The 122,557-nt window shown below is 37.9% G+C and overlaps 11 protein-coding genes and 1 long non-coding RNA gene across 15 annotated transcripts; 3 read left to right on the top strand and 9 right to left on the bottom strand.

Moving 5' to 3' along the window:
• The first annotated feature begins 5,163 nt into the window (after positions 1 to 5,163).
• On the top strand, positions 5,164 to 21,615 carry abcb4 (ATP-binding cassette, sub-family B (MDR/TAP), member 4). 2 transcript variants are annotated; one of them, XM_062985864.1, is made up of 27 exons: positions 5,164 to 5,410; positions 6,819 to 6,885; positions 7,092 to 7,263; positions 7,461 to 7,503; positions 7,989 to 8,180; positions 8,563 to 8,734; positions 8,920 to 9,044; positions 9,646 to 9,817; positions 9,933 to 10,046; positions 11,188 to 11,298; positions 11,387 to 11,512; positions 11,601 to 11,804; positions 12,064 to 12,234; positions 12,458 to 12,619; positions 12,827 to 12,982; positions 13,211 to 13,357; positions 13,440 to 13,544; positions 14,327 to 14,404; positions 14,492 to 14,575; positions 15,090 to 15,293; positions 16,057 to 16,157; positions 16,243 to 16,383; positions 17,377 to 17,533; positions 17,858 to 18,055; positions 19,314 to 19,520; positions 20,048 to 20,194; positions 20,513 to 21,615. In XM_062985864.1, exons 1-27 carry the CDS (start codon positions 5,349 to 5,351, stop codon positions 20,714 to 20,716), a joined length of 3,822 nt encoding a protein of 1,273 aa, XP_062841934.1. In that variant the 5' UTR covers positions 5,164 to 5,348; the 3' UTR covers positions 20,717 to 21,615. The 2 variants fall into 2 exon arrangements, with proteins under 2 accessions (XP_062841934.1, XP_062841935.1); XM_062985865.1 differs by lacking the exons at positions 12,827 to 12,982; positions 13,211 to 13,357; positions 13,440 to 13,544; ... (8 more) ...; positions 20,048 to 20,194; positions 20,513 to 21,615 and having other exon boundaries at positions 12,383 to 12,514.
• Positions 20,124 to 30,864, bottom strand: crot (carnitine O-octanoyltransferase). 3 transcript variants are annotated; one of them, XM_062985867.1, is made up of 18 exons: positions 30,635 to 30,864; positions 29,552 to 29,674; positions 29,323 to 29,447; positions 28,788 to 28,969; positions 28,115 to 28,239; positions 27,695 to 27,803; positions 27,115 to 27,208; positions 26,864 to 26,989; positions 26,668 to 26,769; positions 26,476 to 26,559; positions 26,204 to 26,311; positions 25,391 to 25,521; positions 25,034 to 25,157; positions 24,847 to 24,925; positions 24,281 to 24,374; positions 23,917 to 24,036; positions 23,153 to 23,304; positions 20,124 to 20,180 (listed from the first exon to the last, which is right to left on the bottom strand). In XM_062985867.1, exons 2-17 carry the CDS (start codon positions 29,664 to 29,666, stop codon positions 23,184 to 23,186), a joined length of 1,839 nt encoding a protein of 612 aa, XP_062841937.1. In that variant the 5' UTR covers positions 29,667 to 29,674; positions 30,635 to 30,864; the 3' UTR covers positions 20,124 to 20,180; positions 23,153 to 23,183. The 3 variants fall into 3 exon arrangements, with proteins under 3 accessions (XP_062841937.1, XP_062841936.1, XP_062841938.1); XM_062985866.1 differs by lacking the exon at positions 20,124 to 20,180 and having other exon boundaries at positions 21,902 to 23,304; XM_062985868.1 differs by lacking the exon at positions 20,124 to 20,180 and having other exon boundaries at positions 21,902 to 23,304; positions 25,391 to 25,515.
• Positions 30,865 to 34,094: 3,230 nt separating this feature from the next.
• acbd7 (acyl-CoA binding domain containing 7) lies at positions 34,095 to 37,240 on the bottom strand. Its single transcript, XM_062985869.1, has 4 exons — positions 37,147 to 37,240; positions 35,027 to 35,144; positions 34,869 to 34,931; positions 34,095 to 34,386 (listed from the first exon to the last, which is right to left on the bottom strand). The coding sequence occupies exons 1-4, from the start codon at positions 37,153 to 37,155 to the stop codon at positions 34,313 to 34,315; spliced, it is 264 nt and encodes an 87-aa protein (XP_062841939.1). The 5' UTR covers positions 37,156 to 37,240; the 3' UTR covers positions 34,095 to 34,312.
• A 1,371-nt stretch (positions 37,241 to 38,611) lies between these two features.
• On the top strand, positions 38,612 to 40,450 carry rpp38 (ribonuclease P/MRP 38 subunit). The gene is made up of 2 exons (XM_062985770.1): positions 38,612 to 38,650; positions 38,744 to 40,450. Exon 2 carries the CDS (start codon positions 38,750 to 38,752, stop codon positions 39,743 to 39,745), a length of 996 nt encoding a protein of 331 aa, XP_062841840.1. The 5' UTR covers positions 38,612 to 38,650; positions 38,744 to 38,749; the 3' UTR covers positions 39,746 to 40,450.
• Positions 40,451 to 43,544: 3,094 nt separating this feature from the next.
• Positions 43,545 to 49,053, bottom strand: nmt2 (N-myristoyltransferase 2). Its single transcript, XM_062985849.1, has 12 exons — positions 48,926 to 49,053; positions 47,513 to 47,630; positions 47,188 to 47,332; positions 46,873 to 46,991; positions 46,612 to 46,703; positions 45,890 to 46,006; positions 45,436 to 45,606; positions 45,219 to 45,327; positions 44,878 to 45,048; positions 44,535 to 44,702; positions 44,239 to 44,376; positions 43,545 to 43,869 (listed from the first exon to the last, which is right to left on the bottom strand). The coding sequence occupies exons 1-12, from the start codon at positions 49,033 to 49,035 to the stop codon at positions 43,849 to 43,851; spliced, it is 1,479 nt and encodes a 492-aa protein (XP_062841919.1). The 5' UTR covers positions 49,036 to 49,053; the 3' UTR covers positions 43,545 to 43,848.
• Positions 49,054 to 52,888: 3,835 nt separating this feature from the next.
• On the bottom strand, positions 52,889 to 74,483 carry fam171a1 (family with sequence similarity 171 member A1). Its single transcript, XM_062985498.1, has 8 exons — positions 74,232 to 74,483; positions 66,704 to 66,931; positions 64,919 to 65,011; positions 63,325 to 63,483; positions 61,672 to 61,848; positions 57,315 to 57,431; positions 56,927 to 57,041; positions 52,889 to 56,726 (listed from the first exon to the last, which is right to left on the bottom strand). Exons 1-8 carry the CDS (start codon positions 74,338 to 74,340, stop codon positions 55,106 to 55,108), a joined length of 2,619 nt encoding a protein of 872 aa, XP_062841568.1. The 5' UTR covers positions 74,341 to 74,483; the 3' UTR covers positions 52,889 to 55,105.
• Positions 74,484 to 76,590: 2,107 nt separating this feature from the next.
• On the bottom strand, positions 76,591 to 78,782 carry LOC134300764 (E3 ubiquitin-protein ligase TRIM35-like). Its single transcript, XM_062985186.1, has 5 exons — positions 78,381 to 78,782; positions 77,546 to 77,641; positions 77,232 to 77,462; positions 76,860 to 76,882; positions 76,591 to 76,780 (listed from the first exon to the last, which is right to left on the bottom strand). The coding sequence occupies exons 1-5, from the start codon at positions 78,780 to 78,782 to the stop codon at positions 76,591 to 76,593; spliced, it is 942 nt and encodes a 313-aa protein (XP_062841256.1).
• A 1,381-nt stretch (positions 78,783 to 80,163) lies between these two features.
• On the bottom strand, positions 80,164 to 83,495 carry LOC134300996 (nuclear factor 7, ovary-like). The gene is made up of 6 exons (XM_062985502.1): positions 83,109 to 83,495; positions 82,919 to 83,014; positions 82,275 to 82,505; positions 82,120 to 82,142; positions 81,092 to 81,210; positions 80,164 to 80,975 (listed from the first exon to the last, which is right to left on the bottom strand). The coding sequence occupies exons 1-6, from the start codon at positions 83,493 to 83,495 to the stop codon at positions 80,410 to 80,412; spliced, it is 1,422 nt and encodes a 473-aa protein (XP_062841572.1). The 3' UTR covers positions 80,164 to 80,409.
• A 5,011-nt stretch (positions 83,496 to 88,506) lies between these two features.
• On the bottom strand, positions 88,507 to 91,830 carry LOC134300950 (zinc-binding protein A33-like). The gene is made up of 6 exons (XM_062985437.1): positions 91,450 to 91,830; positions 91,248 to 91,343; positions 90,512 to 90,742; positions 89,784 to 89,806; positions 89,573 to 89,691; positions 88,507 to 89,490 (listed from the first exon to the last, which is right to left on the bottom strand). Exons 1-6 carry the CDS (start codon positions 91,828 to 91,830, stop codon positions 88,883 to 88,885), a joined length of 1,458 nt encoding a protein of 485 aa, XP_062841507.1. The 3' UTR covers positions 88,507 to 88,882.
• Positions 91,831 to 93,727: 1,897 nt separating this feature from the next.
• Positions 93,728 to 106,512, bottom strand: gapdhs (glyceraldehyde-3-phosphate dehydrogenase, spermatogenic). Its single transcript, XM_062985438.1, has 11 exons — positions 106,458 to 106,512; positions 99,174 to 99,240; positions 98,967 to 99,063; positions 98,462 to 98,568; positions 97,701 to 97,791; positions 97,465 to 97,583; positions 97,177 to 97,258; positions 96,307 to 96,458; positions 96,047 to 96,209; positions 94,851 to 94,948; positions 93,728 to 94,170 (listed from the first exon to the last, which is right to left on the bottom strand). The coding sequence occupies exons 2-11, from the start codon at positions 99,200 to 99,202 to the stop codon at positions 94,101 to 94,103; spliced, it is 1,008 nt and encodes a 335-aa protein (XP_062841508.1). The 5' UTR covers positions 99,203 to 99,240; positions 106,458 to 106,512; the 3' UTR covers positions 93,728 to 94,100.
• Positions 106,513 to 110,444: 3,932 nt separating this feature from the next.
• On the top strand, positions 110,445 to 113,181 carry LOC134300984 (uncharacterized). Its single transcript, XR_010007395.1, has 4 exons — positions 110,445 to 110,585; positions 110,681 to 110,795; positions 112,452 to 112,899; positions 113,123 to 113,181. It is a non-coding gene; the product is annotated as an uncharacterized LOC134300984 (long non-coding RNA).
• On the bottom strand, positions 111,667 to 121,872 carry LOC134300983 (potassium-transporting ATPase alpha chain 1). Its single transcript, XM_062985485.1, has 23 exons — positions 121,861 to 121,872; positions 121,186 to 121,308; positions 121,027 to 121,086; positions 120,615 to 120,818; positions 120,202 to 120,315; positions 119,867 to 120,001; positions 119,644 to 119,761; positions 118,688 to 118,956; positions 118,125 to 118,323; positions 117,707 to 117,816; positions 116,754 to 116,888; positions 116,428 to 116,620; positions 115,507 to 115,682; positions 115,044 to 115,180; positions 114,631 to 114,781; positions 114,375 to 114,543; positions 113,900 to 114,054; positions 113,602 to 113,725; positions 113,107 to 113,252; positions 112,727 to 112,860; positions 112,445 to 112,546; positions 111,855 to 111,946; positions 111,667 to 111,754 (listed from the first exon to the last, which is right to left on the bottom strand). Exons 1-23 carry the CDS (start codon positions 121,870 to 121,872, stop codon positions 111,726 to 111,728), a joined length of 3,087 nt encoding a protein of 1,028 aa, XP_062841555.1. The 3' UTR covers positions 111,667 to 111,725.
• Positions 121,873 to 122,557: the final 685 nt, after the last annotated feature.

The raw sequence follows: 122,557 nt of genomic DNA, 5'->3' as shown, positions 1-122,557 counted from the left end.
TGGGTAGCACTGTCGCCTCACAGCAGGAAGGTCCTGGGTTCAATCCAGAGGTGGAGAGGTCTGGGTCCTTTTTGTGTGGAGTTTGCATGTTCTCCCCGTGTCTGCGTGGGTTTCCTCTGGGAGCTCCGGTTTCCTCCCACAGTACAAAGACGTGCAAGTGAGGTGAATTGGAGACACTAAATTGTCCATCACTGTGTTTGACATTAAACTTGTGAACTGATGAATCTTGTGTGATGAGTAACTACCGTTTCTGTCATGAATGTAACAAAAGTGTGTAAAACATGATGTTAAGATCCTAATAAATAAATAATTCATTTAAACATATATTTATTTAATAAAACATATATTTATTTAATAAATGCAAATTTTTGCTTATAATTATAAGTACAAAATCAAAAGATGTTATTAGTGTAAATTCAAAATGGGGTACTGAATTTAGGCTGTATACAATAATAAAATAATTAAAATAATAAATAAAACACTGGTTGACTACTTGATGATGGCACTAAGAAGATACCATCGAGCTAAATGCAGATGTTCAGTCATCTCCTCTCCTCAGCTTTAGTAGAACAGTGTCCTCTGGTGGTGTACTGTAAAGCTTGACTTTTTTTTGTTAAATCACGGTCACCCGGCGTTCGGGTGGCACAGAAGTGTGTTACACTAGCCCACCACCGCTGTGATCTGGTTTCTAATCTCGGGGGAACTGTTGGCCGGCCGAAGACATGACTGGCTATGTCTGAGGTGGGGGTGACCGATTGGCGCACTGTCCGGGAGTGTTCTTGCCTTGTGCCTAGTGGAGTTCACAGTTCAATGCAATGCAGTAACACATCTCACACAGGACGCCAATCCATCGCGGGGCCTCGAACATGCCCACCTCCTCTCAGACATAGCCAATCGCTTACCAATAACATCATCTAACACACAATTACATCACATCTTGCAATGCATGTGAAACACAGCAGCATAGTCATGTTTCAGATGACTCATCTATGACTGATTAAACAATGATCTACCTTCAGTGTTAGGTTTGATAGTGTGAAAAGAAAAAGGCAATAAAGATAAAATACATTAAAAAATAGCAGTCTCAAAGAATTACACAACAGCAGTTACATATGGATCATGTTTTAACTCATTGATGTACTAAGTGCCCCAATAATGCCATTCGTTTCATAACTTCTTGATAACAGAAAGGAAAAACATCAGTGGACCAGTCTATCCAATGTAAGTCTGTCAAATAAATTCACAAAAAAGTCAAACAATCAAAAATGGTTCAAACAATCAAAATATTTTTAAACCAACTCTGAAACATAAAGTCTAGGGTCTTGGAATTGTTCAACCACTTAAAATAAATATAAAAAACAGTATTTTTATTTTATTTTATTTTATTTGCACATAAAGTCAGGTTCACAAGTACAGTTATCTTTGGACATACAGGCTAATAATTACCAATATACATGACACAGCAAAAAAACAAAAACAAACTACTACATAATAGAATGGATTAATAAGATTAGCAGTTTAAGACAATTCATGATAGGACATCAACAGTTGCCATATCTGCCAGAATCTATGTGTTATTTTGATGCCAGTTATATATCAGTTGCTCCAGCTGAAGCACTGTTGTACCCGGTTTAGCCAGAAACTAACAAATGGAACTTGAGGAGCTGACCATAAGAGTAAAATACATTTCTTAGCAAGAGATACTAAAATGAAAAATAAATGTCTTGTTTTACAGTCAAGCACAGAGTCTGTATCATAGTTCAACAGGAAAAGAGCAGGACAAAAGGTTAATTGGACCTTCAATATTTTCTCAAGTTCATGATGCACCCCCTTCCAAAAAGAAAAAAAAACAGTATTTATAAAAAAAGTGTATATTTGTGTACAGTGTCTTTGTCCTGATCAAAAAGATTTAAATTTAAATTGTGAAGAGACCTGAGGCAGCAATACACAGACACTCGTCATTCAGTCTTATCTTAAAAGGATCTGCCATGTATAGTTGGATAAACTTGTAGACAAGTACCCAAGACTTGCAACTGTAATTGCTGCCAGAAGGGCTTCTACAAAGTATTAAAAAAGGGTCTGAATACTCTTGTGAATAAAAAGATCTGATTTTTAAAATAAATGTTTTAAAAAAGCTCAGTATGCCACCATATTGTGATAATGATGGATCACAGTGGCACATCTCGGGTCATCTAAATTGACCCTTGGTCAGTGGGGGAGAGGATAACATTTGAAGCTTTTAGCAGACACCTTTGCAAGCAATTAAAAGTTAAGGGCCTTGCTCAAATCAAATCAAGGTTTATTTGTCACATACATAGTCATACACAGTACAACTGCCAGTGAAATGCTTTAGTGTAGTGACTGCTCAGCCACAGTAATTACAAAAACTACAAAATAGTCAAAATGTATATTATACAAAAAATATAGAATTGTTTTTAAATGTGAAGTGTAGAAAAATTAGAAAAATTAACAATATAATTTAAAAAGAGCAATTTAAAGTGAACAAGTGTGTAAAAGTGACAAGTAGTGCAGAAACTGCAACATAATGCTACACAGATGTGATACCGATGTGATTACTATACACATGTATATATATGTATGTATGCATGTATATACAGTATATATATAATATATGTATGTATATGTATGTATATGTATATATATATATATATATATATATATATATATATATATATATATATATATATACATACACACAAACACACACACACACATATATATATATATATATATATATATATATATATATATATATATATATATATATATATACAGTGTATCACAAAAGTGAGTACACCCCTCACATTTCTGCAGATATTTAAGTATATCTTTTCATGGGACAACACTGACAAAATGACACTTTGACACAATGAAAAGTAGTCTGTGTGCAGCTTATATAACAGTGTAAATTTATTCTTCCCTCAAAATAACTCAATATACAGCCATTAATGTCTAAACCACCGGCAACAAAAGTGAGTACACCCCTTAGTGAAAGTTCCTGAAGTGTCAATATTTTGTGTGGCCACCATTATTTCCCAGAACTGCCTTAACTCTCCTGGGCATGGAGTTTACCAGAGCTTCACAGGTTGCCACTGGAATGCTTTTCCACTCCTCCATGATGACATCACGGAGCTGGCGGATATTCGAGACTTTGCGCTCCTCCACCTTCCGCTTGAGGATGCCCCAAAGATGTTCTATTGGGTTTAGGTCTGGAGACATGCTTGGCCAGTCCATCACCTTTACCCTCAGCCTCTTCAATAAAGCAGTGGTCGTCTTAGAGGTGTGTTTGGGGTCATTATCATGCTGAAACACTGCCCTGCGTCCCAGTTTCCAGAGGGAGGGGATCATGCTCTGCTTCAGTATTTCACAGTACATATTGGAGTTCATGTGTCCCTCAATGAAATGTAACTCCCCAACACCTGCTGCACTCATGCAGGCCCAGACCATGGCATTCCCACCACCATGCTTGACTGTAGGCATGACACACTTATCTTTGTACTCCTCACCTGATTGCCGCCACACATGCTTGAGACCATCTGAACCAAACAAATTAATCTTGGTCTCATCAGACCATAGGACATGGTTCCAGTAATCCATGTCCTTTGTTGACATGTCTTCAGCAAACTGTTTGCGGGTTTTCTTGTGTAGAGACTTCAGAAGAGGCTTCCTTCTGGGGTGACAGCCATGCAGACCAATTTGATGTAGTGTGCGGCGTATGGTCTGAGCACTGACAGGCTGACCCCCCACCTTTTCAATCTCTGCAGCAATGCTGACAGCACTCCTGCACCTATCTTTCAAAGACAGCAGTTGGATGTGACGCTGAGCACGTGCACTCAGCTTCTTTGGACGACCAACGCGAGGTCTGTTCTGAGTGGACCCTGCTCTTTTAAAACGCTGGATGATCTTGGCCACTGTGCTGCAGCTCAGTTTCAGGGTGTTAGCAATCTTCTTGTAGCCTTGGCCATCTTCATGTAGCGCAACAATTCGTCTTTTAAGATCCTCAGAGAGTTCTTTGCCATGAGGTGCCATGTTGGAACTTTCAGTGACCAGTATGAGAGAGTGTGAGAGCTGTACTACTAAATTGAACACACCTGCTCCCTATGCACACCTGAGACCTAGTAACACTAACGAGTCACATGACATTTTGGAGGGAAAATGACAAGCAGTGCTCAATTTGGACATTTAGGGGTGTAGTCTCTTAGGGGTGTACTCACTTTTGTTGCCGGTGGTTTAGACATTAATGGCTGTATATTGAGTTATTTTGAGGGAAGAATAAATTTACACTGTTATATAAGCTGCACACAGACTACTTTTCATTGTGTCAAAGTGTCATTTTGTCAGTGTTGTCCCATGAAAAGATATACTTAAATATCTGCAGAAATGTGAGGGGTGTACTCACTTTTGTGATACACTGTATATATATCTCATCTTCAGCATTTAGCAGACACTTTTATCCAAAGTGACTTACACAATGAGCTGAACACGATGAGCAATTGAGGGTTAAGGGCCTTGCTCAGGGACCCAACAGTGGCAACTTGGTGGTGGTGGGGCTTGAACCGGCAACCTTCTGTTTATTAGTCCAGTACCTTAACCACTGAGCTATCACTGCCCTTTATATATATATATTGTTTGTTTGTTTGTTGTTTAATGCCATGTTTACACATTGGTTATTCTCATGGCAGGATAGGTACAGTTGTACTATATATATATATATACACACACACACACACACACACACACACACACACACACACATATGTATAGATTGTGCAAGTTGTGTTAATTTAGTCCTGAATGCTATTTTCGTTGAGGACTCGAATAGCTTGTGGAAAAAAGCTCCTTCTCATCCTCTCCGTTTTGGCTTTTAGGACACGAAAACGCTTCCCAGACCGTAACAAAGAAACTGTTCAGGAGCCCAACAGTGGTAACCTGGTGGTGGTGGTGCTTAACCCAGTGACTTTACGGTTACTAGTCCAGTAGTTTTAAACCCAGGTTCTCCAGGACCCATGTTGCTTTGAAGCACCCACTCTTCCAGCTGCGTCATCATGCTGCTATGATGTAATCACAGGCTGTAATAAACCGGCCCGCGCGCCGCTGTGAGCGTCAGTGAGCCGCGCGCTGTGGAGTAGAAGATCTGCGCGAGGCGAGCGCTCGGTAACTCGGCTCAGCCTGACAGCAAACCGCGGATTCACCGCCGATTTTATTACTTATTTCTACAATTTAATTCAATATCGCGGTTATTTCGGACCAGTTTTACTGATCAATAAGAGAAGAAGGTCAAAGTGAACAGCACCGTTACTGAAAACCGGAGAATTAAACAGATAATCATGGGCAAAAAGTACCACCTTAAAAAAGAGGGGAGAAAATACAATGAAAATGGAGACCTGAGGTAAATATTATATTTATTTATTTTATTTTTGTATTCTGAGAGCAAAAATGCATCCCAGGATTACAGGTTAGAGTGTTGAAAGAAAGTTTGTGTGTACGGAACACTGTGATCTATTTAGAATAACTCCTGGTTGTACCATAAGAGAGAAAATATGTGCAAAGTTTATACATGTTTCAGTTTGTACAAATAGTAATTGAAGATTTAAATTCCAAATATTGTATCCCAGTAAATACAGGTTAGAGTGTGCTGTAAAGTGTGCTGAAAGTTTGTGTGTGAGGAGACTGTACGGAACACTGTGATTTAGAATAACGCCTGGTTGTACCATGAGAGAGAAAATATATGCAAAGTTTATACATCTTTCACTTCATTCAAATAGTAAACGAAGCTTTAATTTCCACGAGAAACAATCTATGTTCATATTAAATTTTGTGATTTTATTAATTCACAGTGAGTGAAAAGAAAGTTCAACAGATTTTCTCACATTTAAATTCTTACTCTTCTACATTGGGGGGATCTGCCTGTTGGGTATTTTCATTTTATAGAACACTAGGTTTAAAAGTTATCCACTTTAGCCGCTGTCTCACATTATCAATAATCACTCTAAATATTTAACCCCACAATTCATTCCAGTCACTTGAATGAATTCCAGACAATGATGTGACTCCAGACACATTCGCCTGATGTTACCGGGCAAAACAAACTATTTCTGGGTTCTTCTTTTGTGCTTCATATAGCTGTTTTATTCTTTTAAGTTTTTTCTATAGCTGTTGTAAGAACATTTATAAAGATATAAACTTAACCGGACAGAGGAGTCTAAAGAGTTTAAGCTCTGTTTCTTATGAGTTTGGCTGAATTAGGGCAACATAGACATGTACTGTACAGTAAATGTAAAAAAGCCCCAGCTTTCAGAAATACAAATAAATTGTTGTTCATTTTCATTTATTAAACTAAAATGAATAAAAGTAAATTATAATATACTGAGAGTTGTAGTAGCTACTACCTAGTGTTATGTTCTACTTTCAGCATGTGCAATACATTTATATTGATTTATAATTAATGACTGTATCTAAAGAACCTTTGTTTTATATTGAATACTTAAACAATCTCTGTCTGAAAGGTGGCCATTTTCTTTTGTATATTTATTCTGCCCTCCTTCGCTCAAATATTTGTATTTGGTATATTACATGCATACGTCAATGGCATCATACTGGGTATTTAGAACCCTAAAGCAGGAGTGACCCTTTATTTACAGACATTTCAACACGGTCTGTAATAAGCTCTATTGCCCATCTATCAAACCATTAAAATCATGTAGAATTTTCCTTTTCCTAGTATGCACATTGGGCTTATTTAAAGTATGGATTGAATGAAACAGGTTTCAGTATTTAAGCTTGCTGTTGTTTTGCAGTGGTGAAAAAAATGAAAATAAAAAAGAGAAGTCTGTGCAGGACCCAATGGTGGGACCATTGCAAATAGTAGGTGGAATGTTATTTAATAAATCTATGACTGTTTTTATTTTAAAGTTTAGTCTTCTAAAATGTCTCTAGATGGCTAAATGTAAATGATATAAAAGTTATGTAAATAATTAATCATTAAAAATAAATGTATATTAATATAAACCATCTTATCCATGCCAGCTGTAGCTATTTTATACCTAAAATTTGCGTTTGTACATTTTCAGTTTCGTTATGCAGACAGTGTGGATATTGTTCTAATGATATTTGGAACCATCATGGCTATGGCTAATGGGGCAGTTCTTCCTGCTATGGTCGTTGTGTTCGGAGACATGACAAACAGCTTTGTGCATGACTCCATTATAGAGAGTCTGCCTGAAAACGTAACTCTTCCTCCAGGTGAGTCCAAAGCAAATTAGATCGAGTCTAAGGCAATAACTGTGACATTTTATTGATTTGTCTAGTGTTTGGTACTAATTTAGATGCACAAGACCATCATTGAAAAGACCAGAAACTGTTGACTAAACTGAAAAAGCAATTTGTTAATTTAGGCTTTAAAATATTAACAGTTGTGTTCTAAATGTCTGATTTTTTAGATTTTATTCCTTCTAATGAAACACTTGGAGAGCAGATGACAAGGTACCAAGTCTTTATGATGACCAGTTTATTTTCTTTCGTTTATTCATTTTTACCATGGCATAATAATTACCCTTTACTTTTTCTCATTGTTCAGTCAAACGTTATGTAATGTATTCATTGTCTGTTTTGGTAACCGTCACGGTGGGTCTGATTAATTGGGTGAAAGGCAGAAAACACCCCAGACAGGTCGCCACTCCATCACAGGGCAGACACACAAGCTCAGGCCCTTCTTGATATTTATTTTTAGCTGTTTAGTTTTGGACCTAGGCTTTTTACCCTGCAAAAATGATACATTAGTGAAAATTTTTACTTTAATTAAAACAAACAAATTATTTCACATAGCTGGCAACAAAACATCCCGATCTAGTTAGAGAATTTTATTTCATTTAGTAACAAATGGTAAGAATAATTTAGGATTTGGTCACTAGATGTATTTTTTGCTGTTGATAAATGTTGCCTTCTTAATTCTGTCATCTTTCACACAGGCATGCCATTTACTACAGCATCATGGGAGGTGTAGTCCTTTTTGCAGCCTACATGCAAGTGGCATTTTGGACTTTGGCTGCAGGACGACAGGTGAAAAGGCTCAGAAAGTTGTTTTTCCACTCCATCATTAAGCAGGACATTGGCTGGTTTGATGTCAACGAGACAGGGCAGCTCAACACACGTCTAGCAGAGTAAGAGAGAAGCTTGAGTGGAATAAAACTATTTAAATGCTACATTTAAATAAATGTTTCTGGTCAAATTAAAATATTTATACAATTTCGTCTTAGCCAAAGGTCAGCCAGCCAGAGGCATGTTGGTGTCTTCCTTTTGTGTCTTTAATTTTGCACCACAGCTACAAAGGTCATTTAGCTAGCATGTAATAGATTTTTTAAATTAAAATCTTCACAATAAATTAAGTCTCAAAAACGTGTATTTGCTTTAAATTGTGTAAGTAATGTAAGTTTGTACACATTTCATCTGTATTAATCATTTCGAACCAAGCAGGGTTGAAAAATAATTAACAACCATTTCTTTGTACACATTGCACAAACAGCTTTTCTCTGCCCTCTTTAGTGATATCCTTAAGATAAATGAAGGCATTGGGGACAAACTGGGCACATTAATTCAGTCCTTCACCACCTTCTTCACTGGCTTCATCATTGGCTTCATTAAAGGCTGGAAGCTCACCCTCGTCATCGTCTCCATAAGCCCCCTGCTCGGTATCTCAGCTGCAGTCATTTCCAAGGTTAGAGACTCAAGGCAGAAGAGAAAAAGCATTTGCTGTAGTTGTTTAGTGATTATGTAAACAATGTGGGGGACAGAACATCTGGAATGTAAACTATAGCATGTCTTACTGTACATGCTAAATATAAACAACCCGGCATGAAAAATGCAGCAGCGTTGGTCAATAAACTGTTTCTTTATTTTTAGGTCATGACATCATTCACCTCAAGGGAGCAGACTGCATATGCCAAGGCTGGAGCTGTTGCTGAAGAGGTTCTCTCTGCCATCAGGACTGTCTTTGCCTTTGGGGGACAAAAGAAAGAAATACAGAGGTGTGTTTGTATGTAATCGAAAGTAACTTGTGCACCTTTGATGAAGTAATTTAGGTACAAATATAAGAGCCAGTGTTCGAAGTCAGTGGTGCTGCTGGCCGGTTAGGTGTCTACACGTACATGATTGGCTTTGTCTGAGGAAGGGGGGTGGCTGAACAGCCTAGCCACTGCGAGGTGCACTTGTCAGTGTGCTCTTAGTGCTGGTCCCAAACCTGGATATAAAACAAATCAGGTATGTGGACCAGAATGATCTGCTGTGATGAGCTCTAATAATATATATGAAAGAAGAAAAAATATTTTAACGTATATAACTTTATTATGGCTTGTTTTACTGTGCTTTTGCCTCCCTCACACTCTTTGTGTTATTTGGGTATTCCTGCCCTGTGCTCATGGTTTCCCTGCGGAAGTGGACCCACTGCAACCCTAGGTCGACAACTAAATTATAGTGGTATATAATATGAAAATCCATTATAGTTTCAATCACCTTATGTTTAAAAAAATAAACATGTTTACAAAAATGTGTTTCACCGAGTACTTAAAACATTTATATAACATCATTAAATCATGTCAACGTAATCTCACCAGATTGTCTTTCTGACAGGTATCATAAAAACTTGGAGGATGCTAAGAATGTTGGAATAAAGAAAGCCATTACAGTGAACATTGCTGTGGGTTTCACCTTCTTTATGATTTACATGTCATACGCTTTGGCGTTCTGGTATGGCAGTACATTGATTTTTGCTGGAGAGTACGACGTTGGAACACTTCTCACAGTGAGTAAATGACATGAAAGTCAGACGGATGAATTGTTGATTCGTAATTATTATTTTAGCAATATCAGAGCACTAAAAATTCATATCCACAACTTTTTCTGTTCCTCTTCTTTAGGTTTTCTTCGCTGTTGTAATAGGAGCGTTTGGCCTTGGTCAGACTTCACCAAACATTCAGTCATTCTCCAGTGCGCGTGGGGCTGCCCACAAAGTTTTTAGTATCATTGATCATGTGAGTCATATCACATAGTGACCTTTCACTTCCCCTCTAAATCTGAATGTCTATGCTTAATATCAGATCAAAAATAATAATAAGGGTTGCTCTTACACATTGTTTACACTGATAAGCTTAATAATAGCTATAATTAATAGCAACATTAATGACTCATTAAGTCCTTCAGTTTCAATTTCACTCCTAAAATAGCACTGGAAGACTTCTAACAAACAACACAATTTTGGTCCATTAGCAGAACAAATTGATAATGTTGAAATGCCTCTAGATTTGGTTAAGTACTTCAGTACAGTAAATGTTCCAGATGTGTTAAAAATCCTTGAAGGTTAAAAAACGGAACGTGAAAAAAATGATTTGACTGATTTGATTTGGGTAACATTGTCGTTTAATAATAATGCTGGATGTCAAAGGTTGAGCCAACATTATAACTAAAATAAGTAAAGAAGAAAAACTAGGAAAATAGTCACATTGAGGAACGATCTTTGCAGATTTGTGAGAGCCCAAACTAATTTAATTCAGAGCTTCATAGAAAATTCTGAAGAGAATAGCTGGACCTCTTTCCTGATATTCCGTACTTCCCGTCCTCTGTTTCTTCCCAAAGGGTAAACGTAACAAAAAGAGGTCAGATTGAGAAGAACTCAAACTCATACACATTGACGTGCACACATCAGTTTACTTAGGTGCTAGTTTTCCGTTATAACAAACCTGGGGTCTTTGAGGTATGAATAAAAAGCCGGAAATACATCTGAGCCAATTTAAATAAATGAACACTTGCTGTTTGCGCTTCCATCAATTGTTTAAGCAGTATTGTAAACTCAGACAGAGTACAGGACCAAAGCTGACCTCCTACTGAGATCAGAACAACATTCAGCCCCAAACAACTTTTTTAGACCCCTGTGATTTTTAGTAAGGAGTTTGAAGCATACTGTAGCCTACTGGGACTAAGCTTCCAGGAAAGGAGGGTATTTCTGTCTTCCCGTTTATTAGAGTAACGATAACCAACATCATGGCAGTTGATGCACTCTTATTCCAAGCATGCTGAACATCCCAATGACATTTTGTGAGCTGCAGCTTAGATGTCGGTCAATAAAATGGCATTGTACTGTCTCTTTTTGAAACTTCCTGTATTTTTTTCCTACAGAAACCAAGCATCGACAGTTTTTCAAATGAAGGCCACAAACCTGACATGGTCAAAGGAAACATTGAGTTTAAAGATGTTCACTTCAGCTACCCCTCACGTCAGGATGTGAAAGTACATTCAAGCATCTTCTTAGCTAAATCACTTTGGACGTGTTTAAAGAAATATGAAGTGTTTTATTCATTCTTCTTTGTGTCTCTAGGTCCTTAATTGCATGAATCTGAAGGTCACTTGTGGACAGACTATTGCTCTTGTGGGTAACAGTGGGTGTGGTAAAAGTACAACAGTCCAGCTGCTTCAGCGCTTCTACGACCCCCAAGGAGGAACAGTAAGTATGGGGGACATCCTTAGGTTTTGATTGTGCTGAGCATTAATTTTTGGACATGTCTTCACTCTATTCCTTTCTCTTGCTCTAGGTTAGTATAGATGGCAATGACATCCGCACTCTAAATGTTCGCTGTCTAAGAGAAATGATTGGCGTCGTGAGTCAGGAACCTATTCTTTTTGCCACCACCATTGCTGAGAACATTCGCTATGGTCGTGAGGACATCACACAGGAGGAGATTGAACAGGCCACACGTGAAGCCAATGTCTACGACTTCATCATGAAACTTCCCAATGTGAGACCTGTTGAAAACATACACTAGCACACAAGAAAACAGTACTTATTTGAAGTTAGATCAAAAGATAAGGTGTTAAAAGCCAGTGGGTGATTAAGACTTTAATTTTTAATTAGCAAGCTAAGCATCTCTTTTTTAGCCATTTGTGTAAGTGCCTTTTAAAAGCTGATAGCGATCACTGTAGAGTAACTGAGCTGTGCCTGATTTATTTGGTATCCTGTATTATCTGGCATTTGGTTTAACAAATGATAATTTTTAGAAATTTGAGACCTTGGTGGGAGATAGGGGCACCCAAATGAGTGGAGGGCAGAAACAGCGAATTGCCATTGCCCGAGCCCTTGTGCGCAATCCCAAGATCCTCCTGCTGGATGAGGCTACGTCAGCTCTGGACACAGAAAGTGAGGCAATTGTACAAGCAGCTCTGGATAAGGTAAATGTCCAAATTAGTACACATTAATAAACTCTACCATGTTTTCATTGCCCACTAACATGATGAACTATAAACAAGACAAATACATGTGTGATATTTTCTCATGTTGAATGGCAAAGGAATAAACACTGATTATTACTGTCAACAGCTTACTGAGCCACCTGCATTGAGCAAGTGTGAATACGATGTGACATGATCAGAATTATGCTCTGATTTGGTGTAGGTGAGACTGGGCAGGACGACCTTTATAGTGGCCCATCGTTTGTCCACTATACGCAATGCTGACGTCATCGCTGGATTTCAGGATGGGAAAATTGCAGAGCTGGGAACACACGATGAACTGATGGAGAAAAAAGGAGTCTACCAGTCTCTTGTTTCAACACAGGTGAGCTTAACTCATAGCCACAGTGAGGTGGGGGTGTTAAGGGTCCATATAAACACCTATGGATTGAAATGGAATATTCAGAAAGATAGTGGTCAGGTGTCCACATACATTTGGCCATGTAGTGTACATGTCCCTAAGGAATTTTGACTTCAGCTTTACATTTACTGTCAACACATCACTTAGATAATCACCACTTTAATCTTTCAGACATTTAGCAGCACCAAAGCTGAAGAGAAACATGATGAGGACGAGAAGAGCCCATCTGTCACCTCACTGACTGAGCGCACACTCTTCAGACAAAAATCCAGGAGCTTTGTTGGTTCTCAGAATGGACAGGAGGATGAAGACAAAGACCCAGCAAAGGTAAAACGTTCGGGTTAAAATACAAGGTTTATTGACTGGCAGGTGTACATAAAACATTATATTTGGGACACTTCAGTTGGTGTACACATCATGTAGATGTACATGTAGAATAATAAAAAAGATAATTAAGGTTAAGGCTGAGAGAATTTACTTTTATTGTTTTGTTTGTTTCTTTGTGTAGATATGAACATTAAAGCACATTTGTAATTCTATTATCTATTTCTATAGGAGGAAAAAGTCCCAGAAGTGTCTTTCTTTAAAGTGTTAAGTCTGAATAAAGCTGAATGGCCCTACATGGTGGTGGGTGTCCTCTGTGCCATTGTCAATGGAGGTTTGCAGCCTGCGTTTGCCGTTATCTTCTCCAAAATCATTGCCGTAGGTCATACTAAGATCAACCTCATTTTTAAGTGAATTTGAAATGAGCATTGTTCATTTTTTTTCTCTACTCATTTTTCAGGTGTTTGCTGAGACTGACGAGAACGTTAAAAGAGAGAGAGTAAATCTTTTCTCAATGTTGTTTGCCGGCATTGGAGTCGCGTCCTTCATTGCTCTTTTCTTACAGGTGCAATATGTTTGTTGAACTTGAAATGTATTACTATGACTTAGGCCAAAGTTCATGTTTTAGAGCTTAGGGTATAGAGTTGAACTTCTGCTTTTGGGTTGGTTTTATTACCTGCTTTCATTTAATAAAGTCTCAGTCTAACTTCACATGTAATTCTTTTACAGCGTGACTGTGAGCAAGAGTTCAAGAAACACGTGAGATTAGACACGTGGGTCTTCTCTAGACTTAGCTTAGCTAGTTACTAACCCAGTATCTACTGAAACCTTGGTTTTCAGCACTAAACCTGCTGGTTATAATCATGACATGTCCATAAACAAAAGAAATTATACCATTATCAGAGAAAAAATGTATAGAAGCCAATTAATTAGGAATGCTTAAATAAAATTCCTGGCTATTTAAAAAAAAAAAGTAAAGCAGTATATACAACATCCTCCAGACACAGCCAATCATGTCTGTATATAGACTCCCAACCAGCCAAAAGCATCACTGGGGATTCGATTCCTGGATCCCAGTGGTAGCGTAATTTAGTCTAATAAAGTAACCCAAGCGCCATCGTATTTGATAATTCATATTGAACTGGCTACTTGGTGTTAATGTATAGTAAATATAGATTTTTAGAGCCAATGTAGCCAAGATGCAGCTGTTTCCACACAATATCCTAAATTAATTTTAGTTACTCAAAATATTTACAAAAATAGGAAGCTTTTATCTGATCATATTTTGAAGTTTACAGTCTGCTCCAAATAAACTGTATATGTTACCATATTAATTCTTCCTTTCAGGGTTTTTGTTTTGGTAAAGCTGGTGAGATTCTGACTATGAGACTGAGGTACAAAGCCTTTAAAGCCATGATGAGAAAGGTGAGCATTCGTACAATGTGCCAAATGTCATGAACAGAGTATAGATCCTCACTGGGATTGATCTCAGTTTATGAGTGTGTGTTTTAGGAACTGGGCTGGTATGATGACCCTAAGAATAGTGTGGGAGCGCTGACCACCAGACTGGCCACAGACACTGCTCAAGTGCAGGGTGTAAGTAATGTTTGGAAGCTCCTAGAATAAATTCATCGAATAGGAATCCCTATTGACTTCATTTGTGCTCTGTGTGTGATTAGAATAGAAAATAATTTGGACAGTTTTTTAGTCTACCAGGAAAAAAAACACAATCCTAATTTTCTGTAAAAAAAAACCCCCATGTACAATATGACACTGAGTTCATGATCTGATTATTTTAATGTTTTCACTGTAAAGACATGAGTAGACCCCATTAAGCTTAATTTAAAAATTATATAATTTACGGTGCCTTGAAATTCATTATACAAAATTTCTTAACATAATTCAGTGAGTACATGTTAAACTTTAATTGCAACAGTGTTTTTAGGTTAGAAAAGCAAAATCAGTAATATGGCAGTATACCGGTCCTTGTATTACTGAAAGAATGAATCTGTGTTTGGATTGTTGGATAGTTCTTATAGTAAATATTCAAGTGGGATCGTAATTCTTATGAAATGTACTGTTAATAAATTTGTAAATGTTTTTTGGCCAGGCAACCGGGTTGAGACTGGCGACATTTGCTCAGAATTTGGCCAACCTGGGCACTTCCATCATCATCTCATTTATTTACGGCTGGCAGCTTACTCTCCTCATCCTGTCCATCGTCCCAATCATGGCTGTGGCCGGGGCCATCCAGATGAAGATGTTAGCCGGCCATGCAGTAAAGGACAAGAAAGAGTTAGAGCAAGCTGGAAAGGTACGACGTTTTGTAAATGTAGTGAACACAGAATTACATGTAATACATGTTATTTGTTTTAGTTGGTTTTGTCAGTGTTTGTTTTCAGCTGAACTTTACATACATAATTTGGCATTGATCCAAAGTAAAGGAAGTAACAGTGTAACTAAACTCAGCCTGGCCATAACCACTGGGACAAGTGTAACTTGGCACTGTATATACTGAACACACAGACACAACGACTTGCCATTTTAAATATTGCAGCTTTATATGAGTGAATATGTGCATTACTTAAAATCCATAATTATTTTACCACAATGCTTTGATTTCTTGTTAGAACTGTACTTCTTAATAAATATGACAATTTGTCCATATTTATATGGAACTTTTCCATAAAATCAGATCATTAATATCACTCTTGTTGGTTTTCTACATACACTTTTAAACATGGCCCCAAGAGTGACACAGGAATAGTTTATCGCTGCACCACCCGAGCACCAAAATCTCAATTATAAAATGACTATGAAATGCAACTGATGACATTATTACATATAAAATTTATTGACATGTTTCAGTTAAAAAGACAACTTCCCATCATAGACTTCAACTTAATTTTGGCACTCCACACCTCTTAGTAAAGTGGCCACCACCTTTTAGTAATTTACACTTATGATTGTCAAATATTATCTTTTAAATTGTAAAATCAATAAATTAAGGACCAAAAAAGGACACCATTAAAGAAATGTGACAAAAGATCATCATTATTTCTCTCCCTTGTCTTTAGATAGCTACAGAGGCTATAGAAAACATACGCACAGTGGTATCACTCACCAGAGAGAGCAAGTTTGAGATCCTCTACCAGCAGAACCTAGTTGTGCCCTACAAGTATGTTTATTAATATTGGAGATTAAAATAGAAATACTTACACAGTTATGATTGTTATCATTTTTGTCTGGGTTCTTTTTCCCAGGAATGCTCAGAAGAAGGCACATATTTTTGGTTTGACATTCTCTTTCTCCCAAGCAATGATCTACTTTGCGTATGCCGGCTGCTTCAAATTTGGCTCATGGCTTATAGAGCAAAAAATGATGACCTTTGAGGGTGTCTTCCTGTAAGTAACTAAAGTCAAATATAAATGTTGGCAAAGATTGTAAGGAATTTAAATGTCAGTTTGTCCATGTTAGTGACTAATTATCCTACTTTATAGACATACATTGGTAGCTAAGAAAATGTGATTTGCTGCAGTTTGGAGGGACGCAGGGATTACACTTGGTTAGTCGTGTCACCTTGCAGTCTAGATGCAATACACAGACAATAAAAGCACATTTCTGACTTCAGCTGCCATGAGGCACATAAGACAGTAGCAGATTATTGGGTACAAAGGTTGCTGGTTCCCATGGTGTGAGTTAATTATTAGAAAAATGAAGATGCATGCCACAGGTTATGGCATTCTGTGTATCATGTTTATTGCAATACTACTAAAGACTAGTGTTTATAGCTGCACTTAAATTCCTTTTGGCTAAATGAATGAGTTTTTATATATTGCTTTTATTATTTTGCTCTTTTGTTGGAATTTTCTTTTGTTGCTAGATACATGGCTTGATATAAAGTATGATGATATGTTATTCTTACAAGAAGGCCATGTATGTGATTACAACCGAAAACAACTCAACCGCTATGATTTAGCAGATATAATTTAGATAATTTAGTGATTCTGCATTCCTTTTCTCTCTTGTCAAGCTCTAAGAAGAATGGATTGTATTTGACTGTTTTTATTAGTGGAGAATGTTGTCATACCAATGCCAAAGCTTTTTTTTTTTTTTAAATGCCATTGTTTATAACCAAAGCCATTTTTAGGAAACGAAAAATTAGGAGAAATGTAAGGTGATACCTTATTGATGTTAGTAGACAAACAATCAAATTTTTTCTTTATTCTATTGTGATGCCCAGTTCTAAAGAAAAGGATGGAAGTGCAAATAATATAGTGAATCAGGCATTTTCATCTACATCACTTTGAAGGGCAGCAAGATCCTTAGTAGACTGAAAATAGGTATGATGTACACATTTGTGACTTCTGTATCTTTATTGTTGTTTCTTTTTTTAGTGTAATCTCAGCAGTAATATATGGAGCCATGGCTGTGGGAGAAGCAAACTCTTTCACTCCAAACTATGCCAAAGCCAAAATGTCTGCCTCTCATGTACTAATGCTCATCAACCAAGTACCAAATATTGACAATGGCTCAGAAGATGGAGACAAGCCGGTACAGTTTTTTTTTCTCTCTAAATGAAATCTTAGATGCTGCAGAAAAAGGTTCTTTGTGTGTGCTGATGTTATTATAACAGCACTCAGGGCTCAGCTGACCTGATGTTTGTATGAAAATCAATATCTGCACAAGACCTTTCTGCACTGGACCTGTATCTAGTTTATTTTCTCATTGATATGTGATCTTCTTTTGAAAGGTACCGTACTAAGACAATCTCAGATCTAGTGAACATGTATTTTTCTTTCACTGTTGCTTGGCTTTCCAAAATATATCAAATTCTGTAAAAACTAATAAAAATACATTACTGTCTTGTCCGTGCAGGATAATTTTGATGGAAACGTCCGCTTCAGTGACGTGTACTTTAAATACCCATCGAGGCCAGATGTACCCGTGCTGCAGGGCTTTCGACTTCGGGTGATGAAGGGCCAGACCCTCGCGCTGGTGGGCAGCAGTGGCTGTGGCAAGAGCACCATCATCCAGCTCCTGGAGAGATTTTATGACCCACTACGGGGCACAGTGGTGAGACAAAAATACTACACACATTAGACATTTCTCTTCAAACATTAAATCATCTTCCATTTTTTCTAATACTGTTCGGCATTATTGTTTTTTAGCTAATAGTCAGAGCTCATTGTTGTAGTGCCATGCCATTAAGGCTTGTAGGGGGCATAAAGGCACTGATGATTTACTGTATTAGTTCCTTTAACCATCAATTTCTGTGCCTCACTGAGTGCTAAGTTATGCCAGGTGGAAAAACTTGTATGTATTCATGGATTCTTTATCACAGTCTTGCTGGCTTCTTTGTTGGCAACCTTCTCTTGTTTTTTATAACCGTGATGCCGGGCTCGACCCTGTCTGGTTTACCACAGATGTCAGCACTACTTTTCTTTTTCTTGGAAACTCAGCAGGTGTCCTGTCATTGGCTGTCATGAGGGATATGTCTTTGATGAACAACGGCACGAGTCTGTGTTCTGGGTTTCTTCTCTTTACTCTTATTCAGAGAACTGTGACAACCAGTTTACTTTTTAACTCTTGTCCTATCTATCTGTTACTCTCTCAGATATGGGGCTACACATCTCTGTGGAGACCCACCCATAACACTTGCATAGCTGATACATGTTTTTACTAAAAAAATGAACCATATATAACTTACCTGACTTGCTGTAAGTAGTTGGTTGGGTTAAAGCCAAGCTCTCTTTTATGAGATGCTTTCATTATTTTCTTTAACACATTTGAGGAGACTGAAAGCTGTTAATGCCACACAGGACCCAGAGGAAATTTATATTAATGAATGTCCAAAAAGCTTTTAGATTTGGTGTCTACATCATTTTGACCGTATAATGTATACAAGGCTTAGAATAGACATGTACGTCCACAGAAACATTAAATAGTTTTGCAGAATAAGACGTTTCTGCTAAACTGTGTTAATTGTGTATGATGGTGCAAAAATGTACTCTTATAAAACATACTGTACACTTCTCAGTAATTAAAATACATTGAAAGAGGCTCATAAAGCACAGTTCATTTTGTCCTCTCTGCCCCGTTGTTTGATCATTCAGTAACTGAAATTGCACCATAAATCCCTAGATGCAAAGATAAAAGCAGAGATACTTGAGCTTCATGCACTAATACATACAGCTCAGTAGTGCCTCTGGCAGGTCAACAAATAGAGTGCAGCAATTATTGTTTATAAAACATCCCAGAACCTTTTGTTAGTTATGTGTTGTTTCTAATGTTTGAGTCATGATCTTAATATTAATTGTGTCTTGCTTGGTAGATGCTGGACAGTAGTGATGTCAAACAGCTGAACATCCACTGGCTGCGCTCTCAGATTGGCATTGTATCTCAGGAACCTGTGCTGTTCGACTGCAGCTTGGCTGAAAACATCTCATACGGAGACAACAGTAGGCACGTCTCTCAGGAAGAGATAGAGATGGCTGCCAAGGCAGCAAATATACACTCCTTTATTGAGGGCCTGCCTCAGGTACATACAATTTTCTAATGAATATGAACTCTTAATTGTAATTGTTTAGCAAGATATAAACCTCAGTTCCAAAAAGGTGGGACAATGAATGAAATGGTAATAAAAAGACAAGACTGATTTGTAAATTCTTGTTGAAATGTTTTAAATTAAAACTCCCATATTTTTATTCTGTATGTTGTTGAGGAACGTTTCTTCTAAAATGTTGGATTATTTGCTCACGTATTTTGTAAAAACATTTGACAAGCCTTGAGACATTCCTCATAAAGGACTCCTGGATGCTTGTTTAATACTGAACATTATAAACAGGTGACACAATAATGCTCATTTCTAGAATGTTCCAGGTATTGATTTTACAAGCGCTTATTTATTATATCATTATACTAGTACTGCTTTTATTGAAATGTGGTGCAGTTACAAAGCATGTCCCAAACTGTCCCAACCTGGAATTCAGGTTTGTAGATGTGATAGAAGCAAGGTTAACTGAATATTATGTGCTGTGATTTGGTATGTGATATTCTGGTTTGCAGAAGTACAATACTCAGGCAGGTGATAAGGGCACCCAGCTCTCTGGTGGGCAGAAGCAACGTATAGCTATTGCAAGAGCCATCATCCGTAACCCTAAACTGCTGCTCTTGGACGAGGCCACATCCGCCCTTGACACTGAAAGTGAAAAGGTACAGCATTCAGAATAAATTTGAGTTTTTGTATAAATATAAAAATACTGTGTATTGAGGTAACTTCAGGACTAGACTGCTAAAGTCTGCCAAAATACCCAAACAAAGCAGTAAAATCATTTGCTGTTTCGTATGTGCAGCAGTAATGCATTTTTAGTAGGAGAAGATCTCTGTAAATGACAGGGTTGGGAGTGTCTATATGGAATGTGTCTATGTGGAGCTCTGCTACATAAAAAATCTAACAGGCTATAGTAAACAAGAGGAAAGTTTACAAGCTCACAAGCATATTGTACTCTGAAATTTGTTTCTTTGGTGCAGATTGTGCAGGAAGCCTTGGATAAAGCTCGCGAGGGTCGAACCTGCATCGTGGTGGCTCATCGGCTGTCCACCATCCAGAATGCTGATGTTATTGCGGTGTTGCAGAATGGTGTGGTGGTGGAGATGGGCACACACCAGCAGCTTCTCAACAAGCAGGGAGTGTACTACACCCTCATCAATGCACAGATGGGTCACGGGACATAGAAACTCCAAAAAAATTAAAGTTTGTTTCCGGGACAGGATGGGAACTTGGCTATGGCAGATTTGGGTCAACCATGTGTATGTTTATAGTTAGAATGGGCAATTTGACAATATATCAAAATTGCTGGCATTACACTTTGTTGTTCTGAGAGTTTCTTGGGTATTATAGCTTCTATTTTCACATTGACCAACAAAGCTGACTGGATGTTAAGATTTATATTTATATTCATTATTAAATTTTTCCTCATTTTCTATGTTAAATGTTTAATTCTAATCATAATAAACTAGCACTACTGCTTCAACTGCAGTAAATCTGACCCATTTTAATCCTAATTTACAAAAATCCCCAAAGCTTAATCAAAGTAACTAATTTGCATGTACAATCAAAAACATTAATTACTGGGCTTTTTTGAAAGTGATTTACTAATATTTACTCGAGGAGGTCTTTTTCCATGAATGGGCCGAGGCTGACAGATTGTTCTCAGTAACAGTTGAGCTACACAGTTACTAATCGTAATTCATTCATTCTGCCATTAGCATACTAATCGTAATATCAATTAGGATCCAAGTAATTTAGAACTAATTAGGTTAACTTACTAGTTAACTTACTAGTTTACTAAAACACACTAACATTTGGAGGGGAAAACAGACTTATGTGACTTATATTTTTTGTATAATGTAATAAAATAGTGAAGATACTTGTTATAATTATTGGAAAACAAGTATGGTAAATGTTCTTTATTGCTCTAACATAAAAATAGGACCAAAGACCTAAACGGGTAATCATACTCCTTATTTATCAAAATGTACATATTCTAAAACTTTTATTTATAAGAGAAACTAACAGATCTGCCATCTGTGATTACACTGTATCATGTTCTACTGATTTTTGTACTGGCTAGCCACATTTTTGAAATAAAGTTCATTTATTTACATTTGCCAACTTGTGTAAGCATTACTTCTAGATACAAAACACCTCGTGGACCTGACGGTAACACACTCACTCAGTAAATCCATTTATTTAACTGTTTTATGCAACTTTGCCCAGTTTAATGTCATTTTTATAAATCTTGTTTAACTTAAAAACAAAAACAAATCTAACTGCTTATATTACTAGAATATTAGTGTGAGATTCATGTACAAATTGCTGTTTGTAAGTATCTTAAACACATACACTTGGAACAGGATATAAGTGCTTTATTTTCAATTATTACAATAGCATGAGTAATTATTTAAAGAAAAGTGGTACAAGCAGATATTAATCTCTTTAGTGATAAAAAAAACACTTGAATGCAACTTAGTAAAATCAACGTGTACTCTATTTTGTAGGAAAACAATAATATAACAAACAAATGAATTATTAAACCATTGGTTCTTAACTTGTAGTCTTAATGGCTCTAAAACAAAATCAAGATTTTACCAAAGCTACAGCAGAACTGTCACTGTTTACATGGAAGCTCACACAGCTGGTGAAAACTGTTAGTAAAGCAGTGGAATATCACACCATTATGCAACTCCTGTAAACAATTCCTGTAAGCACTTTTCAGCAGATTTCAGTTTTTGTATTGCAGTTTTTTTTTACTATTTGCAAGATTACATTATTAAAATATAGATACATTTTTCTCAGTTTGCAGAATATTTTTCTGTCCAAATGCAGAACTAATGAATATACAAAAATGCATGTACTGTATGTGTGCAGGCTGCAAGAGAAACTATTGGCCACTTTTTGGCCCCAGCTGAGAGTTTGAGTAGCACTAACTTAGATGAAAATTATCTACATAAAGGACACTTGCTGAAATTACTACAGACTTCACTGATTTCACAGATTGAATAATACATTGTAAAATCAATACTAACTGTAGAAAAACATACAAATTACAGAAATTAAATATGTACAAATTAAAAATTGCATTGTTGCTGAACATTTGCATTGATTTCTGCATTAATAAAATAAAGAGGTCTTTCTAGAGGTACAGTGAATATATACTGACTGGCTACTTTATTATAAACACCGGAAACAGTGCACTGCATAAAATCACACAGACAGAAGTTCAACTCACGTAATGTTTAAATCAAACATTGGACTGGGGGGAAATGTGAACTGACTGACTTTAACCATAGCATGGTTAGCATCAGTATGGTGTTCCTAATAAAGTAGCTAGTAACAGTATACAGTATATTTATAATCTGCAATGCAGCTGTAAAGTAATTAGTAATTCAGCCACATTGCATAAGCAGCGGTTTACAAAAGGTGGTGGCTGGACTCGCGTCTTAGAGGAAGCACACGTTTGCCCATAGACTCCCAGACAGGGAGGACACAGTGGGTAAAATGGGAAATTGTATTGTATAAATTTTCTTCATCTCTGTCATGGGCTGAGAGTGTTAAAGCTGTGCTACAGCAAACTGATTTTCTGATTTAAAACTGGACACAAATCTTACATTGTCAATGAAAATCCCAGAAGGCTTTTCTCTACAGGTTGGACAGGGTGGTGAGCTGCATTATGTCATGAAAGGATGTGCATAAATACTGGAAAAAGGTCTCGGCGTCTGTCTCTGGACACGACTTCCAGGCCGTACAGGAAGCAACAATCCTAAAATTAGGAGCAGAATATGCTGGATAAATCACACTGGATTACAGGAAGCAGTTTATAGTCGGGGGTTTTGTGATTAGATGCCCTAAGCAATTTAACCTTTCTTAACATGGCAATTATTAAAAGATCCTTAATCCTTACATTACTATTTGTAACCACAGTTGATGCACACAATACATCTTTATTTTTTGGAAATATAGTATTTATTTTTATTTATGTTTATAGTTTTCTTTTTTTGGTAGTAACAGGTGTTTTCCAGACATTCTTAAGTGTAGAGCTTGTGGCTCATGTGTGCAATCAAACTAGCCATATTTATATAGGCAGAGAGAATTTACCAGCTGTAGTCAGTTATGCTAACTTAACTAAGTGAAAGACCGAATAATAATCTACACCATCAAATTAATAATCCAAGTAGCTGTAAATTTATTTTTCACCCAGCAGATTTCTCTAGTCAAGTTTTTAGAAAAACCCACAATAAACTTTGGACAAAGAAATTCGTTTTCGTTCATTCAGTCAAAGAAAAGAAGAGATTAAAAAATCACTGTGTTCGGAAAACTGTCATGACCTGTCGCTTACTAATGTTTTATTTTAACTGTACATTTCTGAGCTCACCTGTCATCACGGATGCGGTAGAAGAAGCCATAGCCGTGGTGCACCATGGGAGCAACAGCACCCAGAACAGTAGTGTAGCCCACAAGACTGGATGAAAGAACAAAGTTTCCTCCTCCACCACTGCTCATTAAAAACAGACAGAAAAGAAAACACTTTTTGTAAAGTTAGCCATGTTACTCAAAGCCAGTGCTGTTCTAGTTCAGAGAGGAAAACAGTAGCTGATGTGCAGAATGAGTGCAGTGTTTACTCAAAATAAATAATAACATGCAAACAGAGGCACCACTGGCCAACCGGCATACAAATCTCAGTTCCAGAAAAGTTGAGACATTTTGGATAATGTAATAAATTTTTTATATGAGTGAACCTTTTACTGTAGAGGGGGTCAGTGTAAAGCTCAGGAACAGGAAGTCCCTCCTCCTTGGCAATTAGGTACAGACCCAGCAGGTGTCTATCAAAGCCTAGACAAAGTAAATTAGTACATAATGAGCACAAAACACTTATTCAGTACTTTTTCGCTGTGGCATTGGCTTAGGGATTAACCTTGTTAGCCCACCCTTCACATTCACACATTCCTTCTTGTTGCACTAAAACTGCGCCCCTGTGCACAAAGCAAGATCGGTACATAACTTCACTAGTTTGAGGTGAAGAAACTCCAGAGGCCTGCAAAGAGCCCTGACCTCAACAACTTCTTGTCCCACATCAGTGCCTTACAAATGTTCATTAGACTGATCTGTTTTGGAATAGGATGTCCAAGAAGCTTATGGTTAAATGTCCACTCACTTTTGTACATACACTGTACCAGTCAATTATGAATCAGTTCTTTTATATATCTACTGAATTAGAACAAATAAAGCCATTTTTCCTAACCCTCCTGTGATGTAGGTTTGTAAAATATAATACTATATTGTTTAATTTTGTCCCGTAACAAACCTTTTCCTTTCTGAGCCTCATCCATCAGTTTGTTGTGTTTGTTGAAGGCACGGAGCAGAGCTTGTCTCTTCTCTTCAACCTGTCGAGAAACACTAGTTTAAACTCAGAAGAAACAAAAGCTTGAAATGTTGAATCTACATCAGATCAGGTGTAAGTAGACATGTCATGTTATGCTCTCGGTTTTTACAGATGCTGCAGGGTTCAGCATTACGGCACACCAATGCTGAGCCTCCACTGTGCACGGCCTCATGGTCTCTGTACGGCCATGATAAAATCGTCGTGTGGTGGCAGTCTCATAACAGCTACCAGGTCTGAAAAAGACAAACAAAACAAACAAACAAAACTGAGCGAGAGAGAAATAAGCATTGTAGGCCTGTTTGACAGTTAACAATTTATTTATTTTATCAACTATGTTGTAAATGAGGTCTCTACCTCAAGGTTTTTTCAAGTTTAAATAACTGTTGGTTGGTAGGTTGATGATTTTTTTATTGTGGTAACAAAAAAAAAACCCCAGCAGTCTTAAAATAAAATAAGAGATTCTTACTTTCCGTGTAGTCTGTAGTAAGTTAACTGCATGGCCAGCTGCACAAACGTGTCTGGGTGAAGTTTTCTCTTCTTAATAGCTGCCTTCCCAAAGGAGGTGAAAGCATAGCAGACAATCTGCAGATCCTGTGTCTGGAAATAAAAGCCTTTTTAACACGTTTTTTCATGCAAATTCATCGTGTGCTTAAAGCCACAACAAAACGTAAACATCCAAGTTCAGATTACATTAAATAATTATGATAAGTAAATGGCACAGTACCAGGAACCCGAAGACCTTCCCATGTCAGTGTGGATTGTTCCCTGGGTACTCCAGTGACCCCCCACTTTTCAAGAAACCAGCAGCAACAATGCCAGCAAGAGACTGGCAACTTAAAATTTAGCCTAGGTGTAAGTGAGTGAGTGAGTGAGTGAGTGAGTGAGTGAGTGAGTGAGTGATTCTCCATGATGATCTTATGAACTGTATGTGTATTCCTGCCTTGTGCCAATTGGAAAAACACACACAAAAAATACTTCTGGTCTGCCGCTGCCGGTTTGAAAGCAGGGTTGGAATTGCCTGGAATTGGCTAGTTATGCCTTGATCTACAGGACAGAAAGGAAATCCCTCCCTTCCTTCCCAACAGCAAAGCCAGTTATGCTTTGTGACTCCTATACAGAGGTGGTAGTGGTGTTTTTTTTTTTTTTTAAAGAGGGAACACTTCTGCTAAAATCCCTAACAGGATAGTCACTGGCGTATCATTTACAGTGGTTATTGATGTGGTGGGATTGTTTACTTTTTACATGTGAAAAGGCTAAATGGTGTGTGTGAGAGACGCACCGTTGTTCTGTACTGCTCTTTAGCAAGTGCAATGTCTGTCCTCACTTTTTCATCTACGGTAAACACAAGCTCTTCTGGAACAGGCAAGTCATGCACCACCTCCGAACCCTGCAGACAACACCACATTGTTAAACACAAGCTCTTCTGGAACAGGCAAGTCATGCACCACCTCCGAACCCTGCAGACAACACCACATTGTTAAAACACATGCACATATAAACACACAAACACACACACACAAACACACACACACAATCCAAAAGCATTCTTACCTTCCATTTTCCACTGGTGGCCATTAATTTTTGGTCAATGTAGTAACAGAGAGACACCAACACCATGGCATCATAGGGGGCGTGCTATAGAATAACATGGATAACTATCAGAACAGACTTACCAAGTAAAGATGAAAACAATAATAATAATAGTAATAATAATAATAATAATAATAAAAGTGCCATGTTTACATCACAATTAGAGGCGAAGGTGCCATCAGCAAAGCTAATACTGTTGTATGATTTATCACCCCAACGCACAGTGGGGTCTCCTGTCAGTGCCAACTGTGTCATCTACATAAAAAAACAAATATACATAAAAATATTACTACCAATTAACTCATAGAATAGCAACAAAGCAAAAAAAAACACATTTTCTTGTTTTTACCATTGTGTAGTTCTCCGGAGTACAATTTGGTTTTGCATCATCCAGTGAGACAACAAACAGGGAGCTCTGGATTGTCTCCAGTATGTTTTTATTAACAGGATCAATGGAGATCAGATAATCTCGAGCCTGCAGAGCCACACAAAGAGATAACAGTAATAATATGAAAACATAAACATTAATTTTAGAATGTTGCTGTAAAGCATGTTTGAGTTAGATGTCTATGTGAGTGATTATAATTTAATGTTTCTGACCTTAGCCCAGCGAGTCCTCTCCTCACTGGTCAGAGCAGCCACACCATCACCTTTTACATCTCCATCACAGATCTGTTTAATGTACGTCAACTGCCTAACATATTACAGGCAGAAATATTCAAAATTCAAAACTCACTCATAGTTGGTTACTGGTACACTCACTATCCAAATTCTCTAATCTGGTTAAGTATGAGCGAAAACTGGAAATACATTATCATCTGCATTAGTGCTTCATTCTGATTATATACAGTGGTTATTGGGTCAAATTAATTATTATAGCTCAGAAATAAGATCTTCCATTAACAACTGTACGAGAGCCTCTAGTAAAAAATGAAAATTCATCTTTAGGAAGACGTCATTACATAACTGACGCAATTTTAAGCCAGTAACATCTTTCATGCAAATCATTTTGGATTATTTGTGCCCATATAAATGGGGCATGTTTAACTGCACCCAGTAACTAAGCGACAAGCTTCGATTACAGCGGAAAACTATAGAAAGCATGTTGTCACTTCAGGTCCAAAGATCACGTAGAAACAAATGCCGAACACACAGAGTATTACCATTAATAGTAGCATACCTTAATATTTCAGGAGGAGTGATGATGCATCCATCACAAAGAGCATCAAACGTGAAGATTCTCCCATGACACATGACCACGAGATGAGAAGGACACGGCCCTTCACTTTCTAAAACACAAAGTCCACACATAGATCCCTTACTATAGAGTACACAAATACACACACACACACACACAAGCAAGGTTCATACCCCCTCATTTATTTATTTTATCCACATCATTGATTTATTTTATTCATTTGTTCAGTTGTTTAACAAGCGGTTGTGGAACCACATTTTTAACATGGAAATTTGTTTTAGTTGCATATATTATGCTGTAATGTTTAAAATTGTGCAGACAGAAAAAAAAACCCATTGTGTTTACAATTGTGTTCACTGTGGAAAAGATCCGTGTCAAGGGTGCATTTCCACCAGGCCTCACCAGTTTTAAAATAGTTGAGTATGGAATCCTTGGTAACACCAGGTACTTTGCAAGTGCAGAAGATCATGCGGAACTGGTCCATGTCGAAGGGCATGTTTCCTGCCTTATGCACAGCCAGCTTCTCCCTGATCCACAACACAGGGAAACAGAAACACACACACACACACACACACACACACACACACATCAAATAACTCTATAAACTTTTAGTGAATACACACCCAAGCAAAGCATGACTTATCCTGGGGTTCTGGGTCTGATTTCTACCTCCCGTCACTGTCTGTGGGGATTTTTACACGTTTTCGCAGTGTCTGCATGCAGTACTCTCAAACAAGGTTGATTGGCTACTTTGTATTGATGCAGACCATCAGAAGATGTGTAAGGGTTGCCAAGTGTTCTGTTTTTGACTGCTAAGTTCGGTTCTCAGCAAAGTTTGGTTAAGATGCACCACTGATGAGTAGGTACAGTGTTTTTTAAACAATGTCATGTTATATTGCTGTTCAGAATAATGTAAAGTAAAAAAACCAAAGACACTTCCTGGCATGTTTTGTCACAACTAAGATTTATGTAAGCAGTGCTCATGAAGTGATCAGCCGTCTGTTTGGTCAACAACAGCCACAGATCACTGCTGGTGTGAACGCAGAAATAATCGTAAGTAAATGGCAATACTCACGTCCGGATGAGATCCCAGTATTGCAGAGTGAGCCACACAGTCATGCTGGTCCTCTCCAGCTGTGTGCCTTCATATGGGGGCCAGCAATGCTCCAAGTATGGTCCTGGACCCCCAAAGTTCACATTCAGTTGAGACGGCATACGCAGTTCCAAATATGCTGCGTCCAACCACCAATCTTCCAGCTAGAAAAACAAACAGCCGGTCCTTTTTAAAAAATGTTATGGCAATCCAAGTTATTTAGAGCATGCAGTAATGGTACAAACTCCAATTCCAGAAACGCTGGGATTATGTACATTGCTAATGAAAACAGTAAGCAGTGAAAATCAGTAAAAAGAAGTTTTGTGTAAATAAGAGCAATTGAAGTCGTGTGGTGGTTAAATCTTGAAGTTTATACGAGTCAAAATTCCCTAGAAAACAAACAAACTGGCACTACATGTACAAGTTCAACAGAAGAAGAGTCACAGGAGGGAAATTTGGCAGCTGCATTTGTTTACTATGACAAAAATATTATATAAGTGTGATAGGTCACTGTTACCCAGTTGCGCTGTGTCTTGGCTCGTTGTAAAAGCTTCTGGTGTAGATGTTTGCCGATGTTCTCAGCAAAATGCTTTACAGTGGCTTCAGTGTTGCGAAACTCATCTTCAGTAGCAAAGGGCTTCACTGCAAAAAAAACAGTTTGAGTAAAAGCCTCTCACTGGTGCATTGATTTGTCTGCTGTTTTTTTTTTTTTAGCTTATGGTCAGTTCAAGAAGGATTTTTTTTACCTGCGTCCAGGTATTTCCTGAGGCTTTCCTCTAGAGAAGGCACAGGCAATGGTGGCAAGCTGGCCTGGTGTTGGAAGGTCCGCTCAGCCGCAGATTCAAACATTTGATTATTCATAATCACACCTGTATTAAACACAAACAATATGATCAGTAGTGTTTCAACACACAAAACATCAAGTAGTGTTTACTTCTACAATCTTAAATTTGAGAAGCTCTGTATTAAAAAAAACAAAAGAAAGAATTTAGTTGTACTGCACACATGTACATGTACATATGACGAATAAAGACATTCTTCTAAATTCTAGTGGTCCAATGTAAAAGCCCACCACTAGTGAGATTTTGAGCTGTTGAGCTGGTGCTTTCGACCTGTCCAGGCTTTCTGTCTAGTCAGGGCATATAGAGGATGAAAAATGGCATAAGTGCAAATAAACAAATGCACAAATAAACAGAACCGACATGAGTTTAGATAAATAAATAAATGCAGAAATAAAAAGTTTAGTAAATAAATAAATATTTTTGTCACAAAAAGGCATATTAAAATAAACATCAATGCTTATTTGGTCCATGCTTGTGCCTTTTCTCGTACTGCATAAAACTAGACATTAATATGGAAATGTAGAAATAAATTAAAGACATTTATTTTAATATGCCCTTTTTAATTATGAAAACTATTTATTTTTATACTCATGTCATTTGGGTGGCACAGTGAACATAACGTTAAAATCCTAATAAATAAATACTCATGTCATTTCTTGTCCTCATAGTGGCGCAGTGCATTAGTGACAGTGTCATTATTGCAGGTCTTTCACACTTAAATAATTTTTATTAAACAAAACATATAACATACTGGAAACTTTAGTAAATGCACAACACATTTTACAATATAAAGTTTGTCTTTCTAATGAAACAAAGCAACCCAAGTTCTGTATCACTTCTATAAAACCGTGACTGGCTGCAAAACATTTAGCATGCACTCCAACACAATCAGGACTGTGCACAAACGAAAACATGGCACAATGGTTCATAATCTACCGTTTGTAACCACTATGGCCAAAGTCCCACCCCATGCACCTTTAACCATACCTGTTCTGCTGTTGTATAATGCAAAGTCCAGTCACAAGTTGTCCAGTATCCTCCACAAACTGGAGGTTCAGTGATATACTTTATTAATATAATAAACTGTTCAGTATAGCGTTGGACTCTGTGGTTAATCCTCCAGTCTGTCTGTACATGCAGCTCCAGCTAATTCACACTTTACAATGTAAATAAACACACTCACCTCAGACTAAAATATAACGAACTGCTAACACAAAACAGTCCATATGTTTAATAAATCTGACATGAGGTGCATGTGATGAATAATTACTGTTATTGTTGTAGTTATAGTTGTTATTGTGAAACAGAACTGGAGCAAGAACTGTTGGGACCAGTTCCATCACCTTTGCTCCAGTTTTTTCTATTTACACGCAGCTTTAGCCAATCAGGACTCACCAATGCAGCACTGTCGGCTCTTTATCAGCTTTTCATAATACAAGTCCGAGGGTTTTTTTATATTCTCATGTATTTATTCCTCCCACCGACAGGGCGGCATCTCACACATTTACTATTCACTTACCATGTAGCAATGTAGAGCAGCCAATCTACCTTCTGCATGTTTTGGTAGGTGAGACAAAACCAGAGTACCCAGAGGAAATTCACTTAAATATTATTAGAGCATTTTGATCAACCTACTCTACCAGCTGAACCATTATGCCAGCCAGTTTTTGGGATGAGGGACCATCACAAGACATGCATGTTTGCGTCTAAGTGCATTACTTAACTTTAATATCCAGCAGCTCATTTGAAGTTTATGGGGGATTTTTTACATAATAACATATCCATTTAAGTCTTGGTTTCATCTGGACTCTGACTTGACACGGTCTTGTAACTGTCTTGGACTCTCCCTCCCAGACCCCGACAAACTGCCCCACCTGCTGGGGGAGCACAGAGAGAGCTGCACACTAGCAGCACTCTACACACACACACACACACACACACACACACACACACACACACACACACACACACACACACACACACACACACACACACACACACACACACACACACACACACACACACACACACACACACACACACACACACACACACACACACACACACACACACACACACACACACACACACACACACACACACACACACACACACACACACACACACACACACACACACACACACACACACACACACACACACACACACACACACACACACACACACACACACACACACACACACACACACACACACACACACACACACACACACACACACACACACACACACACACACACACACACACACACACACACACACACACACACACACACACACACACACACACACACACACACACACACACACACACACACACACACACACACACACACACACACACACACACACACACACACACACACACACACACACACACACACACACACACACACACACACACACACACACACACACACACACACACACACACACACACACACACACACACACACACACACACACACACACACACACACACACACACACACACACACACACACACACACACACACACACACACACACACACACACACACACACACACACACACACACACACACACACACACACACACACACACACACACACACACACACACACACACACACACACACACACACACACACACACACACGCCACCAGGTGAGGGACAGTGGGTGACCTTGTCTCACACACACACACTTTTGTTCTTTTACTGCCCAAATTTAGTTCGTCACTGTTAATTTTTTTCTTATATTGTTATTACCATTTGCACTATTTTATATTTTATATGTATATCTGTAATTTTTATTTTTGTATCTACGTATATCTAATGTTATTATTGTTGTTTTTATTTTATTTTTAAACTTTATTGTTTCATTATATTTCCTAAATATGTTACCAAGCTTTGGCAATACGAATGTCCATATTTTGTCATGACAATTAAGCTACGTTTGAGTTTAAGACTCAACAAATGTGGCCTACACTACAGCCTTACTGAAGCTGCATAGTGAATTCGTACACATTATTTACACTTACACAATATGTGGACACCCACCACAAGCTTGTTGAGCATTCCATTCCAAACCCATCAGCATTAATATGGACTTATGTCACTCTTTTAGCCTTTGCTCTTCTGGAAAGGCTTTTTACAAGACAGTTTGGCTCCCAATCAACTTCCAATTCAACGTAAAGTGTTAAGGCTCTGTGCAGGTCACTGGAGGATGAGTTCAAACTCGTTAAATGCTTTTAAGGACCTTACTATTTGTACAGGGACACAGTCATGATGCAACATAAAGAATTTATACCTTTGTTAGTGATAAATGAAGAAATGTCTGAATTTTATAATTTAGAGAAAGGGTCTGCATATTTTTAGACATAAATATATAATTTTTAGTTAAAACATTCACCTCAAACAAGTGTGTTTTATGTGGTGGTTACAGAGTGAATACTGAATAAAGTTGGTATTCTGAATTCTTTCACTTCTGAGGACTTGGCTTTTACAGAGAGGGACAATAAGCCTGTTGTTTTCTAGTCTATGAGCACATTGGTCACTGATGCTGCGGTCCAGACTGGAATACTGATTTAGAGCTTTATACACACATTCAAACTGTGAAAAAGAAGTTGCCACCTTTGTTATATTGAATGGTTACACCATTTTAGCAGCAACAACTGCAACTAAATGCTTTTATATCACTGTTGATGGATTTTAGTTGGAAACACCACTAAATATAGCATGAACTGCTTATTTTATGTCCTTCTTCAAAAATCAATTCCGTTTCTTTGTTTATCCATTCAGATGTGAATATACTCTTGTATTTTAAATTAAAAATATTTCACATGCTATATAACCCAACTAAACTTTAGATTTAACGTATAAACAGAGTATTACATTTTGTCTTTTGGTCATTTGGATACATGACATTTCCTGTGTGTCTAGCAACCCCTTTGTTGCCGGCAACCTGACTGTTGCTGTTGTCCGTGAGGAGGTGATTCCTTATTAACCTTCCCTCCTGACACCACTAAGACTCAAACATGGATCTACCCTGTGATGGGCTACTGTATTACACTGCACAACACCTCCTTAAGAACTTTCTGCTAGAGAGTAAAATGTATTGTTCCCTTTATAACAGCAAGTTGTCCAGCTGATGATGCAGCAAAGTACACTAATCCTATTGATGCTAGTCTATTTTGCATTGTCATGCACACTGACCTTATGAGGCAAATGGTAATGCAGTATTGTTTTCTCATTTATTCTGGACTTCTGCTAAGATCAGGGAACAGTGTTTCTGTAGACACTTCAAGGTGACTGACTGATGGTAAGACTCAAGAAGAGTAAGAGTTATACTTCACAGGTCTGACTGTGTTTGTTAACATTATTGTTTTAGCTGCTCTGACACTGTACAATGCTACAAACAGATTAGGTAAAAAAATAACATCACAATTTTTCTTAAATATTTGAGATTTTATAAGTTATATAAAACAAACAAAGAATATATTATTGTGAGAACCATGTTTAACCCTTAAAGATTGTTAATCTCCTACAATATCAAGATCAGAAGCTAAAGAAAATGTCTATGTTAGTGACAAGGCTAAACATTACATCCTCTGTTTTTTTAGTTCAGATGCAAATCTATTTAAAATCTAAACATCATCTAATTATCACATTCCATATTTATCAATGACTTCCTTGGCCAGGGTGATGTACTCAGTCATGGCATCGTCTGTGGACATGCCTGTCAAAGAAAAGCATAAAGATTTAGAAAACCTGAATCACAGCATTCAATCAGTCAAAATTCTTTTTCTAACACAACACTTGCACAGTACAGTTCAAGGAAAAAGTTTGTAAACCCTCTGAAACTACCTGGCTTGCTACATGGATTACTTTTTTAAATCAATTTATAAATGTTTTATTTCTAGACAGATACATTGCTCTATTTCGGCTGCTCCCATTAGACGTCACCACAGTGGATCATTCACCAACATCTTGCCCTGTTCCATTCTGTCTAAATTAACATTTTAATAAATTCATTAGCACATAGGTTTGCATATTTTTTGCATATCTTTATTAAATAGTGTTTAATGATAAAATCAAAATCTTATGTGTGATGGTTTGGTTTAAGGTAGACAGGTTGTGTTTGCCTACTTAAGAAGAGGTAAAAATGTACTCAGTCTGATGTTGAGATGCAACAGTAATGCAGTGGGTAAACTCATTTACCTTTTCTGGAGTTCCAAGCGTCCCATTTGGCTTTTCCCTTTAAATTCAGAGCCCCAGGTGCATCTGCATAAAACAGAGAAGACTTTCTGTAGGAACATGACCACCGTCTTTTAAACCAGACTAAAACAGCTCAGAGCTAAATACTTATCTAGCATTACCAATGTTAATGTCTCCAACTGTAGCCTGCTTATAGAGACCATACAGATCCAGCAGCTCCTGATCAGTCGGTCTGGTCTTCACCTTCTTCACATCCTCAGCAATTTGTTCAAATTCTGCCTGCAATAACAACAAATGGTAAAAAAAAATATATAAAAATTTGATTCACTGTGACAGTAATTAAATCACTATCTATAAAATTTTATATTTATTTTAAAATTGATTTAGTATGCTCTTCATTTCTTATTATTTACTTTGTGATTTTAAGCACAACATCAGTCTGCACTTTTTGAATCACTTTGAAGCACTTTGAAGCACTTTCATAGTTTGGTAAATCAGTACAGGTTTGCCAAAAGTGAGGCATACAGTAATGATTCATCAGCTACTGAAATCAATAGTTTACATACATTTGTGAGGAACATGCACGCAACCACTGCAAACAGGTGTATAAAATAAATAAAATAAAGTATATTCTTCCACCTTTGTGCCAGGAGTTTGATACATTTGGTGTGTAGAAGCTCCAGTGGCCTGTACAAGGTTTCAGCAGATTTTTACTCTTGTTTTTGAGAATTCCTGGCATTACGAAAAATTAAAATAATAATTTTATATAGACTATATCTGCAATAAAGGTTAATGCCTGGATAAGATTAAACTGTGTATTTGAAAAGGCATAGTTGGAAAGGCATTTAGTATAAACTGCTCATTTGTTTAGTGCATGTTTGACCTATTTTCTGCACTCACTTGGCACACTAAGCTCTGTCTTGATCACTGCACCATAATTCCTCCACTGTACCGTCTATTGTTCAGCTGTCAGCTAACACACAGCAGTGTCTGGCAGTTTGAATACCCAGTCAGACCACACGATCATGCATCAAATTACAATGAAGGACAAACCCACTGCCCTCCACAGCGGCTCAGCCAAGACTGAGAGACCAAAGAAATGATTTGCCTGCACAATAGTGAATCTTAACACTAAAATCATAAATATTTGTTTACATTTTGATACAAAATCATTTTAATGACATTATTTTAACTTAACAACAAATTTCTTTTACAAGGTATTGTAAACTGTACAACATTTAAATGTTTAAATTTGTGAGTCTGTGAATTAAATCAGTTGCCATGGTGCCACCCAGTTTCGGGGTCCTGTTAGAAGTTTGGAATCTCCCCCCTACCATCACCACCACAACCACTGTGAATTTCTCAATTTTTAGTGGTTGCAACATTGCTTATCTCTTTTTTTCATCTGAATTATTTCAAATTTCTTCACTAACATTTTTATTTCATAGGTTTATTGTGCATTTCCCCCCTAAAAATATGCTAGTTCAAAATATACATATAGTAAATTGTGAAGAAAGTTCTATCATGTCATTTTATTTTGTGGCATGGTCTCCAGATCCCCTGCTCCCAGGCAAGATCCAAAAAAATAATTCAGCAACCACCAACCAACAGATCTAGCCTGAATGATTTGAAGCTGCTGGAACTTTACACTGTCATGGGCTTAGAAAGAAAGATGCCCTCGCTTCAAAATAGGCACCTTAAGCTTATAAGCTTTCAAAAAAGCAGTTATGACAGACAATGTTAGGTCAGCGGTTAAGGTACTAAATTATTGACCAGAAGGTCAGTGGTTGCCACAGTTGGTCCATCTAGAATTTGAACTCAGCATTTCTGCACACGATCGACAGTACCATTCAGCATCTTTACATGAAGGTTCAAGACAAAGTGCAGATTCTTGTTTTTATTGTATTTTAACATGTCCCAACTTTTCCAGAAAAGCAATTTAAATGAAACACAAATTCTTAATGGTTTTGGAATGACTATCTGTATCTGTATCTGGTAGGTGACGCACTTTTGAAAGATTCTGCATCCCTGATCGCTGCTGTGATGCTAAAATGAAAAACAATTCTTTATAAGAAAATTAGATTATAACCCACACATCCAAGTTGTCCGATAATGACATGAAATACATAATTAACTATTTAATGTAAACCAGCTGTTTATTGCGTATAATTGAGATATTTAACAGAATCCATTTAACTGCAATAAATAAGCAACCAAATTATCCTGATCTGAGGTGCATACTGGTCTGATTATCATCAGTATAATAAGAATAAGCTCTTACCTGGGACATGTTTGCAGCTGGATGTTAATTCTGGTTGCTGGGCTGTACAGATCAGGTGATGGATGAATGAATGATTGAGGGAGTCAGTGCGCTTGCTCGGGTTTTGGAGAGACGCAGTGAGCGCTGATTGGCTCACAGACACAAACGCGCTTAATCAATCCTCCCAAAAAACTAATTCATCCCATCAGCATTTACAGCAAGTATGCGCTCATTATTACAGTAATAGAACACCACCAAAGACTTTTATCATTCATATCTACTGTATACATAATTATATGATGAACCGCTGGACCATAAAAGTCAATGAGCGCTGCAATACTGACTTTTCAAAATATGCCTATCTACCACTTTATCGCCCATCCAAAATAAATAAATAAAAACTTGTGATGTAACTGAATGCTTGATGTAACAGCTCAGAGGGATATTTTGCTATAAGTTGGAGTAAACACTATGGGGTGGATTTGAACGTCATGTTTTACACTTTGGTTACATTCATTTTTACATTTACATTTTCAGCATTTAGCAGACGCTTTTATCCAAAGCGACTTACACAATGAGCTGAACACAATGAGCAATTGAGGGTTAAGGGCCTTGCTCAGGGACCCAACAGTGGCAACTTGGTGGTGGCGGGGCTTGAACCGGCAACCTTGTGTTTACTAGTCCAGTGCCTTAACCACTGAGCTATCACTGGCCCTTCATGACATTCATGACAGGAACAGGTAGTTACTCGTTACACAAGATTCATCAGTTCACAAGTTTAATGTCGAACACAGTCATGGACAATTTTGTATCTCCAATTCACCTCACTTGCATGTATTTGGACTGTGGGAGGAAACCGGAGCTCCCGGAGGAAACCCACGCAGACACGGGAAGGACATGCAAACTCCACACAGAAGGACCCGGACCTCTCCACCTGGGGATCGAACCTGGGACCTTCTTGCTGTAAGGCAACAGTGCTACCCACCAAGCCACCATGCCGCCCCGGGTGCTTGACTGAAACACAAGACACAGGAGACTTAATAATGTTTCCTTCTTTACTGAGGATTGTAGTCACAACTCGAAATAGTTCAAAACTCCACCATTGTCCACAAAGCTTGAATACATATGCACAGTTTCAGTGTCCGTTTGTCCGTCCGTCCGTCCATCCATCCTATCATAAATAAATACATACACAGCAGTTTTTCAACAAACACGCATCCACCACACACCACTGTATTTAGGTTGTAAACAGGCTGAGATGGCTTGATGCCCTGTCCATGATATTCCTGCATTGCGTCCAATGTTGGATTGCAGCAGTATTTGAAAGAATTAATAAGTAAACCGCGTATTAGAATGAATTCTCCAACCACATGAACATTAGGTGGCGATATTATTTCAGCTCAGAATTTGAAGTGAACACGTGGCTGAAGAAGAACAAAAACAAACATGGCGGCGTCCAGTACACACGCTGCAGCTCATACCTGATACAGCAGAGAGTAAAGACGCGATCGCTTTGAGATCTGAGGTAGAAATAGTAAAATGAAATTACAAGATGAAACTTTCAGAAGCAAATGTGTGGTCTGATTACAGTGCTCATTGTGCTTGCTTTTGTTTTTAGAGCAGAATGGCGACACCAGGAAAAGCAGGAAAGAAGGAGAAGAAGAAACCGGTGCCGGTGAAGACCTCCCTGAACAGCCCGTATGATCTGAAATGGGCTCCGTTAGAAAAAGGACATGCGAGATTCATTCTGAAAACAGTGAGTGAGAAACTGGATACGCTCGGACTTCGCAAAAACAACGTGAAAGTTTTCCGAAAATGGGGGAACAGAAAGGAGCGGAAGAAAAAACGCTCGGATCGGGTGGAGACTAGTGAGCCGATTCAGCTCGACATCATTGAGCCGATTCAGCTCGACTCCACTGAATCCACAACGGTGGAAGCGATTCAGCTCCACACCAATGAATCGACACCTGTGGAATCGACTCAGCTCATCACGACAGAGTTAAAACCGACCGACTCGATTCAGATCGACACACCTGGATCAGAACCGAGTTCAGTGGAGCGAGGCTGGACTGTGAAGGACCTAAGGAAACAATTAGCTATTGGTATTAACGAGGTGACCAAAGGTCTGGAGCTGAACGAACTGAGTTTGGTGCTGGTCTGTGACTCAGTGCGACCCGCTCACATCACTGCCCACCTAATCCCGCTCAGTAAAACCCGCTCGGTACCCGCATGCCAGCTGCCCGGCCTGAGCTCCAGCATCGCCCCGTCTCTCGGGATCAGCAGCGTGCTCGCTCTCGGCTTCAAGCGCGCCGCCGATGTGTTCTCTGATACAGTCACTGCCCTCGTACCCAAGATGCCCCCGGTTGGGGTGGCCTGGGTACCTAAAGAGACACCGGGACCTGCACAGGGGGAGCAGGGGTCACCCACGGTCCAGCAGTCAGATCAATCAGATCAGTGCAAACAGCAGAGTGAAGAATCAGGGAAGAGAAAGAGAAAATTAGAGCTTTCACCTGAAGCTAAAGAGCCAAGAGCAGAACTTCAACCTCTCAAAGTGAAGAAAATCATCCCAAATCCTTCCAAAATCAGAAAGCCAAAGCAAAACAAAGCAAAGAAAAAATGAACTTCTTGTTTATGATAATTTTGAGACTACCAGGGTCAAATATTACCAAATGCTGATCAATTCATGATTTATTTTATATATCTACTAATCACCCAGTTAGGCTTGCAATGGTCTGGCACCACCTGAAAGCACTGGGCACAAAGTGCACCAATGCTGATGAACTTGAACTTAATTTGGGTAAAAACTGAATAACAAAAAGGGACATCGTAATAAACATCACTTCAGCCTTTAACAAAATTTTTTCATATGTTTGTTTATAGCCAATTTCCACTCATTAAGCCACAAGCTCTTTGCAGCTCATTCAGCATTTCTAGCTGATCAACATGAGTCTACAGTAGCTTAAGTGTAACAATGCGAGTGATAGTCCTACACTCGAACTATGCTGTCAGGCCTCCTGGCCACTGATAGCTGTGGTATCTTCAGGGATGGACCTCGGAGCCCACTTCAGTCCTTTTTGATGGTCTTACTAAAACAGCTCGACTGTCAGAAGAACTGCTGCATGAGGAACCAGTAAAGAAAAAGTGGATTCAACACAAAGTTAAGGTGGACAAAAAAAAAGTAAAACAATAATTTTCTTAAGAAGTGCACAACGAGTTAATGCCATAATGTTTGGACAATACTTTATTTATAATTAATATAGTGAGCAGTGTTTGATTTAGTTGTAGGAAGGTATTAAAAGTCACAAATGTCCACATGATGGTTCAACCTGTTCCTCTTTGTGCTTGTATAGGGATATGTGCTTTTTTCCTTCTACAATTTTGATCTATTCCTCTTGGGCAAATCATCTTCAACATCCTGGGGTTGCAAAGGTCCCACAATTTTAAAATCCTCTATAAAGTTTCAATAGAATGCAAGTCAAAAAGATTGGCTAGGCCAAATCAATGTAGATGCCAGCACCTTCATTTTCAACTTGTCTTTATTCTGTCTTTGCTTAATGTCTTGTTATATTATTAACTTTTTATTATTATTTTGTGGCCAATCTTTCTAGTCATGCCTCCTTAAGACTATTTAGACAAAAGAGAATTTGGAAGGTCACGATGTTGACTGAGAAGGCTTGGTTTGACAACATTCTAATGCCTCCCAAAAGTGGCAATGGGAGTTGAGGTCAGGGCTCAGTGCAGGCCACTGGAGGGAGCAAAACTTGAGCTTGAGAGAAGTCAGCTAAAATCCTTAAATCTCAAAAAGTAGGGTTACTGTTTATTTGATGTTTTTATAGCCCTGTTACACACTTATGTTCTCATGGGTCACAATGCACCACAAAGCTCCAATTCAAATCCTAATGTTTATATCTTAATAACAGTAGCTGTCAAAATATATTTATGTTTTTGTTTGTTCCACACTCGCAAGACAAGATTTCAAAATGAACTGACCCCAGCTGCTGTTTTACTTTGGGCAGACCTGCCATAACGCTGATCAAGATTAAGCAGTTAGTAAAATAAATCCATTCATAACTTGTGATCAGCCCAGCAATAGATTATTTTAGGAGCAGGTGGGTCTTTTCAGGCTTTTACTAACTGTACAGGAAGAAGCAGTTAGTAAAATAAATAAAGACAACAATCAGAGATGTTTAGGATTTTATTCAGTCAGATTTCCATGCTGGTATTCATTGATGCTTCTTTAACAATCAGATTTTGGCATGGCCTTTGTGTTTCACATGGTGCTGGCTTAATTTCTGCAAGTTCATTTAACCACCAGCAATGAAATTTACTAAAAATTTTCAGAAAGAGAAGCTAAGCGTTATTTCAAAACTATGTCGGATATCAAAAAAAGACCTCGCAAATAAGGCAAGTACTTTGGGTGACATGATTCCGTAGACCAAACACGTCAAAAATTCATGCTCAGTTCATACATACAGCAAGGACCGCACACACAAACTGACATTCGCAAAGTAGTCTGAATTCTTTGTCAAAGAAATATGTTTAAAATTATTGTCTTAATAATTGAGGTACCTGAATGTGTTTGTTTAAAAGCTTGCAGATGCTGATGCACTGATGTCAGTTACACAAAAAGCAGAAACGTATAGTCTTTAAAAATCTGATTTTCTGAAGTCACATGTAACACATTTTATCAAGTAATACACATATTTTGAGCTGCATATAACTAAAGTACGGAGAGAGCAGAATATAAAAAGCATCATCAAAGTGATGATACACATGATTGTTCGATTGGTCTGCTTGTTTGTGCTTGTATGTGAAAATTCCTAGTATGGGCTTTGTTTAATTCTTGTAACTACCATAATGGTTTCAATACACAATTAATCTAATGATATAAAAACTAAATACATATAACTTAAACACAATTCTAAATATCAGAATTGGTTCAAAATATAGACGAAACACTGAGGAGTGACCAGAACAAAATCTACTAAAATGCCATCATGGAATTTAAAACAAGGCTTTACGATCTTTTTTCTAAATTCTAACAGACACTCAAGATCTACAAAATACAAAAGAAAAAAAAGCAAACAGGAGCATCTTTGCTCATTTAGGAATTTTGTGCTTCAGAAAATGTGATACATTCTTCACATGTACCCAGCATCTCTCCACCAGCTGCTGGAACCAGCCAGGGTCCTTTATGACCTTATTCCACTGACAAAGTGCAGGTGTTGGTTCTGACGGAAGTAACTAATCTGAAACCATTCAGTGCTTAAATGCCAGATTCTAATTCATTCCTTCCTCCAATGTGATGTTTAGCCAAAATTTTACACAAAACTGTATAGCCGAATATTACGTGTTGTATGTATTGGTTTGACCCAGCAGGTGTGTGTGTGTTTAAGAAAAATCACAAAACACTGCAATAGGAATGTTTTCCAATCAATTCCTTTCAGCTTTGCACCAACAGTTGCCTACTCATAGCCCTGGCTGACACAGAGGACTTACTTGTCCAACATTATTAGACCACACGAATTATCTTTTAGACTAACTGGGCACAAATTCCCACAGACAAACAAAAAAATGTTGTGAAAACACTTTACAGAAAGTTTTGGAATTAGGATTTCCAAGAAGCTTGTTGTCATGTTTTTACAGACTTTTGGCCATAGTGTACATGCTTGTATCAAGTGCGTCAACTTTTGACCTTAAGTGTAGTGACACATCAGCAAATCTATAGTCTAATATACAGGCAACTGCTGCAGCTCAGCATAAGAAACCTTCAGTGTCCCAATTCCTTCCTTTTACTTGATTGTTAGAGTGACCAGACCTAACATTTCTATATCTGAGCTAATTCCTACATATTTTGCCTGTTGTAATAATATAGCTCAATACACTTTTTTACTGTTTTTACTGCTCAGGTGTTTGAATAAAAAAAACTTTTGTGTAAACAACAAACAGTTGCGCTCCTTTATGACAGCACTGCATCTTAAGCTGGTTAAAATAAGTGCTATGATAATAAAATCTCACCATCCTTGGCAATGCTTTCTCTTCAATTCAATATGGCAAAAACGGCCAGCTTGATTTAAACTAAACAGTACTGTTTTAAAACAGTAGTCAGTATAGGACTTATTTTAGGACTCATTTCTGACTGATTCCACAAGCTGACAGCCAGTCGTAGCAATATTTCACACACTGTTGTAGCTCTGGAAATAATGCAAATGTTAAAACGATTCTAATTGTATGAAGCAGCACCAGCACCATGTAAGTGAAATGGGGTAACAGTGAAGAGTTTAAATTGGACTCTTTCCCGTTCATAGCCCTCTGTAAACCACACAACATAATAAATATCACATAATAATTATACAGCTTCTAGTTCTTTCATACAAATGCGGTATCAATGCACCTTCAGATGAAAAAAAAAAAAAAGAGGAAGGGAGGGTTGAGGTTTAAACTGAAAACGATGTGTGTGTCATGTATGTGTATTTTTATAAAATGCATGTCTTGAGAAAAACTGAATGTGTGTAATTATGTGTTTTCAGCATGAAGGAGTCGATCTGAAGCTGATGAGTTTCACATTCAGGTGAAAGAGAGAGAAACTCTCCTAATAAAAATGAGATCTAGTAGAGCTGCACGATGGAACTCATTCACTGAATGGATTTGCTTCTTTGTGGTTGTTTTTTACGTGGTCTCACTACCTCGTGTGTCCTGCAGAGCCGTGAGTGTCGCAGCCGGTTACTGTAGTACGAGACCGACCTGAAACAAAAAGCAGCATGTCGATGTAAAGTGCATCTTTACCAAATCGATACACTTAAATTACTAGAAAAAAATGTACAAATATTTTAATTATGTAAAAGAAAAAGTTGGTAACTTGAAAGCCCCAAAAAAGGATTTTACTGTCCAGAAATATCACAAACTCTATACACTCATTAAAAATACCAGGATTATTATTTACCAGGACATTGGTGGGTGTATCTCTATAATTTGCATCTGTCTTTGTGAATTCCTACCATCCCAAGTGTTACGCAAATGCAGGGCCGGAGCAGAATCTGTTACTACATCTACTTAAACTTCAGAAAAACAATCCATCAGGAGCAAGTGGAACAGGGAGACCATATTGCTTACCTTCTCTGGGTCCATGGCAGGACATTTCCAGTTGTACAGGTAATACTGAAGGTTTCCATCTCCGATTCCAAACTTGAGTTTTTCCAAAAAAGTCTTATTCTCCATTAAATCCAGAGCATTAAATACATCAAAGCCTTTCTGTAAAAAGACAAAGAAAAACACGTTAAGAGCTACACTGCTGGAAAATAAATCTGTTAAAAAGTAAGATACGTTTTATTTGATTCTATAATCAGCATTTTCTACTTTAAAATGATTTTAATATCTGAAAATAACTTTTAAGTTATTTAAAGCAGTACCAGTTTAGCAAGGATGAGCGCATCGTTCATCAGGTCAATCAGCGGAGTCTCTGTGTGGACATTATAAAAGGAATACGCTGCTTTTAGGCTTTTGTGCAGCGGGTGGTGCATCACTGTGGATGGCAGTGTGTAAAAGCTGATTAAGTCGGTCAGCATGCCTCCTGGACCCTAAACATAAAAAAAATCAGAAATTTACAACTTGTTTTCCTCCCAGTTGGTGACTGCGTGCAAGTGAAGAGGAGCATGACAGTCTGCGACCCCTGATTGGGGTGGGGGGAAAATTGACACAATTGAATTGGGGGAAAAAATGAATAAATAAATAATTGAAAAAAAGATGATATACCTCTACCACGTATGTGTCGATAATGTTCTCCTGTGGTAGAAACCAGTGCTGCACCTCTTCCTCTCCCATGACAGGTCGCAGGTTAAACTGGCCCAGGTATCTCTGCAGCAGCTCGGTCACCGGCTTCACGTCACCAACCGTCATCTGCCTCAGCCCTGGTGTACGTGTGTTCTGTGGAATACAGATCTATGATGTAAAATCTAAAATGACTGTTTAAACCTTTGAGGATTCAGACTGAAGGTGCAGGTCTCACTAGGGGCCCATAAGGGGCAACTTGGCAGAAGTGGGGTTTAACCACTAAGCTACCACTATTCCCACACTCACTGCTGGTCATTACTTACATCAGGTAACCTGTAGAGTTTCATGGTTCTTTGTAGTGTCATGTTTCTGCTCAGGTGAGAAAATTTAACCTCAACAAGCTTCCTGGGGTTTAAAGAGCGATGCCAATACCTGCCCAAAAAAATGACAAAAGGCTGTTAAACAAAGGTGACCATGCCAACTGATTCTCACAAGCTTTCTGATATGTTATCTAGATGCTATCGGAAAAAGACCGAGTACCTGCATGTGGAAACCGGTTTGGGCAGTACCACCCCGGCGGTGTACACGGCCTGGAAAATGCCCTCGAGGTTGACCCTGCGTGTGATCTCCCGGATAAGAACCGGAGCAACACGCTTGGAGCGAAGCTTTTTATGCACACACAGAAAATTGATCTCTACCATCTTCTTTAACCTGATCAAGCAAAATGAAAACAGGATAAACCACACATTAATTTTTGTTTTAATGTGTGGACACTAGTGACTGAACTGAAAATCAAGAGAATGGAAATGCAATCAAGTGAACTGCATAACAAATATTAATGTAAAAAAGAGATTTTTGCAGTCATTCAGTTAATCGATCACTTGTAGACAGCATTCTCTTTAAGCTGGAATTAAGAACACTAATCAGATTATTCATTGCATGCACACATTTGGTTTCTATTAGGTTTATTAGTGGGTGTTAATCCTATACTCACATGTCGTAGATGTGAATGTCTGCAGGAATGGCGCTGATGAAGCCCACAAGCTTCTTGTTGGATGAGACTCTTACACCACAGTGCCAATGAGGCAGCCAGCCAGGTGGGCGCAGTGCCCTGCAGTGACAGAGGTTGGAAGTTAAAGGACAAACAATGGCTAAACAATGATTACACTATAACATCACTGAAAGGCTCATTTCTAATTGGCAGTGCGATGTTCTTGAAACTGACAGAAATAAAAATTTGATTAAATACTTGTTTTATTCATTTGTATGTTCTTTACACTCTAAGAAAGGCAGCCAGCATGCACATCATTTACATTTATGGCATTTAGCAGAGGCTCTTATCCAAAGTGACTTACACTTATGACCGAATACAATGCAAGCAGTAAAGGGTGAAGGGCTTTGCACTAGCAACCTTCTGATTACTAGCCCAGCATCTTAACCACTGAGCTACCAGTGCCTCTACAACTGCAACTGAGAGTTTAGGACTCTGCTCAAGGGCCTAACCATTGAAACCTGGACATGGTGAGGTTTGCACCTGATCACTGTACCTTTACAACTGAGCCATCACAAAACCTAAAAAACTGATTACATAAATCAGAGTAAGGCAGTTGCACTCATGCTGCAGAAGCAAGTCTGTATAAATTGCAGGGTCAGTAGGTGTAAACAGAATAAAAAAACCTTTATGAATTATTAGGAACAGATAGTGCCACACTTTACCATTTGAGAAAGTTTGGAGAATAATCAAATCTAAACATGTTGTCATCATCCTCGACATAATTTTCATTCAGCAACGTGTACAGCTCCTTCAGCTACAGGAACAGAGAAACAAAAACACCTGATGGATACACAGTCTTCCTCATTACACATTACGTTGATCTTAAATTAATCTTTACAACACACCTTTACACAGAGCATGACTGTCTAATCAAGAAGCTAAAAAATGATTATAAACACACGAGCATGTGCACACACACTCACCACTTCCGCATTACTGAGATCCAGTGTGTCCCACATAAACCCTTGTGGGAGGGAATATGGCTCCTGTCGGACATTTTCCTTATCCGGCTCAATCGGCCCATGAGTAGTCACCACCTCGTCTAAAATAAGAGTCATATACATATACATACAAGAGGATGAAAATCCTTTCTTCACATCACATCTTATTTGGAAGCGCAGGTCAGAGTGGAAGATTAGCTACTATATAAGATTTATAGTAAGATCAGGCTTACAGGGCAAATGTTGCAACATCATCATCATCATAAGTCTGCAGATGAGAGCACCAGAATAACTTACCAATTTTAGGAACAGGCTGGGTGTCCCAAAACTGGTACTTGTGCTTAGTGGCCTCGTCTATACTCTTGGCAGGTCCTTGACAGGTGGACAGAAGCTCCATGGCTCTCTGAATGTCCTGCAGCTTTTGCATGGGAATGGCTGGATTCTAATTTACAGAAGAAACAAGCTTGTAGGTGAGCAGCGGTGGCAAATTTATATCACCAAGCATGAGCTATTCAGAGCAGCGGCTCCAAACCTAAACTGTTTCAGTAAACTAAACAGATTACTACATTAACATTAGTAGCATAAAAACTGTGCATGTTTTATATAAGTACACATTAGGAACCTTTATCTCCTGAGAATCAGAGGCGGAATCAGATTTGGTTCCTCCTGAGCTAGGTTTTTCTTTCTTCCTCTTCTGTTTCTTCTTTTTTTTCTTTGCACCAAGGTCTCCAGCAGGACTCCTATACAAAAGCACATGTGTAGACCAGATCTTAAATACTTAACCCATAATAGAAGACAACATTGCGACAGCTACACACTGAAGGCTGCATAATGATTCATCAGAAGTGTGTCAGGTAACAAGAGCAGGTAGTAAAAGGGTAGTAAAAAACTGTTGTTAAAATTAAGCTTTTGTGAGACATTAGAAAGCCAATTTCATGGGATTTTTATAGCCCTAAACTGCTTTGTAGTCATCAAAAAATGGATAGATTTTTTTTTTCGGATCCTCAACCAAGTATTTAGGGGAACCCACAGTTGTTGGAAGTTACCAGAAGATTTGGAACCTTTTACTTGAACACGGCCTGATGTTGACATAAGCTGTCAAATCCTAGTGCCAATTTTTGACTAACATTTACATTTAGCAGACGCTTTTATCCAAAGTGACTTGCAATACTGTGACAGTATACTGTCTAAGCAATTGAGGATTAAGGGCCTGGCTCAAGGGCCCAACAGTGACAACCTGTGACCAGTGATCTTTTGATTACTAGTCCAGTACCCTAATCACTAGGCTACAACTGCCCTCACATAATTGCACTCATAATTAGTCCCAAAAAGTGTATAATGGTACTTCTGAGACTATACAACTGGAAACATGTTCAGACATTTTTGTGCCACAGTTCCCATCCCCCTTTGTTTAAAGCTGAATGATTGTACAGTAACTGTGCAGAAACACATGCATTATTGTTCTTCTTTTTTTTATAAATAGCTGCTGAGGATGTATTTACTTCTTTTGACTTCAATTAATTAAAATGTGTCATTTGGCTAAAGAGGGCCACACGTTTGCATACAGCTACCTGACAAAGTGGGCAATGATAGTAGGCACCACAATGCAAACTAGAAGTTTTTAGGCATTTTTTTAAACAAAAAGGGTCGTTGAGTTTCAGTCTTAGACAGCCATAAATGTGTGGAGGAAACCTGGGGATTACATTACTGTGGGTTAACACAGACCCAGCCATGCAGTCTAATACCAGTAAACAAGAGTCTTTCATTCAAACGTGGCCCACAGCTGAAGCAAGCATGCACACACCATGAGCCAAATTAAATAAACATTAAACAAGCACATTAGGACAAAGAACAAAGCTTAGTAACGTATTTCAGAGTCTGTATTGTGTATCAGTGCTGATGGCTGATTGACAGTTATCTTGCTTGTATTGTCGCTAGCCTCTGTCAAACAAATGCTAAGCTACGCTGTAACATTAGCATTATTTATTAGAATGAAACCCCACACAACGGTTTAGGACGGTTTTAAAAAGCTCACCCCTGTGTGTGTTCATTTTCCTCCTCGTTATCGCCGTCTATCCCGCAGGTATCCTGATCATCCAGTTCCAGGCTCTGCTGGCTGGCTGCAGACTCGCTGTCCTCCGCCATCACTCATACAGAAGAGCGCTAGAGCTAACGGGCTAAAGCTAACTGCTCTTGCTTAACAAAGGCGCCATCTACTGGCTAATGCGTTCACTACACGCCATAATAAAAGTCCTGAAGGCGTTCTTCTCATGTTCTCAGAGTCCATTACATCATTGGTCCCCAACCCAGTGGAGGTTCTAGACCATGTGAGATCTAGAAGAGGTCTTCCCCTCTTTGAAAGACCAGCAGCCGCCACTGCTCATTACACAAGACTCATCAGTTCACAAGGTTATATCGAACACAGTCATGGACAATTTAGTGTCTCCAATTCACCTCACGTGCATGTTTTTGGACTGTGGGAGAAAACCGGAGCACCCTGTGTAAACCCACGCAGACACGGGGAGAACATGCAAACTCCACACCTGGGGGCTATGTTAAAGGGGCTAATTACTTTCTGCCCAAATGTGCATTGTGGGCATTAAGAGGAAAGAGATTATTATTAAGAGTCGATATTCAATAGAATTCAACATTTTATTTATGCAGTTTTCAGTCTACATTTCCTTGAGTTTGATGTAAACAGATCAACAAAGAATCACCATTTAAGGCATTTGCTCTGCTTAAATGTCATTTATTCAGTCCTTTTCTTTTTCATATTCAATTTGAGTTACATATACTGTATTCCTAGGGGGGGGGGCGTAGGCGGGGCCAAGCTGGCTGTCACAGGGGCACTGGCCCCCGCTAACTACCCCCTCCCCCCCAGAACCACCGGGCCGATCATTTATTACCGGGCCGCACAGACCGAATAAATAATTAAAGATCGCAACGAAAGCAATGAAAACACTGCTTCCTTTTTCATCATCCTATCTTTGTGAAGCGGGATTTTCTGCAGTGATGGCAACCAAATAAAGTTACAGAATAGACCGAACGTAAGGAACACACTTCGTGTGTTATTGCCTCCTATCACCCCTAGGTGGGAGCGTCTCGTTGCAGCAAAAAAAGCTCAGGGTTCCACTGATTTTTCAACATTGGTGAGTAGTATTGTTATGCACTTTGTGTCTTTTTATTATGCTCGTCGTATAATTTTATTTAAAATCCTCCCGTCCCCGCCGGTCTGTGAAACTATGTCTTATATGAAACTAGTTTGTGGTGCAAAAAAGGTTGGGGACCGCTGCATTACATGATGTTTAGCAAACTCCAAGCAGGCTAATTTACCTGATTTACCTCCCTGACTAAGGCTTTTTTTGCCTGGATGCCCAATTTGGCCAGACAGACAACGTTCTAGGTTGTGCCAAACTGCAACCATTTTACAATTATTGAAGCCACTGTGGTCCCAGTAAAACCCAAGCCTTATTTGTCATTTTATATTCTTGCACTAGACAACTTCTTCAACTCAGATTACGGTGACAGTTTGGATTTCCTTCTTAACCTTGGCAAAGGACCACTGTTCCATGTACTTCTAAATGATATATTTAGTTACCTATTTATACAGGCACAAAAAAGCCAACTAATAGAGTGTACATAATCACTACTAATAAATAAGGCGGCCAAGCCCACATGAGATACATAAAACAGGTCTGCCATGAATATCAAGCCCCTAGAACATAGAGACACTGTCCATAGTCAGGCATGTTTTACATCGGAAAGGGTTTACAAGCTTATGTGCACTTGATAAGAAAATTAAGTAGAGTTTTAAAAGCAACCCAGTGTACTCAAATATTTCATTCAGAATTACTGCATGTAGTGTAAGCGTCCTGGTTTGTTTATTTTGTAGACTGATCATACACTGTAATAAATGTCAGTGTTAAGATTGTCTTGTGACTTAAAAGGTTAAATTCACAGCTGGGAAACAACAAGAAGGGCAAAAAACAAGCCAGCAGACGTGTGAGACTTGCCTGCGAGACTTGACAGACTTGTACAACCCCTGGCAAAAATTATGGAATCACCACTCTTGGAAGATGTTCTGTCAATTGTTTAATTTTGTAGAAAAAAAAGAAATCACAGACATGCCACAAAACTATCATTTTTCAAAATGTCAACCTTCTGGCATTAAGAAACAATAAAAAAAAGAAACAAATATAATAGTTGTGGTCAGTCACAATTGCTTTTTTTAGATCAAGTAGAGGAAAAAAATATGGAATCACTCAAATCTGAGGAAAAAATTATGGAATCACTCTGTAATTTGCAGTTTAAAAACAAAACATCTGCAGCAGATTAGATTTGCTAATTATTCTTCAGTTTAAAAAGAGTGCTCACACCTCGGAGAGCTGTTGCACAAAGCAGATTGTCATGAATCATGGTTCCAACACAAGATATGTCAGTTGAAACAAATGAGAGGATTATAAAACTCCTTCAAGAAGATAAATCATTGTGGAATGTCGCAAAAGATGTTGGTTGTTCCCAGTAAGCTGTGTTTAAAATCTGGACCAAGTACAAACAAAATGGGAAGGTTGTAAAAGGGAAGCATACTGGTAGACCAAGTAAGACATCAAAGCATCAAGATAGAAAACAAAGCAATATGTCTTGAAAACAGAAAATGCACAACAAAACAAATGAGAAACAAGTGGCCGGAAAGTGGAGTCAATGTCTGTGACTGAACTGTAAGAAATCACCTAAAAGAAATGGGATTTACATACAGAAAAGCCAAACAAAAGCCATCATTAACACCTAAAAAGAAAAGAACAAGGTTAAAGTAGGCTAAAGAAAAGCAATCGTGGACTGTGGGTGACTGGATAAAAGTGATCTTCAGTGATGAATCGCGAATCTGCATTGGGCAAGGTGATGATGCTGGAACTTTTGTTTGGTGTCTGTCCAATGAAATTTATGAAGATAACTGCCTAAAGAAAACATGTTAATTTCCACAGTTGTTGATGATATGGGCCTGCATGTCGGGTAAAGGCACAGGGGAGATGGTCTTCAATAAATGCCAAAGTCCACATTGAAATTTTGGACGCTTTTCTTATTCCATCAGTTGAAAGGATGTTTGGTGATGATGACTTCATTTTTCAAGATGATAATGCATCTTGCCATAGGGCAAAGGACGTGAAAACTTTCCTTCAAGAAAACATATAATGTCAATGGCATGGCCTGCAAATAGTCCGAATCTCAATCCATTTGAAAATCTCTGGTGGAAATTGAAGAAAATGGTCAATGACAAGGTTCCAACCTGCAAAGCTGATCTGGCAACAGCAAGAGACAGTTGAAGGCAGATTGATGAAGAATACTGTTTGTCATTAGTTAACTCCATGCCTCAGAGAGTTTAAACCATTATAAAAGCCAGAGGTGGTGCAACAAAGTAATAATGGTGCAGTGTTTTCTAATGATTCCATAATTTTTTCCTCAGATTTGAGTGATTCCATATTTTTTTCCTCTACTTGATCTAAAAAAAAGCAATTGTGACTGACCACAACTATTATATTTGTTTCTTTTTTTATTGTTTCTTAATGCCAGAGGGTTGACAGTTTGAGAAATTATAGTTTTGTGGCATGTCTGTGATTTCTTTTTTTTCTACAAAATTAAACAATTGAAAGAACATCTTCCAAGAGTGGTGATTCCATAATTTTTGCCAGGGGTTGTAGTTGCACATTTTTGTTATTTTCTATCTTGTGCTGTAATCAGCTGACAATTCACACTGACTGATTTCGTGAGATTCTTAGTCCCACCACTGCCAGGTTGTCACTGTTGGGCCCTTAAGCAAGGCCCTTAACCCTTAACCCTTAATTGCTTAGACAATATACTGTCCTAACAGTGCTGTAAGTCGCTTCGGGAAAAAAGTGTCTGCCAAATGCAGAAAATGTAAGTGAATGAGACATTTGCAATGTGTAGTTAAGCATAAGCATTAAATAAAACTCTCAGTATATTCATTTTTTTATTGTGGATAACTGATCTCAATTATAACATACACGAAAAAAAGTCCAGACATTCAAAGTTTTTGGGACGGATACATGTAATGATTGCAGAGTGGTTAAGTCACAGTCATAAATGCTATCAAACACACTGCATTTAGTCAAGAGCTACATCAACAACACATGTAGCATCTATAAAATAAAAATGCAATCGCATACAAACTTTCAAACACACAAAAAATGCTCATGTCACACACACACACAAATGAAAAAAAAAATACACAGGCTTTTGCAGACACACTCCTCACATTTTACAAGTACAAAACAACTGTGTGCACTCTCTCTCTCTCTCTCTCTCTCTCTAACACAGATACACACATACAATAGTATGTAAGACTTACATTACAATACAGAAATAAAAAATGAACACAATGAGGGTCAAAAGTTTACATACACTTGTATCATCGTCTGTTATAGAGGTTTTCGTTTGAACTGTGGTGGACAGACTTCTCTTTAAAGTACACAATCTTTATAGCTTTATTTTTTTACCCAACAAATCGCCACATTAAAAAATTAATTATAAAAAAATGGAACTTTATGTTTTTAGGAGAAAAGTAAGTTTCAGTTAAAGAAAACAAACAGCTGCAGAAATTAAAATCCCAAGACAGTCCCAAGACATGTGACTTACAAGTGTAGGTAAACTTCTGGCTTCAGCCGTGGATACGTCACGTGATGTAAAAGAAGTGGTTAGGATTGTGATTTTAACGCATTTGCTACATAGGCACTTGAAACAGGTAGCAATTGATGTGTGTCTATAAAATAACATAAGTTCATCAAAATGCATTAAATTGCATTTAAAGTTACAGTAAATACAATAGCAAAGAAATGCATAACAAGCTTCCAAATTCCAGTATTTAAAGCAATGCATAGCTGTGTGTGTCGCATTATGGGCCTGCAAGTGTAAAGAACAAGAAGCTGTGTACTATGTAACAGTAATAGTGACACTATAAATATGGAGTGGATGGAAAAATACTGCATTTGAATTATTTTACTCAAATAATAAAAAGATTAAGATCTTAAATGCATTATGGGTCAAATATTATTCAGATACTACTCAGGCTCTAATGTGTCTCTAGTTAAAATTAAAATTCGATTAAAATAAGCAAAACTTAAAACATATACACATACATAAGGGCCAGAATGTATACCCACTTTAACAAAAAAAGCCTGTATAAATACTGTAATACTAAATTTATTTATACAGACATCATCGCATGAATATATAAGTCACTTTTGACTTCTACAGTTATAACAGGTGCTCAAAGTGTTTATTATAAGCGTCCAGACACTTCTGATTACGGCAAACTACTGCTTAAGCAACGTTGGCCAAAGTGTCTAGTGGGATTGCTGAGAAGGTATCTGCTTTCTAAACACCCCAGATGGGACTCGAACCCACACTCTCTGGCTTAGGAGGCCAGTGCCTTATCCATTGGACTGGGATTGCTGAGCATGCCATTTTAATATCTTCAAGTAGCACTGCCATCTACGATACACCAAATTCTTGGGTGTTAAGTACAGGGGTGTTAAATCAAGAGAACGTCGTTAGGGATAGTACACAAGTGTGTATACATTTTCTGCCCCCTCTGTGTGTGTGTGTGGGTACATAGAGTAAGAGACTTAAGCTATTTGCTAGCTAGGCTTGTAGCTTCAGTGCAAAACAAAAAAGCAGATGTTGGATGCTGACCCTATCCAGACTTTAGTGAAAATTTGTGATTATTTAATTATTTAATAAATCATTTCGTTAAGTCATGAAAGACATATCAGTGATTCATAAATGAGTTCTCCCAAGTTCTGAACCACAACGGATGAATATAAACGGCTGTATCTAGTACAGTTGATGAGTCACAGTGCCCATATGCTGTCAACCGAAGAGCCAATTGCTTACCTGATCAGCAGCAGTTCATAAAGCTACACATTTCACCTTCATACAACGGCTGTTTAAGTTCAGTTTGCTTAAAAAGGCGTAGCTGTTGTGCATAAATGTGTTTAAGGAGTGCTTTTTTGCTTGCTTATGGAAGTCACTTTGTCCCTACACAATCAAGTTCCTCATTCACAGACTCAGAGGTGATGCTTAAAGCTGTTACGGGTCTGATACAAACGTCTGTGCTTCAGCTTGTTACGTAAGGTAGGCAGAACCAGGTGCCTTCATTCAAAAGGAAAATCCACAGGCGAATAACCTTAAATGTCAGGAGTTATTTGAGGTTAAAGGCAAGTAGTGGCCTCTCCTCACGTTTCTGCCAGGGACTCTTCTTGTTCTCTTCCTCCCCGTTGTCGTCGGGCACGGCTAAACCATCAGGGGCACTGTTGCTTGAGGGAAGCTTAAGTTGTGCCAGGGCATGCTCGTTCCTCAAAAATGTATCATCATCAACTCTTTCATCCCCGTCCTCTAACAATGTGGGGTCTGGGAGAGGGGGAGGGGAAGGAAGAGGAGGAGATGATGGAACAGGAGGGGTGGGGAGCAAAGGAGGTGAAGAAGGCTCTAAGCATTCTTCCTCAACTTTAGTGTTGGGCAATGAAGGTGTGAGTGAATTGTCCTCTGGGCTGCAGACTGGAGTCTGGGGCTTATTGACAATCTCTACAGAGTTATCGCTAGCGCTAGCTTTGGCATTGTTATTATCTACAAATACGAGCGGTGTGCTTGCTACAGCGGGTGACACAACCTGTGCTTTATGTTTAACCTTCCCCCTGCGTCCTGGCGTGACATCACTGACGTCTACCCCCGAGTCCAGACTAGCGTCATTGCTGCCTGCAGAACCGACACCGTGGCCTGCCCTCTGCAGGTCAATGTAGGAATGGCGGATGTGCGCATTTGAACGGCCGTCCAGCGAAACAAACCAAGCTCGTGGGTGTGCCAGCGGCTTTCCGCCTCTCAGCTTCATTAATGTTTTTTCAGCAAGTAGTTGATCTTCTCCGTTCATCTGCACCACCCCAAGCCCTGGATTGCTTAGCGAGGTTGGAATAGACAAAGCTTCGGGGAGAGCGGCTGTCTGTAAAGTCCAGTCATTTGCAGTCCCTCCTGCGTCCCTCGGTCCTTCTTTGCTCTTCTCCACCCCTACTTCACTTTCTCCCTGTCCTGTATCTGCTTGCAGCTGATGCGATGCATTAAGTTCTGCCTGAATGCTCTCAAGCTCGCTGCGCTCATCCGACTGAAGCAGCAGCGCTTGACCAGACAGCGGGTGTGTCCCGGGTAGCCGCATATAATGGGCTGGGATAAGTAAAGTGGGTCGGCCTTTCTGGTAGCTAGCTCCTCCATGGCTCACCTGAAGCTCTGAGGTACAGCAGATCAACTCACCAGGGCGGGGCAGCAGAGCCGGGCGCTCCAGCTGATCCACTGAGCGTGAGAGCATGTAGTCAGATGGACGATGCTCCACTCCCAGGTCCCTGTCTGGAGAAGCGGTGGCCACGGTCGTAGCCTGCGAGAGGCAGCGATTCCGTGGACTGGCCTTGCTTTCTGAAGACAGACGGCCAGCTGAGACAGTGTGATGTAGAGGATAGGGGGATGAGGACGAAACAGAGGCGTGAAGAGGGTGGACGACCGACGAGATGACGGAGTTGTAGCTGCGGCGGTACTCGCGCTGGGACCGGCTACCAAATTCATCCTGAGACAACACCAGCTCGGTGGTGGACGAGCGGTGAGGGACAGCCATCAGCATGGGTGTGTGGAGGTCTGGTTCAGCCACCACAGGGTCCAGCTGGGTCTCGCTGATCAGGTTGAGATTGGACATGGACGTAGCCTGGTCACGTTTGGAGCTGTCCAAAGCTGAGGATAGACTGTACTTTTGGTGAGCTCGTCGGGGGCGTGAACACTTTCTCCTGATAACACAGAAATCGAAAAGAAACAGCATTTGCTAAAAATGACAGAGCTGGGTTGTTGAAGCTGGTGCTACTTGAGCTTTTTACATCAATGATGTGCTGTATCAGAAAATTTATCAGCACTCCCTGTCTCAGACAACTTAATAAAAGTAAATTAAATGAACGAATGGTAACACACACACACACACACACACACTTACCTGCAGTAACATAGCAGAAGACAGAGGAGGAAGAGCAGGATAAGGGCCATGCCTCCCAGTATGGCCAACAGGAACACTGTGTGGTACCTGCTGATGTCCTTCTCAACCACAGGACCTGCAATAGTCACACAAAAAGAAATGAGGGATTTTAAATAACATTTAATCAGTTAATCTATTATAAACTATTGCTTAAGTTCTGGAGACCTTTGGATTTAAGACTTTTAGCCTTTACACTTAAATTTCAAGGATATCTAATACCCCAGTACCGTTAGGCTTCTACTGCCACATTTCACTGTTGGTGTGGTGTTTTTGGAATCATATGTCCAAACTTTCATCTCTAAACATTACATCTACACCAAAAAAAAAGCAAAAAAGAAGGTTTTGTTACCTGTGTTTATTGGAGACATGGCTGCCACCCAGTAACCAAGTTGAGGGGCGATATAGGTGAGTATTAGCTCACCTCCTTCTTTCTGAACAGACCCCAAACTGCTCTTCAACCAGGCTCCTACACACACAACATGCAGAGACAAATATTATCTACATTAGCCACATGTATTTTGAAACATCTGTGTTCAAAAAGAGAATGTTGAGCAAGGGAGCAGCTTTACAATGCCTGACCATCATTCCAAAATCATCGGTATTAACATAGAGATGATAACTGATAATGGAGAGTCCTCCCTGCACCATGTGTCTGATACATGTTTTTGATAATTGTAAGCAGTGAGGGTTCGATTCTCCAGCACTAAGATTAAGTTTATGTTGTTAACATTGCTACCATGAACTTTCTGCCTGTTTGGGCTATTTGTTTAGGTTCTGCTGTGTATGTTTGGGCGTCATTTGTATTGCGCTGATTTACACTTTTACATTCAGTTCCTTCCTTTCCCCCTTTTTGAAACATCTCTTCCAGCACCCTGTATCCACATACTCATAACATGTGCATACAGTCCTAACTTTCTGGAAAAGGAAAGTAATTAGAAGTAATAAAAGAGACCACTAGGTGGCGGTCATGTTATTGGGCTGTAAAAACAACAGCCATGATGCTAATCTCACTTTACTGTGGACAGTATCAGCTGTGTTCAAGCAGCTTTTCATGTAGAGCAGACCTGTTGTTTAGTGGTTCTTGAATTACATTTGACCACACAGACAAACGTTCTCTTAACATAAGAGTAGTAAGAGTAAATGTAAAGCGTAGAAGTAACGTCTTTCATTAATGTGTGCATTCATTTATATGGGCACAGAGTGGTTACCAACTACAGTCAATCCTAAACACTAACAAGGAAACAAATGTTACTTTCAGCACAACCAAATAAATAATCTGGCTGTATGCAAATTTTTAAATCTAAAAAATCCACAATAAATTTAAAAGTTAAAAACAAATATGTGAATTAATTATTTAGTCTTAGCAAAAACAGCTGCAATAACAATAAAACCACAAGAACATGACATGAATGTCCAATACAAGTGTATATAAACTTTTGACTGTTTGTGATTCTATAGTGAATAAGTGAATTGATGTGGAACACTTCCTGTTTTGCTACCACAGTCCACTGTTATTGATCGTGACTTCACCTGCACCTACTCAGCAAATTCTATTCACAGACGCACTCACGCACTCACGCACACACAGAATGATGCTGAAAAATTCATTGATTTTTCACTGAACATTTGCAATGTCAAAACAATTCTGCAGAAAAATGAAAATAAGGACAGAGCAAGCATAAACAAACAAACAGCCCTCCATCAATCCAATTTAGAAGTCTCCACTCACACAATGCTACCACATCATTCATTAACCTGTTTAAGATCTGATTTACTGCTCCACTCCATTACAAGTCTGATGGAACTCCTAAATAGGAAAAGGCACGATTGCTTACGGACCTAAACGCACATTGGGTCACTTTATTTATTACTATCAACAATTAAATAATTCAATTACAGAAGGATCAGAAGCACCACCAATTTACCTCCAAGTTTTTGGCTTTTATTTTTCGTTTTAGACACAGTATCCATCAGCAGAGAATAAAGTGGTTTTCTTTATCCTTCTTTTTATGAAAGATGCCTTCAGAGATTTTTAATCGAAAAAAAAAATAAAATGCTGCATTAAATTCTTTTTTCAGCCATAAAATCTGCATATTTTTAAAGCCAAAAAGTAATTCACTCATTACATATATATATTTTTAATTTACCCTCCCCACCCCTTTAATGTTTTTGTGGCTGTAAATGTAATGATTACTGCCCCCAACCCCCTTCAAACAAAGGAACTAGTTTTAGTTGTTTATTGGTTTATTATTAAGATCCCTTACAGATGACAACACTTCAGGCTAAATATAGAAACTCATGACCAGAATGCACTACGTTCACCATTCTTTGTTTCCATACATGGGCATGCCTGCATATAAAAACACAATCCCGTATGAAATACTGTATGGTTTGGCTTCAGGGATCAGAGTAAACCAGACAAAGCAACGCCCAGCTGGACAAAAGCACCAATGTCACAAAACTGACACTGTAATCACAAGCAATTGTGCTACGTTAGTCACATTGGCCTGCAATTCAAGTACATGTCAGCATCTGGATCAACAGGCTGTAATCTGATACCCTTGGCATTTTCCTATGAACAAAAACCTGCGCATGAATCCAAAAATGAAACACCCACCAAGATAAATACCCACAAACACATACTGAGTCTGACCTCCACACTGTGCCATGACTTAAACTCAGCGCATTAAAGTGTTCCTTGCACGTGGCAGACTGACCCAGATCTCAAAGCCTCTCTAAACACAAAACAAGTTTTCCACCCCTTTCTGTTTTACTACTGTTTATTCCAGGCTGCTAAGATACTGTCTAATAAAGCAGTCCAGCATTTCACAAGAGCCCTGCTGTCAACTTTGACCACATTTCTCTTCTACTTTTTTCCCCAACAGATCTGGATCTGATTTATTCAGCCACACCCATTGTTGTTAACTGCATAAAGTGAAGCAATCTCATAGACTATAGAATGGGTCACTACACTGTTACAGGGACACTGAAACCTCTAGGAGTGACGAGTCAGCTACAAACCAATAAGCTCACAAACTTTACTGTTAACTGATAAAATGCATTAAGTTTATTTATTAATCATTTTATACTTTTTTTTTTTTTTCTCCATAATATAAAGGTGAGTAATTTTTAAATAAGTAAACCTTTTGCATTGGTCAACTGCGTCAGTCTTCACTATCTAGCAACCTAAGAAATGAAACTGGTTTGATGGATGCCATTAAAAAAGCAACCTGCTTAAACATAAAGTTCCAGCTTTTTACACTACAGCATACAATTAAGTGCTTTCATCTGTGTGGCAACAGTTTAGGGATGAAAAAGTTGACTGGGCTGAAAGGAATCTTGACCTAAACTCTACCCAAAAGCTTTAGCAGGGATCAGAAAACCAACAGTGAGGAATTGCCCAGCAGTGCTACACATAACTCAATAATTCGATTCTGCAAAACTAGTGATGCAAACGCTGAGGTTAAACCATTTAACATATTGTCATCACAACACCATGCAGCCTGCCGCAGCTCTAAAAGAGAACTTTGCATATGAAACTACCAGAGGGCTGTAACACACGCTGAGCTAACTCAATAAAGCGGAATTATTTAGGCTTAAATTGAGGTATTTCTGCAACTGTTCTCTACATTTTTTAAATATAATTCCTGATTTGAGGTGTTTATTAGTCATTAAAGCTTTTCTAAAAATATGATAGGTTGAAAATTTACTATATGACCAAAAACCTACCCAATAAACTGCCAATTTATTCATTTTATTCTAAACAATAGTGCATATAATAATAATAATAATAATAATATATACATATACATACATATATATTATAGTAATATACATAATAATGAACCACTACTTCAAATCCACTTATTAATCTTTGTTCAAAGGAAAATCTTTGTAATACTTTAATAATACTTAAAGATCAAACAATGCAGAGAAACACTTTCCTAATCAGAGCCAAGTCACAAGGGTTTTCATGCAAATGGTTTTTTTTCTTTAATCCAGTGCAAAATAACACAAATCTGTTAAAGTGACCAGATTCAAAAGTACAGAATATTATTTAATAATTTTATATATTTTTTAATTAAATTTAATAATAAAATCTAATGCAGGAAGTTTGGAGAATGAATGCAAAAAAGTATGAATGGAAAAAAGTCAGTCAGTGATGCTCTTCTTATGTATTTAAGAAAATTTATTAAGTTTACATATTTTTGTTTGCATATTCTCGGTTTCACCATCTAACATGCCGTTTGTAATCACTAGCTTAGCAACTAGTTTTGTGGAGTGACAGTGTGTCACCATACCTAACTGCCAATACCTTACTGCTACTGAATCTAGCTGCCAACACAAGACGCACCGAGAATGAAGGGGGAGTTCCCCCAGCCTTCAAAGCACCATTCAAATGATGTTCACAGTACTTCCTCACGACCTGTCCGACCTCCTCATTCCACATCCAAAACATCAATACCATCTTTATATCAGTGTTATACAAACATTAAAATCCTTCTTACAGACTTAAAGCTTTTAAACTTATCCGCCTGATTAGTGGACAAAGGAACAGGAAATGTGCAGACTGAAGTGTTACGCTCTTTTTCTCTCTTTTTACATACACACACCTTCACACACATAAACAAACACAGGAAACCTGCAAGCAAGTCCTTATAGTCTCTGGCTGTGTGTGTGTGTGAGTAAGTGTGTCTTAAACTCACCGATTTTGGGATCAAACCTCCATGCGGGAATGTGGTCATTTTCCTTCAGACCGCTATTAGCAGGGAGAGGAATGCCAACACTGATTGGCTCACTGACCTGAAGCGCCGCCCCATCGCTGCCCAGGAGTTGGACGCTGATGGCAGATACAGGAGTCAGCTCAAACCTGTGGTCACTCCCTACTATTTGAGAAGGGGGGGGCAAAAAGGGGTGGAGAGCGAAAAAAATAAGTCAGTCAACAAACTGGACTGTAAAGCCCAAAGTTCAAAAAATTACCAAGGTGTTACAGCCTGTTGCTCACAGGTGTACTATAGTAATTCAGATGATGCCACATCCTAGAATCTAAGTCTATATGCCCCAGCCAGTCCACCAACAACACTACAGCTGTTAAGTGGGTAAAATAGATCATGTATGACAGCTGATCCACATCTGATAGCATTTAAAAATGTATGACTTACCGTTACTCTTTATGGACCTACACCAGACAACAGGGAGCCTTCTATAACATCTATTATTACTGTTATTAATTATAAAATCATTACTTCTAAAAAAAAAACAGTATAGCTGCTTGATATGGACAAAAATAGTAACTTGTGATTAAATAAAACACTGAGATCTTAACAGGCTGGACATCTACACAGAAATTATTGGCTTTGTCTGATTGGTGGGAGGTGATCTGCTCCTCAGAAGCTCATTTAGGTTAAACTATTATACGATCACATAATAAGAATACATATATACACGAATACATAATAAGAAGAATATTTAATACATTATAAATTGAAAATATTATATAATAAGTATGCTTGGGTGGTGCAGTAATAAAGTACACTAGCCCACTACCACTGAGATCTGGGAATCCAGAGTTCGAATCTCAGCGATGCTATCAGACATGACTGGCTAACGTCCAAAAAGGAGGATGGCTGAAACCACCTAGTGACTGGAAAAAGCGGCCAAAAAAATCAGAAGGAACAGAAAAACAAGACAGAAGGAGACAGAACATAATTTGTAGGTCAGTATCATCATTCATTCTTTTAACAAGTGTAACTGTCTGGGGAAAGTTGTTGGAAAAGTTGGCTATAACTGACACTGAAATCAAGAATGGTTTAGTCCACTAAAATCCCACCCCAAACCCCAGAGAAGTAAAACCCACATCACATGCTCAAACTTATATAAACAATGTTTACTATTTACAATGCACTACATGCGATTTGGACACTGCTTGCTTTAACTGCTGTCATTACTTGGCGCCAGGACCCAACGAAATGTGATTGGCTTGTCAAATTAAAAAACAAGTTTGCATCATGTACAATGTGCACACTAGAGCTGCACTGAAACCTGGAACTTGTTGCACTACTGTCTGTATCTTCTCACACACAGTGGTGTAAAAAAAATAATTGAACTTACACAAAAAGAACACATTACACAATCACAACAACAGACTAACTTTTTTATTTTCACTCATACAACACATCTAAACATGGTGACATCATAAACAGCATCATTTAAAGCCTGTAATGCAAATTGACTTTTCATCTCATGTGAGAGTAAACAAAATAAATGATCATTTTCTGTGAATAACAAAAAGTCCCACAGCCAACCTCTTTTTTTCCTCTGCTGTATGGGGTATGAATGTGTGTGTGTGTGTGTGTTACCTGTGCTGTTGGCACGGAGGCCCTGCAGGTAAGGGAAGTGCTGTGTGTCTTGCTCTGAGTGAGTGACGGTGAGGAAGGCGGTCAGGTTGGTGTAGGTGGCGTTAGGAGGTAGACTCAGAGCTCGTCTTTGGAATTGAACCCAGGGCTGCAGCTTTGATCCTTAATACACAAAACACACAAAGCGTTGTTTACAATGTAGAGGCCGAACAAAGTGAGAAGTGCACAGATAGAAGACCCAGAGCATTCATTTATTCTTCACCGATCTTTACACTTGGCACAATGTATTCTCCTGGCTAGTGTTCATTTTGGCAGCAAATTCTGGTTTAGTTTTGAGTGTTAGTTACTGACACAGGGTGTAGTGTAAACATTGAGCTCATTGAAAGGTTATTATGCAATAATACTACTTCAGTGTGTTGGAAAGAAGCTCTATAAAAGAAAGAAGCTCCAAAAAGACTACAGTCTACACTTGTTTTTTTTTTCTCATCAGCCACACCAGCATTATAAAAAACATTTATTAACTAAGCACCTCAGTAAGACCCAGTGTATTTGGAAAACTACACAATTCTTAGTTCTGCTAATTAAAACTATGCTTCAGATGTGGAGATTGACTGGGTTGAAACATGCAGGATTATTAATCCTTTAATAGCCCTTGCCAATCCTCATCCTCTTCCCAACTCCATCTGAATCATGTAGGTCTGTAAATTACAGAGACGGGGTCCTCTTGTACAGCACTCTAGAGTGATGATGTCATCCAGTTTCCATTGCAAGAGATCTGCATTCCACAGACATGACAGCAAATCGTTTTTCCCTTACATTCTGCGTCTCCCGTTCCTCACGGTACAACCCTCCAAAACATGACCCTGCACCCGCACGCTCCACATGCTGGAGATTTTACTTGAATGAATGAATCTGGGTTAAATGTTACATGCTGTTAAAGCTCAGTGATGAACGGATAATCAATCCTGAAGCAATTACTTTGGCGGCAGTGCCTAAAGACCTAGTGCCTAGTGTAGCACCGGCGGACCACTCCGAAGCACGGGGGCTACCCATAATGCCATCTGCCATTCAAGCCAAAACGGTCATCTCTTCATCGGTCTATTAGAGTAATCCCCAAGGAGGACTTTGTTCTTCTCCTCCTCCCTGTTTTAGTGGTTATTTCCCCTCCTCCCTGCTCTTCCCCTTTATTTCATTGTGTTGCCCTCGAGGTCAGGGTAACACACTCACACACAGGGCTAGATGCACTAAGCCAGTTTAGGGTAAAATTAGCCCACACTGTGTGTGTTGTGTATAAAACCGGGGCAATATTTTTTCACCATATATTTGGTAAACTGCAAAATGCACGACTCACACTCTTGGGAAACAAAATGAACAAAAACATGCTGACTGTTTGTAAGTACAGTGATAACATTACAGCAGCCCCAAGTAAAGAACCCGCAACCCGACTGAAATGAAACGTCACATTTGCGTGATGCTTCCAGTGTGAATTAGGTGAAACATTAAAACAGAAAACGTATAAGAAGCACATCACATTTTCCTTTAAAGGCCAGGAAATGTGATTAGACGTAGTCAATCACTATCTCAGACAGTTTATTACCTTGGTATCCTGAGATTATCTGAACTACGTCATCATACACCATCAAAGTAGCAGCTCTCTCAGGCAGCAGATTCAGACTTAGTGAGGAGAAAACTGAAACATTCACACACACACACACACACACACACACACACACACACACACACACACACACACACACACACACACACACACACACACACACACACACACAGTTACTTAAAAAGACATTTTCTAAGTGAAAATAATTCATACATTAATAAATGACTCTGTACTGTACTCTCTACAACCCTTAATATCCCAACTCATAATATTCAATATTAAATTCTTACTCTTGTATACAAGGCACTTAATTGACTTCTTATTTCTCTGAAATTCCTCTATACACTGACTAAATCTCCTCTATACACTCACTTAGAGCCTCGTATACTGTTTACCAAAGACAGTTCCTAGTGCATCATAAAAATTATGATTTTATTGGAATTTTACTGAAATGTTTTACTCCTATTGCTTCTCAATTATAAAGTGTGAGCACTTGAAAGAAAAAGAAAACTAGAATTTAAAATTTAAAATGATGATCAATATAAATTTTTTTGTATTAATGGGCCTGAATGCACAGTCGAGATAAGCTGAGCCTTGGCATGAAAAGGTTCGTCATCCCCCCACCTTATAAAACTTTATGAGTCACAGGTTGACTCTTTAAACACTTGTGTGTCTGTGAAGATGGAACAAGATATGACTCAGAATGGAGTTTAGAAATGTAGGATGATGGGAACCACTGCTATGCCAAGGCCCAGTTTATCACTACAATGCATAAATGAAAAAAAGAAACAACAAAACGGATTGAAAATAAATAGAATTATTATTGGGATTATCAATTTAGATGCTGTGGCATGACCTAAAGAGGGCTACTCAAGACTTCTAAATCATCATTGTTAGAGCAAGTCTGATCAGCGGTTACAGAAAATGTTATTGCTGCTAAAAGAGGTTTTAAATTAAGAGTTTTTCAGCATGGGCTGGTAATGATTAACCAATGTGTTTAAAAAAAATAGAGTCTCTGAGTGGAAAACAAATACAAAGTGCATAGAGTGTTCTTTCAAACATGTTAAAGATTCTTGTAAGAATCCCTTGATGAACAGGAAGCGTTTACTCGACTGCTAGTCTGATCGTGGCTTTAAAACACACACGACACAAGTTAGACAAGGAGTGTTTGTTTAATTTAGATGGAGATCAGAGTAATTAATTCCGAATAAGGTATTTCCACAGGGTTCACAAACTTTATGAGGTTTAGAAAGCTACAGAGCGGCACTGCTGATTTAAATTCCTTGTTGAAATAAAATAAAACGGAAGCGTTTACTCGACTGCTAGTCTGATCGTGGCTTTAAAACACACACGACACAAGTTAGACAAGGAGTGTTTGTTTAATTTAGATGGAGATCAGAGTAATTAATTCCGAATAAGGTATTTCCACAGGGTTCACAAACTTTATGAGGTTTAGAAAGCTACAGAGCGGCACTGCTGATTTAAATTCCTTGTTGAAATAAAATAAAACGGTAGTTGTTCCAGACACTTTCTGTCCGGTCGAAGCCTTTTATTGACTCGTGGATACCCTGGTTATTTTTAGTCTTGCTTAGTAGGCAGATCTTTGCGTTCTATATTCTACCATCAGCGTCTCCTCTCTCTCTTCATCTCTCCTTCCTGCTTCTCTCCAGGGAGCTCAGGCTGGTGCTCCATTAGCCTCCAACTACACAGCAGCAAAGAGACTGAACAGCTCATCCCGCTGAAACATGCAAATATGGAACCTACCAGGCAGTCTGGTTGGCTGCCATGGGACGGAGTTGGGCACGTAGCCCCGCCTGGTCGCTGTGACAACAAGCAGGTCACCGAGACGATAGGGGAATCTGATAAAGATGTTGCCGTCTGCGCCGGAGATCTCCTTGGCAATGGATGTGTGATTGGCGAAGAGCTCTACAGTGGCATCGGACAGGGGCTGATGGGTACTGGCATCGCTCAAATGGACCTTCAATCCCACTTCTGCACAAAGAACACAAAGCACATTGTTACAGTCTAAATCAAGCAAACAAAAACATATAAACAAAAGTCCTTACTCTCGCACTAATCCAAACCCTGTTATCATCACTCAAAAGTTATGATTTTATTTTATTTTTAGATTTTACCACCACCCTACAGCATAAAGTTGTACATGTGGTAACTATAGCTAATGTACATAGCATTAGGTGCACCCAATAAAGTGTTCAGTGAATGCGTGTGTTATCCTGGTCAGGTTCGAAGGCAGGTCCGGTTTTCCAAGAATCACTGAGCGCAATGCAGTAACGCACCATGAATGGGAAAGCAATCCACCGCACGCCTCAGCAATCAATATGAGATATTAGTTAAAACTACTCAATTATTCCAAACTACAAAATGATCTAAAATAAAGTTTATGTTCATGTTTAGCCCAATAAGTATGCATCAAACGTTTAGGTTTAATTGCAAATCCTTTCATTAGTTGTTAAAAGTTTAGATTTAATCAGTCCAAAATCCTTCATTCCCCTAAAGTCATACGAATACATTACTTGTAAAAACTGACAGAGGAGTGTTCCGCCACGTCGTCTGTAATGAAGATCCAATAAAACAAAACAAAAAGTCCCAATCTTAAAGCAGGTACACAATGTGATCCTTCTCTGAACAGCTAGGGAGCAAAGTAATTTGTTGTCTTCATCAGCAGACCACTAATGGACAAGCACCAATCACCAGAGAGATAACCCCATTCATTTCCTACTTATCAGCCAATAGCAACATGCAGTGAAAACAATGGGTGGATTTTCCTTCCTGTAGGAAAACTTTAGATTTGTTTTGAAAGTAATGGGGAAGCGCACACTTCCTGTGGATACATTTATAATGAAGCTTGTGTTCCAGATAAACATTGAAGTGTGAAGGTTTAGAGAGTCTGGGCATGATTTAAAAACGTCTGACATGGTTTATAACAGTCGTGTGTTTCTACCTTTAATAAAGCATAGCAGCACTGTATTGTGTTTATATTTGCTTCTGGTACCCATGAACTGATTCATGCCTATTACTGTAAACCAGATATTTACTTAAAATATTTACATCCACTGATAATTCCAGTATCTGATTGGCTGTCAGGCGTAATTACATTCAGTGAATTGAGTAAAAGAAAACAAGAGGGAGTGTGTTATCACATGCTTTTATACCAAGAAAACACAGCAATGGTAAAATGCGCTTTACTATGAATTTACTATGAATAGTATGAATATAGCTATGTAGTGAAATAATATTTAAAGAAATGCAGTGTTAGGTCAGTGTGTAACGGTCGACTGGGCTGCTGACCTTTGCTTGTGATATTCTGTTGTGATATTTACTTCCTTTTTTCTAAGTATTTATTAATATTGTCATGTCCTATAACACTTTAACCATAATAATAATAGATATAATATACAGTGATGGATTGGCGTCCTGTCTGGGATGAGTTACTGCACTGGGTCGAGTGATTCCGGGAAAAGCCAGACCAACAGCAACCCTCAGTGAGCGGGTGAATCAGTGAGTCAGACTGTCTGCCTGTCTACACTGGTCAATTAAAATGAAGACATTTATGATGTATTATATCATACCCTGATGTAAATGCTACAGAGGTTAAATCCCTCTACTGTGTGAACCTAAATTCTAGTAGTTTCTCACAGTCATAAAGAAAATGCACAGCTCTGCTTCTTCTATTTATTTACCTGTAGTCCAACAGACTTGTTAAAACATGATAGAAAGCTTTTAGGTAAATGAAAAGGCAGAGATGACAGCTTGCAGTATTAAACACCATTACTAGAGTAAATAGTAGCAATTCACCTGATTACCCAATGAATTGCTTTGTGCTGGATGTACCAGATTTAAAAATATTTTTAATTAATATTCAAAGTGGCTTTTGCACATCTTTTATAGGCACTAAAACCAAATGAAGACACGCACCAGGGAACACGCTGCTCCTAACAAGCATCAGGCAGTCTTTATCCTGACATTTGTTTATATATAAATTGATATCACTTAAACACAATGAACAACCAGTTGAGCAACGCCGACATGACATGACATGCACCTGTGGTGTGTTAGTACAGGTGCAGTGCAGGTGGATCATGGTTGGTGCTGTGTTTACCTAACAAAATCATTCACCTCTCTCATTCTCGCTCATTCTGAAGATGTCAGGTCCAGGAAGCATCTCATCAGTTCATTAAGACATTGAGTGCCTGTCTCATCATGTCTACAGTAACTATGCAGGCTTTGTAGTCTGAACAAACTGATAACACTTTTTTTTATTAGATACTAATACAGTGGTACCTTAAAACTCAACATCCCCTAAACTTGAAATCTTTGAAACTCGAAGCCCTTCGTCTAGGTGCAGGTTTTATTGTATTTTTTTCATTAATTTGTAACAGTTTTTCAGTTGTATTTCAGTGTTTTTATATAATGTTTGTTTTATTTCCAGTGTGTGTCAAAAACAATCTCATTATTTTACCTAAAATATATGCAGTTCCACGGGATCTTGGAACGCATTAACAGATTTTCCATACATCCTTATGGGAAAACATACCTTGAAACTCAACGCCACTCCCAGAACCAGCGGACAGCGAGTTTCAAGGTACCGCTGTAATTATAAATATATGATGACCACTGGGGGACAAGAATACAGCTATATTCTGTTCTTGACTTTTTTCTGGACCCCCCCCTTAATTCCCGATAGTGAATTCTCTGCCACTTAAACAACCCTGATTTAATTAGGGCAAGTCAGATCACCACACGCCCTCTCTGACATGTTTCCAATCTGCGGCCACTTATTATATAACCTGGCAGTGTTGGGTTCCCATGTACAGAGAGCCACGCTAAGCTTTAAGTGCCCCCCCCCCCCAACTCGCACAGGAGCCCGGAACAGTCCCGGAGATCAAATATCGCTGTGTCAGTGGGAAAAGACCCTGTCCTACCTTTCCTTATTCAAACACGGTTTGCTCTGTGGCTCTGCAGAGATTCAAACTAACTAAGTTCGAGCACACCACAATGGTCTGTTTGTGTGTCAGGGAAATCAAAAACCAAGGGTCAAAGTTTAATGGTCTAAAGAGCACAGAAACATCTTTACTAGTATCCTTCCTACCGGGGGAAGATTTTATTCATTGACACAATGGTAAAAACAGCCATACTGACTACATTTACTCGTAACTGTGTTGAGTCCCATTACAAGCCTTTATGACAGATCTATTGTGTTTTTTCCTCAGTGGGGATGTATTAAATCCCAGCACACAATGCTACATTTTTCTTAGATTGTCTTTCCTGTGCAGCTCCTCCATTCTCTGACTTCCTGGAGAAACATCTTCAGTATCGACTCCATACATTCGCTGTTTTGTCTTAAGACGGAAATACCTCTTGGACCCCTCCTTCTACCTCTCCTAAAACAGGAGACAAATATTTTTATTCAACTCCTGCAGTACATGCAGCTTCCTGATTCCATTGTACAAAGCCTTAATAACAGGATGGCACGGGTACTGAGAAACTGAGAATAGACACTTTATACTTTTTTATGCTACATTCACTATAGTGATGAGCAGTATTACTGTTAGTCTGAGAATGTGTGACATCAACAATAACATTTATTAAGAGCACCATATTTATATTGGGTAGGAGTCACAGAGCACTCGGGTGGCGCAGCGGTCTATTCCACTGTCCGAGCTTGAATCTCAGTAGTGCTATCAGCCAGTCAGATAGACATGGTTGGCCATGTCTTGGGAAAAACAGGGGGACGTTAAACCCCACAATGGATTGGTGTATTTATTCCTCTGATCCATTCCTTTTTATTGTTGCCCATAATTTCTTATTCCATGTTCACACTTGGCCAGATTCAGGAAATTCAGTTCAAATTGTCAGTTTATACAGACTACATTATGTGCTCTAAAGTATATGGACACCTGACAGCCTCCAATCTTCTGGAAAGGCTTTTAAAATGTATCAGTGCCTATTCAGTCAAACAAGCATTTGTAAGGTCAGGCACAGGAAGTGAATGAGAAGGTCTAGCTTACAACTAATGTTCCAGTTTATCCCACTAATGTATGATGGAGTTGGGCCAGGATTTTTAAGACACTAATCATTATTAATCACTTATTAATAAGAGGTTGTTTATCTCCTACTGTAGCGAGAGTCATGTGCATGGTGCATGTGCTCAAAACTACACAATGTACATTTTGTATGATGAGAGAATGTTTACAAGAACAAGGAAATAAATGTCAAATAAAACTATGCATGACTGGGAGTGGCAGTGGGACGTGTCCTGCACCTTATTTTCAAGGTGGAATAGCTGAGCTAGTGAATTCATCACAGTAAAACCTGCACAGTACTGCATTGCAGTAGGCAGAGCTGAGAGAGCAAGCAGAAGAATAAATCTACAGCACGAACATACACATCAAGCTGCAGTTCTGTACTAGAAGCTGACATCGTCTTTCCAATTCACTGTTCCATCTTCATTTTCTGCAGCACAAATTTTATAGTGCTCACCCATCTATCTTATAGTTGAATTAAAGTGAATCCGTGCAGTTACGTTCCAAAATGTAGTGAGAAGCCCTTATAGCGCCAATGAAGAGCCAGGTCCATTTCAAAGCCCACTGTTTTGAGATAAAATAAAACTTTATTGATCCCTTCAGGAAATTAACTGCTGTTATGTTTGAATGTTATGTTTTGGTGTTAACACAAACTTTAAAGCATCATAGGAGGTTCCTGTTCTAACACAGCGGATTAAATTCATACAGCAGATACCAATCCAAATCATATTCAACCCAAATGACAGTGTGCATATTAAAACAAAAACAGGATCCTGTTTCCTCTAGCGATAAGAAAGACCGATCTGTGTCTGTGGCACCACTCACACTGTCCCGAAAAAGCCCATATTATTGATTTACCTCAACAGTTAGTAGAGAAAGTGAAGGTTGACAGAGGTTAAAATGTTTGTTTGTGTGTGTGTGTTTGGGTCTTCAGGATGCACATTTTGCCAATTTGTTTTAACTCATAACTGACCGTCATTAGTCGATGGTTAACCAATAACATACAAGCTTGTAGAGTAAGTTCACAATACAAAACGCATCACAGAGTTTCATATCAACAAGTTTTAATACTGTACTTTATTTAATCAAAGACAGAGTAGCGTAATGAAGTGATGGCTGTGATGCAGAAGAGTAAGATAAGCATATAAACGTAAACAGATTTCAGAAAGTAGATTTTGGTAGGAGGTAAGAAGTAGTTCATTATGAGGCCTAAGTAAACTTGCAAATAATTAAGGAGCAGTCGGCATCTTCAAGCCCTTGCTGTCAGCATTAGTGCTGTTATAACGTGCTGATCCTCTAAGCTGCTGGTAGCACATAATGAGTTGTTCTAAGGAATTATTTTTTGAGTGCCTGATAATCAAATTTTAATCCTAAACTGGACCAGATTTGGTGTATCCAGTGACTGTTAACATTCCATCAAGTGTCATATGTGAAATCCTGCATGTGTAAATGACACCAATGTTTCTGGTAAGCCATGATTTTGGAAAGGCTACAGTAGATGTCGGTAACACTATAAAGCGACAAAACCAACCCCAATGATAGTCATGTCTTTAAAAAAGAACACACAGCAGGCCTAAACCCATTTGCAAACATTTGACTAGACAAGCATGCTAAGCCACATGCTGACATTAGCACATTTATGCCCAGTGTTGGCTACATCTAAAGGATAAACAAGGGCAACTGTAAACAAGGACAACTGTAAGTGAGAAAATGCATGTGCCATAAGGAACTGATGCACAACCGTGTGCAGAAATGCAATTCATTTCAGAGTTCTTGAGGTTATACCTTATGTGTCCTACACATAAATGAGCAGCGCTACAAGCCCGCCTTTTCTCTTTATTCAAAAAATGATTTATCCAGATGTGAGGCAGCCTGCCCGAGTTGTTAGAGTGTGTAGGAGGAGGGAAAATGACTTGAACTGAATGACATGAACTCATTAGTTCATGGACATCTTACTTCATTATCAATGTAAATGTAAACTGCTATCGGCCGGTCAAGTATCTACACAGACATGATTGTTTTTTTGTGCTTTTTTTTGTCATGGGTTGAACCTTGTTCAGTGTATTCCTGCCTTGCAACCAGTGTTTCCTGGTGGAACCTGACCAGGATGAAGTGGTTGATGAAAAGGAAATGAATAACAGTCGTGTATAAATGAAATATCAGTTCTTTCTCATGTAGAAATATATGGAACATTTTTGCTGATGATACTTTAGAGGAGCAACACAATTTTGTAGAGCTGTATATATCTATAGAGAGATCTATCTATATCACAAGATATAATCTATACTGGTGGACACATTTATATTGACTGACAGTATATATCATATCAACCAAACTACAATATATTGTATAAATCAGGAACAATTTATTTTAGGAACCTGCTACTATTCTGTTGTTTACTTTCCCACTCTGTGGGTGCACAGCGACTTGGTTTCTATACGTTTCACATGTTTATCATGTAGGTTTTGTTCAGGTTCTTTAATCAGCTCCCAAAAATTTACATTTACATTTTCAGCAACTTACAGTTGTGACAGTATACAGTCTAAGCAATTGAGGGTTAAGGGCCTTGCTCAAGGGCCCAACAGTTGCAACCTGGCAGAGATGAGGCTTGAACCGGCAACCCTCTGATTACTAGTCCAGTACCTTAACCACTAGGCTACAGCTGCCCCTAAAAAGATGCTCAAAGTGTTTGGGGAAACTGTGATTCCCTCTGATGGACTGGCCATCCAGTTTATATTTCTGTCCTACTTCTACTAGTTTTCACCTACAGCGACCCTGATCAGGATGAAGCTGTTACTAAGGGGGAAAACCTTTTTTTTTTATGAAAGCTGAGTATTGAGTGAAATTCTCTTACGAATCAAACTGGGAATCGGCTCGTATTGTTCAAAGCCTGAATTCAGGGAATCGACTCCAAGCCCTGGATGCGAGTCATTCAGACAGAGGATGATAGAAGGTAGCAAAGCCAACTTAGAAAAACTTGGGCTGAATAAAAACACACCGTGGAAATGATGCGAATTCAGGATTTCAAACCAAGAACAGCCCGTAATAGCAGTTTATCTGTAATTCTGAAGTGTTGTAGAAGAAGTTGACAGCAGGTTAGCAACCTAGCTAGCTTTGTTATGAAGACCCGCGGTCAACTCCAGCAGCGGGCAGCGTGCCAGCCTGTGTGTTCCCTGATTGACCTTTTTACTGCCTTTGTTACAGACCCAGAGCCCACATTTCACTACACTAGTGCAGGTTTAACTCACCTTTAGTGCCGCTATCCTCTCTCAGAGCTTCTGTTCCTGTTTTCCAGACATTGCATCCTAACAGACAGAGCACAATCACAGCCGAGGTGCTGATCTCCGAGCCGCGCATGATTATCTCTCATTAAACACACAAATGTGTCTGATTAAAGCTTCAGCAATCCTACTGCACTAAATACTTCTGCACAGCGTTTCTTCCTTCCATTATTCAGGGTGTTTTCTTATTATATCCTTTACGGCTCATCCCCGAAACCTCCGCTCATCATCCTCCGTAAATACCACCCGAAAACTCTGGGTTAAAGATTCAAATGAGGCTATGAGTCGATCCCAAAATAAGAGTCGATTCAGAGTGATTTAATTAAGAGTCGATTCATTGTTCTATGGAGTCGCTTCCACACAGTAGACTACAGGTGTGCTGTTTAAATACAACATTAAATAAATTATTAGGTAACAAGTACATAGCTGACATCAGAATGATATACACAAACAAGAAAAAGGAATCTGGAATTAAAAATTACCCTTAATGTGTATATTCGGGTGTTTGTTAGTGATTGATTCACTTACTATCGTAGCATTAACAAAATATAGTGAATCTTGTTGCACTATCGGCTTGTGCATGTTTTTTCTATTATAAATAAGTTTCCTGTCTTTATGTATATCATACCAAACAACCTCAGTCGCCTTTTGAACCGAGAACACATAACAAAAACAAAAAAATCATTGGAGTTTGTTCTCTACTATCAAGGTCTGGTTTACTGTCAACGTCCCAAAACTGTGGAGTCGATTCTACAGTGATTCGGTACAATCAGGTAAATCTGATAAAATGTCAAATAAAAAATATTAATGGTAATACGGTAGTGGAGTATGTTTCACAGCATTTAAGGGGTAATAAATCTTTTAAAAATTAGGGTTTTTAAAATATGTTCGTATTTGTTTTAGCTCAAAAAGCTACAACAATCAACTACTTCCATATAGTATAAAATAAAGATTGTGTAGTATAATAGATTCAGACTATATTTGCATGAACATTTATCTGTGCAGAAACCTGGGAAAGCATAAACCTTTTAAAGCCAAATGTCAGTTTTGCATATTAACGCTATTCATTTGGACAAGGGCAGTGGTTTTAAAGGCTCCCTCTTCTGGGCTGTGCTTCTTATTATTATTATTATTAATTAATTATTATTATTATTATTATTATTATTATTATTATTATTATTATTGTTATTATTATTGTTATTGTTATTGTTATTATTATTATTATTATTATTATTATTGTTATTGTTATTGTTATTATTACTATTATTATTATTATTATAACTATTATTATTGTTATTGTTATTATTACTATTATTATTATTATTATTATTATTGTTATTGATATTATTATTATTATTATTGTTATTGAAATTATTATCATTATTGTTGTTATTATTATTGTTATTGTTATTGAAATTATTATCATTATTGTTGTTATTATTATTGTTATTGTTATTGTTATTATTATTATTGTTATTGTTATTATTATTATTATTATTATTTTTGTTATTATTACTACTACTACTTGTTGTTGCTGTTATATTAGTATTTACTTCTAAATAAACGTATAATTTTCCTCTTTAAGGTGGAGCCCTGGCGCCCCTAGTGGACAAAACGTCCGAAATAGTAAACACCAGTGTTTACAACCAGTGTCTGTACACTGAATAAAACTCAAAGATGTATAAAACGTTTTAAATCAGAATGTAAGGACACCAATATTCAAGCTGAAGAGACGTTTGGTGAAGCAACAAAGCAATGTCCCAAACACACAGGTAAACAAAGTAAAGAATGGTTGAAAAACAAGGATTTGTTTTTTGTAATGGTCAAGATGCTTACTATGTCCAGATACTGTGGCATGACTTGATGTGCACGTAAGGCATCCCAGAAACACATTAGAAGCGAGAAATGATGCAAACATGTTGTCCATGTGTCTTATAAAAAATGTGTCTTATTAGCAGCTACAGGGAAAGTTTGGTAGAGATGATTGTTGCTAAAGTGGGATCTACAGGTTATTAAGTTTAAGGACTCACTTTTATTCCCTGCACTGTGGATATTTACTCAGAAAGTCATGAGCATTTTAACTGTCTGTGTTATTAGTTTAGTTAGATTGTATTTCTCTATTATTGTGACAACAATCAGAGCACATTTTATTAGTAATTAATGTACTGTACAGTACTGTACTGAATCCATGTAAAATTAGTACCTAAACAGCTGTTTCATTTCCATTTTAGAGTGAGTCCTTCCTACACAGCATGCACACAATGGAAGGGTTAGGCCATGGTGATGAGCATTTTCCAATCTCTCTGTTGCCAAAATATTAAAATCACTAATTAGAGGAGATGTCTACACAAGTTTGACATTTAGTGCAGCTTTGTCCTAGAATTTCACTATAAAAATCAGTTTCTTCCATCTTCTTCCACACTCTGAACCTCAGATTGCCCAGATGCTTTGCTACATCAATCAGGGATCCTGAAATCAGCCGTGGATCCTGCAAGGAGCACTGAGCTCTGGTGTACCTGATACACAACATTCAAAAATCAATGCAATTAGTCGTTTAAATCCAGTAAATATAAAAAACAAGGATAGATAACTTACCATTCCAGTATTTCTCTGAAATTCTAAAAAAAAAAATCCACATTAAAATCATATTAAAACACTCCAGTTACAAATTTAATAGATAGACTTTTTACATATAGTTTGTAAAACTCTTGTAATTATCAGTAATGCAGCTCAATTTATAAGCTCTTATTAGCTCAACAGTGGTAACTTGACATTGATGGGGCTTCAGCCAGCAACCTTTTACTCACTAGTCCAGTACTATAACCACTGTTAACTTTTAAATATTATCATTTTAAGAAAATAAAGACAGTAATGCATTTATAATACATTAAAAAAACACAACTGAATTTTTATTGATTTATTTAATCGCTGATACCCCAAAAATGTGGTAAATAATAAGTAAATGACCTTTATAAAAGTGAAATCTTCCACCTTTATCTCATTTTGAAGAGTACTGTAAATATCTGTAAGAGTTGATATGGTTCTGCTTGTCTCTTCAATCTTCTCCTTTATTATCAGACTCTTCTGCTTCTCTTCTTGTCTCAGTTCAGCAATCCTGACTGCTTCTTCATTCTGTAGAAACTGATAAAGCTTTGCAAACTCCTCTTTTATCTGCTTCTCTGTCAGATGGGTCTGACACTTAAATTAAAAGATGACTAATATTAATGTATTTTAAAATTATATTTTATAAATGTTTGGTTTCTTTCTAACTGTCTGCTCACCTTAATGTGCTGTGTACTTTCATCATAATTTAATTTCACCTTCTCAGTGACCTGAAGTCTGTCCTGTAGGAGCGTCAGTGCTGTTTTTAATTCTTTCTGAAACATTCAAACATTGCAAAAACATTAAATTAGCATGAAAGTAATCCAGCCCCATTAGTAAGTCTCCCTTTAACCCCCAAGCCTATTGTGAAAAGAAAAAAACATATAGAGCAGCTTATTGTAGTGATGGGAATTACATGTGTGCACTTTGAACCCATGTGGTTCCCAAGTTTTTACTAAAGAGAGCTTACATTTCTCAGATCTTCTTTTAAAATAAAACTTAACTGACAAAACATCTAAAGCAATAAAGCAGACCACATTTTACGATCGTGCTTTTCCTAAATAATACCCATAGTATACAAAAACATAAAGCAAAACAATATTTTTTATTTTAATGTAACTGGAAATAAATACTCATTGTATTAGAAATACTTATTGCTTCCCCAAAAGGGCAATTTTGAATAGCCAATCCACCTTCTGTTTATTTTTGGAATGTGAGAGGAGACCAATTGATAAAAAAATACAAACCTCTTACAGACAGTGACCAGAGGCAAGGTTTAAACCCAGGTCAACAATCTAATGCAAAGCACTACACAGACTTTTATGAGGACCTGGGTTTCAGCCTCACCCAGGTCTGTGAAGAGTTTTGCATTTGTAAGCATCAATTATCAGAGTGTGTACAGATTTCCTAAGACCATGTCTTCCGAAAAACCGAAAAGTGCAAATTCAGCACAAATAAATATATACTGTTAGTCTAAAATTTCTAAAATCCATGCCTAAATCCAGGAAGTCTCACCTTATACTGACGTGCTGCAAAGTCGATAGAGCAACACTGGTAATCTTTATGTGTTTTTGATGTATAACATGCCATACACAGAAGCTGTTCATCCTCCAGGCAGAAAAGGCTGATCTCCTCACTGTGTAAACTGCAGACAGATGGAGAACCTGTTGAAGATCCTTTATTCCTTTTGCTCAGAAGAACAATCTCACACAGCTTCCTCAGTTCATCATTACATGGAGAAGCTACACTGGTTTGTTCTTTACATACAGGGCATTCCTGAGAACCCATACACATCCATAACTGATAAAGACAAACTTTGCAGACATTATGAGTGCATGAAAGAAGAACTGGATTCTTGAAAATGTTGTGGCACACAGGACAGGATAAATCCTCAGAGGAAAGAAGTTTTGAATCCATTAGAATAAGGCGAAGAGCTGGAATATTCTTATTACTCAGATATATGTTGAACAAGGCTGTGAAGTGTGCCTCAGGACAGCTGACTTGCTTTGGCCATAAAATGATTAGCCCATCTGCTAATGCGATCCTTCCTAACACACAAGGTTTATTTTCAGGCTTGTAAGGAGGATCAGTCTCAACATATCATTTGCAAAACATCATAAAGCAAATCATGCCGGACAGCACTCACAACCCGTATACCAAATAAAAAAAAGTTCTTCTGACATGTTAATACTTGTGGTGTTATCCAGTATTAGGAGTTAGATCGTGCTACAACATTAATAGAATTAATGCAAAAGTTTCCTTGTATGGGAAATGTTTTTTGATTACAGAATCTTTGAATTTCAACCATTTGAAACTTACTTATCTGTCAAAACAAAAGCTTTTACAATTTTTATTGTGAGGATTATAATAAAATCTCCCAGTTCAAATAATGCACTCAGGAATGTAGATGATGAATGTGGTAGTGTATAAAGTCTGATTGTCATTTAACTTTGTGGCATGGCTGGTGTTTATTCAATAAATAGGTTTACTCTCTCATTAAAAATTACATGGAACGGTGATCTCTTGTCAAGGATGGAAAGAAAACTTTAACTGGCCCCTACATTGAGAGAAATCCCCATAAGTCCCTTTTTCCTCTTTTCCTGCAGGCTTTAAGGTGGCAATTTACAATATTAGTCTCTTTCTTGGCACAAAATGGACAAAAAAGAAAAGTGGCAGAAATCACTGAATTCCACAACATGGCATACTCTACCACAAAAAAGATGTAAATGTTTGACTTCAGTTTCTGTTGACTTCTGTTTAAGGCATCTCAGTGGTTGCTCAAGCATCTGTATCATCACCAAGGTTCCCTTACATTTAAATATGTTAGTATTTTTTAAAGTATTATATAGTTTATAAATTAGCATAGTATTCATTTAAAATTAGCTGAATACAAGGGATTTAAATTCATGCATAATCTGGTAATCTTTACACCTTGATTAAAGCCAAAGACAAAAAATAGCAGTCCCCTGCATTAGTCTGCCCCTTACATTAACATTCCAACCTAAAACACCTCTCTCACTGTCATAAATAATCAAAAACCCTCATTCAGAGCTTTTTAGAATGATAATGAGCAAAGGACACTGGTTTTACTTTGTGTGGTTGAAAACAGAAATAATAAAGATAAAAACACAATATGGTAGTAATTAATAAATACACAGATTACCTCAATATATAAAAATACATATATAATATATAAAATACCTTCATATAACAGTTTAAAAAACAAAAATAAATCTGATGTTATTTTACATGTAATTGTTTGTTATAAATCAGTCACTAAAATAATAAACAATGCTTTATTTTTAAATTTTGATACAGAGGTTGAAAAGAAAAAAACAGGAATAGCAGGTAAAATCACCTGAGTTTTGGCATTTGTACCACACAGTGTGTGTAAAGAGACACACTGTGACCAAACTGAACAAGTGCAATCCAGTAAATTACAATTCAAGTGTCATGTTTAAACGGCAAAAAGAATACACATTACTTGTAAAGGTAACCTGCTAATTAAATTGAGTTTTAGGTGGGAAACATAAACACCTTTGCATTAATAAAGTTTTCTCAGGTCTACAAAAGGCTGGAGGGGCAAAATCCTTAAAGCAGAGGAACTGCACAGACTATGACAGAATGGAAAGACTTTCTCTGTAAAATGATGTGAAAATACATGGACAACAACTTTACTGCAAGGGTCTAGAAACCACACTTCCCCAGCATCAATGTCCAAAGAAATCCTCACCACCTGAGGTCTGGTAGCAACAGGAAGAGGTGTGTTTGATTCAGAAGGTGATAGAGCATACAGATTTTCGTCATCAAAACCAATAGCCCAGACTCCACTAGGAAAAACACTGTCTCTTTTTCTTTGCACAGACTCTTTGGTCACACCAATCATCCAAAAAGTGCTGTTTCCCACTTCAACATCCCAACTGTGTACTCCCGAAGAGAAACCTTCAGAGGCCAACACACACAAAGACCTGGTAAACCTCTCTGGAGTGTCCAGAACCGGCATATTCTCATAGTCATCTTCAGAGTCATCTTCAGTGTTTCTCACGCTGGTCAGATCCGCAGACAGGACAAGTTGTGCATGAGCTGTGTTTGGATCCAAGACCACGGGAGCTGAGAATTAACAATACAATCATTGTAGCCTACTGTTTAAGTTACATTAAGTGGTCATCAGTAAAGGCACAGTGTAACAACATTCTTTTAATAACTTTGATGAACAGTAGACTCACTGTATTTAATGATGCTCTGCATTTTTTCCCATACTTTAAACTGCAGGTTGCCCAGATACTGTGCAACATTAATCACTTCTGTGGAGGCAACATCTGGTTCAGACACTGTGTACTGGGTTCTGGAAAAAAAGTATATGGCAGTGACATTTGTTTACCAACAATTAATAAAACTAGCAACAAAATAAAAGTACTGTATGTGATAGGTTCACTTTCCCTTTGTGTATGCAATAAATGTAAAAGTGTGGCCTATGCCCAGTTTTTTAAAAATCAGTGCCCTGCAGATTTATTAAACCATCTGTGTGCAGGATCAATACGGTAAGGAACTCTGTAGGGCAGTTGGCTTTCAAAACTGATTGCTGGCTTCACCCCAACTCAGTGGTCCCACAGTGCTGACACCACATCTACTCTATAATAGTTCCCAGTCAGTAGAAGTAAGGATGTTCTATCAAAGTTTACTTTCTTTGGTTAAAGAGGAATAAAGTCCCAAGCTGACAAAAAAAGCTATGCCATGTCAAATTCTGCAATGCCATACTGTGTCTCTTGGTGGTGCATGACATCAAACCTAAATCTAAACACTACCTGTAAAGACAAGTGTTGTAAAATTCTCATTCCAAAACGTTGGGATAGTTGGTTAAAACACACAGTGATTTGTAAACAGGTATTTATTAACAACAACCAGAAATGGTGCCATTTGTTTTGGGCACAAGCTCATCTAAGATCTAAACATCTTGCTGCTTATTTCAGGCACCATTCTGCAACGGTGTAGCTTCGCAGTAAGAGAGTAATTCTCAGTTCTATTGCTGTTTTCACAACATTAGTAAGCAGCACTCTTAACCCCTAGAACTCTACTTTAAATCACTAGACCACCAAGTTCTTTTGCAATACTTTCCCTTACTTAAAGGGATGATAAAGGTTGTAAAATCACTGTACGACTGCATCACCTGGATCTAAAATATATGGTTCTAGAAACTGTGTAAACAAAATAAAAAATACAAAAAAAATAGTTAAGCAATGAAAACTTTACTTACTTTTCAAGTGTTGTGTAAAAATTCTGTAAGATAAAAAAATTTGCATTAATAAATAATGTATTTTTACACCAAGTTTCCAGCAGAAAAATTGGTAGTAAAATAGAGAAAGTGAGATACAAAAGCAGTAAAAAAGAAAACAAGCTGTGTATGCTGACCTTTATAACTCTGACATCTTCAGACTCCAGTTCACGTCTCACCATGGAGATAGAGCTTAAAAGTGACTGTCTCATTTTTGTCATTTCTTGTATTTTGTTTTTTAGACTCTGTGTTTTCTGATTTTCCTCTTCTTTCAGTGCAGTAAACATGGCTTTACGTTCATCTTTTAGGAACTGGAAAAGTTTTTTATACTCCATTGTGATTTGATCCCTTACATAGTCAGCCTGGTGCTAACATAATTAAAATGAACACTGTTAAAATAATTAAAGGTAACAGGAATCTTGAAGAATTTCCAAAGGTGACATGATTCACCTGAATTCATCTTTGTATTTATTTATATTCAATAACCACTTAATCTTCATCATGGTCCCAATGGGTCCGGGATGTCCAACAAGCTTGTGGTCAGGTGTCCACACACTTGTAGGCTAACTTGTGCCTGTGTTAAGATAAACCTGGTATTTAAGCTAGTACTAAATATTTTTCAGTATTTCAGTAGTTCAGTATTTTTAGGTGTCTCTGGATTCACCATGACCGTGACCAAGATTAAGTGGTTAGTAAAAATAATGTATGAATGAATAAATAAATAAACTTCAAACAGTTTAGTTAATGTGCATATAAAGCTGAAATGTGTGACCACTCTCACCGTTACATGATCTACATTCTGTTCACAGGTAAACTTTGCATCTTGGATGTATTTCACTTTCACTGTCAGGGGCTTCAGAGCACTATTAAGAACATCCTGTGGTAAACAAAAAAACACAACTTACCAACGATCTGACTGATTTATTCCTATTCATTCTGTTATTTTACAGTTTTAAGATGAAGAATCAGACCTTCATTTCAGCAGCTGCCTCTCTGACAGGACGGAGTGTGTGCTGGAGGTGTCTGCTGGACATTAAACAGCTCTCACATACCGTCTCTTTGTCCTCCACACAGTAAAGCTTCAGCTCCTCACCATGAAGATCACACTGAGCTCCAGGATGACCTCTCACCTCTCGGTAAGTACTACAGAGCTGTCTGAGAGCCAGGTTTGTTGGAGGATCATCAGAGGACTGGGTCCTGCACAGAGGACATTCCCGGGAGACTTTAGTTCTCCAGTAGCGGCAGATGCAGGTCCTACAGGTGCTGTGACCGCAGGACAGCATGACCGGGTCAGCGAAAATATCCCGACATACTGAGCACATGAAGTCCTCTTCAGAGAAAACGCGCTTTAACGACATTATCCAGGTTTACTGAGAGATCAGAGAGCTTGTGAGGAACAGTGAACCATGCAGAGCAAACCTGTGGCTTTTGTTTCAGTTTCTTTTTGACATTTGGGCGGACAAAACACGGCGACTGGGAAACACCTGAAGTTTATTCGACCAGGTTTGTGGGTATCTCTGCAGGCCGGAGCCAGCCGTAAGTGGGAGGGGCTTATACCGCAAGTGGGAGGGGCTTATAACGGCCGTTACAAAACCGTTCCACAAGTGGCGTACAGGGTAGTGATGGGAATTTCGGCTCCTTTTAGAGAGCCGGTTCTTTTTGCTCGGCTCACTAAAAAGAGCCGGCTCTTTCGGCTCCCAAGTGGCTCCTTAGATTTTTTTGTTGCTTAAATTAATTAATTACCAAATTACATGTAAAATGAATTACTAATGTAAAAAAACGTTATTTAAATTGCTTTATTTATATACTCAACATGGAACATGTGCTCCATCAATAAATTTTAAAATACAAAAACAAAGACCCATCTCAATTGGACAAAAAGATCTGATTGTTTATATTATTTGCAAATTTGCATCTAGAGTGGGGCGGCACGGTGGCTAAGTGGGTAGCACTGTCGCCTCACAACAAGAAGGTCCTGGGTTCGATCCCCAGGTGAAGAGCCCGGGTCCTTTCTGTGTGGAGTTTGCATGTCTTTCCCGTGTCCACGTGGGTTTCCTCCGGGCGCTCCGGTTTCCTCCCACAGTCCAAAGACATGCAAGTGAGGTGAATGTTCCTGTCATGAATGTAACCAAAGTGTAAAACGTGACGTTAAAATCCTAATAAACAAAACAAAGTAAACAAGCATCTAGAGTGAAACAACATTAACGAAGCATCACTCAACAAAATATAAATGAAAAACAAAAAGAAAAAGAAAAATCAGCATCCAGGTGACAGTATTTGTAAGTGTTTAGTGAAGATTAGCATTCAGAAAAACCAAGGAGCTCATCTTTGAGGGGTTGATCCTGTTTCTCCTTTCTGTTATGATCTGCCCTGTTTTGGAAAAGATTCTCTCTGATTCTCCCCCCTGCTCAGTGTAAAAACACAAACGCCACCACGTATCTTGACCAATCACTTGCGGTTTTGACAGAAAAAACCCCCCGAAAAAAACCGAATCGGCTCCCAATCAGGAGCCGGATCCCGTCGTTCACTTTAAAGAGCCTTTATGGGTTCGCGACCGACCCATCACTAGTACAGGGAGTGTTTGCCCTTCACAGCGTTTGAGAAGTGTGTACAGTATACCGTAAGTTTAAAAAAAAAAAAAAAACCTAAAACTAATTTTAAGTGTATTTATGCATGTCTGTTTTATAACTTGCTCTCTAGTAGCTACCCCTCCCACAAGTCCTAGGACTGCATCTCTGGCAGCACCTGTCATCATGCCTCCAACATCTGCTATGGTATGCATGCCAGTTTCACTCTGATGATGCTCATAGGAAAAGAAATTACACAAGTAATTGTGATGCTGAAAAATGATAACTTTTCATTTGTTCCTGATGCAGGAACCAGCATTTGTGAGAGATCTACCTATTGCTAAGCAATGGATTGGTCAAAATTTCACCATGTTACTGGGCCAAGATTTTTGTCAATGACTGAAGAGGACCGCATGAAGGCTATCTGTGAGGTCCTGCACAGTGATGACCCAGAGGCTAAAGAACCTTTTTTTGTTTGTTTTGGAGCACAGGGAGGATATGGAGCTGTTTTTGCAAGCCTGTCAGGATGAGCAGGGACTCCGGGACAATACAATGTTTACACATTGCCCCTCACGCAGTGCCCCTCACCCAAAAAAAATAAAAAAATAAATTAATGTAAATTAATCCCTTGTCAGTCATTCTTTCAGCTTTGAATTTACATAGTTTTACCAGTAAGTCTATTGTTAAATTATGACATTTTGTTATAAAATATTTAAATGTTATGTTATACAGTATGATTCAAAACTGTCTGTGTGTGCTGGGAATTGCCTGCAAATACAGGTGCATCTCAATAAATTAGAATATCATCGAAAGTTCATTTATTTCAGTAATTCGTTTCAAAAAGTGAAACTCATATATTATATAGATTCATTACACACATAGTGATATATTTCAAGCGTTAATTTCTTTCAATTTTGATGACTATGGCTTACAGCTAATGAAAACCCAAAAATCAGTATCTCAGAAAATTTGAATATTGTGAAAAAGTTCAATATTGTAGACTCATGGTGTCACTCTCTAATCAACTAAACAACACAAAACACCTTCAAAGGTTTTCTAAGCCTTTAAATGGTCTCTCAGTCTGGTTCAGTAGGCTACACAATCATTGACACCCACAAGGAGGGTAAGCCACAAAAGGTTATTGCAAAAAAAAAGCTGACTGTTCACAGAGTGCTGTATCCAAGCATATTAATGGAAAGTTGAGTGGAAGGAAAAAGTGAGGTAGAAAAAGTTGCACAAGCAACAGGGATAACCGCAGTCTTAAAAAAGATTGTCAAGAAAAAGCCATTTAAGAATGGGGGGGGGGGGAGTTCACAAGGAGTGGACTGTGGCTGGAGTCAGTGCTTCAAGAGCCACCACACACAGACAAATCTGAAGCTACAATTGTCGCATTCCTTGTGTCAAGCCACTCATGACCCAGAGACAAGGTCAGAAGCGTCTTACCTGGCTTAGGAGAAAAAGGACCGGACTGTTTCTCAGTGGTCCAAAGTCCTGTTTTCAGATGAAAATTAATTCTGTATTTAATTTGGAAATCATGGTCCCAGAGTCTGGAGGAAGAGTGGAGAGGCACATAATCCAGGTTGCTTGAGGTCCAGTGTGAAATTTACACAGTCAGTGATGGTTTGGGGAGCCATGTCATTTGCTGATGTTGGTCCACTGTGTTATATCAAGTTCAAAGTCAGAGCATCCGTCTACCAGGACATTTTAGAGCACTTCATGCTTCCCTCTGCTGACAAGCTTTATGGAGATGCTGATTTAATTTTCCAGCAGGACTTGGCACCTGCCCACACTGCCAAAAGTACCAATACCTGGTTTAATAACCACAATATCACTGTGCTTGATTGGCCAGCAGACTCCCCTGACCTAAACCCCATAGAGAATCTATGGCGTATTGTCAAGAGGAAGATAAGAGACACCCGATCCAACAATGCAGACAACATGAAGGCTGCTATCAAAGCAACCTGGGCTTCCATAACCTCAGCAGTGCCACAGACTGATCGCCTCCATGCCATGCTGCATCGATGCAGTAATTCATGCAAAAGGAGCCATGACCAAGTACTGAGTGCATATACTGTACATACTTTTCAGTAGACCAACATTTCTGTATTAAAAATCCTTTTTTTATGTAATATTCTAATTTTTTGAGATACTGATTTTTGGGTTTTCATTAGCTGTAAGCCATGATCATAAAAATTAAAAGAAATCAATGCTTGAAATATATATACATGTGTGTAATGAATCTATATAATATATGAGTTTCACTTTTTGAATTAAATTACTAAAATAAATAAACTTTTCGATGATATTCTAATTTATTGAGATGCACCTGTATGTGGAAGTGAACACTTGTTTTCTATAATGAAAGCACACTTGACTCACTATTTAATATCAAGTAGAGATATAATAATCTATTATTTATACAAAAGTTATATAATAATTTAACACACTGCGATTAACTTATATCTGAAATAGTTTAACTTGTACCTGTAACTTGTACCTGACAGTGATATTTGAACAATAACAGGTAACACATACTATTTTTATTGTATTGTTATGTTTATGTGTCTGATGTCTGTAAATAAAAAAGTGTAACAAATGAAAAGATATACAGCGTCAAAGTTGCATATTAAATAGTGGGTTAAGACCGGAAAATCCTCTAACACTGCTCCTTTAGGACCCTGGCATGCAAAGACGTTCTTTCGCTGATATCCACCCACTTTTTGTATAAGCCCCTCCCACTTGCGGGTACCCGCCCACTTGCGGTATAAGCCCCTCCTACTTACGGTTCTCCGGTCTGCAGAGATACATACTTGTTGTGGGGTTTGGAAATACCCATCCTGCATGTTTTCATTTCAATCCCAGGTGTAACAAACATCACTGGCCAATGTGACTATGTTCACATTGCAAGTGAAACTGACCAAAGTATTTGGACACCTGACTATAAGCTTGTTGGACATCCTATTTCAAAAGCAAATTGTAATAAACTAGAGTGACCTATATGTGATCTTTTCTTAGAGGACTTCTCCCAAGACTTTGAAGTATATCTGTGAGAACTTGTGCCCATTCAGTCAAAAGAGCAATTGTTTGACTGAGCACTGATGTTTGTCAAGAAAACCTAAATTAATGTTTAACTTTATTCCAAAGTTGTTCAGTGTTGCTGAGATTAGGGCTCTGTGCAGACCACTGTAGTTTTTAAACCGAGTTTTTCATCATGTCTTTATAGACTTTGCTTTGTACACAGGGGCACAGTGATGCTGGATCAGGAAAGGGCCTTCCCTAAACTGCTGTTGCTGCAAAGTTGGAAGTATATCATTTTCTTTATATAATCCATTTATTACATCTGTTAGCAATTGTTGTGGCTTGTGGATATGTCTGAGGAGGAGTGGTCGAAGCAATTAAATGGAATAGTTCCCTGTCCAGTGCATTACTGCCTTGTATCGTTGTTTTCCTGTGGAACAAGACCCTGACCAATATTTTATTATTAATAAATTAGTAATAATTATTTTTATTACAATAATGTTAATGTTTTTCCCTTGTATTTTCCTTTTTCTTTTTTATTATTCATATATCAAACATCCAGCTGATATTCAGGATTTTAATAATTAAAGCAAAATGATTACAGTAACATGAAATCGGAGTAAAAAAAGTTTGATACAAAAAAGTTTTAATATTTTGTACAATAAAAAAATTTAGTGAGGTTAGGAAAAGCATCAATCAAGTGCAGTTACAATTACAAGTTACAGGCTCTAAGTTAAAGAAATGACCTCCGGGCAATCTAAATAAAATGAATCACAAAATAAATTACATTTATAAAAGTACCAATAGTTTTTTTGACCATTTTTAAACATTGTATATACAATGGGTACATTTAAGAAAATGTGCTGCCAGTGTTCACATTAGATTCTGATTTTGCATAAAACATTTCTTTTTGGTTTGTTTGTTTGTTTGTTTGTTTAAGACCACTAAAGTCTGAAGCACCCTGGGTATATGCCCGATCTGCCCAGTTTAAAGTCATTGTTTGAAGACTGGTGCTGTTATTGATTTAAATTTGCATTAAATCGTCTTGTATTAAATAAAACACTGATTCTCATGTTCTTAGTAGTTAAGTCATGCATGTAGACACATTTTTCAGCTTCTCTTCACACTTATTAGCTAAGTAGATAGTTCTGGACCTCCAATTACTCAGGCTGTTCTATGAGTACTGATAGATTCATGGGTAAAATCTTAATTGGAGAATTAATTATCTCACTCCAGAAAAATGGATAGACTTTCTCTGTAAATGTGTGACTAAAGGTTAATATATCAGTGTCATTGAGAAGGTCATAGAAGGACACCTGCCCCCTGTCATAGTCCAGCAGTATCCTGATTCCCTGGAGTCCACCCTCTGCAGAGAATGGAGACTTTGGTTGTGCAGGGGAGCGAATATAAAATCCCAAATTGCTTTCCAAACTCCACACCCCTGAACAAAACTGACTTCCCTTCCTTGTGTTGGATTCTGTGGTTATTCCCACCTCCCACAAATAGCTATGCGCAAAATCAATGTCCCAGCAGTGGCTTCCTGAGTCGAATCCCTCAGAGCCAAGGACACAAACACACTCATCAAATCTTTCTGGATTATCAGGTAGCTGCTGTGGGTCATGTCTTCCACTTCTATTTTCCCCATCTTTATCTGTGTTAATACGTTTCCTCTTATCGTCAGTGTAATTTCCAACGAAGGTCATACTGGTCAGATCATTAGACAGGATGAGAGATGGATGGGCAGTGTTGGGGTCCAGAATGACAGGACCTACAAAACATAGACAGAAAGAACATCCATTTAAAATATTGACCAATGAGCCTTTAAATGTCAAATAAAACATAAAACTCACTGTACTGCACGATGTCCTGCATTTTCCTCCATACGTTAAACCTCAGATTTCCCAGATGTTTTGCTACATCAATCAGACGTCCTGGTTCCAGCTGTGGGTCCTTCAGGTAACACTGAGCTCTAAAAACCATTTAATAATGTAAAAAAAAAACTGACCTTCATGTCAAAATTACGGCGCATCATAGAAAAGAAGCAGGAAATAACACACATACCTTTCCATTAGGGACTCACGGTTCTGTGAAAAAAAAGAAAGAAACTAAAGTAAATATGAAGCAGGTTTATTATTAACGCTCGGTGCCTAAACTCAGCACAGGAGACTGATTTGGGCATTTTATCTCATTCTTTATGGCAGATCCTTTCAAGCTCTGTTAGATTGGATGGCAAGTGTATGTTATCTGTCATCATCAATCTATGCTTTGGCTGGGCCACTCAGTGACATTCAGACAACCACTAATGTAAGCTTATTATCTACTCTAAATTTTGTTATGAGGAAAAGGTCCCACCTTCTGATACTTCCACCAAATGCTTGGAAATCTGTTACATTTTAAATTTTAGTTTTGTAATGTGTCTTATTATGAATCATATTTCTGAATTTATGTGCTGATGCTAATATCTAAAAACATAATATATCTGTCTGACACTACAGTAGACATAACCATATATAGAATTCTGCAGTTTTACTAATAGTACAGAGTTCTTTCAATTCTGCATTTTGAAAACAATCTCAGGCTTTAACAGCAATAGCAGATTTGGTGGTTAAGGTTAAAACTGCAAACCTTCTGCATTCTGCACTTACCACCCAAATGTGTAAAAAATCCACAGTAAATCAAATGCTAAGAACTAAGATTTTATGTATGTTATTTTCTGTCAATAAACTAAAGCTGTGTGTAAAATTGTAACTTACTGGAACCATTTATACAAAAAAGGTTTAGGGAAATACCTGCAAGAATAAGTTGTCTTCAGTCTTCAGATTCTCTTCTATGTCTCTGATAGTTTCCAAAAGCGATGCTGTTTTACTGTTTATCTCTTCAATCTTCTTCTTCATAATCTGACTATTTCTCTCTTCTTCGTGTCTCAATGCAGCGATCCTGACTGCTTCTTCATCTTGTAAAAACTGATGAAGCTTCTCAAACTCCTCTTTTATCTGCCACTCTGTTTGTTGAGTCTGACTCTGGATGAAGAAGCAAATTAAATGCCTTTATTTGTCATGTATACATATAACACGTGTGTGAATGAGTAAAAATTCATGCTGGTTTTAACATGTTTATACTGGGTTTTTGTTGGTCACTTATGAGTATGGTTTTATGACTTTTTTTTATATATATTTGTTTACAGATTAAAGTTAGAGAACACTAATGTGTATGTCTGGGGTCCACAACATTATTTTCTTGGTCCATGTAATCAGAGCAGATTTCAGTCAAGCTTTAAGCAGGTCATTTTAGAGCAATTGCTTCTTTCTGGCATGTTCTTCAAATTCATGGCAGACCTGTTTTTGGTGCAGACATTTTAGCATTAAGTGACAATTAGTTTTTTTTTTGTCCACTTTTCCATGGAATCTTTTTAATCTTTGACACTGAAATTAATTGAATCAAATGTTCTCTGAAATGGTCCCAAACAGAAACTTTTCATTTCAACTGAACTGGTTTGATATATTTTGTTCCTCACTTGTCACTTACCTTTATGTGGCTTGTGCTTTTGTGGTAGGTTTGTTTCACATGGCTATAATTGGCTAGCTTCTCATGTAGAGGTTTCAGTGTGGTTTTGAGTTCCTTCTGGTAAAAGATTGCGAGTACTGTTATGAACAAGAATAAAGTACAAAGTGCAAACACATTATAAAACAATTACAAGCACCATAACACATTTGCTACTTAAGCTTACCTTAAAATAATCTGCAGCTTCAGCCATGAAACCACACTCATGATTCTTGTGCTTTGTAGAAGTTTGACACATCCAACATAAAAGCTGCTTATCCTCAATGCAAAAGAATTTAAGTTGCTCATTGTGTAAATTACAGATCATTTTTTTTGATGCTATTAAAGACTCGCATTGCTTTTTTAACTCCAGGTTAAGGGGAGGATCTGGGTTTGAAGATCTTCTCCGGCAAAACGGACACTCTTGAGTTTCCTTCTTCATCCAAAATGTCTCCAGGCATTCTTTACACACGCTGTGGCCACAGGACAGGATAACAGGATACCTGAAGATGTCAGAACACACAGGACAGCAGAGATCCTCTTCTCCATGGATTTCCCCGGCCTTCATTTTCTCTTCGTACTAATTCTCAATACCTTACACTTTTTCTTACTGAATAGAGAGTCGAATCAGTGGCAGTGACCCTTAACCAGCCTTCAAATGATCAACAGTGAGATGTGACCAAGTCCTTTATAGAGTGAACACCTTTTACTTCCTCATTCATCTAATACCAGAAATGGGAGGGAAGAACTCTTGAGATCATCTGATTAGGGACTGGACTAGTAATCAGAAGGTTGTTGATTCAAGCCCCACCACCGCAAAACAGTCAATGTTGGGACCCTGAACAAGACCTTTAACCCTCAGTTGTTTGTACTGTATTCAGTTACGGGTGTAAGTCACTTTCCTCAGACTGTTATGTTACTACTAGGCTGGAAGGAAATCATTTTATGTAGCTAATTTTCATAAATTTTTTAACAATGGACGTGGCTAAAAGATCTGAACTAAAAAAGGGAGATATATGTCTGCATACTTTTGTTTATACAGTAGAAATGACAAGACAGTAGGCATACACAAAGTAGATTTCCGGTTGTTTTTATAATCCAAAGATTGTGTATTGTAAAATTATTATCATATTATTAAAAAACAAACAAAATAACATTTTCTTTTAAACAAAAAAGATTATGTTTCTATTATTTCATGTTATCAAACCACGAACAGTCATGAAATTAAAAGGAAGGAGGTTAGCTGGTTAGTGGTTTGTGGTGTGCAACCTTTTAGCTGAAACTCCTCTTTCTTCTTCAGTTAGCAATTTAGCACTTAGCATTTTAGCTATTTAACTTATAATTTTGAACTTAATTAACTTATAATATTGTGGTTTTGCAGGATATGTGCAATTAAAAGAGAAGTTATGTGAAAGACTAAATCAGATCCTATGTGTACACATATTTCATTCATTATTTGGGAGCATCTACATCTATGTCACTTTTTGCAAGTCCAGCTCTGCTCAGTAAAACAATTTACACGTCCCAGTCCTATTCAGCTTTCTCTGATTAACAAACTGAATCTTTTAATTTTTATTGCAATATTTTTGGGTTGAGTGATGTTGTATTAACACTCCGCTACACACTGCTATAGTGATCGCTTCGACCACTGTGAATCAACTTTGTATCTGTGTAAAGCACTTTCCCTACACAGCAGAACAGTCATGCTGTTGGTTGCAAACACAAATTTGCTTGTCTAAGTTTAGCAAATTTGATCCTAAACTGCACAATTGCCACAATTTTAAAATTAATAAAACTGTGTGCAGAACATCATAAAAACCTGGTGAGACTGTGCAACTAACCTACCTCAAGTTAACATAGTCAAGCATAGCTACCACTTTTATTAGCAAGTACAATTGCTTTGTAAAACACCCCACACAAATATAAAAGCTCAAGATTTTGTAATATCGTTGGGAAAAAAAAATACACTGCTGCTAAAACTTTTATGTACAAAAATGTACAAATCTAACAGTAGGTTTCCACCTCCAAATGCTGGAAATGTCAGTTATCAGAAACGTATAAGTTCTTGAATACAAATTTAGCGTTTTGGAAACAGCTAAGCACGCTTCTTTACATGCAGCTACAAGTCAGACAACAATGCTTTAGGAATAAGAAACTCACATTTAAAGGGGAATTATAGCTGCAGATTTTCATAATAATGGTCGGGATGTAAACTTGAAATTTAGACTGGACGAGATTTCCCAACCCTGAGTTGAATCGAACAGGAAGGATTTACTAATTTATATAAAGCTGAGCTTAGCTGAAAATTTACTGCCCTTCTACAATCACCTATTGCACTGATAAGGGAAGCTTTTGTTACAATATACAAAATGTAAACATGAATAAGATAAGTACAATAAAATGAATGTACTTTAAGGGTCAGAGTCTGTGTTTATTTTAAAGTAAAACAAAACACTTAAAGAACATATTTTTCAAACTATTTATTTTATATTTATTCACTTTCCAACTGTTACAGTAGCCTTGTTGTCACTGAACATTTCATTATTAGATCCATAACACCAATATAACATGTTAACATTCAGTGTGGTAACATCTACAGCAATGCAGGTGGGGCAACAGGGACACAAATACTGTTAAAATCAAAACCGCGTCCAGTAGAACTTTGTTTTTATAATGAAGTAACAAAACTAACACTCACACAACGAGACAAAGAGGGGGAGAGAAATAAAACACTGCATAGACTAGGTGCAGTGCTAGAGCATCTGGCTAGAGCTATGACATTAAGTGCATGTAAAAGAAAGAATGGTGCTCGAGTGTCGGGGCTTCTATGTGTGACATTTACTCTTTGGAGTGCATGTAAAGCAGGAGGTCGGCAACACGGTGGCTGTAGCCAAACTCGTTGTCATACCTGTAAATAATAACAATAAAAAAAGTCATTATAAACACATTTCACTGGTTTACATTTATATTAAAGCTTAGGGAAATAAAAAAGTTGCAAGGTAAAACTGGAGGTGGAAAATAACTATTATAAAATATTGACAAATCCTGATAACTGACCAGCCCGAAGTGAACCCAAAATATAAAACGAATAAACAATAATTAAATAATATTTGTATTATTATTTCCCCCTTCTTTGCACCCAATTTGGTTATTAATGGCTGTAAGCTAGCCTACACAACTGAAACAGTTGCCCCTGGCCAGTGTAAAGATAAGTGCCCGGCCAGGCCAGTGGCAACACAGAGACTCAAAAATTACATTTCAAATAAATACACATTTTTCATTTTTTGTCCAAGCAAAGGTTGAGCTAAAATGTAACATTTGCACAGTGGACTTAAAAATGAAAATGAAAGTGACCAGCAGATGGCACTAGCAGCATTAAAGCAGCTCTACTGAACACTCACTAACTGGAACTTCACTGTTAATTTATCAGTTCTGTGTTGAACTTTGTTGGCGAAGTTTGCTAATAAGTATTAACAGAAAAAGACAAAATACACTTCATTTACTTTACATTAAACAGGTTATGAATCAAATGTTATAAATTAATAACCCTACTGACTGAAAAACAAAAGCAGTGTTTGACTGACTTACCAGGAAATGAGCTTGACAAATTTGTCATTTAGGGAAATGCCTGCACCGGCATCAAAGATGGAGGAGTGGGTGTCACCAATGAAGTCAGAGGACACAACCTAAAAAACAAACAATGATGCATGTAGTAATGTTAATATTTTACTCATTTTATTCAACTTTATTCAGTTTTGCTAGTAGACTCTGGGTGGCACAGTGGTGTAGCAATGAAAAGGAAAAGGTTTCATGTACTCCCACCTCCCAAAAATGGCAGAAGGTAGATCGTCCACACAAGTTACACAGAGGGGCAAATTTAAGATGGAAAACCATCTACTGAATGCTTAATGCAGGTGGGAGGACACTGGAGGACCCAGAGGTAACTTACACAGACATGGTGAATATAAACCAAACTCTACGTCCTCTGTCTGAACCGTAACAAATCATGTCTGTCTAGATACCCGACCGGCTAATAGCACTGCTGGGGATTCAAACCCCAAATTCGAGCAGTAATGGGGTAGTGTAATTTACTGCTGTGCAACAGGAGAACTAATCAAAGAGTTAATAATTAAAAATGTTAAATATGTGTTTGTTAGATGCAGCACCCCAGGATATAGCGCTTAACTCATGATAATTCATGAATGACAATTTTGACGTATGAAATGTGCAAGAGTTTCAGTTGCTGGTACATTTTATTTATATTTAAAAAAGTATCTGAATCACAAAATGATTTACTGGGTGTAAAGTGCAACATACTGGCTGTTGAAATGTATTATACTGGACCCATTTACATTTTCAGCATTTAGCAGACACCTTTATCCAAAGCGACTTACAGTGCTGTGACAGTAAATTGTCTAAGCAATTGAGGGTTAAGTGCCTTTCTCAAGGGACCAACAGTGGCAATCTGGCAGTGGTGGGGCTTGAAACAGCAACCTTTAGATTACTAGCCCAGTACCTTAACCACTAGGCCACAACTGTCCCTTGTAGAGCGCGTGTGTAACATATAGTAAGCTATTTGGGTTTTCATATATAATCCTGTTTTTTTAGGTTACTCTACCTACCCTCTGCATATTACTTGTGCAATATTCACACACCAGATTCAGTAAAAGAAAACTTACATCTCTACACTCGCTCATAGCGGATCAGTGGATAATGTATACAGCAGATAATGATATCTAAAGGCAGAACATTTTGTTGGAAGACGTTATTCATAGTGTACTTACTGAGTCATCTGTGTATCCCAGAATTCCCTTCAGTGGTCCATGGGAAGCCTTCTTGACAGCTTCCTTGATTTCAGCGTAGCTGGCTGGGGACGACAGACGGCAGGTCAGATCCACCACTGAGACGTCAGCCACAGGAACACGGAATGCCATGCCTGTCAGCTTCCTGTTTCAAACAATATAGATGATTGATGTTTAGTTTGATCTGAGCAGCTACACTGTGGTATGTTTTTGTAGGCTTTGTAGGCGCTCTTTGTTCTGACCCGTTAAGCTCGGGAATGACTTTGCCAACAGCCTTGGCGGCGCCAGTGGAGGCGGGGATGATGTTCTGGTGGGCACCACGGCCGTCACGCCAGGCCTTAGCGGAAGGTCCGTCCACAGTCTTCTGGGTAGCAGTGTAGGCATGCACTGTTGTCTAAAAGATAGAGGAGAATATAACATGATCTAACATTATACAGTTGTTCTGTTCAGGTAAAAAAAGAGAAAAAAATATTGCTGTTATGCTTGTGTTGTTCACATGTTTAAATCATATTTAACCTGATGGTTTTTGTGGCATTTTGAAGACAGATTGTATATTCTCTGTGTCAGTACAAATAGGGCTAGTTAATGGCATTATTAAAAAGTTTAGGGAACACTGGTCTCTGACCATGCGACCCAAGCTGTCACTTATGCTCACAGGAATTTGTTTTAGGTACAACAAAAGAAGGTTTGCCATAACTTAAAAGCTGCTGGAACAACGGTCACACTGTCTACACTACAGCAAGCTTTTACATCACTATGGGCTGAGAGGCTGCTCTACTGTCATCTGTGTTCCGGCAGCTTCTTATTAATGGCAGACCTTTCGTTTGGTCATTCTTTTTTCTGGATTTTCCCCCCTTTTTCTCCCAATTGTGAACCTGCTGCTTGCACAACCCCCAATCAGATCAAGGAGAGCTGGATTACCACACTCTTCCTCCGACACGTGTCTATTTTACTTCTTAGATGCTTATCATCTACCAGCATTAAGTTCACATACATAGCCGTATAACATATGGAGAGCCACGCTAGTGTTTTAATTATTCAGCTAGAGAAATTAACAGTTGAGCTACTGAGAACTTCCTGCATGTATTTAGTCACACCAAGCCTCTACTTACCATGAGGGCCTCCTCGATACCAAAGCTGTCGTGGATGACCTTGGCCAAAGGAGCCAAGCAGTTAGTCGTGCAGGATGCATTGCTGTCAGGTACACGACAAGGCATTCCAGTTATTGTTGTTAGTTTATTACAAATCCCAAAAAAATACACACACACATGCCATTAAATGCAGTCAGTAATTATTTTTAAACGCTCGTGTGAGAAGTCATGTGATTTCAACCATTTGTGTCATTTTAATTAGCTGCAATGAGTAAACCCGTTTAAATGTTTACTGCTCCTGAAACGTACCTGACGATGGTCATTGAGGATGGGTTGTACTTGTCCTCATTGACTCCCATTACGAACATGGGGGCGTCAGGGGAGGGGGCGGAAACCACCACACGCTTGGCGCCACCCTGAATGTGAGCCTTTATAAAATACACGCACAGAAGATGAATTAACAAAAAACTAAAAAAATCCCTTTGAATATAATACTTTCCATCTTATTTAAAATCAACAGGTGATTGGGAGACATGCTGACTTACAGAAGCCTTTTCAATACTGAGGAACACACCGGTGGATTCGACAACGTACAGAGCACCTGCATTACCCCATGGGATCTCAGCAGGCTTCATGCTAAAAGAATGAGAACACAAAAGGGTTAAAATGTATTGTGGTAGCTTAAATGTCTGTAAATGAGCTCTTTACGTCTAAGATAACTCTAAAAAATTCTTCCAAACATATCAACTGTGAATAAAAGCTACCTAAACCTATTTTATTTTGCTTTCCTAACAAAGCACAGAAAATGTTCCTCAGCAAGAAATTCAGTGAATCTGCTAACTGCAATCCATAGCACACATTCACAAGCTCAGCCACTTTCACAAGTCAGTCCGGGTTTCATGGCCTGTAGTATAAAATACAAGTGCCTATCCTGATGTATCTGATATTCTACTCACTGCCCAGTGTTACACACTGAGATCTTAAGTATAGTCGGGGGAAAGACTGACATGGCAGAGGAGTTGTGCATTTAGTGATGCTTAAAGGTGGGGAGCTGATCTGGTATTTTATATATTGTATTGTTTACAGATTCTTTGGATATAATTGGTATGATGCTTGTTTTCTCAGAAAGGATTAGAAAATGCATTGATTGGGGTGAATGGGTGAATGATGTTCACTATTCTTTGGCTGTGTGTTTAAGTACAATCTACAGCTTACAAAATACAAGTGTGCTTGCTCTGCAGAACTGCCTCCAAGAAGAATTAGGGAAACTCCCCAAGATGGCTTTTGACACATGTGTAACACTAACCTTTGGAAAACAGTGATAGACTGATCGTCAACGATCAGCTTGCCATTCTCCTGACGCACCTCACCCTTGTAACGTCCGTGGGTGGAGTCATACTTGAACATGTAGACCTATCAGAGGAAAAGACAAGAAAACTAACTTGAAACTAAGTACGCATCAAATAAATAAACTCAGTAGAGTGTTAGCTTGTTTTGTCCCATGTTGGCTTTACAGCTGCATGTTACTGCTATTTAACTGCTATTTATAAAGTGGTTTTACTGGAATAAGAAGTTTGCTTGTCTTTACAAGTGTGTTTTATGTGTGTACAGATAGACATGTCATGCTTATTTAGCAACACCTAATGAACATGGCCCTGTTCACTAGGTGGTTCACTATTGGCATTTAAATGGCTTTCTTCACTATCGTTTATAAAGCAACTCTGAAAGAACTGGAATTAAGAAGCACTTGAGATAAAGGGATGTCAGTTTGGTTAATAAATTAGGATTAATGATTAGTAGTTCAAACCTACCATGTACTGCAGGTCAATAAAGGGGTCGTTGATGGCAGTGACTTTAATTCCCTTCTGCAGGCAGGCCCTGAGGACCAGACGGCCAATACGGCCAAATCTAACAAGAGAGAGACATAACAGATATAAACAATAAAACTGTCCTTGTGTGTGTTGTGATTGAACATTACACACAAACACCAAATTTTAATTTATGGATGTGCTGCTTACCCATTGATTCCAACGCAAAGGTCTGACATTGTAACAGTTAAATAGGATTAAGAACCTGCTTTAAAACCTGCAGAGACACAGAAACAGAAGCGGGATGTTAATGAGATATACATTATTTGCAAAAGTATTGGAAATAATTAGTAAATTTATGTTTCATCCACAACAATTGCTAAAAGGTGTTATACATCAGTAGTATTAAGGAAATAATATGCTTCCAACTTTGCAGCAACAGTTAAGGGGAAGCCTATTTTCTGTTCCAGCATCCCTGTGCCCCTATGGACAAAGGAGGGTGTATAGTTTAAAGAAACTACTGAGTCCTGACCTCAGACCCACTGAAAACTGGAACATCAATTGAGGCTTTCATGACAAACCTCAGTGCCCAGCCATACAAATGCTGAACTTTTGACTGAACTGGCACAAATTCCCACAGACATACTTCAAAGTCTTGAGAAACGCCTTCTCAAGAGTGGCTGTTGTTATAGCTGGAAAGATCACATAGAGGTCACTTCAATTTAATACCATTTGTTCTTGAAATGGGACGTCCAATTTCAAATGTGATGTCATTAACGTGCTGTGCAGAAAGTGCTAAACTCCCATTTATTGGACGTTTAATAGCTTCACTCACAGTTAGAACTATTGTGTCGGTTACAGAGAAAGAGCGGCCAAAGTGTACTGCCAAGAGCAGTGAATCAAAGCTGAGCTTAAAACAAATCCTCTACTTCACACCCAATATCCCTCTGCTTAGATTTTAACACTGTTCAATAACATTTTTTAAATGTTTTAAATAACGAACATGTAATAAACGTGTTATATTTAACATGCATAGGGGTATTCATGAAAGCCTTTGAAAAATCTTGTGAAGAAAACAAAGCCATGCCAGGCCCAGCCATCAGTGCACAAATCAGTGCAGAAGCAAGTTGCTGCATGCTAAACATCTTCTTTAATTGGATTTCTATAGGAGTAGTTCACTTCATACACTGAGTATGGAAAACATGCAGTAAAACTTCAAGTAATAACAGGATTCGGTGAGCAAGTTCATCTACTGAGCACAAAAGGCAGTTGGAACAGAGTCAAAAAATCTTCTGATCCAGCCATATATGGTTGATAGTACAAAACTGTCAGAACAGCTGGTGTTGAGAAATTTTGCTGTTACTGAGCAGTCTATTAAACTCAAACGTGTGTAATAAAAAAGAATTATGGTCAATGCTTCTTAAATTCTATTGTTGTCTGGCCGATTGGGCACTGTGTTAAAACATGCTAGCATCCCAGAGCTGACATCTCTCGCAAGTTCAAATCTCAGCTCTGGAAAGTCGGGAGCCAGTATGGACAATGATTGGCTTGTCTGTGGGTGGGAATGCCAGCAGGGATTCCTCATAACCGCTACAATTACGAGCTCATATGGATGATATAAGATACAGGGGTTGGACAAAATAACTGAAACACCTGTCATTTTAGTGTGGGAGGTTTCATGGCTAAATTGGACCAGTCTGGTGGCCAATCTTCATTAATTGCACATTGCACCAGTAAGAGCAGAGTGTGAAGGTTCAATTAGCAGGGTAAGAGCACAGTTTTGCCCAAAATATTGCAATGCACACAACATTATGGGTGACATACCAGAGTTCAAAAGAGGACAAATTGTTGGTGCACGTCTTGCTGGCGCATCTGTGACCAAGACAGCAAGTCTTTGTGATGTATCAAGAGCCACGGTATCCAGGGTAATGTCAGCATACCACCAAGAAGGACAAACCACATCCAACAGGATTAACTGTGGACGCAAGAGGAAGCTGTCTGAAAGGGATGTTCGGGTGCTAACCCGGATTGTCTCCAAAAAACATAAAACCACGGCTGCCCAAATCACGGCAGAATTAAATGTGCACCTCGACTCTCCTGTTTCCACCAGAACTGTCCGTCGGGAGCTCCACAGGGTCAATATACACGGCCGGGCTGCTATAGCCAAACCTTTGGTCACTCGTGCCGATGCCAAACGTCGGTTTCAATGGTGCAAGGAGCGCAAATCTTGGGCTGTGGACAATGTGAAACATGTATTGTTCTCTGATGAGTCCACCTTTACTGTTTTCCCCACATCCGGGAGAGTTACGGTGTGGAGAAGCCCCAAAGAAGCGTACCACCCAGACTGTTGCATGCCCAGAGTGAAGCATGGGGGTGGATCAGTGATGGTTTGGGCTGCCATATCATGGCATTCCCTTGGCCCAATACTTGTGCTAGATGGGCGCGTCACTGTCAAGGACTACCGAACCATTCTGGAGGACCATGTGCATCCAATGGCGGTGCCGTGTATCAGGATGACAATGCACCAATACACACAGCAAGACTGGTGAAAGATTGGTTTGATGAACATGAAAGTGAAGTTGAACATCTCCCATGGTCTGCACAGTCACCAGATCTAAATATTATTGAGCCACTTTGGGGTGTTTTGGAGAAGCGAGTCAGGAAATGTTTTCCTCCACCAGCATCATGTAGTGACCTGGCCACTATCCTGCAAGAAGAATGGCTTAAAATCCCTCTGACCACTGTGCAGGACTTGTATATGTCATTTCCAAGACGAATTGACGCTGTATTGGCCGCAAAAGGAGGCCCTACACCATACTAATAAATTATTGTGGTCTAAAACCAGGTGTTTCAGTTATTTTGTCCAACCCCTGTATGTAATATGTGTTAGTCATGGCCCTCTTCGGTCAGGAGTGGTCTGCAGCAGTAGAGGAAGCAAGATGCTATCGGATAGTTGGACAGAATATCATTAATTTCTGCATGTAATAATAATCAAGAAAAGATGGAATAATTTTATTCAGCATATATACATACACGCATATTTAGTACAATAAAAAGTTTTTTCTGCATATCCCTGCTTGTGTGGAAGCTGGGGTCATGTTCATTGCCCCTGGATCCGATAGAGTTAAGGGCCTTGCTCAAGGGCACAACAGAGGTTGCAAGGCAGAGCCTGGATTCGGTCTAAAGCTCTGACCACTAGACTACCACTGTCCCCACTGACTGTTTGCATGTGTGCCCACAGGGCTCAGAATCTGACCATTAATTTGATTTCATACTAGATTTCTGCTGGGCTGAATTCCGAATATTTAGAATGCTGGCAATATTGCTCCAATAAATAAAACTGGATTTCAGTCTTAAAAGCAAAACTATAATATACAATCTATGAAAAACAACTGTCCAAACGTTTCAGGCTCAGCAGGGAGAGGCAGATTCAATTGCAGTGATAGATCACATGACACTGACCAAAGTCATGCAGTGCGGTGGGACAACAGTGTTAAGAACTACATCTCCAGTTTCCCTTCCTGTTCCTTCCTAGCTTTGTTCACTTGGCCCTTTTTATATCTGCTAACCAGTAAGAACTGCAGTATACAGTGTTTTTATTTTTTAGAAAAATAAAAAAACAGAATCCGGTTGAACTCCATCAGTAAGTTATTTGTGTACACATGACATGATTTAAACAGATAAAAACTGTTTACCGAAAAGACGTACAATACAGGTCCGAATGATGGCAACTTTCCTTGAATGGTTAATGAGTCGAATACGAATCATTCCAGCACTAAGATCGTGACTTTAATTAAACCGGAAAAGGAACAATCGGCCACTGTGTGTCAGAGTACCTCCTCTGTCCTGGCCCAAATTCAATAGCTCCACTTTTGTACAGTGGAAAACTGAAAAGTGACCTTGAGTGTGAGAGACAATGCATAACTAACAGTAATTAGGAATCTGATATGAAATACTGGTATTGTTGCCAATGCTTCACTGGCATCAGTTCAAATTGTACATTATTTTCTGTTTAAATAAGTCATTAAACAAAAACTAGTGAAGTAAACAATTAATTTTTTAACAAACAAATTCTCTTTACTTGCAGCCTCAGCCAAATAAACAATTCAGTGTCTGTCACAGTGGATAGAGACATTTTAGCTGTTACCGTCTCTCAGTGGTTTAATGACCAGAGAATTAAGCTTTTGCTATGGTCATTCCAGTTCCCTGAGAAACCCCTTTTGAACAGATGTGAAATGAGATGCCAGGAAGAATTAGAGAGATTCTAAAATTCATCAAGCATTATAAAGAAAATACAGTGTAATGTAAGCTGCATTATAAACTAAATGCCAATAATCCACTTATGTGGCTTTGTTAAAATTACTTTTTTTTTAAAAAGTTTTTCTTAAAAGAAAAATACATTTTTTAATTGTATCAACCACTTTATCTTGGTCAGGGTCGTGGAAGATCTAATTCCACAGAGAGAAAAAGAATTATAATAATTTTAGTAATATTTTAGTGTGGGATTAACCAGCTATATTCATGACACTTTTGATCCATCTTTTCATGCATGTCAGTGATTCCGTAGCTGACTGTATGCCTAGACAAGAGCTTTTGAACTGAAAGCAACATGACATCCCCCCGCCCGCTGCCTTACAATCCTACAGCTGCATCAACCCGGTTAAAAGATGTAAAAACATTGGCCAGAGGGAAGTGAGGCCAAACTGGGTCACCTTCCCCTCGAGGACACTCAATCCTCTCAGCAAACAAAAAAATGGAATGGAAAAGTCCAACTCTGCTTAGCAACATTTACCAGCATGTTAAAATACTGATATTTTGTTGGTATTTTAATAGTGACTGAAAGTAAAACATCTTTGTAAAAACTGTCTTTGGGGGAAACCTGTTTGCATCTATGGAGGTGGCTGGAAGCCATTTTGAAAAAGTGCTGTGTCATTCTGTGGCAATTTAAACACACTGGCAGTGCAAAACCAGCACAAGATGCTGCATCCTTTTAAAAGATAAAGGAAAATAAGAGCATTCCTTCACTAATGTACAGGCCATACAGCCTAAACTGAGCTGTAATGTTAGTAAATCATCAACTGATTTCATTTATAATTATTACACAGTCTATGTGTTCTCCCTCCCAAATTCCCCTCATTTTGTCTATCTGTCCTTTCCATCCGCCAGACTAAGATCTGTTGATTAGTGACCTGGATTTCTAACTGCAACACACCTTAGGAAAACACAACGTCTCATAAACCACGTTTACCAGTTGACATCTGTCCTATACAGCTGATTAATTTCATGCACAAAAAACAGTGACCACCTGCCTTACGAAATAGTGATATGATGCTTTAATTTTTTTTATAAACACTATATAGAATAGAAAACAGGTTATATGGATGTAATTATATTAAACATTAATTTAATATAACATTATAATTACATTAAAAGCTGGAAAAGCGTACTAAATGCTCCTTTGAAAATTAAGGGAATCTTTTGAAAATTTCCTGATTTTGGACCATAAGTGTCTGGTGGTTTGTTATTAAAAAGAATATATAAAATAAAAATATTACAATTCATAAGAAGTCAGTGAAAAAACAAGATAAAAGTGAAAAGTCACCTTTAATTTAACCTTAATTATTTAATATAACTAATTATTAAAAAAAAGGGAAAAATAAAATTAGATTCATTACAGTATAATAATTATATTGTTTAATATAAATAATAATGATATCATATATTGTATATCGAACAGCCCCTCCTCAATGTGCTGGTTCAACTCCACCTCACTGGATCTGACTCAAACTGGTTTCTTGTTGCTTCAGCATCATCAGACACAACCATACCTGCCATTCAGCACGTACACTCCAACCATTCAGGAGACTTTAGCTTTACAAAATCAATTAATCTGCACAAAGAGTCGATTAAAATAGAAGAAAAAAGCTGATAAATATCTAAACTAAACAAACGCCGTACATTTGAACGTTAGCTCCGTGGAGCTTAATAAACATTTTACTTTAAAGGTATTCTTCTTTTATTTCATTATATAATGGTGTATAAAGAATGACTTTTTCTTGTGTATGTAATAAGAATGAATTTGGGACGAAAACGATGTGGAACTTCTCTCGTCCGACCTTGTCCGCGGATACGACCTTCTAGGTGGATGTGAACGGCCTACATGCTAGGAACGTTCGATTCTAAATACCTTAGAGTCGACTCCTTTATGATTCTGATTCATTGTGCCTAGAATCTAAAAAGTTCTAGTACAAATACTAGACTTTGAATTCTAATTATACGCAGTAGGAGTGGATGAAGTCAAATATAAGAGTTAATTCAATTAAATACTGCAGGTTTGTTATTTGTCGATTTTAAAAATGAATCCACATCACAGGAGAATATCGATATACGATGATAATTAACATTCACGAATAAAATGAGATACTCGTTACTATTACTATTATTTGTTTCTCAGTGACACAATAAAAGTTAGTTTTAATAAAAAAGTATCGTACATACTACAAACTTTCCAACCTGAGCCGAATTCATTTCACTGCGGAATCGACTCCTTGGAATCGATTCGAAGACGACACTTAAATTCACAGCGTCCTAAATAGGAGAATCGATCCTGCCATTCTTCACATTTGACAAATTTTAATTAAAAGTGAAGTGTGCGAAGCTTTAAATAAATAAATAAGTTATAATAAAATGGAGAAGTTTGTTGTTTTATCTCTGTTAAAGTAGAAAGAGGAGGAGCTGTCAGATTAGCCTGTTCTGTCATGGCTGCCCGGAGTGATGCAGCCTTACAGAAGAAGTGAAATGTAACTCAAATAGAGGTCTGTGTCATGCTGGTTATTTTATTGTACGTCTGTTTGTTTAGTTGTTATTATTATTATTATTATTTTACATAAAATGTAAAGGATTCTTAGCCTTAATGTGGCACGTTGTAGACAGACATGACGCAATGCAACGTCTTCATCACGCATCATGCTAAACTGCACGTAGACACCAACAGATTCAACAATTTCCTTCAACAGTTCTTATTCTGCTATTCGGTTTTTGTAGACAAAGTCCAAAATCAACAAAAAAACCCCAGATTTATCTAAACTAAATGGATGGTTTACGCCCCCTGATTCATTCATTCAGTAATTTGTAATTCATTCTGCATTTCGCCTTCAAGTCGCAATGCAATTCATCAGGTTTTGCACTTTATTTCACTGTAGTATTGTAATTAGCATCCTGTGTGTATCTTCAGTATCTCCTGCATCAGCAGCTCCTGTATTACACTGTTTATGAGCCACTGAGCTCTTATATAACCGGCTGAACTGCGTCCTTCATCCGCGGCCTAAAGCCCTGAAGGACACACACTATCCTCTTTCTACTCTACACAGCGAACTTCTTCCACAACATTCGCTCTTTACTGTGAACGACGTGGTAAATTTAGTCTAATTTTAGTTATACCGCGATACCGCAGAGTTCTACCGACCCACACGCAGAAAGAGACCCGGTTCTTACCTTCTCCTGTGATGCTGCAGCCACTGCGACTCTTCCGCCTCACGCCCCCTGCTTTTATAATCGGCACGTTCACCCGAGCTGGTCTCCCCGGCAACGTGACGTCACACGGGTGATCGTTAAAGACACGAGAGGACAGTCACGGATGCCATGAAGACCGAACATCGAAGGGCAAAAATGATCAAAAATGCTCTTATCCTATAACATATACACGCCTTTCACTCTTTCATGAACTAATTTTTAAATAAATAATATAAAATATATAATATATAGTAATAAATAATTCCTGGAAAGACTACGGTGTGTCCGGTATACCAGGGCCAGCTGTAGCAATACAGTGCAATGTGCAATACTCATCACTTATCACTTTATATTTAATATTTAATCTATATTTAATCTGGACCATGTACTGTATACTTGGCACTGCACCTTCCTGCACTTTTAATTCCATTCCATTTGTTTATTTTGTTTATTTACACTCAATCCATCCACATCATAAATCAATAACTGCTCTGTTGTTATGCAATATATGTAAAACTTTTTCGAAATTATATTGTTGTAACTTTTTTATAGTGTGTATTTGATTTTATGTACAATGCTTCTGGGACTCTAATTTCCATCGGGATCAATAAAGTACCTATCTATCTATCTATCTATCTATCTATCTATCTATCTATCTATCTATCTATCTATCTATCTATCTATCTATCTATCTATCTATCTATCTATCTATCTATCTATCTATCTAGCCTAGTGGTTAAGGTACTGGACCAGTAATCAGAGGGTTGCTGGTTCAAGCCCTACCACTACCAGGTTGATGCTGTTGGGCCCTTGAGCAAGGCCCTTAACCCTCAATTGCTCAGACTGTGTACTGTAACTGTAGTGTAAGTCGCTTTGGATAAAGGTGTCTGCTAAATGCCAAAAATGTAAATGTATACACCCAGAGCCCCAATTTATCACAGAGCATCAATAACCACACATTCACTTACGTGCTCCAACAGTAAAAACCGAAAACTGGTGACCCCCCCCCCCCCCCCCCAATACACACAACCCTACACAATGTTCACATTATTTTAACATCTATAACATCCAAAAGATTAGATGAAGTATCCACGTATATTCCATCAGCACAGTTAATGCCAAAAGAGAGTAATCAGAAAGAGGCAATTGTATTGATGTCATATCATAATTTACATTTTTACATTTTACATTTTCGGCACTTAGCAGACGCCTTTTTCCAAAGCGACTTACAGCACAGTACACATTCTGAGCAATTGAGGGTTAAGGGCCTTGCTCAAGGGCCCAACAGCAGCAACCTGGCAGTGGTGGGGCTTGAACCAGTGACCTTTTGATTACTAATCCAGCACCTTAACTGTGTGGGTTTCCTCCCACAGTCCAATGACATGCAGTCAGGTTAATTAGTTTTCTTTCTTTCTTTTTTTTTTTGTTGAGAAAATTGCCCTAAAGGATTAAAATTGCCCTAGGTGTGTGTGTGTGTGTGTGTGTGTGTGTGTGTGTATGCCGCACACCCTGTGATGGACTGGCAACCTGTCCAGGGTGTTTCCTAGCTTTCGCCAAGTGAATTGTACCTACTGTAACCCTGCATAGGATAAAGTCTGGTAAAACAGACAATATATAAATAAAAGTATGCATTTACAACATACTGAAGTACAGTAGTTAGAAAGTCAGAATTTAACAACCTTGTTCTGAGGTATTATATAATAGCCATCCAGAACTGTTTACACTTTTAGCATTTAGCATACACTTTTATCCAAAGTGACTTACAATAATGTCTGAACACAATTTTGAGCAATTGAGGGTTAAGGGCCTTGCTCAGGGGCCCAACAGGGGCAACTTGGCGGTGGTGGGGCTTGAACCGGCAACCTCCTGGTTACTAGTCCAGTACCTTAACCACTGAGCTACCACTGCCCTGTTTACCATGTTCCAATCTACTTCTTCAGCACAACATTGTAAAAAAACGTATTAATTGTTAATGTGTGCTCTGTAGTGTTCTACCATTAGTTAAAAACAGAGTAAAAGCCTACACATGATAGGCTAGTTTGGGGGGTTGACGTGTACAGATTCCTTATGCCGTAACTACTACAATTACAACCTCTGATGACTGATCATCGGCGCCTGTACTGTGAGACGGGGAATAATGGAGAGCGTTAATCTCCGTGTGCGATACGGAGCCCCATATGAACCTGCATCTTGCAGGTGAAAAGAAGCGGTCGGTACTGCACATGTGTCGGAGGGGGCGTATGTTAATTATGACCCACCTTAGGACCCACCTTGGTGGCACCAATTCACATCTTCGTGGTTGTATGTGTTTTTGGGTAGCACATAGCATACACGATTTTTAATAAATTAATTGTTTTATTACACCATTAACAATTTAAGCAGTGTTTGAATCTTTCTATGCCTTTAACAGACGTGTTGCAGTAGTTTTTCCATAGTCGAATTCTGAACATCTTCCTGCTTCCTAAATAGGCCAAAGTAAACTTAACAGGGTATAAATAGCTTATGGGTCATTCTATAATTTGGGGTACATTTCACATCACCAAAAAGTACAAAAACAATGTTCTTTCTCAACAGAACAATCAGTGGTTCAAGTTAATATATTCCTTTAGTGTAACATATCAACTAGTTGCAAAGCTTAAACATAATTATTATTTATTTTATTTAAAAGGGCAAGTAGATGTAGACTACTAGGTAACTTAGTTGACAGGTAACATAGTTGACAATTTCCCTATTTTGACCCATAACTTCAGTGGTAGACCTTGCCTGGCTGACCACATGTCATTTCTTGAACAGAATAATGTCTAATTTAAACATACATTTGAATTAAAATTATTTAAAAATTTTTTAACCATAACAATGTATGTAACATAGTTGACGGTCAATTAATATACTCATTGACAATGTTCTATTATAGATAAAATATTTTTAAAAATAAGAGAACATTCACCACAGTTTGTTCAATATGCCCTCCACAGAGATAAATGATATCATGTAATGCTGGTCACATAGTTTTAGAACAAACCATTTTTGAGTTGCTGAGTGGAGTTCTGTTAGTAACATAGTTGACAGAACTTTTGCGGACAATAATAAATAAATATATTTAAATTATTTAAAAGAGAAACTCAATTTAAAAAATATAATTTTTCTTTAGTATTTAAACTATTGAAATAATTAAAAAAATAGATGTTGTTGCCCTTAATAATTTTATTCATTATTTTGAAACCAAGGCACCCTCAACTTAAAAAACGAACACAGCAAAAACTGTTCATTTAGGAACATCATGACAAATTTCAAACTAAATGAAGCATAGAATGCACATAATGTTTTTGTGATATTACAACATGTTTTCCATTAATAGGTAAAATATGAAATTTTTAAAGAAAATAGTTAGAATAGATATAATTATTATCATTGGACATGGAATGTACCCCAAATTATAGAATGACTCTTATAAAACGTTGTGTAACACATAAATTACACTGTACAACGTTTTGAATTCATATTAGGATTCATATTAGGATGCATACGAACGCTGCTTGTGGAAACACGTGACACGTGAAATGCATGCCATAAGAATCGTCCGAGATAGGGTGTGCCGGTTGGTGGGTTGCCAGATCTGCGTGACAAGTTTAGACACTTCAACATAAAAAGTATTCAGTCGTATAACAAATATTTAGAGCTGTAGTGCAAACATTCCCCATGCCTCCATCTTTTTACATACAAACATTTCTTTCGGCTGTCCCTGTATTTTTTTTTATAATTGGCCAAAGCAGATCTTTCTGGTTCGCATATCTGATTTGGCACATTTTTACACCGGATGCCCTTCCTGACGCAACCCTCCCTATTTTATCCGGGTTTGAGGCCAACAGTGAGCAACAATAATGTAAATTTCTTTTATATTGAGGTGGTAATACGTGTTGTATGAATCTGCCAAAATGACTGGGATGAAATGCCACTTCGCAAAGCCAAACGCGACAACTTTCAGCCGCAGATTACCAGTGAAAACAACAGAGGGAAAGCTACAGATCTGGCAACACTAACTGCTACATTCGCAAAGCTAAACCGGTAACCTACATCCGCAGATCAGCAGTGAAAATATGTGAGGGAAAGGTACAGATCTGGCAACATTAACTGTCACATATGTATTTTATTCGAGTTTCAGACCGACAGTGAGGAGCAATAATGTACATTTCTTTTGTAAGCAGGTGGTAATACGTGTTGTTTGGATCTGACAAAATGACTGGGATTAAATGGCAATTCTCAAAGCTAAACCCGACAACCTTCAGCCACAGAATAACAGTGGAAATATCTGAGGGGAAGGTACAGATCTGGCAACACTAACTTCCACATTCCTACAGAATCAGCTCTGGTGACAAATCTCAAAACGCGAACAGAACAATAAATGTTTATATATTTTTTGTACACTTTTTATGTATCTGTTTACCCGTTTAGATTTATGATGCCTATGATTACTCTAACATTTAGAAAAGTTTAATGTGTGTTTTCAGTTAAAAAGTGGATCAATATTATTTAGAAGGAGCTGACTGACGCCCTCTTGTGGCACTTTCAAAAGTTCACATTTTAATGAGAAGGTCGATAACAAATACTGTACATATTTTTACTTGATACTTTCTCACTTTACCACGAATTTATAAAAAACAACAACAACTAATAACTATGAACACGTACAACTATGTACAATAAATGTAAGAGTTCAATATTTATACAAGATTAGAAGTTCTACAAGATTACTTAGTCAATACTTTGCATAAAGGGATAAATAATAGTCATGTTCTAGCTTGCTAAAGCTTTAACCTATTAAGTAAAATTACCTAAACTTTAGCCAAGTGATAAGCAATCAGACTGTATATAGCAGAAATCCTAATAGGCATAAAGCTGAAGATGTTTGGCATTAGTTCAATCTAAATGCACCTTTACTGCATATTTATTAACACTGTAACACTTTCCTGACATGTTCAATACATACTTCATATCATAATTCAGTTTTATTATTTCTTAAAGCAATTCTGTGAAATATTTAATAAATGAAACAGGTAATACTTTGTCATTTCCAAGGTATCAGAATGTAATCTGTAGTAAGGTGTGTAAGGAATTTAATGCAACAGCCTTTTTTCATTTTTCATTTTATTATTAAACAAAGATTTGATTAATAAACATTTAACTGATGCTATAACAGAACTAAAAGTCTTTTAAATAAGAATACAAGAATCATGAAATGCCCATGTTCCTTCAGTAATACAACTCCTTATCCCACCAGCCTGTTGAAAACACAGACGAGATAAAAACACACAATCAGCTCTGCTATGATATTCAGATATCAGTCAGATACAGTTAAAACCAACATATTAAGATACTCACTGCCTGGATGTCGTCTCACCCCTAGTTTCCTTATTTCATCATAAACAAAGATCAGAATACCATATGGGACCGGCACAAACCACCATTGCACCCTGAAGGACAGACACAACAGACAGGTTTATTAGTGCGCCACTAAGTCTCATTTTCCCCAGATTACCTCAGTCACTGCAGACTTAATAGTTTCAGATTATTAAACAAATATGATTTCACGTAGAGAACTCGGCTAAAAAAAGAACACTTTGTAAAACAATCTTATTTATTTAAGTTATCCAATACCCATATCACTCTTGTGAAAAAGTAATTGCCACTTGAGGTTCTCAATCGAACAGTTAACCAAATTGAAGTGGTAAGCTAGTATAGTTAGTAAAACACAACCAGTGAAAAATACTAATATTAATTTTTTCTGATAAATGTGGTCCAACCAGTAATTCAATGGGAAATTGGATTTACTTTTTTTTTTAGCTATAAAATTAGAATTAGTAAGGGACAATTACTGTTTCATTTTAGTATAGGGATCTTTAAAATAAAGTATAAACACAGAATATGAAATAGACTCAGAATGCAGAGTAAAAATGTAAAGCATCTTTTACCTAATAGGCATGAAGTTGAAGATGTTCGGCATCCCTGGGCAGTAGCACAGAAGGTTACCGATACACAGCTGGAAGATTATGGCAGCCACAAGGACCTTGTTTCTACATGAAAGGAGGGACATTTATTATATAAACTCTGTCAACAGTGTTTGTAAAGGTCTAGATAAAAGTAATCCATGTTTAGGATTTACATTTTAAAATGAATTTAAATGTGTTGTGTGATGGCAGAATAAGATGTAGTAAGGACCAGTACTAGGTTGTTGGCATGTGAGAATAACTAACCTCAAAATGCCCTGCCTAAAGACAGACAAACGGCGAGTTTTCCTGATTAAGACGTCAGCAATCTGGCAGATCTCAATACTGACAAAGAACACAGTGTAACAGGTGTACTCCTGATACCGCCGCTGCTCATACGTCTACCAAATAAAAGAAGTGACACAATGCCTTTACATTAGGTAATTCAGATAAGATAAAGTGCTCAGTTTAACAGTTTTAGCAAAACACATAATAACCTATTTCACCAATTTTGTTAGGGTGCTAATAATTCTGAGCTGACTATAGCTGATGTTAACATTACTTCACTTTAAGTAAAGATTTTAACTGGTAATTGTGCCCCCAAACATAATATAACACAAGCTGTTTTTTTAAAATATTTGACTGACCCATTCCTGTCCGTAGCTGTCCTGTAGGTCCTGTATTCTAACATTTTCCCACTGAGCACGGAGGCCCACACAAAGCAGCGGGAACCAACCCTCCTGAGCCATCGCTGCAAAATAATCAGTAAAGCCTGCAAACGACTGAATTGCTCCTGTAAAAAAGAGGACATAGAAAGAAATGTCAACCGTATTTATATGTGAATGTGACATGGGATATCATTGGTTACCAGCATAACAATTTGGCCCCATAAAGAACAAAGATGGTTCTGTAACAAGCTTTTCTTAAATAGTTCTAAATAAAAATGATTATAATTTTCTTTATACAATTTAAATCATTACCAAAATACAAATATAACAAAGGTTAACTGGAAGGTTCTTCAAAAAACCAAACATGATTCTTCTCTGCCATCGCTTTTTCCTGGGCACCTTCATTTTTCAAGGTGTAGTGAAATATAATTAAGCTCAGGCAAGTGAAAATGACTAGTTATATTAATACCATACCTATTTGAAAGTACGAGTAGGCAGCTAGTGATTCATTCACCAGTCTATCCTTGCGTGGGTTCCTGGGCTTTAGGTGCATGATGTCACTCTCAGCTTTCTCATAAGCTAGAGATACTGATGGGAACTACAAACAGAATGTAGAATATAATCCAGTTGGACTAATCATCATTGTAGCATCATCAGGGTCAAAATTACCATCAATGTCCTATGAAAACATTTTAATCTGCCCCAATTTAAATTAAGTAAATGATGAACAATGAAAAAACACTTCAGCTTTTGTTGATTAAGAAGCACTCACAATGTCAGTAGCAAGCTCGATGAAGAGGATGGTGATGCAGCCCAGTGGTAGTGGTACACTGACTGTGATGTAGATGAGGTAAGGAGTCAGCTCAGGAATGTTCTTTGTCAGAGTGTACGCAATGGACTTCTTTAAATTATCAAAAATAAGACGACCTGTGGACCAGAGTGTAATACAATCCTTACTTTCTTAGAATTACTAAAAGTAAAGTATTTGATTCATTTATAACATGTTGTATTTTGTAAATGTAATAACAAAGTACATGGCCAAATGTAAGTGTTAGTATGACAGTGCCTCCACCTCACAAATGATTTTTAGACTGAACTGGCACAAATACCCACAGATACTCTCACAAAGCTTGTGAAAGAAAGGAGACTGTGAAAGCCACGGGGGTGGGGGGCATGGACTCCACGTTAAGACCCATGTTTTTGGTGCACACCCACACACATACATATGGGTAAGACTTTTCACCTACCCTGTTCAACTCCTGTTACAATAGAGGCAAAGTTATCATCCAGCAGGATCATGTCTGCAGCATTTCTAGCAGCATCAGAACCAGCGATGCCCATGGCAATACCAATATCTGCCTTTTTAAGTGCAGGAGAATCATTCACCCCGTCTCCTGTTACAGCCACAATCGAGCCCTTAAGAGGAATTAGAAATACTATTTAGATGAACAGAACATATTTTATTTATAGCATAGATATGTTACTAGTCATCACAGGTCTCACCAAACGCTGACAACTCTCAACAATGATGAGTTTCTGTTGAGGCGAGGTTCGGGCGAACACCATCTCAGGGTGATTCCGCAAAGCTTCATCCAGATCATCACTGGTCATTTCCTTCAGCTGACCTCCATTTATAACACAAGCACGGGCATCACTGTTGAGCACAGAATTAGACTGAACATCAACATTTTGCTTTTACTTGAGTCAGGTATTTCCCCCAAGCTTTAACCTACTCTTAAATCCCACTACAACACAGCACAGCTGTGTGTTCCAGTATTAGATTCAGGCTGTAACCAGGACAATGCGGATCACACAATACCAGATAATCATACTTCATCATCTAGCCAAATTTGTGCTACGCTTTTAATCTACCTTCATGTAAACTCTTTTGAGTGTTTGAGAGTAAGCTCTTTTACCTCTTTCTGACCTGCTCTACAGGGATGCGCAATCTGGTGGCAATGTCCTCTACAGTCTCGCTTCCTTCTGATATAATACCGACGTTTGCAGCAATTGCTTTGGCTGTGATGGGGTGGTCACCAGTAACCATGACAACCTAAAAAATAAATGTAAAATAAAACAGTACAAAGTTAGAAATTGCTGGTGAAATATTTGGACGGTTGTTCTATTAGACTTATTAGATTTGTGTTAGACAGATGGGTTTTATTTTATATAGGATAGTGTTCATTATCTATAAATTAAGCAGAGCAATGGACAGTAGTAGAGTAAACACACACTCAGCGTCAAGGTTCCTCTATCAAGTGGGCCACAATTCAAGTAAGAAAAACCACAGTGCTAGTGGAAACCTTACAATAGGACCTAAAATAAAAATGATGAACCTATGATGTGAACTTTTGATCAAATCTGCAGAGCTGAACTTACACGAATGCCAGCTGTACGACATTTCATGACAGCGTCAGGGACTGTAGCACGAGGTGGGTCAATCATGGATATGAGGCCAGAGAAGCATAATCCAGACGTGGTGAAGTTCATTTCATCGGGGTCAAAGTTGTAGCCGCGAGGGAACTCCTTCTCATTCATGTACAAGTGACAGAAACCTGAGAATAAGAATTTCAGTAAATGTTCTGCTGATAAAGAAACGGAGGTTATCCAGTGAATCTTTTTACAATTAATTAACCTGATAGTTGTTTTAGAACATTTTAAAACATCACATTGTTAACTGCTGGTGCCTCATTATGTTTAGTTTCTTGGGGCCTTACCATCTCTAGTAAGTGATTCTTTTTGGCAGAGTCAAACAGTAACACTGAGGGTTTGAAATAACTCATGCTAATTCAGTGATTAAATAAAATTGCTACATAGAACAGCTAAAAAGTAGGTGTACTCAGTATATTTGAAACCTGTATATTGTTTTTTTTATATTAACGATAGAAACCAGTCCTATGTTTATGAAAACAGACACAAGATGCTTGCTAAATCTTTGTCCCTGCTAATTTTAAAGGACCAGTATTTTTGTCAGCACTTGAATTTCATCTTGTTAATCTCAGCTCTACATGTTGATCTGAACTTGTTTCTGCTGGTTTTTTTTAGTAGTCATGGTTCTAGAGGCCTACCACAAATAACACATACCATTAGGTCCTGGAGGTGACCAGCATTCACTATAATTTGCACATGTTGTGATGTTTTTTTGCTTAAACAGGTATTTAGCAGTGTTAATCACTGCTGCTTTCATAGCAGAGACATAAACAGATAGAATAAGTATGGTTCCCTATAATAATATTTTTGTGTTCTTTAAACAATGGACACACAAAAATAGAGTTTTATGTTTATATAATGTCATTTTACCCAGGACTCTTTCTCCCAAACCTCCCAGGTCCATGTAAGCGGTTTGAAAAGCCTCCCTCCACTGCTCGTCCAGTGGCAGCTCTTGGCCTTTAATCAGAATGGTGGAGCAGCGTTCCAGGATTCTCTCTGGTGCTCCCTTCATTACTAGAAGGTAGCGCAAGTCCAGTGGGTCCTCCAGTTCATGTATTGACAGCTTGTAGCAACAAAGGGCAACACAGTTACAATGAACCATTGATACTGACCAGTAGATATGCATGTAAGCCAATATGGGCAGAAAAATGGCTAAAGCAAGCAATAGGCAAAATACTTTTACATTAAAATCTTACCTGAAACTTGTTGGTGGAGTTAAATGGTAACTCACTGATCTTTTTGAATCGTGCCCTGTAGTCTACAATGTTTCCTATGGATAGTTCAGTGAACTTCAGCAGGGCCGTCTCTGAAGCATCACCCACTACTTCTCTCTATTAGTGATCAGAAAGAATTGTAAATACATTACTTTAATGTGCTTCATAAGTAAAACTGTAAGTATTTTCCCCACTTATATTACACTTTTCCAAGTTATTCTTTGCTTTGATCTGGTCATTAATCTGGTCATTTCTATAATGGAGCTATCAATCAGCTTTTTTAGCATTAGTTACATGTCAACTGTGACATACAGTACGTATGTCTGTTGCTTAAATTTATTTATTAAAAATAAGGGTAATAAGCAATAAGAGTTCTTGAATTAAAGCTACATTTTTATTATAGCAATATTTTTGTCATTACATCAGTCTGGAAATGCTTTATATCAAGTACAAAAAAGGTTCTTTGAATGCAGAAATTACCCCCAAACCTACATGGGCAAGCTGATTGTGATGCTTTAATTTATGATCAACAGAATGTAGTGCTTTTGTGATATTTCAAAAAATAATTGAATAAAAGACATAGTGTATTTTGTAAATAAAAACATGTATACACTACAAATAGACAATTGGGATGGTAGATTTACAAGGGGGCATAATTTTCATATTTTAAAAAATGTGGTAGAATTTTTTTGCATTCAGTCATCAAAGTCATTGAATAATCTAGTATTAGTACAGTGTATAAACTAAAGTTGGAGTTAAAAGCTCCTTATCTGCTTATCAGTTAATCTTTAAAATTACACCACCAGTCTATTCTCTTTAGTTTAGTAACTTAAACATTAATGTGGCAACACTTTCTGTGCTTCTCAGAGGGCATTAACAGTAGAAGAGCTAGACGTCCTTTAAATGAGGCGTTATCTGATCTGACATTCTCTTACCTTGGGAATAGGCACTGTTTCCTGATTAGATTTAAATGTTGCACGATTGCACAGACTGGCAATTCGTCCCAGTGCCCTCCACGTTTCTGAAGACTGGTCAAAACTCTGACCTACACAAAGACATTTTTATTTGTTAAACTGCTGTGTGAAATGTACAAACAAATGAAAAATAAACTACAAGGTTACACAAAGAAAAATGCCAAGTGGTTTGGCTTATAGTTTCTTGTGTGCTTTGTTAGTTGTTGTAATTTTTATATCTAGGTATATATGCTGAGTTGTAGTTTTTAATAGATTTTAATTCTTATTTTCATTTACATTTTGTACTTTTAACTATAATAACCCTGGGATTTTAATTCTTGTAACTTGTTTATGATGTACTGGTTAAAACAAAGTCAATAAAGTAAATTTGCTTTCTCACCTGACTGGTCCTCAGTTGTATCTGCAGCATGGATCATGTTGTCGAACCACAGGTGAGCTACGGTCATGCGGTTCTGTGTAAGAGTACCAGTTTTATCTGAACAGATTACTGATGTAGATCCCAGAGTCTCCACAGCTTCCAAATTCTTTACCACACAGTTCTTTCTAGCCAGGCGTTTGGCTGTTAGAGACAGACATACCTGAGGAAATATGCAGTTGTTAATGTATAATGTATAACCACAATAAATAACATGCAATATATCTACATATTGGCACCCCTAATTCCAAGAAGACTTAACTGAAGCATCTTTTTTATTTATAGTTCATTTATTTTAAGCTGATCAGAGTGTCTAGGAACTTTTAAGCTGTAATTTATGACATCTTGTTTTGCTGAGGTGGATATATAAGATGAAGCAGAGAACAAATTCTTATAGTAATTCTTCAACATGGAAAAGACAAAAGAACACACTATTCAAACAAGATAAATGGGTGTTGTCCTTTATATGACAGGGAATGGCTATTTAAAAAATAGCTATATATTTTATTAACAATGATTGTACTCACAGTGACAGTAGCCAGAAGCCCCTCAGGTACGTAGGCCACCATGATAGCCATGAAAAAGATCATGGCCTCTAGAACGGGGTAACCAATGAACATGGCTACCACAAAGAAGGTAAAACCAAAAAATACAGCCAGGCCAGCGATGATGTCGACAAAATGCTCAATCTCAATGGCAATTGGAGTCTTCTCGTTTCCCACTCCAGAGGCTAGACTAGCAATGCGCCCAATGATGGTGCGGTCACCAGTATTGATGATCATCCCTGTGGCTACACCTGCTCAAACAAAGTGAGAAGTGGCAATAAAATAACAGCACCATGAATCATTTTAGTGTTGTAAGATACACAGATCCCTTTATTTTTCTTTTTTATATTTACATATTACTTCAATTAGCAGGTTTTATTTTTAAAAAATCATCATTAAAGTTCTTATTTAAATTAAGTATATGAGGTCAAAGTTAATTTTAGAGGTAAATGCTGACGATATTTATAATACAGTGAAGTATTTAATCACTTTTTTCTGTTCCATTTACTGCCAGTGCACAAACCTACTTCAAATTATATGCCATAAATCATGTAATGAAATAGAAATTATATACATATGTATTTTAGTGTACATATTTTATGCAATGACTCAAGAATAGTGAAGATTGAGGTTGTTTACTACAGTTTTCATTGAAGAAAATACTTAGTCATAGTACACATAAAAAATGATCACTAATTTAATTTAATTTATTTAATCACTGGTTAATTTCCCTAAGGGGATCAAGTCTTGTCTTATCTTATCTTAAACATTTTAGTTTCATAATCAGTAAGCGAAGTTCTGATAACTCACCCACTAAGCACATGTGTGATATACCAGACTACTTTTACAAATGTGTACTGTTTAGTTGGGTTCTAAGTAAATCAGGGTCTCAGATGTTTGCATTACTCTGTAAGGGTTTGAATCTGAGTGTACGTTACCCTCTAAGCAGGTAGTGGAGAAAAAGGCGATGTTGCGGGTCTCCAGTGGACTCTCATGAGTGCACTCCGGGCTCCTACTCTGAGGCTCTGACTCACCAGTCAGGGAGGAATTATCTACCTGTGGACAGTAAATGACACCAACAGGATCACTCACATATTCTAAAATAGCTTTTTGCCCAATGATTGTTCTTACACTTGGCATACGGTTTAAAGTCTTCCACACCTTAAAACTCTGTGCAGTGATGATACGGACATCAGCAGGAACTCTGTCACCTCCTTTCATCTCCACCAGATCACCCACTACTAGCGTGTTGGCGTTAATCTGTTGTTTCTGTCCATCTCTGATCACCAAGGCTTGCTAGGAGCACAACAAATAGATATACAACATAAATATAAACCGGGGGAAGAGTTTTCTTTACGTCCACTTTTACTCATAAATAATGTACATGCATAATGTGTCTTGTGTGTATGTTCAAATTAGCTTTACTCATTAAAAATATTAAAGTGATTAAATATTTTTTTATCTCACTGTAGTTAATGGGCTTATTGTATGCTTACCTGTGGTACTAGATTCTTAAAACTAGCAATGATGTTGGTGCTCTTGAATTCCTGGTAGTAGCCAAAGCAGCCAGTCACTACGACCACTGTAATAAGGGTGATGGCCAAATAAAGCTGTACAGAGACAAAGTGAATTAAAAACAAAGATTAACAAGGACATCCTTTTCTATAATAAACCACACTAACAGATTCTGTCTACATTCAAAGCTTTCATGAAGATGTTAACATGCTTAAAACAATTTATTAACACGATTTGTCTAACACGACATCTACTAATCTTTATCTTAATTCTTTAAATATGTCAAAATACTTTGCTTTACTAATGTATTGAAATGGCTTAAATATGGATGGAAATGTAATGTGATGTGAAATTCAGGTTTATAATATGGTAGAAATTTTGTTCCCGTCCTCACATTGTCATAACTGCCAATTTCGTCCTTGCTGTACTCAATGCCAAAGGCAATAAAGCAGATTACAGCTGCAACCCACATCAGACACTGCAGCCCTCCGGCAAGCTGCCGGGCAAATTTTATGTACTCGGGCGTCCCTTTTGGTGGTCTGAGCTCGTTGGGACCGTCACGCTCCAGGACCTCCTGGGCAAATGTTGAGGACAGACCCTGTAGAAAAGAAAGTAGTAAGAGGCTTAGTCCTTACAACTGGAGCAATGACATACCATAGATACATTCAGTAATTGTATACCCACAAAGTACATCTATATGGTGGGTGTAGTTTATGTGATGACCATAAATGGCCAGTAAATGTACATTTAGGACAGAAATTCCTAATAAAGTGCTTGATGAGCATATTTCTGTTGAAATATCTTACTTTGGTAATACTTGTTGAGTATCTCATCTCTAGTTCCTCTATTGTGATCTCATGGTCATCCTGTACAAACAAACATGGGAAATATTTATTAGGAAATTATTACACTGAGAAAAATAGTAATAGAAGGTTTTTATTTTATTTTTCTGTACTGTCACTTACGATGTCCATCTCTCTCTTCATGTTTTCTAATCTCTCTTTTTTCTTGATTTTCTTCTTTTTTTTAATCGCCACGTCCATTTCCCCATCGATTTTATCCATCTCCACAAACATCTCATAAGAATCCTGTGAAAAAGCATGTTTTTAAGGACACAGTAAACAGCTACTTTGTAATGTGCATTGTACAAACCTAACCAAAGGAGTACAATTTGTCCTTCTATTATTAAAATGTCTGTTACTAAATGTTTTCAAACTTTAGTTTCTTTAAAAATGTAGAAAGCAACATTTTGGCCACATAGCAAGAATATACAGTAGTTATGTTTCCTAATTATGATTTTCTGTTAACAACAAACATGTTGGACAAAATAGGAATAACTAATAACTAAAAGTCCTATTGATTAACATTATTAAGCAACTGGCAAATATACTTTACATTTTGGTATGTGCTTGTAAATGTATTGTTGTATTTTGTAATTACATTAATTAAGTAAAAGCTTGTAGGAAGCAGCAATTTCTTTTTACATAAAGAAGCAAAATAACAAACTTGGATAAAACAATATATTTGTATTGTATTATTTCTGCTATACATAGGCATACTTTCTTAAAACAAATATTGTTTTTGTAGATTTACAAAGTCTGTAACTGTATTAAAAGTCTTTAAAGTTTTTGATGACTTACCGTTTTATTCATGGTGCCTAAATCAATAGATGTCCAAACCTCAAAGTTTGTTTCCTGTAAAATTCTGAAAATGTCTTGGTATCCGCATAGATACCGAGTTCCTACGACTCAAGATGCCTACACAGGAATAGGCCTGTCAGTTCAGGTAGGTTTATATACCCCTGCATTATGCCCTTCACCAGCAGAGACCAAAGTCACCCTTCAAACGTAAGTACATGGACCCGTTCCTGCTTTATCGCTATCAGGACTTTTGATAGCAAATTAAATTCTCTTTTGTTTGAGAACATAAAGCTTGAACAACTCCTCTCAGAAGGTCACTTGATTCATGTTTTACAAATATAAATTTTTTATTACATTATTAAAATTATTTAACATAAACAGTTTTGTTTATGCTTTGGTGCAAAGTCGATCCTGATCCTCTGCTCCCATTATGCTGAATCATACTGCTACAATTATTTAAAAGTGGTATAATGAACACTAAAATTATGTCAATCACGTTTTATGACCCATCCAAGTACCAGATTTGAACATAATTGTATCTTTATGGCTTTACTGCTTATTAACATTTTATTTCAACACATTGTAAATGAAGGCTTCTGACCGAAAATGCCTACAAGCGTCACCAGACTACGTCTTAGTGTAAGCAAACATAAGCTAAAGCGTATTACGTACGAAATTGCTCTTATCTTAAAAAAGT

Source organism: Trichomycterus rosablanca, chromosome 23, assembly GCF_030014385.1.
Source record: "Trichomycterus rosablanca isolate fTriRos1 chromosome 23, fTriRos1.hap1, whole genome shotgun sequence".
NCBI lineage: Eukaryota > Metazoa > Chordata > Actinopteri > Siluriformes > Trichomycteridae > Trichomycterus > Trichomycterus rosablanca.
This window is presented reverse-complemented; position numbering and strand designations above follow the sequence as displayed.

Coding starts and splice junctions, on each gene's coding strand:
- LOC134300950 (XM_062985437.1), bottom strand. CDS start 91,830: ATGAAGGCCGGGGAAATCCATGGAGAAGAGGATCTCTGCTGTCCTGTG. Junction 90,743..91,247: donor AAAGCACAAGCCACATAAAG/GTAAGTGACAAG, acceptor TTCTTCATCCAG/AGTCAGACTCAACAAACAGA. Junction 89,692..89,783: donor CGTGAGTCCCTAATGGAAAG/GTATGTGTGTTA, acceptor AATGGTTTTTAG/AGCTCAGTGTTACCTGAAGG.
- abcb4 (XM_062985864.1), top strand. CDS start 5,349: ATGGGCAAAAAGTACCACCTTAAAAAAGAGGGGAGAAAATACAATGAA. Junction 14,576..15,089: donor ACACTGCTCAAGTGCAGGGT/GTAAGTAATGTT, acceptor TTTTTTGGCCAG/GCAACCGGGTTGAGACTGGC. Junction 17,534..17,857: donor CAGAAGATGGAGACAAGCCG/GTACAGTTTTTT, acceptor TTGTCCGTGCAG/GATAATTTTGATGGAAACGT.
- crot (XM_062985867.1), bottom strand. CDS start 29,666: ATGAATAATCAAATGTTTGAATCTGCGGCTGAGCGGACCTTCCAACAC. Junction 24,037..24,280: donor GACCCCCTCTACAGTAAAAG/GTTCACTCATAT, acceptor TTTAATGAGCAG/TGGTGGAGGAGGAAACTTTG. Junction 23,305..23,916: donor TACCGCATCCGTGATGACAG/GTGAGCTCAGAA, acceptor TCCTAATTTTAG/GATTGTTGCTTCCTGTACGG.
- rpp38 (XM_062985770.1), top strand. CDS start 38,750: ATGGCGACACCAGGAAAAGCAGGAAAGAAGGAGAAGAAGAAACCGGTG.
- gapdhs (XM_062985438.1), bottom strand. CDS start 99,202: ATGTCAGACCTTTGCGTTGGAATCAATGG. Junction 97,259..97,464: donor TCCTCAATGACCATCGTCAG/GTACGTTTCAGG, acceptor TGTACCTGACAG/CAATGCATCCTGCACGACTA. Junction 94,171..94,850: donor TTTGTCAAGCTCATTTCCTG/GTAAGTCAGTCA, acceptor TATTATTTACAG/GTATGACAACGAGTTTGGCT.
- LOC134300764 (XM_062985186.1), bottom strand. CDS start 78,782: ATGGATTCAAAACTTCTTTCCTCTGAGGATTTATCCTGTCCTGTGTGC. Junction 77,463..77,545: donor AAAGTACACAGCACATTAAG/GTGAGCAGACAG, acceptor TTTTAATTTAAG/TGTCAGACCCATCTGACAGA. Junction 76,781..76,859: donor TTCAGAGAAATACTGGAATG/GTAAGTTATCTA, acceptor GTTGTGTATCAG/GTACACCAGAGCTCAGTGCT.
- fam171a1 (XM_062985498.1), bottom strand. CDS start 74,340: ATGCGCGGCTCGGAGATCAGCACCTCGGCTGTGATTGTGCTCTGTCTG. Junction 57,432..61,671: donor GAGGTTTGATCCCAAAATCG/GTGAGTTTAAGA, acceptor TTGTGTGTGTAG/GAGCCTGGTTGAAGAGCAGT. Junction 56,727..56,926: donor CTTCTGCTATGTTACTGCAG/GTAAGTGTGTGT, acceptor CTGTGTTATCAG/GAGAAAGTGTTCACGCCCCC.
- LOC134300996 (XM_062985502.1), bottom strand. CDS start 83,495: ATGTCGTTAAAGCGCGTTTTCTCTGAAGAGGACTTCATGTGCTCAGTA. Junction 83,015..83,108: donor AGGCAGCTGCTGAAATGAAG/GTCTGATTCTTC, acceptor TGTTTACCACAG/GATGTTCTTAATAGTGCTCT. Junction 82,506..82,918: donor AGAATGTAGATCATGTAACG/GTGAGAGTGGTC, acceptor TAATTATGTTAG/CACCAGGCTGACTATGTAAG.
- nmt2 (XM_062985849.1), bottom strand. CDS start 49,035: ATGGCGGAGGACAGCGAGTCTGCAGCCAGCCAGCAGAGCCTGGAACTG. Junction 47,333..47,512: donor CTGATTCTCAGGAGATAAAG/GTTCCTAATGTG, acceptor TCTGTAAATTAG/AATCCAGCCATTCCCATGCA. Junction 44,703..44,877: donor TCGACACATACGTGGTAGAG/GTATATCATCTT, acceptor TTTTATGTTTAG/GGTCCAGGAGGCATGCTGAC.
- LOC134300983 (XM_062985485.1), bottom strand. Junction 116,621..116,753: donor ACTCCACCAACAAGTTTCAG/GTAAGATTTTAA, acceptor TGTTGCTACAAG/CTGTCAATACATGAACTGGA. Junction 113,726..113,899: donor TCGAGCTTGCTACTGACATT/GTGAGTGCTTCT, acceptor TTCTGTTTGTAG/TTCCCATCAGTATCTCTAGC.
- acbd7 (XM_062985869.1), bottom strand. Junction 34,932..35,026: donor AGTTGGAGACATTAACATTG/GTAATGCTAGAT, acceptor TGTTTTATGCAG/ATGCACCTGGGGCTCTGAAT. Junction 34,387..34,868: donor CGCTTGGAACTCCAGAAAAG/GTAAATGAGTTT, acceptor TTTCTTTGACAG/GCATGTCCACAGACGATGCC.